We start from the raw sequence: 106,209 nt of genomic DNA, 5'->3' as shown, positions 1-106,209 counted from the left end.
TTCACAGCCCTTACTCCTCCTGTGCGCCTCACCCTGCCCCGTGCATTACCCTCACCGTCGGCTCCCTGGAGCGGGCCCGCGCGCTACTGCACTTCCACAGCCCAGAGGCCACCAGGCCCCGCTCCCAGTTTGCCAGTCCAGCCGCCAGGCGGGTTATTATTATTATAATAAAAAAGACCGGGAATCACCTCGTCATTTTCTTTCTGGTATTAACGAGGCGCTGTGCCCTGGCTCCAGGCAGATGCGTAGCTGGGCCGCCTCAGCCCAGGTGTGTGGTCACCTCAGGGAGCGGGTCCCTCCGGGGGGTCTGTCCCCAAATGTGCGGTCACCTCAGGGAGCGGGTCCCTCTGAGGGGTCTGTCCCCAAATGTGCGGTCACCTCAGGGAGCGGGTCCCTCCGGGGGTCTGTCCCCGGGTGTGCGGTCACCTCAGGGAGCAGGTCCCTCTGAGGGGTCTGTCCCCAAATGTGCGGTCACCTCAGGGAGCGGGTCCCTCCGGGGGTCTGTCCCCGGGTGTGCGGTCACCTCAGGGAGCGGGTCCCTCTGAGGGGTCTGTCCCCAAATGTGCGGTCACCTCAGGGAGCAGGTCCCTCTGAGGGGTCTGTCCCCAAATGTGCGGTCACCTCAGGGAGCGGGTCCCTCTGAGGGGTCTGTCCCCAAATGTGCGGTCACCTCAGGGAGCGGGTCCCTCTGAGGGGTCTGTCCCCGGGTGTGCGGTCACCTCAGGGAGCGGGTCCCTCTGAGGGGTCTGTCCCCAAATGTGCGGTCACCTCAGGGAGCGGGTCCCTCCGGGGGTCTGTCCCCGGGTGTGCGGTCACCTCAGGGAGCGGGTCCCTCTGAGGGGTCTGTCCCCAAATGTGCGGTCACCTCAGGGAGCGGGTCCCTCCGGGGGGTCTGTCCCCGGGTGTGCGGTCACCTCAGGGAGCGGGTCCCTCTGAGGGGTCTGTCCCCAAATGTGCGGTCACCTCAGGGAGCGGGTCCCTCCGGGGGTCTGTCCCCGGGTGTGCGGTCACCTCAGGGAGCGGGTCCCTCTGAGGGGTCTGTCCCCAAATGTGCGGTCACCTCAGGGAGCGGGTCCCTCCGGGGGTCTGTCCCCAAATGTGCGGTCACCTCAGGGAGCGGGTCCCTCTGAGGGGTCTGTCCCCGGGTGTGCGGTCACCTCAGGGAGCGGGTCCCTCTGAGGGGTCTGTCCCCAAATGTGCGGTCACCTCAGGGAGCGGGTCCCTCTGAGGGGTCTGTCCCCAAATGTGCGGTCACCTCAGGGAGCGGGTCCATCCGGGGGGTCTGTCCCCAAATGTGCGGTCACCTCAGGGAGCGGGTCCCTCCGGGGGTCTGTCCCCAAATGTGCGGTCACCTCAGGGAGCGGGTCCCTCTGAGGGGTCTGTCCCCAAATGTGCGGTCACCTCAGGGAGCGGGTCCCTCTGAGGGGTCTGTCCCCAAATGTGCGGTCACCTCAGGGAGCGGGTCCCTCCGGGGGTCTGTCCCCAAATGTGCGGTCACCTCAGGGAGCGGGTCCCTCTGAGGGGTCTGTCCCCAAATGTGCGGTCACCTCAGGGAGCGGGTCCCTCTGAGGGGTCTGTCCCCAAATGTGCGGTCACCTCAGGGAGCGGGTCCCTCCGGGGGTCTGTCCCCAAATGTGCGGTCACCTCAGGGAGCGGGTCCCTCCGGGGGTCTGTCCCCAAATGTGCGGTCACCTCAGGGAGCGGGTCCCTCCGGGGGTCTGTCCCCGGGTGTGCGGTCACCTCAGGGAGCGGGTCCCTCCGGGGGTCTGTCCCCGGGTGTGCGGTCACCTCAGGGAGCGGGTCCCTCCGGGGGTCTGTCCCCGGGTGTGCGGTCACCTCAGGGAGCGGGTCCCTCCGGGGGTCTGTCCCCTCGGCACGGCGGCTCCGCCAGCGCCACACGCAGGGTTTTACCCCCCCAGCCCCACGGAGCGCTTCAGGCTCTGCCACAGCACGAAGGGACCCGGGAGGGGCGCGGGGGGCCCCACGGGGTGACCGGGGCCGGGCGGGGGGGGGCCGAGCAGAGCCCTCGCCTCAGGCGGGCGGGGGACGGGGCGGGGCGGCGGGTGGCGCGCGCCGCTACGGCGCCGCGCCCAGCCTCGCGCGATGACGTCAGGGGCGCACGTGGCCCCCGGGCCCCGGGGCTGCGGGCTCGCGCCGCCGCCGCCGCCGGGTGCGCTGCACCGCGCAGCCCCCGCCATGAGGGTGCAGCTGGAGCGGTGCCGGGGCGAGTGGCGGGAGCTGGAGGAGGAGTTCCGGCAGCTCCAGGTGAGGCGGGGGGCGGCGGGGCTGCGCGGCGTCGCGGTGCCTCGCCCGGCTTCGCGTCCGCTGCTTCTCTGCCCCTGCCCTGCGCTGCCTTCCCCGGCTTCGCTTTGCATCGCTTTGCGCGGCGCTGCACGGGGCGGGGGGCGGCGCCGGCTCCCCCCCCCCCCCCCCCGCCCTGCCCCGGGCTCCCCCCCTCGGGGCTCCCCCCGGGCCCGGCCGCGCTGCCGCAGGCTGGGAGGGGGCCCGGGGCCGGCAGCGCGGGGTGCGCACCCCCCGGGGGTCCCCTCCACTGACCGCTTCCCCGGGAGGCACCCACAGCTTCCAGGGGTGCAGAAGGGCGCACCCCCTCCTCGCTGCGCCCGGGCGGGCCACGCGTGCGCGACGCCTTCGACGCCTTCGCCGCAGGCCCGGGGTGCATGCACGAAGCACAGCTGCGCGTGGATGCGCATCCTCGCGCGGCACCCCAGAAATACCGCTGTGCCCCGGTACCCCCATGTACCGGTACCCCCCGGTACCCCGTGCTGCGCGCGCACGGGACATCCCGTGCAAAACCGTGGCCGTGCCCCGGGTGAGTGTGATGAGGCACCCGAGGGGACGCGGTGCCACGGTTCCCGCTCCAGCGAGGCTGGAGCAGGGGGACCTGGCGTTCTGGTGCGCCCGTTGCGTGGCACAAGGAGCGACGCAGGTAATGCCTGTGCTGCAAGCAGCGCCTGGCCAGAGTTTCATTTCCTGAGGTGGGACATCAGGGACTCCAGTGCTGTTTGTCCGCCTTGCAAAAGCGTGTTGAGGGACAGAAGGACATGAGAGTGGGGGCTGAGAGCTGTTTCTGCAAGATGCTTTTATCTCCAGAAACCTTCCTTTCCCTGTATGTCATCAATGCTGCACCTATACACGTGCTTTAAATCTTTAAGGCAGTTTTAAAACACGACCGGCTGTTCTCGCTCCGCATGGCTGTTAGCCACTTTTAGGCTGTTAAACAGAACGTGCGCCGCAAAAAAAAAAAAAGTGCGATTTCCAGATTTAGCTCGTTGTCTTAATTAAAAGTCAGTTCAGGTTGTACGCTTGTTAGCAGAAGGAAAGGTGGTGGTTGGGCGTTGGGGGGGAGCACCAGCTGGCGTGGTTTTGTTGATCACTTGTTTGCTGTGTGCGCCGACCGGCCTTCTCCTTGAGCGTGCTGCTTAAGTCTGACCTAAACCACAGCAAAATGTCAATGACGTATCCCTGCCTCAGTTTCCCCAGCCGTGAAAGGAAAGTAGAAGTGCTTCTAGATGGGCTGGCAGCTGCTGGTGGCATGAGGTATCGTTGCCCAGGTGGTTAGCGCTGGGGAGGTGAAAAGTTGGAATAACATCCATTATCTGAGAACTTCAGGGCTCACAAGCTGAGTTCATATCTGAAGGCGGCGTTGCAGAAGAGGGGAACGCGGCGCTGTTCTGAGGACGTAGCTCTGCGAGATGCTGGTCGTGCTTCAGTGTGCTTTGGAGGAGCTGCTCTGTGCTCCCCAACTGGATCCAAGTCAAACCTTGATGTGTGGAGTAAAAATCCCAACTGTTTAGTAAGAAAGTACTTTGATGTCTGTGTCTGCTCACGCTTATGCTTGCACGTGGCTTTTTGGACACACTCGCAGCATCCTTTGCTCTTGAAGAGCGTTGTTTTCCCAGCAGCAACCTGACCCCCTCCATGCCTGCATCATCCCCCTTCAGTGCCCTTTTTGGCTGGCCTGACTCTCATCTCTGGCTGGAAATGCTGGTCCGGGGCCATGCGGGAGCTGCTGCTTGCATTTGGAAGGAGCTCCCCGTTGGTGTTTTCCAAGGTACTTTGGTCACCTCCACTAAAAGGGTCTCTTGTGCAATGCCAGCGGGGAAAGAAATTGATGGTGGGCAGATTTTTTTGTGTGTTGAGAGCAGTGCCGGCCCCGTGAGGCAAAACGATCTCTGTTTCATTGCACTTCTGCCCCATCTCGTATTTTATAATTGCATTGTAAGTTCTGGGTCAGGGGCTGTGTCTTCCTTCTGCAGAGGAGGACCTTGGACTCCGGTCGTAGCTCCTGCCCCTGATGGGCTGGGTGGCTGGCACGGGGCACTTGGGGCTACGCTTGTATGTGGGGAGCTCCAACTTGAGGGGCTTTGAAGGGGATGGTGCTGCCACGTAGCAGCACTGAGCATCCCTTTGGGGCGGTGAGGACCAGCTATGAGATGGGGTTGAGGGATATCCAGGTTTGCAAAGCACTTCTAACCAGCCATGTCTGTGGGGTTTTGTAATTGGGGTTGCCAGGACAGCACCTTGTCGCTGGAGCAGCAGCCTGAGACGGAGAGCTCAGAGCTGTGGGGCATTGCAGTTTTGGAGCAGGGAGTGCCACAGATTCTTACCTCCCCTCCCCTGACTGTGGCACCTCCGTGGTCTTCCATGCTATAGGAAAATGCAAGTTCCCCTGCAACAACTTCTTAATTAAACCTTGCATGTGAACATGTAAACCAGATTTTGATTGGGAAAAAGCCCTGCAAGGGCTCCCTGTGAATGTGATTTAAGTCCTGCAAATGAACAAGTGCTGACCACATGCAGGGCTGTTGCAAGTGCAATGGAAAATAGACCTTGGAGTACCTATAGAAAGCATAAAGCAGTTGCGGCGTGGGGCTGCCATGCTGGACTGCTGCCTGCCCTTAGTCTGCAGGCAAATTGGGCAGAGCGATTTCCACTTACAAGATGGGCAGTCATGGCCCCGGCACTGTAAATCTTGTAAACTTGGGTGCAGAGGCAACTCTGACACCTCTGCTGGGAGCTCGTCAACTCGGGGCAAAAATACTCCTCTCCCTGGTGCGCGGGTCCTTTGTTTTTCAGCGTGCGTTGTTTCCTATGTGGAGAGAGCTGTGGCCAAACCCGACCCTCCGGGCAGGTATTTGGCCTGCGGGTTATACGCGTTAATGTAAAGGCAGTGCTGAGCTTCCTACGCTGCTGGTGGGTCCCCTTTGTAAGCAATTGCCTCCCTTGATGAATAAATAACCTCGCTACTAGCAAATGTTATGTTCTTCTAAATACCAGTGTCATTTGGAAATCATTATCCTGATGTTTTTGGCTAACAGTAGAATTTATCAGTTCTCAAGTTGCCTGTTTGTGTTTCCAATAAATACTTGAACACTTTTTTGGCAAAGAGCTTCTTACACCCTTTGAACCAGCCTTTTAAAAGATGCCGTTGCGTGACATCTAGAGAAGCAGAAGGAGTTACTGTGCAATCCAGTGAGCCCTGAAGCCCTGCCTGGGCTAAGCAAAGCCAAACCAATCCTGAAACAGTGAGAGCTGCAGTGCCTGGACATGGTTAGTTTGGTTATTAAGGTTTTTAAATTGGGTACCAGAGCCTGTTTTGCATTGCTCCTGTAAATAATGAACAGCTAACAGCCAGATCCTAATGAGGAGGATTTGTTTTGTATGGTTTTACCACTGTGTTTATGCTCTGGGAAACCTGGTGGTAATTTTGGTGGTTGTTGATGTGCCGGTAGATGAAGCAGCCGTGCAAATAGCCATTTAACCCACGCCTTCTCTTGGCACTAACTCTGAAAACTTGTTTTTCCAAGTTATTATAGATCTTAAAATTTTCCCAGAGAGCATTGCTTGGTGTCTGGTTAGACCTTCCTGAGGTCTCCCTGCACTTGGGAAGGTGGTGAAATCATTGGAGAGGGCAGAAAAGCAGAGCAGATTTATTCCCGAGCAGAGGGAGGGGTGTGAGAGCAGAGGCATCTCTCGGTGGGCTTGCAGTTGGCTCCTGTGTCCTCCTTACGGCCAGTCAATCACTAGTTCAGGGCTTCAGAGGATCAATGAGCTGTGATAAAGTTCCTCTCCAGGAGCATCTAATGCCGCAGGGAAGGGATGGGTTAAGCTCTTAAACCAGAGTATGGGCGTAGGTTGCTTGAGATGGCAGTGGTGGCCAGGAGGCATCTAAACCCCAAGGTGTGGATTTGTGGCTGGTTTTGTGTCTTTCCCACCCCCTGGGTCCTCATCTTTCTTCTTTTCTCCCCTGATTTAATCTGGCTGTGAAATCAGAGTTCCTGCTCTGTGATTTAGTCACTCATTTGATGGGGACAGATTGGGATCAAACAGAAGATTAGGGGCTTCGTTACAGGGTAGGATGGGAATGAGGAGCTTTCAAGTGGGAAAGCTCGTTAGAGCAAATGAGATGAGCATGGAGAGGATGTTCTTCCTTTTGCAGGAATTTATTAGTGTCCCATTTAAGCTGTGTTGGATCTGTGCTGGTTTGGCATCGCCCCTTCCTTGCTTATTTGCAGGGGTGCCTGTTGACTCCCAGAAAAACAGGGTTTTGCTTGCTTCCTTCAGAGGTGAGGACCAAATGCAATATGTAACCTAGAAGGGCTCTTCCTACCAATCATCTCCTCTTCTCCTGCAGGAAACACATAAAGTTTACAGGCAGAAACTGGAAGAAGTCACCAGCTTGCAGACAGCCTGCAGCAGCTCCATACACCGGCAGAAGAAGACACTACGGGATCTGAAGCGCAGCCTGCAACGGTAACAGGAGACCTGGAGGGTGGAGGAGGCAGGGATGGGATGTTTCCCCTTCCCAAAGTGCTGAAATGTTTGGATTTTTAGCATTTTAACACGCAATCTGCATTGTGCTGCTAATTTTGCTCCGTATTATTCTTGAGTCGCCTCCATCTATCACAGCCAGGTAAAATGTTCGTAACCCCATGAGAGATGGAGTCCTGTAAGTAAAGATCTTTGGGGGAGCCTGTGTGAGTCTCCATCCTTACAGCATGTGCCATACGCTGCAGGACCGTACAGCTCTTGGTCCGTGTGTTTTTCTAGGTGAGCAAAGCTTTGCTCTGTAAGCCGTTCTGGAAGAGCAGCATCAGTCCTTGAACCTGAAGGTATAACTTGCTCCTGGGTGGATTTATGGGAGGGAACTGTCTTTGGCTGCTTGGCTGATCCCTGGGAGCCAGGGGCTAAATTCCTTATGTGCAGGTCTGAAAGCACCGCCTCCAACACCACGGGTTGCTAGCGCTGCTATGTTCTGCTCTCTGTTTTACATTAATTGGTAAATCCGCAGTTTGTCAGTAAATCATCAGCTGTGCGTTTTGTTACATCTGAAATATTTCATGCCTAAAGAGCTGCAGCCTCTGCAAGAGCAGTGCCTGAAACCGTGCGCAAAGTTCCCAAAGTGGAAGGCGTTCCAGCAAAAAAGCAGAATATTCCTTAAGTGCTTTGCTAGGGAAGAAGCATAGGATCCTGTCACTGAGCTGAGATGAAAAGAGAAGCTGATTTATCAATCAGCAGGTTGAAATAACCTACAATGGCATAAACCAGGCAGTGAAATAAAATCACGGTAAGCTAAGTGGTGCTGGAGAAATACAGGAGCAAAGTGCGCAATGGCATTCAGCTCACGCAGTTAGTTTTTTAACAGCATGGACTTTATGACAACATTATTTTCCTTTAAATAAAAAGGAGGTAAAAACATGAACAGGAATATGTTGTTTCTGTGTTCTTGCAGGTGCAAGCCCAGAGCGAGTCCTGAAGAGTTTGCTCTCATTCAGGAGATCAGCACCCAGATCAAGGAGAGGCAAAATGCCTTCTTCGACATGGAAGCCTACTTGCCGAAGAAGAACGGGTACGTGCTTCGCCAGGGAGGTGTGCGCTCTGGGAAAGCTGATTTTTTTAAGTGTTTGCAGCGGTGTTGTTCCTGAAGGATAATGTGCATGTTGAAGAAATTCATGTAAAACAGGATTAGTCATAAATCTCTGGCTGAGCTGCTGTGTCAGTTGTACACAGAATTTATTAGCTGGAAGTGTATATAAATGTACTGCGTGTAGGCAGTGCAGGTTTTCTTGTTAAAATAGAAGTAACCCTGCATTGGCAAGAGATCATGCAATTCACTGTTTCACACTGATGTTTTCCTGTGCTACTTTTTTTTAAACTGAATCAGCACAAGAATTTGCTCTCTTTTCTTTTTTTTTTAAATAGTGTTTTCAGCTGAGTTAAATTTTATACTTTGCTTCAAGTGGGGTTGCTAGGACAGATTTTTTTCAGTTCTCAAGGGCTGTGCGACGCTGCAGCCCCTCAGAAGTTTCTGTCAGAAACTTTTCTTCCAATTTCTCCTTGTTATTTTTGGTTTTGGACAGTGCACACTACGTATCTTGTCCTTAGACTGTAGCGCAGAAAAGGGACCAGGAAAATAAACCTTTTTTCTGACTTCTTGGAAACACTGACCAATCTTTCCACGTTTAAATCCTCTTCTGTAGTCTATCTCTCCAGTTTGCCTTAGTTAAAAACCTACAGCAAATATGGCTTTGGCAGATATGCCGGTCTCTTCAGCTCCGATCTGGGTCATCCTGCAGTGTTCAAATAAGATGACTTACTTGGGTCTGCTCTTGTCTTTTGTCTTCCAGCTTGTACTTAAATCTGGTGCTGGGAAACGTGAATGTAACTCTCCTGAGTAACCAAGCAAAGTGAGTGAGTGTTTCCTTGGGTGTGAATTTGTGTTTCTCTGGGGCCAGCTGTGGATATGAACTGAAGTCCAGAGACCGGAATGGGTTTCTCTTAGATCTAATAAAAGATGAAATGTCAAGGGTGGGCAAGTTGGACCATGACATGGGGCCAAGCTAACGCTTCATGTAGCTCGGATGGATTCTGTCCATCACTTGCTTTTAAGCCCAGCGCAGCCTGTTGCCTTAATTGTAAGCGTTTGGTTTTTTTCTGCAATGAAAAATGGTATTGTGACTTCTAGGCATATGGTGCTCCAGAAAATGGAGTGTGGGTTGTTGTTTTTTGGGTTGGCTTTTTTTTTTTTAAAAAATCTTATTATGCCAACCCAGAAACCAGCTCTTATGGACTTAAGCCATTGTCTTGCAGCATAATGGTCGTGCAGCCTAGACGGACCCTGCAGGCAGAATGCTGCCTTTCACTGCTGTCCACTGGTTTTCTAAATGTTTCAAGCAAAACCTCTGTCTCTGGGCTTGGCATGTGGATTTGTATCTGGTTTGAAAAAAGTGAAGCCACGTTCCAGTAGAAAACTCGTTTGTGTCCATAAGCTGTGGCTGTTCCCTTCCAGGTTCGCCTACAAGGACGAGTATGAGAAGTTCAAACTTTATCTGACGATAATCTTGTTACTCGGGGCTGTTGCCTGCAGGTTTATTCTACACTACAGGTAAGCTGCGTTTTTACTTTTAATCAAGTATTTTGAATGAAAATGTGGTGGGTTTGAACTAACTTATCTTCTGTTAAGGATGGTGAGATGGGCTCTGGCAGTGCTTAGGCTTTGAGCAGTTGGACAGCAGGACAGCTTCTGCACCTCTTCTTCAACGCTGGCAGGACCTGTATTTTAGCTGCTTGCTTTTCCTTGTTTAACTTTTTTTGGAGTCTCTTGCAACCAAGAGAAGTCCAACACTGTGTTTCCCGATCTGTTGTTTTTCTGGCATCATGCTGTGCTTGGGAACAAGCAGTTGGTTTTCCTCACGGGTTGTCCCAGGCAGGGACTGGCACCGTGCTGCAGCTGTGGGGTTGCAAACACAACAGGAGAGGATTTGCATGAAATGATTAGACCTGAAATGTTATCTCTAGGTCACGATAACGTATCTGAGCACCAACAAGCTTCCACTGTTCAGTTTTGCTTAAAAAACAGGAAGGTGTTGGAGCCAGGCACTTCCACTGAGGTCTCTCTGGGTCTGGGGTGACTGAATCAAAGGACAATGCTGCCATATACAGAGTCTGCCCCAAATCCCCCTGGCTTCAGGGGTCTGCAAATGGCAAAATAAAGGCTTTCCCCCCCCCCCCCCCCAGAGTGTAATGCTCTTCTGCTCTTTCAGTTGATTGGATTTATATAGATCTCATGGAATCTCCTCATTGAATTAGCCTGGAAATGCCTCTCTAAATTGGATCATCTGCTGCTTCCATGGTGCTTTCTCTCCTTCAGAAGGAATTAATGTCATCTCTGTGTACCTGCTTATCGGCTCAAGATCTGCAGGGTTATATCACAGGGCACTTCCCAGAGGAAAGGACTCTGAGCCCAGTGGTTATGCCGATGCTCGTGGCTCTGCATGTGGATTGGAGATGTTCAGGACTGGGGTTTTGTGTCCATGGCTCACTTGGGGCAGGTTTTCATTTGCCCAAGGGGAGGGAGGAAAAATAGGAATTTTTTTTTTAATGTGTCTTATAATCAACAGGTTTGTTTTTTTTTTTTAACTGTGTGTTTTTTCTGTTTAACAGGGTGACAGATGAAGTGTTTAACTTTCTGTTAGTATGGTATTATTGCACACTGACGATACGGGAAAGCATTCTCATTAGCAATGGATCAAGGTACTGTGCCACCTGCAAAAACTATTTAAAGCATGAAATGTCCTTTAAAGAAAAACAAGCAACAGAAGGGGATTCAGCTTCACACCGAAGCCTAGGAAATCTGAGATGCTGGTGTCTCTCTGCAGGGTCTGTTGTCTCTGTCCCCCTCCCTGGTTGCTTCCAAGGGCAGATGTGGCCACCTGAGATCTGGGGAGGGAGGAGAAGGTGCAATTCCTAAAAGTCCGTAAGCTCTTTGTCCAAAGTGTTGGATGTTCTTGGTAGCTGCGGGTTAGTTGTAAATGTGGTCTGGAGTGTAAGCGTGTGTGTTTGGTGAAAGGACCAACCCAAGGTAGTGGCTCTCTGCCCTGCGGTTAGCGTGGCTGCCTCACAGGTCACTGCCACGTCTCCTGAAGTGTTCGACTAAATTACAGTCACGTTGAGGGAAAGTTGGCAGTTAGGAGATAATTGCATAAAGAGCTGGGAACGCAAGTAAAACCCTGGGAGGTTAACCAAAAGATAATCCTTACTCCAGGCCCTCGTTTCTTTATGGCACTTTTAGTATCCTAAGGCAGGGTGCTGAGGTCCTGATGGTGAATCACTCTTGGAGCATCTCCATTAAGTCTGAGTCGAGAAATTGCTCGAGTTTGCACTTGTGTAACTTAACCTGGATGGGAATGAGGAGCTTTCAAGTGGGAAAGCTCGTTAGAAAGAGCAAATGAGATGAGCATGGAGAGGATGTTCTTCCTTTTGCAGGAATTTTTTAGTGTCCCATTTAAGCTGTGTTGGATCTGTGCTGGTTTGGCATCGCCCCTTCCTTGCTTATTTGCAGGGGTGCAACCTGGAGTCTGGTGTTAGATTTTAGCAATAACCTGATGGTTGCATGTCCCTGGTTTTCATCATCCAGATAGGCCGGCACAGGGAAACCGCAGCAATTGCCACATCTCTTCCCAGGCATGAGTCTGCATGTCGGTTTGCAGCTGGGTGAGTGGCTGCTGCTGCTGCTGCAACACTTGCAGCTCCCCGTTGCATTAATTAATTTGGCTTCTAATGCATCGTTTGCCAACTTTTGTGCGGGCAGCATCGCATTAGCCCAGCTTCACGCACTCATTCCTGCTCTGAATGCTGCACAGAGACCTTGTATGCTCCCTTGGTGTGTGAACAGGGGTGGACCAGTGCTTGTGTTAGTGGCAGGAGTCAGTGTTGTCCTAATTAAGTGGCAATGCCTAACGATCAGCTGGGAGCAGCTTGTGGCTCCTTGTTTCAGCCAGTCTCTTCCCTCTCTGAAGCCAGTTGCTTCCACGATCTCCTCGAAATGGGGATGGGAGGGAGCATTTCTGGGAGCCTTGTCTTGGTATTACCGGCAGGATGCTTGTGGCCCCTGCTCCTGATGCAAGAGGGGGTTTCCGCCTGGAGGTGGGCACTGGTGTGGCATGTACGGTGGGAAAATCAGGGCCCTCCTGCTTTGCCCTGGGGCAAAATCTTAAAAATGTGCTGATTTCTGGGAGCTGCTCAAGGACACAGTTCCCAGCACTGACCACGGGCAGCAGGGATGAAGCAGTCTCTTCCGCAAGCACAGCTGTCCCCAGGGCTGCTGCGGGTGGGATGTCTTGTTTTGGGGTGCTTTCCAGAGAGGGGGAGGATTGCTGTGGGGCCAGAGACTAAGAGGAAAAAAACAAGCATGGGGATGTAAAATAGCTTGCCTGAGGCCAGCAGAGAAACCTCTGAGCCTGCGCTCGCTGCATCTACAGAGGTGGGTCACAGTGGCTCGGTGCTGTCTTGTGTTGGAGGTCACACACCTTTGGTTGGAAATGCCCCAAATTAACCCATCGTGTTGGCTTAGTTTCCAAAGCAGTACCATCCCTGGGGCAGCTTTTCACTTCTTGATTCTGCCTTGCTACAGCCTTTGCTCACTTTACTGTAATTTTCTGAGCTTTCTGCAGCGTTCCTGTCTGAAAGAAACAGCCACCTCATAGGAAGTACTTGGAAATGTCACTTATTTGCACGGCATGGAAAAAAAAAAAAAGGGGTGTGTGGGCTGAAACTTGTGCATCATTAGTCACCACGGTATGTCGTGCTGTGGGGACTGCTGCTTCTCGCTGTGCTGGAGGGCTCGTGGGAGCACGCGAGATGTGCCCTGGTCCTGAGCCTCCCTCCAGAAGTCGTGGATTTGTGCCCCCAGCTAAGCCATACTGTCAGGAGAGTGCTCTGCAGCACCCCTTTTGCTTGAGTTGGGCCATCTATTTTCTTCCCTGCCCCCATTCTCCCCCAAGTCAGGATCTTTTTTTTTTTCTTTTTTTTTTTTTTTTTCCTCCTTTAAAGCCAGACTTATAATGCTAAAAATCCATGTTTCTTGTCTAACTGCCATGTTTTTGCTGTTCAGGATCAAAGGCTGGTGGGTATCTCATCACTACGTCTCCACATTCCTGTCTGGAGTAATGTTAACATGGTGAGTCTGCTCTCGCCTGCTTGAGGTGCTTTCAAGCCTGTTGCAAAGTGTTTGCATCATTTAAGCATTTAAAACCAGTATGACTGTGAAGCTGTGGCCACATGAGCACACGGTGAAGCATCAGACTTAATATTTGTCTGATGTTACAGATGTTTTCAATGCTAAGTACAGCGCTGCAAGTTTGTATTTACATTGCTGATTAAAAAAAAAAAAGAAACCCAAACCCTAAGCTGTAGTTGCACTGATGGTAGCAAGATCTCCTCAAGTCTCCCAGTTTCTCTCTCTGTGTATCTAAGCAAACAAGCAGCACTTTGCTTGAGAGGGAGGACACCACAAAATGAATCTCTTTGGTGCTTTTACTGAGCCCAGATTACAAACCGAGTATAAAGCCAAAAATGCAAGTTACCTTCCAATGGGTGGTGGTGTTGGTCAAACAATGCAGTGATGCGCCCCGCGTACGGCCCCTGTGCATCCTGTCTCAACTTTGGCATGGACTGATTAATTAATAATTAAAAATTGTTTTAAACCAACAAATGTTTCTGCTTCTCAGTCTGTAATGGGATGGCGTAGCGGCTGGAGCAGAAGGTCCCCTGTCTATCCTGAACTGCCCTTAGGATAAGGAGCGCAACCACCCCCTGCTCCACCGCTTGGATTCTTGACCCAGACGCTGCTGAATGGCTGATTGCTGCCTAGAGAAAACTGTGATAAGGAAATGAATAAGAGGGGGCAGCATTCATACGCATTTGAGAGGGGAAACCTAATCAATCGGAGCATTTCCTACATGCCAGAGTTGGGATGTGTGGCTGTAGCATGGTCTCTGGGCTCCCGATGGGGTGGAGCGGGCTGGATACCAGCTGCTTGCTTCGTTTGCTAATGGGACCTGGCTTGGCGGTGAAGGGGAAGGGCACTGCATCGTACGCTTTTTATCAAACAAATAGACTTCCTTTGTATTTTGCTTTCAGGCCAGACGGACTCATGTATCAAATGTTTCGCAGTCAATTTTTAGCATTTTCAATATTTCAGAGTGAGTATATCTTACCTTGCTAATTCACGGGATGAAATAGTTTTGTCTCTTACGTGCTTAGAAGAAAACACTTTGCTTGGTAAATACTGGAGTATTAAACTGTACAAATATAAACCATACCATGCAAATACACAATGTACAAATATAGACAATAATTAAATGCTGTCGGATTAAACATTATTAAAATAGTTTGTTACGTTTATCATACTTCTGAATAGCCAGTGCAACGATGTTTTCTCTTTCCTTCTCTAGGCTGCGTCCAGTTCCTACAGTATTATTATCAAAGGGGCTGCCTTTACAGACTCCGTGCTTTGGGGGAGAGAAACCACTTGGACCTTACAGTAGGTGAGGTTTTCTGCAGTACTTGGTTTGCAAAGTTTTTGCACGGGTTTTAGATGCAGTGGTAGGCAGAGGGCTGTGTGGCTTTCCGAGAGCGAGCTTTGCAGAGCTGCCGCCCCCCTGCCCTGCTGCCCGTGTCCTGCGGCAGGAAGGGGAGCGAGGCTTTTATCCCCCTCCTCGGGTGCTGTGGGTTGGGAGCAGAGGGCTCTGATCTCTGTCAGCTCTTGAGTGGGTTAAGATGGAGGTTTTGGTCATCCCTATCTTCATCCTCCTCCCGTTACCACACCTTCAAGTACACATTTTAAATTGGTTGGTTATTGTGGAGCAGGACAGGAGTAGCCTTTGTGGGGTGGTCTGGGTGGGGAGGGCTGCAGCTCCGGTCCTGGCTCTTCTGTGCTCACTCTCTACCTCTTCTTAACCTTTTCCAGAAGGATTTCAGTCCTGGATGTGGCGGGGGCTGACGTTTCTCCTTCCCTTCTTGTTCTTTGGGCATGTAAGTTGGGCAATCCCATTCCTCCCTCTGTGGTGCGGGGCCTCGGGAGGGTCTGCTGCTGTGGTTGCAGCACCACAAAAAGGTGCTTTGGATCATATGTACCCATGGCAAATGTTTCTAAGGTTTGGTGGGTTTTTTTGCTCATAATGAAATAGCTTTTTTTTTTTTTTTTTTTTTTTTTTGCTTTTCTTTTTAGTTCTGGCAGCTTTATAACGCAATCACGCTTTTCAGATTGTCGAGGCATAAGGAGTGCAAAGAATGGCAGGTGGGTGTTGGTTCTGCTCAGAAAAAGCAGGGAGTGTGGGGGGGTGTTGTTTAACCACATCCTTAAAGATATTTGGGCATCTGACCCCATCTAAATATCTCAGGATGGTGTGGCACAGAGCCTATACAAGAGAACGTGAAATAAATGAGTTACTGTAGGGAAACTTGCACCCACGGGTGACCACACAAACTGAAAGGCAGAGGATGTAGGGGGAAGAAAATACGTGTGGGTAGATATCTCTCCGTATTGGTCTTGTATACTGGCATTTAATAGCAGTGGCTGCTGAGTTGCTGGTGGTTCTTTATGGCTGATCCATGGGTTACACATACAAAAATATGATGAAAAAAATCTGATGGCAGTGAATCTCTTTACAAACATATCCGCTTTATTGCCCCACTTTCAGGGATCCTTCCACTTGTTTTCTCAGTTGCTGGCACCCATCAAAATGTCCGTCCATTTTCCAGCTATACAGTTGCTCCTGTAGATCCAGATTGGACCACATCACGTGTGCAGTGGTGCAGATAATCTGATGGTCTTTATTTTGGTCAGATCTTGCTGTATGAGCTCACTTTGTTCACTGGCTTAACAGGAGGAACACGGCTTCCTGCAGAAATGTGTCATTTCCCCGCGCCTGTGCCACTGCTGTTAGATGACTAAAGTGCTTGTATAGAATCACAGAATCATTTAGGTTGGAAAAGACCTTTAAGATCATCCAGTCCAACCATTAACCTGACACTACCAAGTCCACCACTAAACTAGTTAAGGGTAGAGGAGTAATTTCATGTTTCCTGGCTTGGTGGCTGGATTATTTTTTAATGAAAGTAAAAACTAGGAATCATTAAGGTTGGAAAGGACCTCTACAATCATCAGTCCAACTGTCAACCCAACACCACCATGCCCACTAAACCATGTCCCACCATATTGTAGCATAATGTTAATCCATTATATTGGACTTAATGATTTGATTTTACTGTCTGGTAGAGTCCAGCAATGTTGAATATAATCCATATTGTAATATTAAAAAGCAGTAATTGCTACTTAAATGATCATGATAAAAATAAACTTGTTAACCCACACACCTGGATGCATGGGTGTGTATTTGGCTACGATATTCTCTCCTGCTAATGGATCCCTGGACTTGCCAACCAAACCCCATCAGAGCTCGCTTAAATGTGGCCAAAGCAGTACCCTCAGCTCTCACCTTTTCTTTTTTCCTCTTTCTTCTCCCCTCTCAGGTTTTTGTGTTGGCATTCACGTTTCTGCTGCTCTTCCTCGGGAACTTCCTCACTACTCTCAAAGTGGTGCACACTAAACTCCAGAAAAACAAAGACAAAATGAAGAAGCTGTGAACCCCCCCTCCCCGGCGTGCCGGCTGCCATCCCTCTGCCCGCAGCAGGCGCTGGCTTTGGGACAGATCCTGCTATGAACCCCAGCTATGCCGTGGACGGGCTCGGAAGGACTTGTCTGTCCCCGTGTTTCTTGAAGGATACAGACTCTGCCAGCACAGACTCAGTATTACACAAGCATGGCTCTCCAGTCCGCGGTCCTGCTATTTATGTATATTTAATACAAAACGTGTTTGCTTTTGGTTTGGGGTTTTTTTTTTTTTTCTGTATATAGAGCAGCATGCTCCTGCCCGGTGAAGCGCCAGCATTGGGAGAATGTGGGATCTACTGTAATTCCAATTCTGGAATGATATTTAACACTTTCCAGTTTTATTATTTAAATTCTGGGTATTGGATTTACAAAGGTTTAAGAACTCTGCAGGTTGATCAGTAATACAGAACGAATGCTGTTTTTTAAAGGCATTTGTTTAAGGCATATTTTCAGTGGCAGTACTAACCTGTGTGTACTGTGGAAAAAAAAAAAATGCCCATCTTGGTACCTTACTGCTGCTATATATACTTTTAAAAAGCTATTTAAAGAAGAGAAATCCTCTCTTGAGAACAAAAACAAGCAAGCAAAACCAGTTGTTAAATGGCAGGGAAGTCTGCTAACCCTCTTCCAGGGCAACCAGGTCATCTGTCCGGGCCTGGAAAAGACCTAAAATAAACTGTTCAATACGCAGCTGCTTCAGCCCCTTTTTAATAACAAATACACTGCCCTTTGGGTCGTTTTTTCGAGACACCGTTTTTCTTTAAAATGGCCTTGATCAATGGCAGTAAGTGCAGGTGCACTTTGGTTTCTGTTTTCAGATTTTTTTTGCTCCCAGTGCTGTTCTGGAAAGGGGAGGACAGGCTCAGCAGAAATATTAAATACTTTCTTTAGATGCTGCGCTTGTACCAGTAGTTAAGGGAATGTAAACACTTGAATGGCAGAGAACAAATAGCGACTGCCATCCTGCTTAACTCCTTGTGCTGCTTGAAGTTAAACTTATTCAAATAAGCTTGTGTTGGGTGCTGTACACCTGTACCTCCTAAGGCCAGCTGCAGTATTGTGAGCTGCTTGAGGTGGCATCTTTCCCAAGGGTGAAGGTTTCCTTTGAGCTAGCACAAAGCCCACATTGGGCCTATGCTTTGGCAGAGTGTGATCTGAAAATTATGCCCTTCTCCCAGTAAGCGTGCTCATAAAGAAATATACTCACACTACAGACTTGAAATGGTTTCATCAGTTGTTCTGTTGCTGCGAGGCCAGCAAAATTACCTTTTACAGGGTCACTGTCCTGTGGGCGTGAACAATAAATTGCAATTTGCATATTTTGAACAACCTTCACACTAGCTGGGCTGTATCTTGCTATGTTAACTTTTGTCTTCTGCACACCCTGTGAGGCTGGCTTGGTGGTGGTGGGGTTTTTTTTTAATCCTTTGAACTCTCCATTTATTAAATGTAAATTGTTTTATTTTAATAATTGCATTATTTTGAGAATAATGCCGGAACCTGCTGGATCTGAGCACTGGATGTGGTTCTCCAGGGGTGGGGAGGTCTGCACGTGGTGAGTAGCTTGAGTTCTGCAGCGTGAGAAACTCAGATTTAAAAAGCAAGAAAGATTTCTGCTGAGGAGCTGAGGGTAAACGTTGCAACTTCCTGCACGTTGATCTTTCAGTTTCGTACTGGGTAAGGTGATGGGTGGTTCTGTGTCTTTTACTGACAAATGTCTTCTTGAGGAGAAAGGGCTGCACAATTCTTCAAGATTTTTCTGTAGTCAAAGATGGGCACAAACTTGTAATGTTTTTGGTTTGGTTTTTTTTTTTTTTTTTAGGTTTCCATTTTAAGCTCATAGGGATTCTCAAACCTTAATTAAATCAAAACAAGTTAGGGGAAGGGGAAAAAAAAAAAAAGTATGATTTCAAGGATCAAGATATCTTTACCCTGCAGGTAAAATAATAATGATGGCTTGCTCCAAGAGTGTTTTTCACCAGCTGGTCATGTAACCAACAGAGAATACAGCTGCACGAACTCTGTATGATGTACAGTTACCAGGCTCTTCCTGCAGTGTTTGTCTAACAGACTCCTGGCACGCACCGTCCAAGCCTTTTGGCAAAAGGTTGTGTCTTGTTAGCGTTATGCAAGTCCTATGTATTCTCCCTGAGGATGGGCTGTAGTTTGCCTTATACAGAAAGCTTTCAGCAACACGTGTACTGCAGAAACCTCCTTCCCTGTCAAGGGTTTGGTTTATGATAGCTACAAAGCAGTGATGGCTCCTGAAATCCGAGATCTCACTGCATGAGGATGTGCAAAAGAGCTAGAGGTGCGAGGCACGTATACTAGGTTGTGCAGCGGGAGCATCCCTCATCCTTAAACAGGCAACTGACATCTTCGTCACAAAGGGGAAAATTTTAATTTAGCAGTGGAGATGATTTCATCAGTTAACAAACATGAGTTAAGTATTTCCCCTAGCATGCACCAGTATTTGCATCTGTCATGTATTAAATAAGCTAAGTAAGTTTACTGTAAAACTGACTTCACATTACACACAGTAGCTGCCTGGAGTACTTCTAACTTTGAGTGCTGTAAATTATTCTCCATGATATTCCATATCTGAATTGGAGCAACCGATGTTGTACTTCCACTGATAAATATTACTTTCTGTTACAGCAGCAGACCTTGCAAGGAGAGCTCTAAAGGAGCAGCTCTGCAAAGCTGGCCCAGTGGTACAGGGGCAGTAGTGGATACTCTCTCTGCGCACTCTGGAGGCAGCTGGAGGCTAACTGCCTCCAAGTAAATTAATTTGAAAATGCTAAGACAGAACTTAATTTCTGTCTCTTCAAAGGTGCCCAATAAGCTGCTCTAACATCACTTCTAAAAGATGTAGCTTTTCTGCTTGAAAAAGACAGTAAATCGGAGCTATAACATGCCACAAGTACTTTGCAAAGGAAAAAACCCGCACTAATTAAGTCATATAGTAGTAGTCACTCTTCGTTGCAATTTAAATAGTGAGTCCGAGACCTGACTGGTGGTCACTTGCAGTTAGGAGCAAAAGCCAGGTGGACAAAGGCATGCAGCGCTGGTTAACCTTGATAAAGAGCTTTGAAAACTTTGTGAGAACATTGCAACAAAAGTGCAAAAATACTAAAAATAACTAACACTTGAAAATAAAAATTATTTTAGGAATACAAATATGTAATTGAAAAAGAAGTCTTTATACTGTTTTTAAAATCTGAATTGCTTTGCTCTCATGCAGTCAATGCCCTCTTGCAGTCCAGATCACGACACTGAGCACACTCTCCGTTTCTTTCGGCGCTTGGCTTTTTTGATGGCATTCAGTGCAATGGTGGTTGCTTCTTTAAAAACATTTTCTATGTTTTCACGACATTTTGCTGAGCACTCCAGATAGATTTCTGCATTAATCTGCTGACAAGCTGTTTCACCCTGGAAAGAACGGAAGGTAAGAAAAGATGTAAACCCAATGTATGAGAGAAGGAAAGTGAGATGGGAAAGGGAATTATTTTGTACATCTTTGTATTATGAGGTCAGGAAGAAAGAAGCTGCCTCTGAGTATAGTGCTAGAGTGTAAGTGGCATTGGTAATAAACTGAGGCACTGTGAAATAAAATAGGTTGTTTTTTTTTTTTTTTCTCTATGCCTGGCCTAACAGTTTCAGTGCATTAGAGACTCTAAGATGCTAACTACTGACAGTGTAAAAATATGCTCACTATTAAATTTGTTCAGAAGAAATGCTGAGGTAGATAATCAAGAGAGGATAAGATGTCTACACAAGGATGCTTTTTTCAGGCCTGACCTTAACTATTACATGATGTCACCTTTAGTGTTGACTTTTGCTTTGGAGTATCACAACGGCTCAGCCGAAATCCTCGTATCCACAAATGGGTGTCTGCGTTTCTCAACTTCACTCAAATGCATGCAATGGGAACGGACTAAACATTTGCATGCAATCCTGGCTGCCTGAAATCACTACAGACAAAACACAGCAATTTCTTACTTTGCTTGTGATCCTTTTATTGTCATTGCAGAGTCAGCCCCCAGTTTTGAATGCTTTTGAGTCCTGGAGTGTGAATTCCAGTCTACAACCCACAGCTCACAAACTGCATTTATTCATTGTAAGCCCTGGGAGTGGGGTCACTTGAGCACTCAGGCTTCTATAGGGGGATTTTTCTTCAGCCTATTTAAGTGAAGTTTGTCTCCTTCCAGTTGTTTGCAAGCTGCAGTACTGGCAGATACTGTTCAGCTCCTCTGTGCCTGGCATCGGGAAGCATCATGTCGTGTGACTGAAGATGCCATCAGCTGTAAAAGACTGAGGTAGTGTATATTTAAGGGGAGAAAAACCAAGTGGGAGGGCTCGCATAGGAGACAAAATTTGTACATCATACGGGCCCTGGAATTTAATTGCGTGAGGCCTCAGCAGACTCCCTGAACCTCATCTGTGAGAGTGATGAAGGCAGTTATTAATGCAAATGAAGGACAATCTGCAGCTGTTCACAGAGCGACAGGATGGGCATCTCGTCTTGTGCACAAGGAAGACAAGCTAAAAATCTCGGTGTGGTTTAGTGGTGATACAGTTGCAGTTTCTTTTCATGCTGTTTAGAAAAAGGAATGATTCATTCAAGGTCTTAGTGCACTTAACCTTGTTCCCTGGACTTGTGTCTCAAACAGTTTGAAAGCTGCTGTTCTTGCTCTGAGATGAGAGGAGAAAGGATGGCTTTGTATGTAGTTAAAAAAAAAAAAAAAAAAAAAGTGGGAGACCAGAGCAGAAAGGTCTTGTGTGACATGGGACAAGCTGTTCCACCACCGACTGTTTCTTGTGTACCTAGGACAGCTATGCCGGTGTTGTAACACTACTTGTAAGTCTCACTGCTTTGTAATACTTAAATTGAAAACCCTTGATAATATGTAATTTTTTTAAGATTACTTTAGAGACTTCAAAGAAAGGTCTCTTATGTTAGCAAAAACATCTGCAAGGCTTCTCTATTGTCCTTGAAAGGATTTATTTTTAAATAGGGTTTGCAAAACACATTTTTTCCAGAATGGTCAGTATTTTTAATCCTGTAATGTGTGTCCTAGCATCTCCAGCCTTTTTCACAATCCTGATCAAAGTACCAGTGATGGGAGCAATGTATCCTAATAAAAATTATGAAGGGAGTCCAACAAACTTGTTGAGGCTTACAAATTTGTAACAGTAATAACCCAGCTGTGAAAGGAAACAAGAATGAGCTGTAATGAGCCTAGAAGGTGGAGCTAGTAGTTTCCTTTCAGACACCTCAACATACGCAAAATGCTCTTCAAATTTCTCCTTGCTTTCGTACTAAAAATGGGTGGCAATTTGGCCACTTCCAAAAAGGACTTACAGAAACCCCTGTTAGTGCTGACTGTCAGTAATTTCTTTATCTGGATACTGCGATCACCTAATTTTGGAGTATCTGTGATTGCACTCGTGAGCAATGATGCCACTGAAGTAAGTGTGCTTTCTCTCTTGCAAAGAGGACACCACTTTAAATGCACGTGTATTCACCTGGTTGTAAGTAATGGGTTCCTGCTTAGAAGCCCTGAGCTTGCGCAACTGTTCTTTGTCTTTCCGAAGGTCTGTCTTGCAGCCGATCAGTACGAGCGGGACACCTCGGCAGAAGTGATTCACTTCAGGATACCACTGTTGGTAGGAAAACAACTTTTACATCTGGCTTACTCCCCTCCCCCCCCAAATCAAAACAATAAAGCCAAGGCACAGAACCAGCATTTAATATATCCTGCATTTTCAGCATTTTGAAAGCCATTAATGTAGCGGTAGGGGCCCAAAGTGCACTACTTACATTACAGAAACATTGGAGTCCTACCCAAAGTCAGTTGCTTTATAACGTCTGCTGCTATGCCAAAGCACTTACTTCACATCTGTTTAAATTCAGAAGAGCTCCTCTAAAGTCATATTTAAGAGCAGAATTGGGACCAAGTCTTGCTTTGTTTTGCTGGTGCTATGTACAGGAACGCTAACTTCTGCTTTGGAGCATTACAGAAATCCTCGTACAGACAAGTGGTTGCTTTCATGTCTCGACCCTGTAGTTACATATGCATGTGATGGAAGTAGACTTGAATCTTAAATGCCTGTGTGCAATCTTGGTCGTGTGACATCGCTACAGATAAAGGAGTGATTTCACTGCTGGTTTGTGATCTTTTTAGCGTACTGTGGAGTCAACCCCAACTCTGAGCACTTAGAAGCCTTGGAGAGGTGAACTCCAGGTCTAAGGTCTGTGACCTGCAGCTCAGTGCACGATGAGTGATCTGTGCATCTACACGCCCAGGGTACGAGACACTAAAAGCATCGGCTTTTTTAATCTGACATCCTGCTGTGTATCAGGCACATGTAATTCATTTAAAAGGTTGAAGCAATTATGAAAGCTTCTTACCTTAGCGGTTACATTATCATAGCTAGTGGGGTTCATGACATCGTAACAAATTAATACGACGTTTGTGTTCTGGTAAGAAAGCGGTCGTAGCCGATCGTAGTCCTCCTGCCCTGAAACACAGAATGTTTTGGATAAAAGAAATCTCTTTCTTTAACAAGCAGTATGATGGGAATACATAAAGATAAAGAGACTTGAGATCAAGAACAATGGTACTATAATTGCATAGACTGAAAGTTTTCCATACTTGTAAAATTCCTTCCCTTCAATGCAGGAGATTCTTCACTGACAAAACCAATGCTTCAGAATATAAAATGTGTCCTTGGCAAGTTTTAATAAAAAGCCTGCTTTGTCCAACTGCTAAGTACTTAGAAGCAGTTCTAATTGCCGATTGCCAAGTTGTTGCTTACAAGCAAAATCAGCGAGAGGAATTTGACAGTTACCAATTAAAAGATTTGCAATTTGGCAGTGGTTCTGTTCTCCCAAATACGTTTGCACATGTGATGCTGTGAGGAGAAGAAACGCCGTATTTACTAGATGCGAATGCTGAAGTAAAAATCTCAGTGGCAAACTTGCTTTTCCCAGCCCAGTGAGCTGAGAAGAAGCAGCGATCAGCACACTGTGCCTTTAGCACCGCTGCTCACTGTAGCAGCACGCATGTGATTTTACAAGACATGCTGCAATACGAGCCAGGCTTAAGTGGTCTTTGAAGCAGGACTCCACAGCAGATCTTAGGGATGCTGCTGAATTCTGGAAAAGCAGGGGATTTGTCATACTTCTGATTAGGGATATTCTAGCACGTGATCTGACAAGAGGAAGCTAATTTGCTTCCGACCTGTACTCTTTCCCTTGCTGTACATATGACTTAGCAGTAATCGCCGTGCTGGGGTCTGAAGGTGTCTTGCTTTGACAGATTAAGTTCAAGAAAGCAGTGATTACCAGATATAGTTGGCAGGTCAGGAAAAAAACCCAGTCTTTTTCATTTGAGATTTTTTCAGAGACTTAATATGGAAGAAACCGTGATTTAAGTGGTCTATAGAAGATCTATTTGCCACCTGAATGCTGCCCCTGGAATCAGGTACATCTGTGTGATGCACCAAATGTCCAAAATGAGAACTGGGACTGCCATTCCTTCCCACAATCACCACAATGTACACACACAGCCCAGAAACTGCCCTACAGGGAAGTTACACAGCTCAAATATTTGTGTTGATATTTCAAATAAAGGAATTCAAATAAAGGAAAATTTTGGCATGCCCCAACTTTACACCGATTATTCCTGCCCTGGTACCTGGCTCAGTCCCAAGTCACACACTCATCACTCGAGCCAACATGCTTGTCTCCAGCTGCAATCTGAAGAATTGCAGATACCAGAAGGCCAATAATTCTACAATACTTTGCCTTCCTCCTTAATTTAAATGATGGATTGAGATACATGTGATTACAAGGCAATCCCTGCTGGATAAGCCATTATTCAGTTTGCCTGAGATGTTTGTAAAATGGGAATCTTAGGTTTAGACCACTCTGTATTTGAGCTCCTGCAAGAGCAGCATGCTCCATGGGCGAGGTGCACAACAAAGTATCGATCCCTCAAAGTTTACTATAGAAATAATAGACAATTGACAAAATTCTGCATGTTTGTATAAACATTCACAGCAAAGACTGTACTGCTTAGCCCTTCTTATTCTCCCAAATTCACCTACTTGTTTGCAACCGATTTACTATTTTGTTGCTGAGATAAGCCTCTAAATGCATTAAATGCAGCCGGTGCCAAACTTTTTTTTTTTCTCTTAACTTCCTCTAGTGTTATGTGCTGTGTATGATTTTCCCTGTTCAGGTTAATGCCTCTGAGCTTCTACCAATGTAGCTTGTAAAATCAAAAGGCCCTCCAAGTTATTGCTGGCAATCTGTGCGGCAGACAGGACTGTCCCCTTGCAAGAAATGTGTTCGTTTGCTTGGAATCGGAACATACAGCTAAAACCATACTCCCCTGGATGAGATAACAGAATAGGTGTCTTCAGTGATGTGACACAAATATGCTGTATTGCAAATCAAAACCTATAGATATGCCCCAGGGAACTGCGCCTTCATCTTCAAAACCAGCTGTGCAGTTATGGTTTTTTTTAAGCAAACTGAAAAAATAAATGCATGAGAAAATGCTGCTGTATAAAATGTGGCTCCGTGCATATTTGGAATTTCAAATACAGAGCACAGAACAAGGTATAGCGCAGAGGCCACAGGGGGAAGGTTAGATGGTAATTGCTTAACTTGTATTATGGTTGGATGATTGCAGCACTCACTTGGAAGGAGAGGAAGCTATTCTTTAAGAGCACAGACGCAGTTCTTCAGTTGCCGAGGATATAACAGGACCCAGATCAAGCTGTGTCTAAACATCGACATCCCTCTCACTGAAGACAATCCCTTTCACCCCCTGTCCTTAAGTGCTGCTGCTGAAATGCAAGAAAGGGCCTGGGAGACTTTTTCTCTGTAAAGCTGCTCAGTCTGTGGTCAGAGCTAATTTGGCACAGATTGAGGTCTTCTAGTAGAAGAGTTTTAAAATGAAAGAACAGGGCTGAACCTAAGAAGTAACTGAATGTATATGCAACCCCCCCCCCCCGCATGTGCTTCCTCAAGCACAGGTAGCTGTTTTCTTTCCCCAGTTAACAAAAAGCGTGCTGTGGAAGAATCAGTCAAATATATGCCTACGTGTGAGCATATCTGTGACTCTCCTCTGCCTTCCTCAATTCATTGTAGCATCAGAGACCCTGTTTGTTTTGTTTGTTTTTTTTTTTAAAGAAAAAACTCCGTCCATCTGAATTCACCTAAAATCTGCTAATTCTTTGCAAAGATCACACTCCTGCATGCCTCTGTGATGTGCTGCGTAACCCACATCAGTGCAGTCAGGCCCCACAGCGGGGTGCAACCTCAGGTGACGGTTGAGGGTGAACAGGGGAAGAAGTGAAACCACAGGTCTTGGTCGCACATGCATGTTCACCTCTGTCTGCTCTTTCTCACCCCTTCACTACCTAAGAAGCGCCAGCCTGTGCGTTGCTCAGTCCATAAAGGAGCTCAGCACCCATTGACAGGAGAGGGTAAACGATAGAGCCAAGACTTGCCAGCCTAGGAATCTACCAGTACGTGTTGTCCTAACGTACAGCAGCGCTGTCCGTCGCCACCAACCACCAGCAGGTAAGGAAGAACGTAATCTCCTGCCACCCTGTCCAGACCAGCCGACCACTTCCTACGGATGGCCACGTGCTGTCTGTAATACGCCACACTCATGGTTTAGGATCAACATAGAACCGTGCGATGGCGAGCCCTCACACGCAGACAGAAATGCACCCAATTCTCTTTGATTTGTTATTCTGCAGGCTCCATGGGAATACCATGGTTATTAGCTTGCCAGCTATGTTTAAAAAAAAAAAATTGGGAAACAGACATTCTTGGCAAGAATAAAACCAGTAGAAGAGGCTACTTAGGGGGGTGGTGGGGGCACACTTCAATTAAAAAGTTGGGTGTTTTTTGTCTTCCTCAGGCACGCCCTCCCCTTCAAAGCTATGAAAAATTACTCTTGCATATACCCGCTTTTAAAATTTCTCTTAAGGCCTCAGACTGACGTGCATCTGTCATTACAGACCTGAAAAACCCCGCTGGAGGCTTTGCGTGTGCTTCCTGACAGTCAGAGCACGCACCCACAATGATGAGGCATTACTTCCTCCCCAGCCTTCCCCAGCCCAGCAGAGCTCTTTTCTTTGGTCTGAGAAAGTCCTGCACTGGACAGCATCAGAAATTGAACCCTGCGTGTGAACTGCAGCTAAAGCATCAATACTGCTCCCTTAGTATGTAAAAAATTACAGAGTTAATTTACCGCTCAATGCCTTTGCCTCTATCGAGCACAGCAAGAAATGGAAACTTTTAATTGAATAAGCAGCTGCAAAGCCTGTTTGCAAACGAGATGAGTGATATTACAAAGCCTTTATGCATTGCGTATGTATACCACCAACTTCCTGCAACAGCAAGAGGTGCCTCTGATGAGGAAGACAGGATAGCATAGTACAAAAGTCTCACAAAAAATTGTTATTCTAGCGTATTTTAGACTATCTCGTTAACTTCATTTGTTACCAAAATTCTTGACAAGAAAAAAAATACCTTTTGTAGCTTGAAATGTTTGATTCTTAGGCACTTTCTTTGTGTCCTTCAGTAAGGAGGACAAGCTCAAAGTCTCAAGCTGCACAGGACTTGACAATACAAAGAATCCTTCTTAACTTTAAACAGCCCACGGAGCTGAACCTGTCCTTTACCTTCCCATGATGCTGAAGTACATGCAGTTCTACTTAGTGTTGCTCTTAGCAAGATCCTAAAAATAGTCCTTTCTGCACTGGGTGCATCATGAAGATCCAGTGACACTTTTTAGAAGAACAGCTTTGCCTTCTCCTCCCCTACACTGCTGCATGGCACTAAGCTGAAGCCCTTCACCTCAGAATGGTTTTACATCCTTTTGATCCCATTTAAATGATTTTATGATAATCTGAATGATTTGGGAACCTTTCAGACTGAGAAGCAAAACACAAGCGTAAAGCTGTCTTAGGATTTTAGAGAAGAGCAAGAACAACTCAAGCAGTCCAGTAAGTCAGAAGATGATTCATAAAATACGGCAATGTGTTGCGCTGTACTTCCAGTAATAAGTTGTATGTTTAGACTCCTCTTTAAGCTGCAATTGCTGCTGTACACCCACCCCAGAGCATCATCACCCAGCTGAGAGAGGAATTTAATGAGCTGCTGCTGCATGATAGGATGGAAGCAAGTCAACATAGTGAAACACCGATTCCAAAACTGCATCTCTCATGCCGCATCCACATGGCAGAGGGACAGGAGCTCTCTTGTTTCCTGAACTGGACACTCCCCTTGCTCTTCTCTTACTGCACTACTTGAACTTAGAGGACAGGACACAACTCTTGGTCGTAGTCTAACCCTTAAGGAACTCAGTATCAGTTTTGTATTATTAAAAACAGGATGGGATTAAAATGTGTGCTCAAGTGAGTTCTTCCTCTAGCACAACTTCCAGCTTCAGAAAGAGGATGAAAAGCTGCTTGAATTACAGATTATGACACAGATCTGTAACACAAAACTATGTGAGCAGCTTTAAAACAGAAGCAAAACTCAAGTCTTTCCCCCTCCCAAGCAAATGTGTTAACCAAGGTGGCAATGTCCTCCCTTTCTTTGCACCTGATCATCTTGATATGTCTCATGCAAAGCAAAAGAAATTTAACAGGAAGGAAGCAGACAGCAGCCTCTAGCAACTGGTAGCCTGGTGACCATGACACTGTTTTGGGAGGTGTGACATGTCCAGTTTCAAGGTTTCCAGATAAGAGATGGAAAGCAATTCTCTTTCATGGCAAAGAGCTCTGCCAGCTAGGCAACGATGGCATCTCCACTTCCCAAAGTGTCTTAGGAGACACAAAATACACCCCGCTCTGTTCTTCAATGGGGCAATGCTTTGATCCAAGACAGTATTTATAGCTGTGAAATAAACATGGAAGGGTAGACACTTTCTGCTAAAGTTACATGCCTGAACAAGGAAACGGGGTTAAGACAAGCCACCAGCGCCGGGTTCAGCGAGCATGCTCTGGGCTGCTGGTGGCCGTAGGTCTTGCACAGAGCTGAACCCCCTGCGTGACACGAGGAGCTGGGCACTTATGTCAGGCTTGCAAGAGTTTAGTGCTGCAATACTGAACTTGCCCTACCTACCACTATTTCTGGTTCCAGCCCATGTTCCTTAAAGCCTGGAAGAGACTCCAAAGGCAAATGCTGGAAGCTACAGCACGGTGATTTTAAATGAGAGTCGGCCAAATATCAAGAACTGTGTGACAGGCAAAAATTCCACACTGACAGCAAACAAATATAAAAACTTGACAAGTTCGCTGGGGCAAGTTCTTTGTGCCAACACACTACATAAAGGAAAGCTCTCTTTGCTTGCTCACACTAGATTTCAGCCCTTCTCTTTTCCTTCAAGACTGAAACACAAAAGCCTTGCCATTCAGTAGAAGCTATGTTATCCAAATCACTCGACTTGAGAACAGTGACACAAGAAGATGTATTGGCAAATTGGGTGCTCAGGATCTTACTATACTGCAGTAAAGATTAGCAATAAAATTCACTTTTAGATTAAAAACCTTTAAAATTACCTATTCAGATATCATGTACAGTATGCAAGAAGGTAAGTGTGTTTTATTACTATTCAAAAACCGAATATAGACCGAATTTGGTTCTTATTAGTCTTGGTGTAAATTTGGAACAACTTCACAGGCTTGAACTGAAACACAATTTACGCTGAGCTGAAACAGAGCACGTGTCAATTTTAGGGTTCATTTAGGAACACAGCTGGGTAACAAGAGTCTAGGAACTTTGAATGAAGTTGAACACAAACCATTTCACAAGTTCCTGAAATGAACCTGAACAAACTACCAGCATTTTCAAATAACTTTCACTGCTATGGCCTTTCAACACAAACCAGCCTTTTTCTCCTTCACTATTCGATCACACATGGCAGGAGATTAAAATATTTTTCTGGTTGACTGTATTGCACTTTGCATCTGGGAACTGAGTTTTAATACCTTCAGATATGTTTGCTATTTGATGCGATTTTATTAAGAAACTGGGTTGTTAAGATAATGAACGAGTCCGTGGCTAGAACTGCCGTAAGACAAGTGACCCTTTTTTTCCTGGAAGACACATTTATGCGAGCAACAGGTAATGGTGGTGGTTTTGTTTGTACTTTAATCTCTAGCAGTCTTAACTGCGATATTATGCTAAAAGTATGCTAGTAGAAAAGCAATTTGAAAACAGGTCCAGCTTTACAGCCTTCCAGTATCAGTCTGGTTTAAGCTGACACAACCAAAGCTGCTGGAACAGAAGAACGGGCAGGTTCACAGGAGCGGCATTTTACACCGGTAAAAAGCAGTTTCTGCTTATTTGTCTGAAATTACGAAAACCTGGGGGCTGGGTTTGGGCTCAGTCCCAGGCCGGTGCCCCAGCACAGTCCTATCCCGGTGGCCGCACAAAAACTGCCTCTCGCAGCTCTGGGGTCGGGAAAACAGAAAGCGTGTGTGGAAAAAAAACCCAAACCACCCTTACCTGCGGTGTCGTACAAATTGAGGGTGACCTCCTTTTTGCCCAAGGTAACGCTGGTGGTGTATTTCTCGAAGACGGACGGCGCGTATTGCTGCAAAGGGAGGGGAAGCGGTTCTAGCTAGGGGCAAGCAGCTCGCAGCCGGCCCCGGCCGCTCCGCCGGGCCGGCCCCGGCCCCTTCGCGCCCCGGCCAGGCCGGGCCCGGCGGCGGACCGCCCGCTCACCTCGGGGAAGGCGCCCTTGGCGTACACCATCAGCAGCGACGTCTTCCCGCAGCCGCCGTCCCCCACGATCACCACCTTCAGCTCCTTCTTGCCCGACGGGGCGGCCGCGCCGCCGCGGGAGCCCCCCGCCTCGCCCCCGGGCAGGGCCCCGTTCGCCTCCTCCATGGAGCGGAGCGGAGCGGAGCGCAGGAGCCGAGCGGCGCCGCCGGGACGCGGCTCCCCCCCGAGCGCCGCCGCCCTCTCCGGGCGCCCCGGGGCGGCCCCGCCGGGGATTGGCCGCGCTGCGGCCGCCGGCGCCTCAGGTGCCTCAGGGCCCCGCCCGGGGCCGCGCCGCCGCTGCCGCCTCAGCGAGCGGGAGCCGCGGGGCGGCGGGGGAGCCGCTCCGCGAAGCCCTGAGCCCCGGCGCGGGCGTGGGGCGCCCACGGCGTCGGCTCCTCACGGGCGTGCGGCTGCCCAGGGTCAGCCGCGGGGCCTCGGCTGCACCCTCGGCACCCCGTCAGGCCTTCTCCCCCCAGAACCCAGAAGGGCTGCGCGCCCCCGTCCTGGTGAGCGCCTCCGAGGCCTCCACCCACCCGGGCCCCGTCCCCTTCGCGCTTCCCATCGCCCCGCCATGTTGCCCGCGCTTGGGTGCTCGTTCCTGCAACGAACCCGAACAAACTACCAGCATTTTCAAATAACTTCCACAGCGTCCCCCACCCCCAGGCCTCATTTATGGCTCCGGGGAGCCCCTTTGGACCTCAGGCGCCATGAGGGTTCACCCCAAGTCACCAGCGGCCGAGGGGATGGCTTCCAGTCCAACCTCAATCTGCGGCGGCGGATCCCGGCCCTGATGGCCGAGGGGAGAGCGGGCAGCCGGTGCAGCGCCAGCCACGGCGGCGGGGAAGCAGAGACCCCCAGAGGTACCCCCAAAAACGCGTCTTGGTGCTGGCACTGGGAGTGGTGGTGCCTTGCTGCTTGTTTTCTCCTGTATTTATTGCTCAAGTAGGAACCGACAGCTCTGCTCATTGCTTATTCACCCAGTCCCAGCCATCCAAGGTGAGGTGCAATGAAAATAAACTGGAATGTTATATAAATATATATATATAAAAATTAATTGCAGAGATGTGGTGCCCCCAGGCACCTACCTGGTGGTGTTTTATACCGTGGAAGGCAGGGGATCACAAGAGCCAGATACATTTGGCTCCAATACACAGGTCAGGGGAGCGATGCTGAGTTTGTGACAGAGCTGCTCAGGTGCCAATCTACCAACATTCTGCACAAAAAATCGTGTTTCTTTCCTAGCAGGGATTAACAGTGCGCTCCATCTCGAATAAACCCTGTCAGTTCTTAAGAAATCAAAATTGACTCTAAAATTTTTGAAATACCACTTGTGGGAATAGCAACAAACCCCCATGGGCATGCTTGAGTGTAGCAAGATCATTTAATTCAACTAAGAAAAAAAAAAAAAAAAAAATCGCAACTCGGGGTTTTGCATTTTCTCCTGCACGGTTGTGTCACTAGATGGCCTTCCAGACCAAATGCAAACACGACTGCACTCCACATCTCTTTCAAGGAAGATCCTGCTTTGTGCAGAGGGCAAACAAGAAGCTAGACAAGGATATTTTGGCGATAGGGAGAGTGAGGGATGTATAAATACGCAACAAAGTGTCATAGAATTCAAATAATAATAATAAAAAGCAGCCAAATTCACATCTATTTGAAGCTAACCATTTTACTGAGGAAAAAGTTGATGCAAGCATGTAGAATACACAAGCTGTCAAAAATATGCTTTATGAACTACAATCTTATATATCTTATCTGGAACACAGTAAAAGCCATTAGCTCCTGTCGACTGTAATGGCTGAGGGCATTCCAGTATCGCACAGGAATGAATGGTCCAGGAAAGAATTGTTTTACCCTGAAATGATTTATTTGGACCTGGCTCAAAACCAGTGTCACACTACGTATGATACGATCAGCAGATAGGCTTAGTGTCTTCCTGTAACTGAGCACTATAATTCAGCATTTTTTTCCAAGTCAGTTATTGCCGTAAAAGTTTTTTTGGGGGTAAAAGTATTTTGTTGGTCATTGTTAGGTTGGTTTTTTGGGTTTTGTTTGTTTGGTTGGTTTTTTTGCAAGTCTCGCAAAACAATCTTTATATTTCTCACAGCTTTGTCTCCTTTTAAGTTTTATAGTTAAGGAAACTTTTTAGATTTGTACACCTTTAGATTCAGGACAAAACAATATAAAATGAATAGATTATAAAATCAACTGTAAACACTCCAAAGACTGTTTTCAAGTAATGGATGTTCTATTTGTAGTGAGTCAGCTTCGTATTGATGAAATATATCATTTCAGTGTCTCAGTTGCTTACTTTTAATTAATGGGTATGCAGTATTCTAGGCATATAAAGTCCTATGCAAAATAGGCCTAAGCATATTTTGCTGACTCCAAAAAAGTAAAATCTAATATGGAATTCTGCCACTGGTTTAAATGGACAAAGATTCAACCCTCTATTAGTAAAATTCGAATCTAATCATTATTAATTGCAAGTGTCCTTCTCCTACTTCTGTTTTGGCGTGTATATTGATTTTGGCACAAGTTCCGTTTCATCAAAAGCTTACGCATCTGCAGGTCAAGAGTCAATATGCATATAGAGATTTACAGTGAGCGTACCAAAATCAAGACTTTAATGGGGTGTAGTAAGTATCTGTGTTCCAATCTTTTTGCCAATTTGTCGCTTCACCATTGCCAAGGAAAATAATAGAAAGGAGTGAAAGGTTAGTACACTGCCTAGGAAAACTGCTGGACGTGTACTATTTTTAAAAGATGCTTTAGCACTTTAGATGGTACTGATGGGTAATTCAGGTTAGTTATAAGGACACCCAAAAAAGACTTACAGCTTAGGTTTAATATTGAAGCTATGACTTTTTTACAATACAGAGTGGTGAAATAAGTTGATAGTCCCACTTCTCAAAACACCAAGCCTGGGGAAAAGTGCTTGCAACCTCCTAGACATTTCTGATACAGTGGAAGAACCTCAAGGCATATCCTTAGCCTGACCTCCTAAGGAAACGCCACCAACGTGCTCGTGCTGCCTCTCTCTCTCTGTCCCTTGTGATGTGCTTGGAAAAGACAAGGGAACTGAGATTTCGTAATATTAAAAGCCCATGAGTTTTATGACTGCAGAGAGTCAAGTGGGGGAAAAGAAGCATAATTGTAAATTTTTCTGCTCAAAAAAATACTGTTTTAGATAGTAAAAATGTTAACAGATTTGACAAAATACTGTGCTTAGCTATGTTCTTCCATTTGGAGGAACTCTGAATACTGTCAAAGTTTCCGATCACTTAAACTCTATCATAATGCATGCCCTTAGGCTAATAAGCATGGCTTGCAATAATATTTCTAATGGAAAATACAACTATTTTAGCTAACCAGCAAGGTCTCAGACTACTGGTACTTCCTTGTAGCCACAACTGCAGAGCAGAGTTAACAGCACACGCCATCTGCTGTATACTCATATATTAGTTTATATGGTAATATACACTAGACAAGAATGGGGACGTGTTCTTCCTAAATGTCTTTAGAACTACCTTTTTGAAATACACCTGAGAATTTCCTTCTTGATAATACAGAGCCCAGCTTGACAAAGACTTAAACATAAAATTAACAATAAGAACAAGTAGCCCCATTTATGTCAAAGGAAATATTCATAAACTTAGTTAAGAATGTGCATAACAAGACAGAGCCTTAAATATTTCTGAGCATCACCAGTGATACTAATTATTTGTGTTTTCAGTGATGAATTCCCACTACAGCATGTACGTACAGAGCAAGAGACAACGCCCCGAAGAGTTTACAGTAGGAAAGACAGACCCTAAAGAATGGGACTTACCATGTAAGTAGAGTGAATTTCCGATAAATGTCAGATGTTACATGAGGGCAACAATTGTTTCTCATGTGCACAGGCCCTTACTGAAGAACAATCTCTGTCCCACAGAATTTAGTGTGAACTGACAGGGCAGATAGGGAAGAGGAAATTGTAATGTAGGAGAGCTGAACTGTACCTTGCACACACAAAGAAGTTATGGGTGACAATATCAGCGTAAAAGGAGAAGCCTATGGTAAAGCTAGGTATATACTCAAGGTAATTCAATTTATTTACAGAACAACTCTACAATTTTCTTTTTGCAATTGTGGTTTTGCTCACAATCCCAAGTCTCTTTCAACCCTCACTCAACCCTGGAAAAAATCTTTTTTCACAATCAAAGCTCCGTCTCCTTGACTTTCAGCTGCTTCTCAGTATCCATTTCTGTAGTGTTTCTTGCTGTTTCTCTTGCACATGCAGAGCTCCACCATCTGGTCCTCATGGCCTGGTATTTTACACACACGCCCCCACCCTGAAAAATCCCTTGGGCCACATGATTCACCATCTATTCAGACCTTGCCATGTGCCTGTTTTTTGTGTAGTAGCCCCTACTGATGTAAATCCCTTGTCTCATAAGGGCTCTCAATTGCCTTTTTCACTGAAGGCAAGGTGGCTGTGACACCTGCCAGTTTCTAAGACGTTTCACGCAACCTAAAACATTATTACGTTGTTGTTTGGCTGAGTGGGAACCATATTTTTTTTCCCCCACTGGGAAGTGCTGCCAGAAAGGTATTAACTTTCTAGACTATTAAGTAATGTGGAAAAATTATATTTCAATAAGAAAATTTCCTTTCTGCCTTTTCATGCCTTAGGAATATAGTTCCTGTTTCACTTGGCTCAAGTAGCCCAGGCACTAAATCAGTGCAAAAATCTTTCAGTGAACTCTACGTAAAGTCTGTCCAAATGCCACCATAGAGTTCAGAGGGCTATGAAAGAAAACAGGACAGTGGTCTGCGACAGGAGGTGTTAGCCAAATTAGACACACAACTCAGCAAAATCAGGCAGTGAATATTCAGGCACTTTGATGTAGTTTGGACAGATTTTGTCCATAAACCACACACTGACTACTACCTAGAGAGCAGCTATTTATAGGGAACACATACTGTTTCTTGGGTTATTTTCTCTGGTATGCTTTAAATCAGAGGTGCCAACTATGTGGGCCAAACGTGGCCTACCTGATGTATGCATGGCCAACATGCCATATTTTGAATCTCACCTTTCATTAGAAACTGAGTTCTTGGCTCTACAGTTGCGGGGGGAAAAAAACGTCCACTTTACAAATTTGAAGAGTGTGTAAATCAACATGGTAACGTCTCAGCCTGATGCAGTAGGTACTCAGGGGCAGTTTTAAGTTTCTGTTCCTCACTGAAGCGTTAATTCTCAAGCCAAGTTCTGTTGTAGAAAATGGGCAACACAAGGTCCCATCATCCTATGCTTTTCTGGAACATCAAACACAATGACTGATCTCTGAAAAGCATGAAATGAACAAGCAAGTGTCTGCCAACACCACCATAACTCTGCCCCCGCGGATCTGGGCGATATGTGTGTCTCCCAGATGTGCTGGCACGGCTTTACTGAGCGATGGGGAGGAATTTGTCAACACAGGCTGGCAGAGCTATCCCAGCGATGCTGGATCTCATCCTCTGCCTCTGTGCTCAACAGTGAATCTGGAGATTCGCTGGAGGGAGAGGGATTCAAAATGCCTCGTTTCAGGCGATATCTGCAGTTTGTGTTCGCGTTGGTAGCTGTGGTTGGTTTTACCATGGGAACAGGCAGAAGCAGTGAGTTCAGGAGCGATGCGCAGGCTGGCTCGTGGCTGAGTGAGAGCACAGGGCTCTGCTACGGATCTGCATGAAATTCATCAGCATCAGATGCTTTTCTGCATCCAGATCTGCAGCAGAGAATAATCCCATCAGGAAGTAATTTTGGGAAACATAGGGAAAGGGGCTGGAAATAGCTTTCCTTGCAACACAATGTGTTTTTACCCAATATCCAGCGCCTCTCTTCAGTATACACCCCTAAAATCCCTCTGGCTTCTGCCTTCCTGTGTTTTCATTATCCAACACTCCACCTGACCAAGCAAGCACTGAGATGTTATTTTTTTCAAAATCAGAGTGCTCTCTGCAGTATCTGCTTTCTTCAGATTATTTTTCCCTTCTTCTCCCATTCCCAAAATAGGTAATTCCTGGTAGAGAGATTTTCTTTTAAGGTACTTGCTGGCTTAGAGACAAGGGAGGACTGAGCCCATTAGGAGCGTATGTTCATTAGGATGACCACAGGACCAGAGCAGGAGTTGCATTCAGCTTCTTTAGTTTACGTGGCAGGGATGAGTATGGAGTAGGTGAGGCCATTGCGGATGGCCAAATCTAGGTTATGGTTCCCAGAAGATGGTTGATCGATTCCACTAATCCTGAAATGTGTGGAGTTGTACTTTTTTTGTGAGGCTTTTGAGGACCTCAAGTTTAAATGATCCCAGGTTTGGCTTGCTAAATATGCTTTCTGCTATGTGAGCTGCAATACAACCTGAATAGGCATGTGTTTTTCAGAGCTGTTAGAAGAGCCAGGCTTTGCATTGCTGCATTGGCTATGCAGTAACCATCACTCTTGCACCTGGCCCAGGCAGGAAGCTCTCAAACCTTTTGGACAAGCATATGGGTAAACTGGGAATATTCATAGGAGGAGAAAAAAGGGTGGCAAAGTAGGCTATAAGAGAAAGGACTGTGGATGAAACGGGCAGGCTTTTGCTGAGTAATGTATGGCAATGACATTAAAGGGCGCTTAACGTGTGAAGTCCGCATCCTCCCCTCTGATATTTGTGCAAACTTCCTACAGGAAGGCAGCAACGGCAGACTGAAGAGATGATAAAATCCTGTTTATATCCCTACAGGAGACACCATAATTTCTGCCTGTTTTTTGTTGAGTGCTACATGTACGGGGACAGCTAAGCAGGAAGCACTTGCTCTGTCGTTATCTGGCTAGGAAGAAGCTCATACATAGGGATGGAGGTTTGGCAGGAGCCAGAGAGGCTTGTGACTTGTCAGAGCGTCCATAGATAAAGGATGGGCCCAGACTGAGTTTATCTCCGACCTGAGAGTAGCCATTAACCTGGCCAGAGCAAACTGCAAAGAAACAGTGACGCTCAGAACAGGCTAATTAATAACGTGAGGCGCTGGCAATAAACCCAGTTGTAATTGTGTCATGTTTGCTTCAGAGCTGTGATTTTTGGCCTGTGCCGCGCTTGTGGGAGCTGGACAGGCTGACGGTGCAGAGTGGCCTGGCTGGAGGTCCTCGCTGCAAGCCACCGGAGCAGGTCGGGAAGGTGTTTGAGCAATCGTGACGGTGGCGTGGTCTGGTGTGCGCAGGCACATAAAGGGCAGCAACCTGCCAGCGCTGCTCCAGCCCCCGGGGTCATCACCAAACGTGGACTGGCGTGCTGCCCTGTGTGAGCTTGACACCACTGTCCTTGATGGCATGTTTCCTGTGCGCTTCTCCCTTCCTACACACATTTCACCCTTCCTGACTCTTATTGTAACAGGCACGCTGTCAAGTTCCCAGTTGCTTACTGAGATTAATGTTGTAGCTCCGATTTTGTAAGGCGGGGAGATTTCCTGGTTAAAACGCTTCTAATTGAACTTGCATCTCTCATAATGCTAAAAATGCCCCTGTGTGAAAGGCAGCTGAATCTACTTGTAAAATGTCAGTGCCCCTAGACCTTTAATGGTCTTAGGAGTCTAACAATAGTATAGAGAGTGCCTGTTCGAAGATACAGGACTCCACACAAATGGAAGAAGGAAGCAAATATAGCATCCCTCTGAATCAGACATCTTAGACAAAAATCTTTGAAGTATGAAACACAACTGCCTGTGTATTTGCCAAGTTTTTTTATTGGCTTGAAATATACACACACAGAGAGCCCATAGCAAATCCTTTCCGCTGTAGATCTGGGTGGGCACCTCTGTTTTCCTTTTAGGACTCAATTTTGGACCCAGGGAAAAGTGTTCTCAGTCGACAGGCCTCCAAGCAAGCCAGGGCTGGCCACGGAGGAGGGCAACAGCTGCATGAGCTTTAATTCCTCTCCCCACCCTCCTGTGCAAATGTGCCCCTCAATCCTCTGTCTGGAGGAGCCGGAGACAGGAACGTAGAGCTCCCCCACTTCCCTGCCAGCTCTACTGGCACTTCCCACTATGCAGCCAATTGCCTGTTAGGTGCTGAGACCATAAAGTATTTTTTTCATGTGGGCAGCTAAGCGGTGGTGGAACTAGAATCTCTTTTGGTCACAACCCCCTCCCGCCAGATGTTTGTGACACTTCCCCCCGCCCTTATACAATGCGTCAGGCATTTGTGATAATTTACTGCCACAGGAACCACTTCCTGCACGCTGCTAGCAACGAGTCTTCCCAGACTGCTGGCAGGCATTGCACAGGGAAAAGGAAAGACAATGTGCAGGGGAATGTGTCGGGAAGTAAAGGGAACCCTGTTCTCCCTCAGCAGCTCCTGGAAGAGAGAAGGGGAGAAAAGCAGCAATGGCTTTGCGGATTTAGTGGAAACTAACTAACTTCAGTTAGGAATTAGCAATGGCCTGCCCTGTTGAAGGTTAAAACAATTAAAGTATCTGGAAAAAAGTATTTTAATTTAAGACTTACCTTGAAAAAACAAAAAAGCTAAAGCAAGTATGAAAGTAAATTAGAAACTAGGCAAAGATAAGAACAGAGCTTGCAGGAATCAAGTCTAAACAAAAGGCAGGGGCTATGCAGCGGGAAAACCACAAATGGCAGGGGTTGAAATGTAAAACCTACGGTTCGCTGTGAGACATGAAAGATGCTGTTGTATTCCACACCTCCTCTTCCCGGGTGTAGCTGTCTCCACAAGGTGAAGGGCAGTAATGAATCAAGCTCCTTCCCTCTCTTCCTGTATTTTCTATTCAATTATTCGCAGGCTGTGCAAGTTCTGCTTTATTTCCCCTCTCCATATGCCGCACTCTCCTCCTGGGGTTTTTTATTCCGAACTGTGCATTTGGCCTCTCTCCCATTTCTTTCTCCTCGGTGCGTGCCCCCTGCTCTGCTAAGATCTGCTGTCTTTGTAACCTCCGCTGTGCACATATGCTGGCTCTCCCTCTCCCCTCCCCGCCACCCCCTGCTTCTGGGCCATCGAGTGTCCCTTCGCTTCACTCCAGCATTTTTGCCAGGGGGCCCATCAGCCAGCCAGAAAAGGAACAATTTTGCTATGGCCACTGCTCCCGTTTTCATGCTGCCGGCTCCTCTCCACCGATCAAGGGGAACCCATGTTGCTCCTGTAGTACAGCTGATTGGTAGCAAAGGCAGAGGGCTCTGCAGCTGCTTAGCAACTGGGAGCTGCTGTTATGCAGCAGCATAGAAAGGCAATGGATGGCACAGCATTCACTAATTCTGCACGTTCTGGCCCACTCGGCTGAAAACCGTGGCTTAGTGGACCAGCTGGGGCACTCCCAATTGTCCTGTCAAAAAGAAAAGAAAAAAAAAAAAAGATGGGGATCCTTAACTGCAGATTTGAGAGCAATGGCAACAACGTCAAGGGAAAAACTGTCTTGGTCTTGTGCCGTGCATTGTTTGCACCACACCAGTTAGAAGAAACTGTTCTGCTTTGTAAGCTAAACTCATTCCATTTGATCTTTTGTCATCACTTTTCTGGCTGCAACATTTTATACTCCATCACTTATAATCAGAATGTTCCCTGTACGCGTTGCGTTTGTTAAAAAGCCTCACAGGTGTCCAGCTACTATCGCACCTAGACTGTTTAATGATAGGTGTCCAGATACACAAGTATTTTAATGCATAAATATCCTTTCAGATTGCTTATCTGTATCTTAATTTCCTTTTGATGCAGGCTCTGTGAGTGCCTGAATTCTTTAAATGGTACATTCTTTTTTTTTTTTTTTTTTTCTGTAAATTGTACTGTTTAGGCCATGAAGCACTAAACCGAAACGTTTAGTAATTTGATGGCCTTAGAACGTTGATTAGAATTGCCAGCCTTCTTGATTTATTTCATGATTTTTATAAACTTGAAAGTATTCTAAAAAATAACTGGTTGTACATTCTGATGGGATCATAGCGTTTCAATAGCAGCTGCATTTCAATAGGCAAGAAGCAACACAGAACATTCTGCAAGTCAGGTGTTGAAATAGCTTCTTTATTCCTTTATAGCTCAGGAATGATTAGATCTCTGAAAGTGCTCATTACCTATCTTACAGAGGTGGCTTTGTCGTAATACTAGCAGAGATAAAATGAAGAGATGCAGTTTAAAAAGAAACCAAAAACCCCAGCCCTGGCAAATATCCAACACATCCATCAAAAGTTGTATGGATCTTAAAGAAAATAAATGTTTGTTCCACTACTGGGTATCACCATACATCTCTCTGCACCCAGGCTGGCAAACAACCCAGCAGACTAGTGATGCCCTGTCATTGTTCAATGCATACATCCCATGCATCCTCAGACCATGCTTGGACACAGGTGAAATCTGTCAGGAGGCTGCTTATTTTGCCCAAGAAATACCCTAGACAGATCACCTGCTGTTCTGAGGAAGAAATGAAAAATTTCATGGAAAAAAAACTGAACAGGCAAACACCCCATCCATATTCCTACTCAATATTCCTTTGATATTCTTAGCCTGGTTTCCTAAAAATAAAACAGTCTAATGTGACTATGTTGTTCTATGTCATTTTTTCCTCTCCTTCCTCCAATCTCAATCAAATTTGGCAGTGGGGAAGAAGTCCCAAACGTATTTAGGTCTTGAAAGAACAGCCGAGTAGAGTACGTAGTAGAGGCACCGCCTTGGTCTTGGGGAAAGGCGGGCAGAACTCAGCCCCTGCCCATACCAAGGGGCAGTTCCACTGCCTGGTTGGCTCCCGTGGAGCTCCCAGCCAGCACATTACCCCTTGCTCAGCCAGACAGCGCGAGCAAGACTGGGAAAGAGCTGGGAGATTTGTCGGGGGGCATTAATGGACACAAATCCATGGGAGACAAAGCTTCGTGAGCTTAGCTGCTGAGAGAGAAACTGTATTAAGGCATCGCAAGGTTCGATGGTAAATGGTAATGGCACTAGTAGATTTCTGCAACAGGGCTGATACTTCAACCCCTGTGAAGGATTTACGTGATTACGAGTAGGAGAATATAAGAGCAAGAAGGCATAATCAAGTGGATTAGAAGCCATCTAACAGGAAGGTCTCAAAATACAGTTGAAACCACTGTGTCCTGGAGCTGTCATCTTTCTTTTACAGGTCCTGCAACTACCTGTTTTGGGCCCTACGTTATTTAATGGCTACATTATAGACACCAGGGCAGGCAAATGCTGCAGCGTGCCTCCTGGCTCCCTTCCAGCTCCTAAACTGGGCTTTCCTCCCATGCAGCTGGGGTGTGGCAAGAGAATGGTGTACATCCAGACCTCCTCCTGACACAATATTGACATGGCTGAGGTGTACACACACCCGGAACCAGGAAACTCCTACAGTGGAGACAGAAGCAGTTGTTTATCTGAAAGAAAATATAAAAGCATTACCAATGAAGTTTGTAGGTGATGCTCAACAGTAGCAGGAGGGGGTATTAAAAAAAAAAAAAAAAAAAAAAAAAAAGGCCATTGCAAGCAACAATGCTGTCTACGGACTTGTCCTTTTCAAGAGGACCAAGTGTAAAGCCATACATGCAGAACGACGAGCGCAAACCAACGGGACGGGGATGCCGTCCCAAGAAGGATCAGATCTGAGAGTATTTTAGGAGCCATGCTGGGAAACCAGCTGAACACGGGCTGGTGTAATCCCTGGGTGCCTAACAGATATCTCAGCTAGGAGGGCTGTTGGCGTGGGTATGATCACCGCTGATCGCTCTGTCCCCTTCTGCCCAGATCAAAATGGTGAAAAACTGGAGTGATCACAGGGAACTGCGACAGGAACGATTACAGGATTAGTAAAGATGGACCCGAGGGGGAGCTCTGCAAGTCTGCAACGGGAGTGTTAAACGCTCAGTTGATCAGCCTGTACACAGCTACACGGGGACGGAAATCTGGTAATGCAGCATTCCTCCGTCAAGCAGACTGAGATACGGCAACATCCAGAAACTGAAAGCAGAAACTAGACAAGTTTAAAAAGGTATTTTGATTTCTAGTCTGTCAGGTAGATTTTGATGGAAACAATTTACTAACTCTTATGTTACTCTCTCTCAGCCCATTTTAAAATGAAAATCTGATGTTTTTCTAAGAAGCAGGTATGCTGTAGTTAAATTCTTTCAAATGAGAAAAAGCAACAAATTCACAAAAATCTTACGACCTGCATAATGCAGGAAGTCGAACCAGATGAACCTAGGTCTCTTTTGTCCTTTATAATCTATTAATCTAGTTTCCTTGCACAAGCAGTGGATTGTGACATGCAAACCTTCAACATAAAGGATTCTGCGTACAAGCCAGTCTACAAACAAAACGTTGTAAACAGTCATGATCATTGTTTGGCAGAGCAGCTGCATATTTTTTATTTCACTTTGCCTCTCAATCTAATTTGCTGTTGTTGCAACACTTTGCCAAAGAAATTAAATCACTTCTTATTGATAACAGACAGTGAAATAATTAGCGTAAGAGTTTTCCACTCAACAATGCAGGGGAGGGACGCTGTGGGCAAGAATAAACCCCTTTGCTTCAAGAACGTGCGTAGAGTCACTACAAGCTGTTCAGAGAGAAAAAAAAAAAAATCTCCCCCCCCCCCCCCCCCCCCCCTTCTCCTGAAAGATCTCTTTCTTTCCCTAAAGAGTCTCATGCAGTAAGCCAAGGTCAATCTAACTCAAGTATGAAAGTCTGGTTTGACCTTTCTGGGATTTAAACACGCTGTACCAGAACATTTAGCTTTTCAGATACGAGGTTCAGCCATGAAACCACACACTCTGGCAGCGCAACCGGTCCCAACTGCCTTGGTGACTTTTAAACTACACTGAACATTATAGTCATTTAGAAACTCAAAAAAACGGAAATCAAATTTTCAGCTCAGACTTACAAAAACAATTTCCAGAAGTGCTGAGGACCCACACAATTCACTGGGTCCGCACGGCGGGCTCGCTGTACGACGCCTGCTGCCCCAGCAAATTCTGGCCCTGGTTTGCACGTACGCGGCGCCAGGCACACGCTTTAGGACCTCTCCCAGCTGGAGCAGCTCATGGATTCTACCATCGGGAACGGCCGTCCTGAGCAATGATTAATTGCAGACAAAGATCACAGTCCTGGAAAAATGCGCAGAGAGGTGCAAGTACAGACAAAAGCTGTCTAAGCTCCCACAGTATTATGGTCTGGCCGGATCATTTCAAAACCTGTGTTAGGCAGAGCTAGCTTGCTTCAGGGTTAAACAGACCAACGTTAAGGTTTAAATGCAGATATTACTAATATCCAGATATCTGTTGAAACATAGATTTTAAATCCCAGGGAAGTTAATGGCTGATGCTGGTTAAATCTGCTTTTTTCATCACTTTACGTGCTGACTTAACTCATTATGATGCAAGCAGCAGAAACGTCTTCATTACAGTTCAAAAAAACAAAAAAAAAAGAAAGAAAAACCCCGCAAAACCAACAACAGAGCTACACCGTACTTTGATCTACACGTCGCCTGTTTCGGCCATTTCCAGGAAGCTAAAACGCTTCTCGCCTCTATTGAGAAATAGCAGAGGAGCATTTTAATGGCGTTTAGCTAAGAACAGCGTCACCGTTTCTTCCCAGTTTATTAGCAGATTATTATTTAAAGCAATTGCAAACCAGGAGGGCGGTCACGCTGCTGGCACGGAGAAGGGCCGGGCGTCTAAAGATGGTCTCGCCCGCACCGAGCGCAGGGGCCGGCGGCCGCGGACCGCCATGGCTCCGGCCGCCGCAGTCCCGGGAGCGCGGCGCGGAGCGCGGAGCAGCCTTTTAAAGCCAGACCTGGCAGTGCGGAGACTTTTTTTTCCTCCCCTTCCTTCCCCCTCCATGGAAACGTGTTCTGTTTTGTGCGGACGGTTTGTCGCTTGTTCTCGACAGAGCCTGACCCGGTGAGGACCGAAGGGGGGGGGGAAGAACAAGGAATGAAGAGATGAGCGTAAGCCCTCGCGTTGTTGCGAAAGGCGCAGGCTGCGGTGCCTCCTTCGCGGCAGCACCCTGCTCCCTCGCAGGAAAACACCCCTGAGCCTCGGCACATACCACAGCACAGGTTTTACAAACCCACGGAGCGGCTGGTCCTGAGCCGCAGGAACTGGCGGGCAGGGCGCACCCTGCCCGGCACATGCCGCTCCCGCAGGCAGCCTCTGCCAAGCAGCCACTTACCTTCTCCCTCCCACAGGGTCCGCAGGACGGTCCTGCTCTAGCCTTACCAGGGAGGCCACCTCTCTACAAGTGTTTGCTTTTCCTCCCTGTCCTGCCCTCTGAAGTGGTTGCTCAAGCCAGGCTTTCCTAGCTCACCTAATGTGGGTCTGCGGTGGAGCACACAGCACAACTCCCCGCAGAGCACAGCGAGGCTTGTGAAGCTCCGAAATAACCCCCACGCCTCCACCCAAAGAGAGCTGCAGGAAGATCTGCTCGGGGGAAAAAAAAAAGAAAAAAAAATAAAAAAGAGGAAAAAAAAAAAAAGAAAAAGGCACATTTAACACCTCAGACGGTCATGGCGGCTCGCACTGCAGCCGGCTCCGCGCCAGCCCAGCCCCGGCTGCGGGCCCGGGGAGCTCGGCGCTGCAGGCCGGCCGGGCCGGGCCATCCCACGCCGGCTGCGGGCGGGAGGAGGCCGGGCAGCGGCTGCCCCCGCGGAGCGGCTGGGCGATGGCGGAGGGGGGGAAAGCCCAGGAGGGGCAGGGGAAGGGAAACAACAAAGAGCCATGTGACGAGCGGCGGGGAGCGGCGGCCGCGCTCCCCCCGGCGCGTTGGCGGGGCGCAGCGCAGCCCGCTCCAGGCGGGGAGGCTGGCGACGCCGCCCTGCTCCTCCCGCGGCCAGCGCTGGCTGCTCATTTGCCTGGCTTCCCCTCTCCATCCCCCACAGCTGCCTGCGTTTGGGTTTTTTTTTTTTTTTTTTGGGGGGGGTGGGTGGGGGGGGGCTGTGATTTGTTCCTCTTTTTTTTTTTCCTCTCCTCTGCATTAGGCTACTTTCATCTTGTGGTATTTATAAAAGCAAGCGAGCGGGAGGCTGCGGCGGGGGGAAGGGAGGCAGGCGAGGGGCGGGCGGCGTTATTTATAGGCACCCAGGGCTTCGCCTGCATTATGCGAGCTGCCTTTGTCCTTCCCCGGCCGGCCGGGCTCCCCCCCCCCCGCCGCCTTCCCCGCCCGGGCTGGAGCACCGCCAGCCCCGCCGCCCGCAGCGCTGCCTCCCGCTGCTGCAGGGCGCTCCCCGGCGCGGCCATGTTGTGCGCGGCAAGCCGCGGGGAGAAAAAGTCGCCAGGCGCCCCGCTCCCTCCTCGGCTTCGCCTTCCACAACCCCTCACAAAGCGGTGGGGGAAGGGGGGGGGGGGGGGCGGGAAAGGGGAGGGGGGGGAGGAAAAAAAAAAGACAAAAAAAAAAAAAAAAGGCCATTTCCCTCCAGTGATCGGGACGCGAAGCGCCGCCAGGCAGTGGGGGAGAGCCCGCCTCGCCGCCGCCCCAGCCCTGAGGAGAACGCGGCGCCGAAGGAGAAGCCATGATGGCGGCTACCCTCACACAACATGGAGCGCGACCGGGAGCGCCCTGCCCGCCGCCAGCCGCCCCTCCCGGCACCCGGGACACGGTGCTTCCGCAGGCTCTCACATAATAAAACCACCAGACTTCGGCGGGGAGGCCATTTCATGGGCTGGGTGGCTGCACTAAAGCACAACTGCTGTGAATATCAACTGCGTCACGGCTCTCCAACTGTAAAACTCAGGCTGCAAAGGGTCCCTCACTTGGAAGGAAACTCCCTCATTTTGGATTTACTTCCAGACCTCCTTTTTTCCCCCTCTCTCCAAGTCACTGCCTCTCGGTATGAAGGATTTTACAGTGCTTCTTAGTGAGACATCCGCCATTAAGACTCACCGTCTTGAAAAACACCCCCCCCATTTTGTTGCCTTTTTTTTTTGTCGAGCTTCTGTAATTAGACGGATAAAACATGTAAGGGATCCCTACCACCACCACCACCGCCTTTTCGCCTTTTTTAAAATCAACCTCAGTAACATCTGACTGTTCGCAGGCAGACTTTTTTAATCTTTTTTTTTTTTTTTTGTGCGTTCAATTTAACAGCCACGTAACGCCTGCAATGGATTCACGGCGTCTCTCCGCAGAAAAAAAAAAAAAAAAACAACCACCAGGGCTGCGGACGACCAAGCGCTTTGTGCAGAAAAAAGAAATCCCTCCCTGAAAAATAGACGTTTCAGAGACGCTGTTAGATGTATCTGAGGAGAAGGAGATCGCCACCGCTCCTAAAGACGACCATTAGGATCTTTCCGCCCAGGACAATAACATTAGCCGCACAGGCCTGGTCTATATGTTTCTCTGCAAGGGCAAAAGGGGTTTACTTACCCGCGCACCATAGTTGAATGCAGCTCTGAAGGTGAAGTTGTTACGCTTTTTTAAAATAACGGCTATAAATATATATGATCTGGATCACCACTTCTCTCGTAAGTTTGCAAGTCAAAGCGGATCTTGTTAAGATAGTTACGGATCTTTGTATGGCAGTGGTCTAGCATCAAAAAGAGGAAAAAAAAAAAAGGGGGAAAAAAAAAAGGTATAGAAAAAGTTGTCCAGCTATGTTGACTGACCGTACGCAGCGAGGACTCCTACTCGAGGCTTAAATCTACCTTCCTGTGGCAGATTTACTCTGTGCATAAAAAGGACATTCAGTGTTTTTCCACGGAGCACGCAGACACTAAAAATGTTCTCCTAAATAGTTCTAGGCTGCACATGTTAGTGTGAAAACACCTGGTTAACATATATTGGTTGTAAACAACTTTTAAGCATCTCTTAGCCAAGTATTTTGCTTTAGAAGTAAAATATTTCAAAAAGCATAAATTGGTTTAGATAAACAGACAAAAACGTAAGACATGCAAATGAAGGCTTAGCAATAAGGACCACTTCAGTAACATTAACATGAAAACTACACTTAGCAAGGACAGAATGCATTGGGTACTTACAACGTAAGAGGAAAGAAAGGAAAAAAAAAAGCTTATCATAATAAAATTGCCTTTTTTGCCACAATTCACTATTCCTATGCCTGTATTTAAAACGTTACCTTATAAGCACCAAAGGAGTTAATAAAAATGGCCAGGAATCAAGTGTTTAATACAGGAGTCTCTAAAATTTATTGTTCAGTCATCAGAGAGCTCTTATAAAGCTTAAAAACCCCCAAAGCAACAACAACAAAAAAATTAAAAATAATGTATTTACTTTCTTTTTGGCATTCGAAACTTAACTGCTGACATAGGGTGTGCCATGACCTAGTTACACAAGACAAAGATGGATCCCGAATCGTAAGGGGGGAAAAAAAAAAAAAAAAGAATCCGCAGTTGTTTTTTTTTTTAAGGTTTGGTTTTGGTTTGGTTTTTTGGTTTTGTTTTTTTTTTTTTTTTTTTAAAATCTTCCTTCTTCAGTGAGTCCTCTAGCATGGTGCCAGACATTAACACCACCCCGAGAGCGCTCCCCGCAAGTGGACGGTGTGGATTCACATGGCGGATCCCCCTTTTGGAACAAAGGAAAAGCCCAGTTGGCCATTTCGCTCCATTGCAGAAAAATGGCTGCCTGATCTGTTGGCCTCTCCTTAGCTGTCTGCTGAAGGATGTTTTTACACCGCCGTCTAATAACTCAAGCCCCATGGAAGCTGCTCGCCCATTGGCTGCGGCCGCCCCGCTGCCTTTAACCAGCCAATTGCCCGAGCGCGGCCGAGCCGCCGCCGCGGCCCCGCGGCCCCAGCGCAGCCGCGCCATGCGCCCGCCGCTCCGCCCGGCTCCGCGCCCCGGCGAGCGGCGGGGGGACCGCGCCGCCCGGCCTTTAATACCTAAAACAAAATGGAAGCTCCCCGCTGATTGGCTGCCGCCGGCCCCGGACCTTTAATAAGCAAAACTGCTCCCCCCACCAGCCCCCCCTTCCCGGCCGTGTGTCGCCGAACGGCGCCGTCCCCCCGTTTCCCCCCCGCCGCCGCCGCCGCACCGCAGCAGGGCGGCGGGCTCCGCGCTCCGGCCGCCCGGTCTGGGCTCGCCGAAGTCTTCCCCTTAAAAAAAAAAAAAAAAACTTGTCCCACCTATAGGTCCATCTTGTTTAGAAACAGTTTGCGCTAAGGTAAATGCAGCGGGCAGATTCCACTCGCCCCCCCGCATGCCGTTAACCCCGGGGCGGGGAGGAAAAAAAAATAAACCCACCCCGGCGGCGGCCCATGCGGCGGCGCTCGGCGGCGGCGGGGCGGCGGCGGGCGGCCGCGGGCCGGGGGCTGCGCGGCGCGGCCGCCGTGAATGTGCAGGCGGCGGAGGGCGGTTAGGCGTTCGCGGCGCTCGCAGCGGTGTATTGTGGGAGGCCGCCGCCGCCAGCAGCGAGCACACACAATATGTGGTGGCTCGCGAAAACGGGAGGCAGGAGCCTGGCGGCCAGCCCGCGCCGGTAACCGGCCCCATGTGAGACGGGAGCTCGCCTTTCGCCGCCCGGAGACGATCGGCCGCCGAGCGCGATGTCTTTCCGAGAGATCAAGGCGGGGGAAAAAGCCAAGCACCCTGAAGATCATGGCAAAAAGCAGAGTTCAAGTGAGATTGGGTCTTTTTTTTTTTTTTTTTTTCCTTTCCCTTTTCCCTCCCTCCTCCTCTCCTCCTCCTCCCTCTCTGCCTCTTGTCTGGCTGGGGTGGAGGGGGGGACCCGGCTGGCAATTCCCCCATTTTAGGGCTCGCTTCGCGGTGGATTTCCTCCCTGCCTGGGTGTGTAGAGCGGGCGGCTCGTTTAAGGATTAAAAAAAAAAAAAAAAAAAGAAGGGGTCTTTGTTGCATATATTTTAACTTTATGGTTTTCCGTGTGTGGGTTTTTTTTTTTTTTTTTTCTTTTCCCCTTCCCCCTTCCTCTCCCTCCCCCCCCCCTCCCCTTCCCCGTCCAGGTTGGATCAACGGAATGGAGAACAGCACGCAAGCCAGCACTTCTGTCGAGAAAAGAAATCACCATTGGAGAAGTTACAAGTTGATTATTGACCCGGCTCTGAAAAAAGGACAGCACAAACTCTACCGTTACGATGGGCAACATTTCAGCATGCCTGTGAGTGGGGGGGGGCGAGGGTTTCCCCCATTGTGTTGTGCCCCCCCCCCGCCTCTGTCTTACCGGCGTTTTGGGGGCTGGGGGTCCCTCCGGGTCGTGGTAATCCCCGCCGTAGCACATGTGTGTGGGAAGGGGGTCTGGGGGGGACACGCACGGCCACCAAAGTTACCGCCACCTGACACTGTGTATTCAACTGTCAGGAGCCCAAGGAGCCCAAACCTGCGGCTTTATTTCTGTGTTTCCAATCTGTGTGCATTTCCCAGCAGTATTGCAATTTGACACGTGTGTGTATGTGTGCGTGTGTGCGCTTTCCTCTTCCCATGAGACAGCCCGTGCTTCCTTGGGGTTTATTTTTTCTTTTATTTTGTCTTAAATTTCAAGCCCTGTTATTGCTGGTTTTGTGCTTTTTCTCCTCCTCCTTCTCCTCCTACTCCTCCCAGAACTCGGGAATCGCTCCTGTGGATTGTGTCAGGGATCCCAGAATAGGGCGAATATGGACCAAAACTAAGGAGTTGGAGCTGTCTGTCCCCAAATTCAAGGTACCGCCCCCCGACTTTGGGGTTTAGCTCTGTCTTGTTTATCCGGGAGTGAAGCTTCAGTTACAAATAGTTTAATGGACCGTTTAAATGACAGTCATATTCCTATTAACATTATTATTTGGCAGACTGTTTAACAATAATCCTCTTCTGTAAAGATAATGAGAAATCAATGCATCTGTCTAACGAGATCACTTGAAGGTTTTGGAGCTGCGTCTTGGGGGCTTCTTGGGTGGGGGGCAGCAGAGGGGGGCTCTCTGTGGACAGTACTGCTCAAAATACGTGTTTGTAGCCCAGGAAGGAGCCGGTTTCAATGAATGGCTGCAGCGGCAGAGGCTCTGCTCAGCTCCGGGGTTCATCCCAGAGCCTTGGAGGCAGTTTTCTCTCCCCAAAGTTTGCAGGATGCCTTAACCCTCTCCGTCCCGTGCCATCCTTATGCCCTCCCCCCGGCTCGTTAACGATGACGATTATTTTTATCGCCCCCCCACCTTGTGCCCGTTTCCAGATTGATGAGTTTTACGTGGGGCCAGTGCCTCCCAAGCAGGTCACCTTTGCCAAGCTGAACGACAACATCCGCGAAAACTTTTTGACCGACATGTGCAAGAAATACGGCGAAGTGGAAGAGGTGGAGATTCTTTACAACCCCAAGAACAAGAAGCACCTGGGCATCGCCAAAGTGATCTTTGCCACTGTCAAGGGTGCCCGGGAGGCCGTCCAGCACCTTCACAACACCTCCGTCATGGGCAACATCATCCACGTGGAGCTGGATACGAAAGGTGAGGGGGCACGTTTCGGCCTCACGCGTTTGTGGTTTGCGGTGCCGCTGCGCATCCCTCTCCTAAAACGAGAGGCTGTTGCAGACCGCAGGGGCCCGGCGATTAAAAATCCGAAGGGAGTGCTTCTGTCCCCCTGCGAGTGGGTCTGGTTTCTGGGGCCTTTGCAAGTCACGTGGAGCCAAATGTGTTGTCTGTTGCTAGGAGACAGCCCTGTAATTTGCAAAATGCTGCCATCCTGCCCATCCCCTGCCTGTCCCTTGCCCCGTTCCCCTGCTCTCTGCCCTCGGAGGCCTCCCATGCCCCGTCTCCCGTGTCCCAGGCTGCTCGGCCACCTCCTGGGGCTGCCGGACCCCGTGGCACCTCGCTTTTGCATACTTGGGATTTTGGGGCAAACCTTGGGGTTCCTGGGACCCAAGTCTCTGGATTCCGGTGGCGGCAGTGGGGCTGGGTGCTGTGCTCTGCGTGCCTGGCATTTCATTGATACTTAGCAGCAAACTCGAGGCTGGCAGCAAAAGAGTGCACACGCAGCACTTGTCAGTGTGTGTGCGAGTGTGTAAGTGTGAGACTGTCTCTTAAAGCGACAGGAGCTCCGAGTCCTGGAGGTAGCCGACTCTCAGCCCCAGAGCCCAGCCCTGGGGAGCCCCACTAAAGTTTCTGGAAGTATGAAAGCGTTGCGTTTCACCGCTTTGTCTTTTCTCTTTCCTCCAAGCGTGTTAGTTGAAGGGCTTTGCTAAAATGTGCCCGAATTTTAGAAAACGTCTAAAGCTGAGGAGGTGTAGATCAGTTGCCGCTTGTACTTCTTCATTGCAAACATGGCCCTTCTAGTTTAAAACTGACTTGCTGCGCTCTTTCTCGGGAAGGGGACGTTGTTAACACCATTTTCTTAAAAATGCTGATGTTTTTGTTCTGTGTTAAAAGGTTTCAACAATTTAGTGCACAACCTATACAGCAGTTGGTGTGCCACATGTGGTAAGAGGGCATAGGAGGGTGTTTATTGACATTACTGATCACCGTTAGAAGAAAAATCACAGTAGTAGTGTAATATTTTCTATCGTGAGCTAAGCTTGATATGTATGCTTTGAAATTCTAGTATCACTAATTTTTACAGACAGGCTCCTTCCCCTGCTTGCTTTGAAATTTGAAAGTAAAAATTACATTTAAGAACAACTTAACCATTTGTAGATTTGATAACGTAAGCTAGAGCGGGCTCACAAGTGGTGGACGTCTTAATGAGAGGCATTTTAAACAAGCTGATTGTACGATAGTCCTCCTTGTTCTCCTCCGCTTATAAACTACTCTGCAAGCCTTGAACAGACAGCTGTTCAAGAAAGTTAGCTGCGCATCAGGGAAATGAGGGGGTTTTATGCTTCTGTTTCTTGGGAGAAGAGATTGAAGTCTTAGTTTCAAATTGCGTTTTTGTTCTGTTTGCCAGCTGTATGCTTCTAATGTATTTTTTTTCCACAGTTGCATCTCTTTCGTTCTAAAAGAGTAAGACTGTCAGTGTGCTATAATCTGTCAGAATCAAGTAAAAATGTTATTCTTAAAATGGCATTAACAGGTTAGGACATTCTTAAAATATATAAGTATAGTTTTCAATGTTTTTTTCTAGTACTCAGCTTTTCAGGAGAATGAAAGGTTGGTTAGCTTGATTTTCATAGTCTAGCAAAATAAGTATTGGGAGCAAAAGTGTTGGTTTATCTGTCTGGCCAGAGCACAGGTCTGGGAATCTGGAACTAAAAAATCAGCTAAGACAAGCTAGTTTAAAGCACCGTCTCTGCCTCCGTTTATCCATCTACAGAATGGACACACTTAATAATTACCTGTCCTTAGAGAAATAGGTAGGAATCGTTTCTCCTTCATAAACGTTTTTGAAAATGAAATTGTAACTTTTACTATATTACATTGGGGATCTAGGAAGAATTATGAAACTTCGTAACAATTATTTTGTATTTATTTAAAAACAAGTTTTAAAGTGAGCCTAACACTTCCATATCCACAGTGTTATAGTCTTGGGGGGGGCAGTGGGTGTTAATATTTCAAGCATACTATTTCAAGCATCCCTTCAAGCTCTTGTCTTGAGATCTATTTTGTCATGACTTTAGTTGAACTAAACCAGTTTACATAGCTGAGGATGTGGCTCAAGACTTTGTGAAATGAGATGTGATAACCAAATAGCCTCATCTGCTGCATTTATTCAAGATAAATGAGTTTTTCCAGTAAACAGAACTGTGCTAAGGGGTGCTTTGCTTTCAAATTGCACAGACTGATTCACAGGGAGTTTGGGGTTTGATCCTGCAGGACTTCCTTATGAAAGTAGTCCTGTTTCGGGGGAGATCTTGCCTGAATTAATTGTCTGGGCTCAGGTGCTGGGTCTGTCCATTTTTCTATGTATTCTTTATCTTTCAGAGCAAAATTCAGACAGTTGTGGGGTCTGATTCTGTTGCCTTTGAAGCTGATGACACATTTTTTACAGACTGCAAAATAAGTAGGATTGGGTTTTTCTAGTAATGAAAAATGCAATATTAAGAAACTGGGGCTTTGTAGAATTTAGGAATGAAAAGGCTAAAGCTCAGTAACAATATATGGGACAGTTTGCTTCTCTGGCTTTCATTCTTTGAAGGGTGCCACTGAGCACACCTTAAACTAGGGGGAAAAAAAAAGGGATTAGTCGGTGTCTTTTTGAAAAGCAGCATTAACGGTTTTGTTCTCGGCATTCCCATGCATTGTGTTTGCATTAATAACAGCCAGTTTCTACTAGCAAGGTGTGTTGGGAGAGCTGTCTGAAGGGGCTCTGGGTGTTGGCAGAGGCCTGTCCCTTGGGTGAGAGTTTCACTTCTCAAATCTGCAAGCTATTTGCTTGGCACTTTGGAGAGGAGGGAAACTGCTGCTCTCCAGAAAGCATGGTAAAGAGTGGAGCTGCCAAGCGGGCTGAGAAGAGGAAAAAGGATTAAGAAACCTCCTTGTCTTGGCTGGAGAAGGGAGTATCTGACTTCACTTGCCCAGCAGATTATTTAACAAGGGTCCCTACGAGCCTCAGAGGTGAGACCTGCTCCTCTGACGCGTGGATGCAGCAGGCTGGGAGTGGTAGCAGGGTCATGTGAGTGTCAAGAATATGTATTTTTACATAGGCTGTGTTATTTCTGTTTAATCAACTCTTCCATTGTGGTCTGTGCAGGTGAAACCCGCATGCGATTCTATGAGCTGCTTGTTAATGGTCTTTACACTCCTCAGACCCTTCCCGTAGGCACCGAACAGGATGTATCGCCAACTGTGAATGAAACTCTCCAGGTATGTTTGCTTGGCTTTTTTTTAAGAATAACTTTCTAGAAAATTCCAAACAAATGCATCATTAACGTTAGTGTTTTAACACTTTTAATTTAGCTTCTGGTTTTTTTTTGTCTTGCCGTAGTTTCAGTGGATGTTACTAATTCACATTTAAATATAACTTGCTCGTAATTGCCATAGCAAATGTAACTCTCTGCGAATGCAGTGCATGTGGCTAATCTGTATGCCGGTGCCTGCAGAGCGTGGTAAGTGCTTTTTGTCTTTCGGAATGAAAAATACCTACAGAACCGACAGTATGTGCCCTATTAACATTAGAAATTCCTGCAGTTAAGAGGACTGGATCAGATCTGTCCCTGAGATGAGATTATTCCCTTGAAGTCAGGGGGAATGATTTACAATGGTACATTTGGCCTAGCGTCTGCAGTATGTAATCCTCAGCGCATACGTTCTTCAGACTTGCTTAAAGGCTAAAAGAGGGAAGATGTCAAATCTTGAATAGTGGCATCAATTTTCCAGAATCTTAATTAGTCACTGGAATCAGCTGTTAATAAAAGCAGTGGACAGAATTCCTGAGGGCTTCCAGGGGTCCCTCGATACTTAGGGTATGATTCTCTAAATGGCTTTTTACAGTTATCTGCTCCCCTGTGACCCCCTCTGGGATGCGGGGATGGGGGGGAAGCGAAGCCTGTTCATGTGAAGTTGTCAGCCCCCTTGGCTTGTCTAAATGTAATTTGGCTCCTGATTGTGGCTTAGGAACCCACTTTAAGGCATCCAATTGGAAAGAGATTTGGCAGAGATTTTTTTTTTTTTTGCTTCTCTCTACTCCTCTGCACTCTTGCGACTTCTTAAAATGCCATCGTTTCATTAATTCTGTGATCAGGTGTTTTCAGGACAGGTAAGAGCTGTACACTGAACGTGAAAATCCCATTGATCTGAAAAAATAAAATTCTCCTCCTGCCAACCACCCCAACAGCAACAAGGCAAAACCCCGGTATCCTCTTAACAAAATCTTAAAGAGGCTGATTCTTCCTTACCTCCCAGCAGGGTGTTTTGAAATGCGGGAGGGAAGCAAGTAATGGTTTTGCTGGGAATCTGCTATGAGCAGGGCCTGGCTTTTCATTTCTGCTGGTTACAGCACATCTCAAATAAAAATGGACAGATTTGTTCTTACTCCTTTTTCAGGGTTAACAGCAAAACACTTAATTGATGGTATCCCCCAAAGTAGTCCCTGCTATAATTACCTTTATGATTGTTTCTCTAGATATTGTGTTCATGTATTATATTATTCTGAATTGATTTTTTTTCCCCAATTACCACTAAAATTATTGCTTTGTGGGTAACTTTAACTGTTTGCATCATGTTCTTGTCACTAGAATCCGCCAACAAGCTTGTTTGCCGTTGTAGTTTAGTGAAATACTGACATTTGCTTTCCCCCCTCATGCAGAACAGCAAAGACCTGACGGTTCTGCGAGCCACAATCCCTGCCTCCAGGCCACATCCAAACCCCACTGAAAAACAATCCATATCACATCTACACCAAAGGTGCAGAGATGTGGATTTTAGCAGGAAGCACGTGGCTGGTTCCTGACCCTTTCTGTGGGTTTTAGAACAGTTGAGGAAGGAACTTTCCTGATGTCCATGTGGTCATGGTCTCTGGGGGTCACACCAAGAGCAAGTCTACACTATTGAGTGGGTGAGATGTGTGCGAGTGTAGCAGGCAGGTGAGAGCTCAGTGTGGGTTTGATGGTGCTGGCATGTTATAAACAGGTTGTTTTAAGGGTCTCTTGACCTACCTGTGCTTGGGAGAGTAGCAGCCAGCGTGTAGTCTCCCTAGTTAGCTATCCCGGTGTGCTTTTGGGGAGTTGGAGCTCAGTCCTGCCTCTTTTGCTACCAGGAGGATTCTCACTGAGCTCTTGCTTTGCATTATGGAAAATTGATTCTGGTGCTGATGATTAGCCTGGCACTGTTATGACTCAGCAGAGTCTGAGTTGGAGCAGGGCTGCTCCTAGAACCCCCCTGAATGTACCTGTGAAGTGAATTGCAGAGCAATTATTTGGCTGCTCTGTAGGCTTGTAGGGTTTCAGTTTCAAATGCCATCATCAGTAGTGCTCTACCTGAGCATTTGTCTTTGGCAAGGGGTTTAAAATGTGTTTTTAGCAGTTGAGAACTTTTTGTGCTTTTTAGACCTGTAGCCTTCTCCCCTGCTGTTACAGAAGAGTGTTCAGTAGAGAGGGTGGTAAGTCAGCTTCCTCAGCTGGACCAACATGAAGCCCTGCTGCATGGGTTTGGTTGCAGGCTGGCAGTTTGCTGGTTTGTATGTTTTGATCACAAAAGTTGTTAAATTGATAATTTCATATCTCAAAATTTTCTTAATTATCTTTCCTAGTTGCAATTTAGACAAGCCTTACATAGTTGATAGAAATTGAAACTCTTTTAGCTAAAAGTATTCTGCAAGTCTCCTGTTCACCCAATGCTCTTGGATGTAGCTTATTAGCAATACTGTAGTATCTGCTTTCTTCTTCTGCTCTTAGAAACAAGTTCCTCTTTGCTTGCCTTTTTCTTTCAAATCAAAGGGAACTGTTAATAATGGGTAATGGCTTGTGTTTTCAGGGATGCTGTAACCTGGGATTTTTTTGTTTTTTTTTTTTCTCCCATGGAAATCAGTGCAAACTCCTGGGTACTCAACTCCTCTGAAAACCAAACAGATTAGACAAATACATTTTAAAAAGTGTGTGTTTAGGTGCTTTTTTCTCTTCTGTTTTTATAGTTGACGGATTCCCTGAAGCGCCTGAAAGACAGTAACCTTTCTTCTGCGGGATCATCTGTTACCCCTAACAGTAGCACGCCGTTTTCCCATGACACAGCCTATTCCAGCCTTCGGCAAGACACCCCAAACTCGTACAGCCAATTTACCCCACAGTCTCAAGGAACACCTCACACCCCACGGTTAGGAACACCGTTTTCCCAGGATTCCACCTATCCTAGTCGTCAGACAACACCTGTGTACCATTTTGGGCAGGACAGTGGGTACAAACCCAGGAGACACGAAACAAAATTTACAGATGCCTACAACCGTCGACCGGGACATCACTATGTTCATAACTCAGCAGGTGTTTACCGAGGGACGGAACATCAGTTTAGTACGTACAAATCCCATCAGCAGGAGCCAGTTCAGTTCTCTCACACTCCTCCCCTGAGCCACTCTAGTTCTTCGAGCTACAAATCTGCCTTCTCTCCCTACCAAGCACCAGCTGTATTTCCCCAATCCGATGAGCAGCAGTTTCCCCAGACTTCCAGGGAAACAGAGTACCGAAGACCTGCGCCACCTCCCACTGAGATGGTTGTGGAAAGCAGCACTGCCACTAACATCGATTTTGTCCCGGTGAAGGAGAAACAGGAGGAGCTTCCGCCCTTGCCCAATTCAAACTCTGTTCCTGAACCGAGCACAGCATCCTTCTCTCAGACTCCAGAGAGAAGCGAGACCCCCGGCACCCCCACCATGGAGTCAGAAATGCAGCATAACAGTTTAGACTCAAGGATTGAGATGCTCTTAAAAGAGCAGAGAACAAAGTTACCCTTTCTTAACGAACATGACTCGGATAATGAGGTCCGAATGGAAGGTAGCCCTATCTCCTCTTCTTCTTCCCAGCTCTCTCCCATCCCAATGTATGGTTCAAACTCTCAGCCCGGTTACAGAGGCCAGACGCCTTCCTCGCGCCCTTCCAGCACAGGCTTGGAGGACATTAGCCCAACACCGTTACCTGACTCTGATGATGACGAGCCCATCCCTGGGATGGCTCCTCTGAGTCAGAATTCCCGGGGGACGTCGGAGGCCAGCATGACTCCCATTGATCAGCTGAGCAGGACCTCCAAAATTGAGACCTCGGAGGCTAAAGAAATGGTGCCTGGTGACCAGACTCCAACGTCAGAAAAAATGGACGAGGTAAGTGAGCTGGAACCGAGTTACAAAGCTCCACGCATATCCCCAGAGCTGGACAGAGCAGAGAGTCGCTCTTTTCTTCTAGTGTTGTTAGAGCGTAGGGTTTCTGGTGGCTTTTTCTTTTACTCAAGGCAGCTGGAAGTGAGTTAGATGTGACACAAAGTGATGGTCTTAATCAACTTGCCTGTCTCCAGCTTTCCTTGTTTATAATAGCAGCCTGCTGCAATTTATAGCTTCAGGAGAGCTCAAGGACTGCACAAGCCGCGGAAGTTTGGCCAGTGCTCACGCTGTGTGAATGTCCTGAGTGTCGACAGACACTTAAGCCACTAGAGGAGTTAATCGAGCATTTTCTGCCATTGCTTTGGTCCCTGAGTGTGGGTGTCTATGTATGCACACACTTGCTTAACGGGGCTTTCATGTAACGCCGAAGTATTGAATGTATACTTTGTTTGATAGCTCTCCAGCTATTTATGCCATCTGGTTTGAACGGGAGACAGTTGCTGGGTTTTAATACTTGCTTTACTCAGTTGAAAGGGGGAGGTAGTTGGCTTGTGGGGGATGTGCTCCACTGAGTCTTCCAATAATAGAGCAGAGCTTGCTGCCTCTGCTGGGGCATTTGTGGCTGAAGGGACAGCGAGAGCTTAACGGTGTGGAATGGTGCCAGCAGACAGAGAAATTACGTTGCATGGCTTGTCTGTTTGGGAGGTCTGTTGCAACAAATGTGAGTATTGCTGCAGTGGATGTGTCGGTCCTATTCTGCTGTGTCAAGGAACGGTCAAAATACAGATCTTTGCCAGACCCTTCTCCTCAGTGTTTGTAATAGCCATGCAAGCAAATGAAACTGCTGTCCCTGGCGTGCAAGAACTCTGCAGTAAGGGGACCTCGACCATCCAAGAGGGCTGGTCTTGTGTGAATGTCCCAAGTGTGGTAGATCAATGTACTCATGAAAGTTTGCTGGGGTTAAGCTGGCAGAATGGATTTCCCCCCAGTGGTCTGCAGTTGTGAGGTTTTCACCCAAGAAGCGGCATCATTTCAGGAGAGGGGGAGCTGCTCCTGTAGGTACAGGCTTTGCAGAGTGCTTAACTGGAGGAAGAGCGCTACAGTAATAACATAGTGCAGGTCTCGGTGCTAAATAGAAAAAAAATTGTAACTGTAGTGGATATTTTGTGTTTTTCTACGTGCATTTCCAAACCTGCTTGTCCTTGCAGTTGCCAGTTTAGCCTTTGAAACAGTTCAGCTGCTTGAGGTCTCATTCATCATCTAGGCTGGCCCAGGCTCCCCTCTTGGGAGGCAAGTGCCTTGCCGGTGGGACCTGTTCATGTATTAATTAGGAATGGAGTTTCGATTCCTTGAACTCGGTCTGGCAGGCTTTAGAGGGGATACTCTTAGTTTGTCTGAAAAAGTGAGGAAGGCATCCCTCATCTCCTTGCCATTCCGGGCTTGTATCTGCTCTCCTTTCTCTTGTGCAAGCGGGTTGCAGCCAATTCTAAGCATGTTTAGAAAGATGGATGAATGCCAGCATGGTATGTGGGGTCAGGCACTTTCTGTAGCTGAGATCAGCCTTGGGGGACTGGGATGTTATATTTGTAGGTTGTGATATGGGGCAGCAGTGTGCTGATGTTGGAAGCCCATATTAAGTCTTTGTCTCCCCTTAATGAGATGCTGGTGTCAGAAGTTCACGTCGATGGTTCTGTGATACAAAATGATATAAATGCCTCGATCCGCTGCAGCAGTCAGAAAGGTGGTAGCAGGGTCTCCATGCAGGTCATTGCTGCCTTAATTGTCTCCTCCCCCCCAAAAAAGTTTGATTTTTGTTGTTGGAGCTGTTTATTCAACCCTCCTCTTGGTTACAAATCACACTAAGCTATTTTGGCATGTTTGAAAAGTTGCCTGTGCCTTTCATTGCTCCTTCTGATGCACAAAAAACGATCTCCATGTGTTTTTGCTTCCTTCCCCCGCCCTTCTCCCCCCTCAGTTTTTTGCTTTAGAAAAAGGCTCTCCTGGCTTCCCTCTCTTTTGCTGAAGGAGCAGAGCTGAACAGTGACTTAACGTAGGCTGAAATTTGAGCTGCAGCTTTCCAACTGAGTTAGAGAGGGGCATTGAGTCTGTCTAAGGGCTGGAAAGCTGAACCTCCGGCTTCAGCCTATTGTGATACCACTGTTCAGCTTCCAGTCCTTCAGAGAATCCTCCCGTAAAACAGAGGGAAGGCAGACCCGAATATTTCTAGTGACTGTGTGGTGTGGGGAGCAGAGCAGAAGTGATATATTAGCGTAGGGAGGGCTCATTAAGAGTCATAAGGAAGCAATAAAGGGCAGAGAGTTTGAACTTCTTATTTACTTCATATTTGGCTCTTCAAGGGTCGGAGCAGCCCCAGGCCAGCTCTCTTTGGGCAGGTGCTCTAGCTGGGAAAATCTCAGGATTCATAAGGATGCCAGCAAAGTTGCAGGGAAGTTTTTCCTGAGGCAGTAGGTGCTTTTCAAGGACCTACTCCTGTTTCCCATCCAAACAAGCACGATTTTTGTCAGTGATTGCTAATACGGTAACATTTGTTCTATAGGTGAAGCGCTGTCAAATCGTCAGGCAAGTTAACCACCCCAGACTTACCATAAGTAAAGGAGGTACAGCCAAGCCCCAGCAATTGCTCTGATTTATCATGCAAGACCCCGGAGTTTGATTTCAAGATCCGGTATGATACTCCTAAGCCAGAGCTTGGCAGGGAGTTTGGGTGTGGGAGAGGAAGGGCTGTGCATCTGTCTGCAACACCTAACTCCGACTAATCTCAGAGCAGTGATTATGGTCTGCAGAGAAAGTCCTGCTAAGCTTAGCCAAGGGACGAGCGCTGAGAGGTGGAACAGAGCGGGATGTGGGCAGTACGAGGTAAGAGGAGAAAAGTGGTCCTTTACAGACAGCACAACCTGCCAGCCAGGAAGACAAGGCAGAGAGGGCTTTTTCAAGAAACTAGAAGATGGCAAGGAAAGAAAACAGCCAAGCTGCAGTGTTATTTTAGGAAATTTTTTGAGGGTAGCAATGTACACACTTTCCTTCCTATGTTCCTGAGAGATAATAAGGAAAGAATTGTAATAATTTCTTTTTCACAGGATCTTTGCTGTTTCAGAAGTGCAAAGGTTAAGTAAGTACAGTTTGACATTTTGACATCCCATTTGAGCCAGGTCTTGTTTTTGCTTGGCTTGTTACAGGAAGAGGCCCTGCCCGCGTGTGCTGGGGAGGGTGACAGATTATAACAAGTCACTTTGTTGTATATTGATGATGCCTTTCGTGTTCCAGCTTATGAACGTATTAGTTTGTATGTATAGCCAGTGTGTAATAGGAAGACCGTAAGATATGTATGGTATTTTTCCAAATTTATAAATACAAAAGTACTTTTTAATTGAGGGATCAACAGACTCCTGTCTTCCTGGTAGTTTGGCTAAGCACCTAGTTACTGTGGTGGGAGGAGTGCCTTAAAAATGCCAAAGATAATCATAAAAATAAAGATCCTGAAACCTGAATGAGGTGAGAGCAGTTCTGCTGCTGCTTGCTGTGAATTTTAGCAAATGGTTTGGGGAGCAAACTGGAAGTTGCATAGTGCACAGCAGCCCTAGAGACCCCGAAAGCCACTGCTGACATCAGCACCCCTCAGTGTCTCACTCGGCCGTTGTTTTTAATACCAAGCTGGATGCTGAGGTGCCTCTTACAGGATGGCATCGACATCCCTGTGACAAGCTGCGCGTATGCAGCAGATCCTCTTGCAGTTACCCGGGGAGAATTTCAGAGCTGCGCTTACACATAGATGAGGTGGGTCAGGCTCAGCCCTACAGTGAGCTCTGCTGAAGTCCCTGAGGTTACATCTGGGCTGAATTTGCACTTCGCATTGAAGTATCTTCGGGTTCTTGTGCGGTTGCAGCCAGAACTGGAAGAAATTTATGTTGAAGTGTCACATTGTCCCTCCGGAGCCTTAGCAGGATGTGATGACATTCTCCACAAGACACTGCGTCGTGTCTTGTGCCGCTCCACGCTGCTGCATCCCCATCCAGACTGGGCTTTGTTTCAGTAGCTGGTAAATGATTCCCCTTTCTTATAGAGCCAAGTTCAACCTTTAGTTGTCACGAGCGCCTGCGAGAGAAAGCAGTGCCCCGATGCTGCCCAGGCAGCAAGAGGAGCTGCAGGGGGTTTCTCTGCCAGCAGTACCTGCAGCAGTTGCCCCAGGAGCGGTCGATGCCCCTTGGAGCTGTGCTGTGCGGGAGCAAGTCGGTCTCTGCCTGCAGAAGATGCTCTCTCCTCCTGTACCCCGCTCCCATCCGCGGGTTGCGCGGGGTCGCAGGCAGCACTGTGTTCCTGACGTTGACAGCGGGTTAGAGGGAGCCTCCTAAAGGTGAACCCAAACGCACTCTACTAGGGAACGTTTCTGGGCTGGAGAGTGCAGAAGTGATTTATTCAAGGTAAATGCACATTAAGGTTGAGAAGGTAGAGTCTTAAGAGCCAGGAAATTTGATACCTTCGTTTCCACAGTAACTGTGCAAGAGCCCTTATGCCCATAAGTAGCTGTTATGTATGTATAATATATATGGGTACACCTGGGATCCAATTTACAGCTAGAGTGGGATTCATCATTTCTGGAGGGAGATGGAGGGGAGTAGATGCGGGGAATGATTGCTCTGAATATATTTTTTTAATTGAAGAAGGGAGAAAAACCTGAGAGCTGTGATTTATGCCCAGTCTCATAAACACTTTTTCACATTTTCCTGCCTCCTGAGTTCTTGCAAATGCGATCATGCCTGACAGAGCGAGGCATGGAAACTCAAAAAATAGGTGTATGTTATGACCATGAATTTCCAGAAATGCAGCCAGCCAATGCCCAGGCAGCAAAGATTTGGTTGACTGCTGTGGTTTTACATGTGAATTACACCAGCCATGCTAAACCTGTGAAATTAAAATGAGAGGGAGCTGCTTAAACTGGGTTCGGTTCTGCCCTCCTGACCCATGCACAGCGGCAGCAAGAAGCCACAGGGACTTCAGGAGATCTGGCAGAGTTCAAGCTTGTTCAGAAAAGAAAGGCAGCACACAAATCCTTCAGAAGGTGATTTAAATATGACACTATGCTGGACCCTTTTGAGAGCTCAGAGATCTGTTCAAGCCTCCGTGTCCAGAGGAGGGAGCACGCTGGGGCAGGACTGCGGCTGTACACACTCCCGGATACAGGAACTGACGTTCCTATATAACCTGCCCAAGGTAAGGATGTCCTGGCTCCTGAAGCAGCAGAAATGCAGGGTATTGTTATCTTACCTTTTTTTTCAGAGCTGATACTGGAAGACCACAGGCAGGGACTGCTTCTTGTACATCTGATTCATTTACCACATGACAACCTGCTGCTCCTACAAAAATTTATACGAAGTAGAGAAGTCTCTTCGTGTTTGCTAAGTTGTATTTCACTTTTGACTTTTTGTATTTGGCTCCAGTTTGATTCTTGGGGTGCTCACGAGGCTGGTGGTTAGCAGAGCAGAGAGGGCTTGACCAGCCAGATATGTTCAATATAGGAAGCAGCGAGAGGTAACAAACCCAGTGTCAGTTTTTACAGTTACTTTTTCAGAGCAGAATTGCATATGATTTACCTGGTGTTCCTGGTGATGCACCCCCACATATGTGTATGCTCATGGCGGGGCAAAAAAACTGAACGGAGAAATATTTGGCTGTTTATGGTTTGGGTTTTTTTGGATACCTGATAACTTCAGTAGAATGAGAGAACATGTCTCTTGTTGATAACAAAGCTAGAAATGGTGAAATGCTCTGGAGTGTAACTGAAAAATAGAAAGCAGGCTGTGGTTGGGAGGCTGAGTGGTTCTTTCACTCTCTCATACCAGGCCAAGACTTTGAGGCTTTTGCATTTTGCATACCTAATAGAAATGACATTGCCATCCCTTTTTATAAATCACTGTTGCTGATTATACTCTTGCCACTAGCTCAGTTCATTCTCTGTTTTGCCACCAGTGACTTTCTGTAAATTTTCAGTTCCTGGTAGACTGGGTATGTATAACTGAATTGCTTGTTAATAGGTAGAGCACTGCTTATTTTGTGTTTATGTACTCTGTAAATGCTCTGCTGCGCTGGAAACTTAGATCCAAATTGCAATGTTTAACCGTAGCGTATAGCTTATGGCGGAATAATATTTGCAAGCCTGAGCTCTGCAGAGCATTTACAGTGAGAGAGCCCTTGGCATCTTCCTTTTGCTGCTTACAGAGTTCTTCCTATTCTTCTCAGCACTCAGGTTTTAGCAGTGACGATATTGAACATTCAGATGTCATAAATGCAGGCTGTGAAGCCTCACATTGAAGTGACACATTTTCTTCACAGTTTCTCCAACCCATTATCATTCTAGTTGCGTTTTGCATCTGATGGTTGTGAAAAGTGACCAGGGGAATGCAGACAAGTTATTGGATGGCAGCGTGTGTTGCAACATGCAGTGACACTGAGAAAATGTGCCAGTGTGTTAGGTAATCAGTAGAAATATTGAGAAAATAATTGCTGTTAACATATTGTGCTGGCAGCCGCCGGAACAGCACTAATTTCTGGGTCTGATTTTGAAGAAGATGGAGCAGCCGCTGTGTTCTATATGTGTCTGTGTCTGACACAGAGCGGTGAACAGACGAGCGCTTATTCAAATTTCTGCTGGCTGTTGCCTTTCCTGGAGTCCTCTAAATAGATACAGTTCATCAGTAGAACGTTTTTTCCGTATGCATCAATTTTGAGTCCCATGACTGTGCCCCCCCCCCCATTAATTTTAATTTTCAGTTTGGGGTACTTGTTTATACCTAGTGAAGATGGGGCAAAACTCAAAACGAAACCCGTGAGTTCGTTAACTCTGCGCATCACGTACCTGCCCACGAGGGCTCCTTTGACCCAGACGTGTTACTGCTGTCTCAGGCTTTATTATGAAAGTGCAGTGCTTGCTTTTGGAAATGCCTATTCATCATGAGAAAAAGGTTGCTCAGATTTTTCAGCTCCTAAACCCAAAGTATTTAAAAAAAAAAAAAGTTGTTTTAAAAAAAAGTCTTTTAAGATTTTTTTTTTTTTATTTGCTTAGTGCTAAAATAAAGCCAGTGGCTGCTTTCACAAGGTTCCAGCAGTGCAGACAGGCCTGATGAGGTCAAGATGCATATAAAATAGCAAGACGGCAAATTGGGGTTTCTAGTTTCTCCCCAGGTTGGAATAGGTTCACTCCTCCGGGCGTTGCAAAAGTGTTGCTTCAGGAGCAGTTTGAGTAAAGGAAGTTGTTCGTGGCTTGGGCTTCAGCAATCGCTCTTTGCATAGAGGGCACTGTGAGCGCTGCACAGGCACGGCGTGGGGAGGAAACGAAACTGCTGCTTGAACTCGAAGCTGGCAGCAGTTCTTAATGGTTTGGAGGTTTGTTTGCAAAAGGGTCAGGCAGCTGCAGCAGAACTTCCAATTTTCACTTGCTGGGACTCGGGTGTTTCGACTTGGGCGCTTTTTAGCGGCATTTGGATTCGCTGGCTGCTCTGAACGTGTGTGTTTTGCCGAGTATGTATTTATGTGGAGTTGATAACTGTGTGCTAAGTGCAATTTATCACACACCTCTGACCAGCTCACTTGTGTTTTGCTCAGTATCTCTCAGTAAGCCAGGGTGAAAAGGAAAAAGGCTCTGGAAATGGTGGGGAGGGGAGGAAGAGGAGTAGTAAAGCCAGGGTCCAATCCTTACCCTCTTCCCTCCTTGCCTGCACCTGCAAGCATTCAAGGTGGGATGTCCTCAGGCTCACGACTGCCCAAATTCCCTGTATCAGTGAGTACAATGGCATGGAGCCTTAGGAGGGAGAGGGCTGTGGATGGTGCAGATTGGGTGACATGAAGGAAGGACTGGGTTTTGTTTCCCTGAGGCTGAAACAGCCCTTTGCTGGCCTGGTCAAGGAATCGGATGTCTGCTGCTTTTGTGCATGGTGTGGAGCCAGAGTCACTTTCTTATATCCATTTTTCTTCCAGAAGGAGTTGTGTTTCACACTTAGCAGTATAGTTTTGTGTTGCTGTCCAAGTGGTGTGTCCTCCTTCCGCTGCGCAGGATTAACATGCGTGGCACATGTTGGGGAGACGTTCCCTCTGGAGCCCGGGGTGGGATTGCTGAAGTAGGCAGCTTCTTTCCAGGTTTCCCTTTTCCCAAAGGAGCTTGTTATTTCTGGTGCCTTGTGCGTCCCAGGCAAAACAAAATATATATATATTTCAGGTGATAGCAGTGTTATTTGGTGGAAGCACTTTAATGTTGGCGTGTAGCTCTGGGGACAGTTTCCCAATCCAGTCCTTGTTGCTAAGCGGTTGCCAAACATGGCATTTTGGTCAGCAGATGTGGCTGAGAGTTTCCAGTGCAGATAATTGAAATATTGTCTTTGAAGGATGCAGATAAATGTGAGCAACTGTTATCGTGGTGCTACAAGCATTTTGCTATTGTCCAGGAAAGAAATTACTTGGAAAATATGAAAATCCTTAGTACTGCATAAAATTATTCAAATTACAGTGAAACATAAAGGGCAATCTACCGGTTGAATATATATGCCATGGAGATGTGTGCGGAAGGATGCATTTTGACAAGGGAATCGCAATGAATTTATTTGCTTGTTAATACAACGTATCTCCCAAATTACATCAGAAAAGTGGGAACAGCAGATGGTTTTGCAAACCTGAGGCATATTCCAGGTCAGTGAGCAGCAGGCAGGAGGGTGGTGCGGGTTTGGTGGCAAAGGGCAGCCTGGCCCCAGCAGAGCCCCGATGGAGGGTGGAGACCTGATGCTGGGGTTGCTTTTAAATTCCTCGGGAGCTGGTATTGCACAGGGAGCACCCAGCCTGGCTGCAGGACACCAGAAGTAAGCTGTGATCCCTGCTGGGTTGGATGCTCAGACTTCAGCTTGAGGAAATCTTGTTGCGTGACTTTGTCTTGGCTCGTCACTGGGATGCATGTGCCGTAAAAGGGCTGTGGCACAAGGCTGCAGACAGGGAAGTGCCTTTTGGCATGGCTGCTGTGGGTGCACGGTCCTTTGGGAGGACTCCAGGCAGCTTTTGCAGCCCAGCTCAGCTGGCTGTGTATCGCTGTGGGCTCACAGAGAGGGGGGAGCGGACAAGGGAGACGCGAGTTGCTGCGCAGGTGGGTTTGCGCTGGTTTTTGGGGGTCAGCCATTGTGCAGTAGGTGCAGTTTCCACATGGCCTCTGTCTTTGCTCTGAAAGAGTTTGTGTGGATCTGCTTTCAGTGTCCGTGCTGAAGAAAACCTGAGCTTTAGATATTACCATGTCTTTTTTTAAAAAAAAAAAAAAAAGCAGAAGGCAGCTCATAGTAGTGTCTAGACTTCCGAATTGGGATGGAGATTGTATTAGGACTAGATTTTACCGTAAGTGAATTTGGGGCTAAATGTACAAACTGAGTTGTAATAAGGATGAATGTTAGCCCCTTGTTATGACCCAGTTTTTGCAGTATTTTTACTATTTTAACTGAGCTTTGGTATCAAGAGTATTGCACAGTGTAACTTCTAGCGAGGCACAACCTTAGTATCACATCCAGTAAGTGAGACGTATTGATTATGGTATGTGGTATAAGAAGTACTGTGCAGCTCTGGTGCTTCAAAAGGTGCTGAGGCTAAACTGTCCTAAGTAAAAAACTATTACGTGCCAACCACCAAGCCAGCTGTTCCTGCACAACTTCTAAAAAAAAAAAAAAGATGGCCTTGCCTTCCAGCTGGTTGCCTGAATCAGTGAGCAGTGCGTGAGCACAGAGCCGTGTTCGGCTGTTTTTGTGCCTTTCTCACAACTGTTTTACATAGCTCTTTAAATGAGTAACCTGCCTTTTCAAGAGTTCATATGTAACTTCAAACTAGTGAACCAGTCTAATGGGAAGGCTGCTTTAAAAAATAAAGATGAGAGCTGTGTGATTGAGAGCGGTTTAGGTACATCTGCTCAAGTATGGCCGTAGAGATGCTGTACTGCCGTGTGCTTCTGCAGGGCTTTGCACTCATCTTGATCATTTTAGCAAAGCTCTTTAAAGCAAGTATTAAGGAAGTGAGTTTAATAAGTGTCACCACATGGGGAGGCCTGAAAGAGCCTGAGGGCTGCGGTGGTCGGTCTGAGGAGCAGAGCACGGGTCACCTGGCACTGGCTGCTGCTGAACGGCTCTGTGCGTGGGCACGCAGCCCTTCCTCTTGAGCGGTCATCTGTGGTAGAGCTTGATTATGGCGTTGCTGCAAGAGAGAGCAGAAGGGGACTTTGGACTAACCCATGAGTAAGCAAGGAAAAGGCATGTCTTTACCTTTCCTTGATTGTCTGTGTTGTTGGGGATTGTTTCCTCTAGGTTACCAAAAGACCTTCAGTGGGATGTCAGAGCAGTCCGTGCTGTGCAAAAACCCCATCCGCAGCGGGGCTGTATGCGGTGGAGCTCACCTGGGGTCTCTCTGCTACTCATGACCAGCAGATCAGGACGTGATCTTGCTCAGTAGTTGGTGATGGACCTGTCTTCCACAAAAGTCTAATCCGTTTTTAGACCCATCTGCACTTCTAGGTCTTTGCAGTATCCTGTGGCAATGAGGTGCACAGCTGAATTTTGCTCTAGGTGAAAAGTGTTTCCATGTGTTTGTTTTAAACCACCTGCTTGCTAATTAGGGGACAGGTGAGGAAATGAGCATACTTTACCGCTTCTCTCTTTTTTGAATATTTTATGCCTGCACAAATGGCAGTGGGAATGCAGCCCAGCTGTGGGGTATTTCCACTCTGGTAATTTAGAACAGCTGTGGTTACACAATTTATTTTGCATATAGTGGGGATAGTTTAATAGCAAAAGTTTGGTATCTTCTAGAAGGCCATGAGAAATGTCATGTCCTGCACAGAGATTATTTTTGTTAAGGGATCAGTCAACAGTTGGCAGCCTCAAGGGTTATGTTTCCATCACCTGAGAGGAGTGGTATGGGGAAAAAGTTGCCTTTCCCTCAGTGAGCAGGTTTTGGAGAGGGACAACTTGAAGGTATTTCTGGCTGGATATTGCTTTAGGCTTTGTCTTAGAATGAGGAAGATTTTTAATGTTTTGATGAATGTGTTGCGTACCTCAGCTGATGTGCTTGATTCTCTCCTCTCTGACTGTACTTAGTTAAATCAGAGTACAGCAAGAGAAGGAAAATCCAAGCAGAAATAAAGCAGTGAAAAATTCAAGATGCCTCCAGAGAGAAGATCCGTAAGAGAAGAGAGATGTTACTAAAGGGTAACTGTGTCTTGCTGGCCTCATGCTTACTTTTGAGGAAGAACATCTCTACTCAGCCTCTTTAGCTGTTTGAAATAGGTTCCTTGGAGTGAAGCATCTCCTGTGGTCTAGCTGGGTTTTAGTGCATCTATGGCACTTTGCTGGGAAGGACTTGTTAGCTTGTGTTGTAATGCTCAAAATGAGTGGAGCCTGCTAAGCTCATTAAGGGTGTCAGTCATCATTTGTGGTCACTGCTGCAAAGGGCTCGTAGTCTGGCTGCAGCAAGTTAGAGAGAAGTTTTTGGCTCGTGAGCCTCTTGTTCCCCAGGGTCGTTTTCTGCTGTGACATTCTAGCAGGCCTGGAGCACTTATGCCACCTGCAGTGGGGGCTTCATCCAAAGTGGTCTTAAATGCTTTTTGTCAAGATCAGGTGGGCTGGCTGAATGGTCTTGTCTGTAGCAGTTTTGTTGGGAATTTCAGAAACACAGCAGATGTCCTGTTCGTCCTGCCTTGGGATGATGGCAGTGGCTGTCTCCAGAACAGAAGGCCACGTTGCCACCATAACTACAGCCAAGATGATAACAAGGTCCTAAAGACCTTACTAACAGTATGTTCCCTCTTTCATGCTTTCTTACTTCTTCTCAAATAGTTGACACTGCAATAGAAGAGAGCTGCTGGGAAGAGAGTAGTGCTAAGTCTGTGTGACCTCCCAGGCCAGCAGTGGAGGGCTCAGGAAGTCTCAGCAAATGTGTTCAGAAAAGGGAAAGGTTTATATAAAAATCAGGACTTTAACTCCTTTCCCTTGCTTGTTCCACACTTTTTGGAGAGTAAAAGCTGTACTTGTTTGGAAAGGGCTGTTCTGGGCTACCTCCATCAGCTGTGGGCTACAGGCTCCTGGGTTTTCTTGCAGGTGCCAAAACCAGTTGGGTCTTTTTGCTTCCCAGCCACGTGAACAGATCAGGACTCCACTCTAGAAATTCAGGGCAAGACTAGCTCCAGCTCTTGGAGAGCAGAGGGAGAAGCCAGGCTCATCATTTGGGATGCCTCTTGAGAAGGAAAGGAAGTGTCTGAACTTCTGCCTCAGGATATACTTAATGGCACCTGGGTCTGAGAGCAGACGGCAGTGAGCAGAAGAGCATTAAAAGATGATACTGATGAATAATCTAACAAAAGCTCCTCTTTTTTTCTTTTGCCCATTCCCGTTGTCCTTCAAGACCTTAATTCCTTTGTTTCTGCTCTCCCTTCTGAGGAGACAACATTTCACAGGTTGCATTACCGATGGTCAGGTCTTGCAAATGAAACTGCTGTTGCTACTAACACTGGAAATGCAGAGAGCACTCACTGAACAGAGCACTGAAAATGCTGCCATAACTGTAGTAGCCATGTGATTTCAGATACTCGAGGGTATAGTAGTAGTACGTAAAAGAGGAAGAATATCATGGCCTAGTTCTGCTGATTAGAACTTGTTTAAATACAGTATGTGTACAACCTACTCTTCAACAGGCTGATACCATCTGAGAAGCTAGACTGTTTTCCAAGCTTATCTGCTTTCTTACCACCCTGTTGGTAGCAAGATCTGAATTCATGGCTCCATTTGACCTAAGGTTTAAGTATGAGGGTAAGCTCAGGGGATGGCATGTGAACTCCTGCCTGGCACCGTAGTGTAAGGTATCTGGGTACTCTGCACACACAGTTATTGCACCTTTTTTTTTCTTTTTTTTTCTTTTTTTTTTCTTTTTTTTTCCTTTTTTTTTCTTTTTTTTTTCTTTTTTTTCTTTTTTTTCTTTTTTTTCTTTTTTTTTCTTTTTTTTTCTTTTTTTTCTTTTTTTCTTTTTTTTTCTTTTTTTTTCTTTTTTTTTCTTTTTTTTTCTTTTTTTTTCTTTTTTTTTCTTTTTTTTTCTTTTTTTTTCTTTTCTTTTCTTTTCTTTTCTTTTTTTTTCTTTTTTTTCTTTTTACTTACAGGTGGGCTCCCAATTCCCTTTATCTTTGATCGTAAAGTAACTTCTGCTCTTTAGAAATGTGGGTGCATTTCTGCACACCAGTGTGAAGAACAAAACGGAGCATTTCAGAATCATTTGAGTTCTCCATATACCGTGTGATTTCTCCTAAATTCCTTGCTTTTCTTTGTATCTTTAGAGAGGGAGATGCTGCCTCAAACTCTGCATCTTTTGTTTGTGGACAAACCTTAGAATAAAATCTACTGGTAATAGCTGAGATGGCAGAAAATGACAGAGAAGCCCGTTGCATGCCTACCGCTGCCTTTCTCTTTTTCAGCGAGAGTGTTTAGTTCCTCTGTTGGATTTGGCTGGTTTGTTCCCAGGACTCTGCATCACTGAACCTGGTGTCTGAAAAGGGCTTTACCTGGGTAAAGCCAGTCTGGCTGTATGAATGTCTTTGGGAGAAGCAGAGAACATTCCCTGACTAATTTATCTGTGGGGGGTATTTTCTTGCCACTCTGCCATCCTTTTATGCATGACTTCGCTTCCCAGCCGACTAAAGCCTTTGAAGTTCGATTGCAAATAGCTCTTCAGCTGTCCCTTCCCCCCATCTAAAACAGGGAAACCAGAACAACCATTGCTGTGGAAAGAGCTTGCCTTGTTACATGGCTCCCCAATGTTAACACCCCTCTCTCTTTTCCTCTTTCCTTTTCCCTACCTCCTCCTCCCCCCCATAAAGAAACCTTTTTTTTTCCTTTAATAAGATCTACTTAAGACTTGAGGGAAAAGGCCATGGTTCCATGAGATGGTAAATCCAATTTTAGGGTGTTTCATACGTGATGAAAACCACTATTGCTGCATGACGCAGCCCCTGAATTGGCACACATTCGCTCTGCCAGTTCGGATTTGTTCATATAATGCAGAAGGGGCGACTGTCCTGGCAGGCTTCACATCGGGGCACGCACAGGCTGCCCAGGCATCCCTGATCTTGGGCTGGGGGCCAGTGACTCCCCGTCTCGTACTCTCACTGTATTTTGTGATCTGCCCAGTTGTATGATCACGTTTGTCTTGGCTCAAATCTGTGCAGTCAGGGGGTCTGGAAGCTTCCAGTCTCAGCGTTGATGAACGTGGACCCAAAGGATGTTTTGTTAGCCTGCACTCCTCCTAGGGCTGTCCCTACAGACACCTGAGAGTCTCTTGTGCATGCTGGAAGCCCAGCGGCAATGTCTGGCTTCTCCAAATATCCCTTCTTCGGTGATCTTGCCAACAGGAACAGTATAACCACATCATATGCTGTGAACCTTGCAGTTCAGACCCTCCTTTCCCTTGTTGAAGGGAGAAAGACCTGAATTAAACCACCCCTTTTCTGGAAGGTAATGCACTCAACGTGAACAGAGCAAACCCCCCGGCAAGCTACTGCCCTCTTTGCCAATTCATCTCTTTAGGCTTTGTGCTGAGGCAAATCTGGCAGTCATTTTCCCACTGGGTTAATTTATGGCTCTGAGGCTTGCTATCCTAGGAAGCTGTTGCAGTGGGCTTTTGGAAGTCGTGTTGAAAAATAAAGTATGGTGCTTTCTTGCCAGGAGAAGGGATTTTTGAAAGTTCTGAATGTGGGTTGAGTCCTCTTCTTTTGGGATCACATTTCTCAAGTCCTCTCGTTTCTGGATCAGTGAAGATCTGGTTACCCTGGACCACTAATCACACTGCATTTGCTTCCCATCTCTGTCGTCGTTGCTTCACGTAGAGTTGCCTGTCCTTCCCTGGATCTTTTGTTAAATAAAAGAAGTTTTTAGCCTCATGGAGATGCTTAGAGGCTTCCTAAGTGGGTGTTTCTTACTCCAGGATCCATCTTAACTTTTGGAAAGAAGAATTGATGCAGTTTCTACAGCCGTTGGAGCTTCTATTTACAGTCAAGTAAACATAGCCTGAATCCCTCGTGTTCAACTGTTGCATTTATTTTCTCCGATTTTTCGTTTTTTTGTGGACCACTGTTTCATGCCCTGTGTCACGTCAGTGGTCCTTGGGCTTTGCTTTGGGAAATACTGACGTAAGCTACTGCTCTGTTCCTTCCCTTGGAGACACGGATGTTATTTCACTGCCTTGTGGGGAGAAGGCAGAGGATAATCCCCTCTGGAGTCTGAAAAGGTGCCTTGAAGTGTTGAGACCAATCTCAAATGCTTGAGCCATCGCCCGACGGCCTGCAGGAAACTGGTGGTGCAGGTTTGCGTGAGTCTGGGATGCTGTCTTTGGCACTTCTGTCATTTTAGCTCATTTTATGATCTTAATTCACTAGATTTTCTAATGATGGCGTGGACCAGTGGGCAGCCTTCCAGCAGTCTTGCTGTCCTTAAAACACACGTCGATTTGTGTACATTTCTAGTGTCAGGAAGCACTGGAAGTGAGCGAGACCTTTTCCCTTTGCAAGCGTTAGCTCCATGTGCTTTCCCCCTCGAGAGCCCCTCCTGCTGTGCACGGAAAGTCCAGGTGAGCTCCTTCTTCGCATGCTTCCAAATCCCAACTTGTGGCATCTCCCCGTGTGCAGGACGGTCTAATTAGGGACAGCACCTGAGGCAGCACATTGCGAGACACAAACAAGCACCGCGGTGGCTTTTCCTCGCCCCCATCCCCCTGTTCTGGGACCAACAGGGACTTCTGGGGAATTCTCCCTCTATTCTTCTGTGGTTTGAGGTATAAACTTAAAGTTCCCTCTTGGCATTAGAAGAAATAAAGTAAGTGGCATAAGTTAGGCTGGCGTTTCCAGTGCTGTTTGTTTACAAGGAGCACTTGCATATTATTGTCACTCGTTTTACTCGTTGCGCAGCCCTGTAGGTGTGGGGAGGATAGTTGTGCAAAAGCAGCGCAGTGCAGTGCAAAAGAAGTTGTGCAAAAAGTAAGCAAAACTTACTGCAAATAAGTACCAAACCAAAACACAAGCTGAGCTAAGACAGTGTATGTGTCGGGTAGGATATTGTCATCTCATAGAGCTTGAATTCTCTTTTTCAAGTAGTGAGAGATACTTTTGCAATCAATAAAGAAACAATCAAGTAAAGAAACCAAAACACCCGAGTAACTTCTCTTCTCCTGCAAGAGATCCCTGCTCTGTTGCAGCCTTTTTGGTGCCTGTTTTTTGTAGGACATAGTGATGAGTCCATAGCCTTGGTCTGTCTGTGTTTCGCTCTGCTTCATTTGCAACCTTTGCCTGTGAGTTAGATTTGCGAAGTGCTGTATGAATATATAGCTGTCTAAAAATCTGGCAGTCTTCTGTTGAGACAGAAATACGTGCTGCTGAAGATATTTATGATCGCTGATCTATAACGTGTTTATCTTTCCATTTGCCTGTTCCTGAGCTGGGCATTTTATTGTAGTGCAAATACACCTGAATGCTGGTTTTGTCCCAGTTAAAAGCTGCCGTGATTGTAATCGCGTGCTCTGGCAGCAGCGGGAGGACGGGGGCTGTCTTAGCTGCCCAAAGGAGGTTGAAAGACGTGACTAACCAACCCCGGGGCGTCTGGGGAGGAGGCGGTAAACAAACTTCAGCGTAGATGCAGGCTGCCGTGGTGGTGTGCTGGCCGACGTGAGCCACCACGGGCACTGGTGACAGCACAGTTACCTGAACAGGCTTGAAAGCTCACCTGGGAAGGTGAAGGCAGCGGTTGGCTCTGTGGTTTTTTGCTGCTGTAGCTAAACTGCTGGCAAACCACCTTGGGTAGCTCTGCCCTCCCGTGCCCCGTTTCTGCAACACCAGCGAAGTACCACCCTTGTGTGTGTTCTTGCAGAGGCAGAGCTATAATTATAGTTAGCAAAGTAAAAATACTTGTATGTATTGTAAATACAGAGCTGAGTCTGCCTTGTTCACGCCTGACACCATGGGGTGTGAATGCTTAGCACGGTCCCTCTGCCATGTCGTCGTGCCCGAGTGTTGCACTCCTAGTAAGCAAAGAGGGCAGTTTGGAGGCATGGCTCCTCTTTATGTGTTTTGCCAAGAATGTGTGGAACCTGCAAGCTCTTCTTTAGCTCAAAGAAGATCTAAAATTAACAAAGCGATACTCTCTGAAGCCCTTGCTGTGCTCCGGTATGTAGATTTTGGACAGCAAGAAGTATTTCACTCTATTAGCAAAGTGAATGGTGGGATTCTCTGGGCCAAACTTGAATGGGCTTGTATTTTTTTAAAGGAATTTTTCATTGAAATTGTGTCTTTGAGGAAGAGTTACAGGTGGCTGGTTTGCATCCTCAGGCTTCCCTTTTGTTCTGGACAATGTTGTAAGAAACGTGGCAGGTTTGAAACATCTCATTCTCTTTAATGTGCTCTGCTGAAGGAGTCTGGGAAGAAAGAATTGTGTGTTGGAGAACCGGGGCTGTTTTCACCCTGGGATCGCAGCGTATCGCACTAGGGCCGTTTCCCTTGTCAAGCGCAGAGCGTGGGCAGCGAGGAGCACGGCGTGAGCTCAGCACGGGGAGGCGGCTGGAGCCGGGGAATAGGCTGCTGGAGGCACCCGGAGTCGATTCTTGACTCCGTCAGCGACTTGCTGTGTGACCTCTCCCCATCACCTCTGGGGGTTTTTCTTTCCCGGCTTTTTTGTAAGGATGAATAAAGGCGAATTTTTTAGATCCTTGGATGGACTTAATCAAAAACCAGGTGATGACTGTTTGACCAGGTTATGAAAACTTTTTGTCCAAGAGCCACTTCCGACTTCAGTTCTAGCTTTATTGAAAAGCTGCTTCTTAACACTTTAAATGGCAAAGATTGTCAGTATTTAAATAGGGAGCTTTCCAAGTTTTGGGGCTTAAGGAGTGAATTTTTTTGTTCTGTTTGGTTTCTGTGAGAGCAAGTTGCAGCAGGCTTAAAGGTTTGCTGTTTCTTGCAAGCACGGGATGCTTCACTTCATTAAAGCTAATGACCTTGCGTTGTGCTGAATGCCATTGATCCTCTATTTCATTATTTTGATGCACCAGAGATCAGCCAGGCTATGTCAGAGTAGTTGCTACATTCAGTGATATAGGTTCCCTATCTCAAATACAAGTAACTTGGTACCCAGGAGAATATTTAAGTGAAATTAACTCTGAGCTGACAGTATTCAAAATGCATTCTGAAATTCTGACTAAATTCTTTATCAGATGGTCTTTTTAAAAGGAAATGAAAGCATGTGAAGTTCCTCTGCCCATAGGAGAGGTACCAAATGGCACGTGTGATGAAGGTCCCGACCGCTGCTGCAGGGTCAGTGCTCCTCTGGGTCAGGGAGAGAACAGCTTCTTCACATCTGGAAACTGCCAGTTCTGCATGCAAATATTAGGATGTAGTTTCTTTTTTCCGCAGGTATGAACATTTGCTTGCTAAATGCTGGGTATTGCTCTCAGATGAGACCGATAACCCTGCATTCAGTGGCTCTCTACCCTGTCACTATTCAGGCTGATCCAGGAGTGAGATCTCAGGATGTTCCCTTCACTTAACTCAAGAGGCTCTGCCTGTGCTAAAACGCACAGTGCCAATAGTAAAGGTGGCAGTTAGCATTTTGGGTGAACAATGAACGAGGCCATTTATTAACCGGTTATGCTGACATGAATCTCTCCCAGCAAATTTGCATCATGAAAACACCTTTGGAAAAATGTGTCATGCGAATGATTAAATACCTGTTTTGCTAACTCTTAATTTAATTAATGTAAAGTAAAGATGGCAGCACAGATTAATTTGGTTGGAAATGGCTTTTCTCTCAGTGGGCTGAAGGGAGGTTTTCTGGAGGCATGGTACCAGATGCCCTCAGAAATGTGCAGGTGAACTCCAGGACTGATTGACACAGTTTTTTGACAGTGATGGCTGTGACATCCTCATAGCAGTATGTATGCCACGTTATCAGCTCACTTTTTTCCCCTTGGGAGAGCAAAGAGGGAGGCCAGGTAGAAGGCAGTTTCTTTGGGAGGACAGTGTGACTACTTCTCAGCTCTACTCTGAGAGGTATTTGGTAGCAACCATAGTAAATCCAGGATCAGACAGGTGAATGAAAAGGAATTCATGTAACAAAAGATCTTTCTATGTCTCCCCTTGGATTTTCCTTCTGTACCTTGATCTCTCGCATTCAGTTGGTGCCCATGTTTTTCCCTTAGATACAACTTTCCTGTAACTACTCATCCGCTTTAAATATTCATTCCTCTTAACTTTCTTTAAACTTCCTTGTAGATGATCTTCTTTTGTTTTGACCTCTTTCCTAACCTTGTGTATTCTTCCCCCCCTCCCACCCCTGCCTTTTTGATCTGTTTCTCCCTGCCGCTTAATCTCTTTCTCTTTCCCTTTCCATCTTGCTTGGGGTAAAACTGGAGCACAAACTGTGTTCACTGTGCAAGTGCAGATGAGTTGTCAGCCCAACACTAGAAAGCAGGGAATCTGTTACTGCTTCCTGCAGAACCATCTGAGCACTGAAAGAATTAAAAAAACAAAAAAATATTTCAGTCTTCCAAAAATGCTAGTTATTGCTTTAGCAGTTCTCATTTCAGCTTAAGTAAAAATAAATACATATATGAATGAAGAAAGCTGCTATGCACTACAACATGGAGTCTGGCTAGTCCTGCCACCTCTCTGCACTTTCAGGATCGGCTTTTTCTATCTGATATTTCCTTCGAGAGGGAAAACCAACCTCATTTATCAGGCAGGATTCTTTGGTACTGAGACTGAGTGAAGGGCTGGTGTGGATGGGAGTGGGCTCTGGGAGATGGGCAGGAGCACGTGGGTCTCCTGCGGCAGGACTGGCTGAGATGGGCTGCTCTGCGCTGGTGCCGCGGGAAGGGAGGACGTGTTGGCTCGGGACGGCACTTTGGGACAGGTGTTGTGTGCTCAGCAGAGACCGGTCTTGAGCGGTGACTCAGAATGGTGTTGGGTGGCACTGGGAGGGTGCAGGATCCTGCAGGAGGGACTGGGGATCAGAGAGAATTTGTGGCTTGGAGCTCCCCATGGCACTGGAGCCCAAAGCTCCACTGGGGCTTTGTGGGGTGACTTTCCTCCGTACCCCATCAGAATGAGATGAATGCGCTTACGAAGCTGATTTTGTCTATCTTTGGTAGCCTGAACACTCCTAGCTTCCTATCCAGCGCTGACCTTTAGCATCATCCAGCTTTTGCAATTAGAGACAGTGCTTTTAACAGTGCCTTTTGTGTTCACTTACTGAAAAACAGGGTCTGTTTCGCACGAAACTTGTTTACACCTGCCACAGTTGTCATCTTTGCTCTTCCTTTGCCTGGAGCTGCAGTAATTGAAACGGCGGAATGTCCTTTCAATCCCCAGCATCCTCAGCATGGGATGTGACTGCAGCAGAGCAGCTGGGAGGATTGCAGGGTGTGAGACCCACTTAGAAATGTTCGCCAGATGTGAAGAGCTCAAGGAGGGTATGATACAATTCAGCTTTGGAAAGACTCAAGTGCAATGGGTTATTATTTCTGCTTCTTCTTTTTCAGCTGTTCATTTTAGGGTTTACAGAACAGCCCGCGGAGTACCTCTCTGCACGTACAGATGCGCTAAAGCAGCTCAGCAACTATGGGAGAGTCCCCTCTCCGTTACTCTTAGCAGGGGTCCATAGCACTTGCTGCAGGGTTTGCCAGGCTCGTGCTTTCAGCCCTTCTGCAGGGGTAAATGGTGGTCTCCTTGTTGAGCTGAGAGGTTGGGTGTTTTCAAACTGTGAGTGGCTTTTTTGGGGGGTGACCAATGCGGTGTGTCAGCCGGTGGGTTCATGCTGCAGCAGAGGAATGCGGGGAAGCCAGGGCGAGGGGAGGTGCCAGGACAGGAGGATTTGCAAAGCTGCTGTTGCAAGCGTTGTGCTCAGCCTGCTCTCTGGTGGTAGCTGCTGTAGCAGAGATGACCTTTGATAAAACATGAAGCGTTTGGTTTGATTTGGATAGTTGTGGTTCCTCAGCTTCATACAGCTACAGTTCATAGCAGAATTGTCAACTCAGCTGCTCTTGCTTTTGTTGCCTTACCCCTGTGCAAAATTCACAGGTTAAAAATCAAATCACAGCAGCTTCAGGATGAGAAATGCCAACAAAACCTGCTTCCCAGCAGCAATCCCCAGTGTAGGTTCTCCAGTGTCTGATAAGGGCTGAGCTTTATTGCTCTTTTCTTTCAGATTGGGGAGACTAGTAGGAGAGCAGACAGAAGAGGCACCTGCTGGCACGAAACGTGGAAGAAATAAACATCTTCGGGATCTTCAGTCAAATTTGGCTGAAAACAGCCAGCAGGTTCCAAAACTCTTGCCAGGATTGAGATACAGAGAGGCACTTAAAGACCACTTGATCGTGATCTCTTCCTGCCTCAGCTGGGCTACAGCCCACAGCATCTTGGGCAGGCAGGAGAGCTCCGGCGGAGGTGGGGCATGGCTGCTGTGCTCTGGTCTGCACTGGTGAACATGCGGATGCTCTTTATTTAGATCAGCTGGTGGCAACATGCAAACTCTTTGTCTGGCTTTTTTGTGTGAAGCTGTTGTGAGGAAGGAAGTGCTTGGTAAGTCGTACGAAGGAGGCAGGCCAGTCATACTTGTAGAGAGCCTGGGAGAGAAGGTTGTGATGAGTGCTTCTGCTTTTCAGTCCTGAAAATAGCTGAGGGGTTTGCTGTCACAAGAATGTGGGTTTTGATGATCTTAGCTGGGAAAAAAGGAAGAATGGGAGAAATAGTTTTGGAGAAAGTTCTTGGGACCATGTCCTGGCTTTGCTGACATCCCACTAGTAAAAAGTCAGCCCCGTTTGTGTTTCCTAGATGAACTGTCAGTGTGTTGGCTATGTCTTCCAGCAATATTTGGTTGCTGCATTTTCTTATCAGTATTTGTTTTAACAGTACCTGAGGGATGTGACAGTCATACATGTGGTTTCTTTGTGCTGGAGACACCTTCAGGACTCAAGTGCATGTAGGACATAGCGTGCAGGCGTGACCATTTGCTGTTGAGGATGGAGCTAGCTTGTGAGGCTTTTCTGTTATACGAGACCTAATCAGGCAGCTTCGAGACTTCAGAGAAAGCAGGCACCCTCTGTTTTAATCAAGTTTCCATCCCTTTGACAGTGGAGGTGGGACATTTTAGCATTTTATATAATTATGTATTTCTTGTGGTTAGTAAAGTATTCATTTTGCCCAAGAACGTGATATACGCTATGTCTTTGAATCCCAGCATTTATGACTCTGATGTTTAAAGGCAATTTAAGCAGATTTGGTTTTTTTTTTTCCCCATCCGAATTGCTGTGATCTAGTCAAGACAACTTTTAGTAGCAGCAACCATGTCGAAGTAGTCTTCCCACAATTAGAGGTTAAGAGTTTACAGTAAATGAGCCAGAGATTATAATTAAAAACCAGGGTAATTCTTTGTGCATGGTGAAAACTAAGGAATAAAAAGTCACTGTGTAACGCACCTGTCAGTATTAGATGCAAATAAGAGATGATGTATCTTGCAGTGAAAGACATTTGGATTGTGTGTATTTCACCAAGCATGGGAGCAATTCCTTCTGTTCCATAGAAGCTGAGGTTTTTGTTCAGTTGGTATTGATGCTCTTTTAGAAAGCTTTTACCTCTCTGCTTCCTGAGGTCTGACATGGAAGAGAAAAGCTTCAATAGCCACCAGCTGCTCAATGGGCCCTGTCTCTTCAGAGCATCGCTCGCTTTTCTCCATTCCCAATTAAAACGCGTGTTAAACTTAGCTTTTGTTTGAAGCACCCAGCGCTGTGGTATTTAATGTAAAAGGAATGTGCTCCTCACCTTTTCTCTCTCTTTTGTTGCAGGGTCAGCATTCTTCAGGGGAGGACATGGAAATCTCTGACGACGAGACCAACCCTGCGCCCATCACCAGTGCAGAATGTGCCAAAACCATTGTGGTGAACTCCTCCGTCAGCAACACAGCCGTGATGGCCCCTTCGATTCCCCCCTTGCCACCACCGGGATTCCCTCCTCTTCCTCCTCCGCCACCTCCACAGCCAGGCTTCCCGATGCCTCCGCCGCTACCTCCACCACCTCCACCCACTCACCCCGCTGTCACCGTCCCCCCGCCTCCGCTCCCTGCCCCCCCTGGGGTCCCACCGCCTCATATCTTGCCTCCGCTTCCTCCGTTCCATCCTGGCATGTTCCCTGTCATGCAAGTGGATATGATAAGTGTCTTGGGCAACCAGTGGGGTGGCATGCCAATGTCCTTCCAGATGCAAACTCAGATGCTGAGCCGCATGATGCAGGCACAAAACACCTACCAGTATCCGCCTTTCATGACGGGCCGGATGCAGTTTGTGAATCTTCCGCCCTACCGCCCTTTCTCGATGGGAGCAGCTCTTGGTCGTGGACAGCAGTGGCCACCACTGCCCAAGTTTGACCCTTCGGTTCCACCGCCGGGTTATGAGCCGAAGAAGGAAGATCCCCACAAAGCCACTGTGGATGGAGTCCTCCTGGTCATAGTGAAGGAACTAAAGGCTATCATGAAAAGGGACCTGAATCGGAAGATGGTTGAAGTGGTAGCGTTTCGGGCATTTGATGACTGGTGGGACAAGAAGGAACGTCTGGCAAAGGTAGGCTTTCATACACTCTGTGCTGGATCCTGGGGAGAACTGTTCATAGCGCTGGTGGCTGGGGCATGAGTAAGCAAGGATCTGGAGCTGACTTTAAAAAAAACCAAAAAAACCAAACCCACAACCCTAAAATTTTATGGTAACTGAAACAGAAGCAAAAAATAAAGCCATGGAATAGCTTTACTGTGAGAAACCATGTTGCTTGAGGCTGCTGAAATTAAATGGGAGGCATGTATGTCCCTGTCCGCCACCTGCCTCCATGCCTCCCCACAGGGCTGGTCTTCATGCCGAGACAGGCGGCAGGAGTGTGTGCTGGGAGCAGCAGACCTCAGCCTGCAAATATCTGGAAGGTGTTCCATCACTACAGGCACCTGCCTCGGGACAAGTTATCACCTGGGTATTAAACCTGGCTTTTTTCCATGGTGTCACTCCATATATGCAGGCATTTCATGCTGTTTTGCCATCAGAACAAACACAGGCTGGGAATTTTAGTCCTTCCTAGTCATTGATGGAGGTACCCTGTGCAGAGTTACCTCTGAACACGTGTGGAGCTGTAAGTGCTCACCTAGGAGTGAACTGCTGCTCTGTCTCACCCTGTCCCACTGATTTGAATGTGCGCCTGAGGAAGAAGCGTTTAGTTCTCAGTGTCATCCCTCTGCTTTGGGGTGGATCTCCTCCTCCCCATCACCCCCAGCTTTGGGGCCACCTCAGGGCAGCCCTTCCTGTGCGAGGGACTAAGCGCGGCTCGTGCCTTGCGAGGGTCTCGGAGAGTGTTGCCCAAGCCAGCCTGCATGGCTGCTCCGCTCGTCTCGGCAGGATGCACCGGCCCCGCTGGGGCGTGATCCAGGAGGGATCTGCAAATGAGCTGTTTTTCTGATTGTGTTTCGGAGGGCTGTAATGTCATAGAATCATTTAGGTTGGAAAAGACCTTTAAGATCATCCAGTCCAACCATTGGACTAACATTACCCACTCTGCCACTAAACCAATTAAGGGGAGAGTAGCAACTTTGTGTTTCCTGGCTGGATTATTTTCAATGAAAGTAAAAACTAGGAATCATTAAGGTTGGAAAGGACCTCTAAGGTCATCAGTCCAACCATCAACCCAACACCACCATGCCCACTAAACCATGTCCCAAAGTGCCACATCTACCTGTTTTTTGAACACTTCCAGGGATGGTGACTCCAGCACCTCTCTGGGCAGCCTGTTCCAATGCTTAACTACCCTTTCCGTGAAGAAATTTTTCCTAATATCCAATCTAAACCTCCCCTGGCGCAGCTTGAGCCCAGTTCCTCTTGTCCTGTCACTCCTTGGGAGTCCTTACACAGGGTCTCTGAGGAAGGGCATCGCTGCAGCTGCTGCTGCCCCAGGGCAGGCTCATGGACTAGGTGACCTCCCGAGTGTCACCGCGGCCCCGTGGTGCGTGTTTGCAGACTTTTCCTGCCAGGTGGGGCTTGCCTGCTCCTGTTAAAGCTGAAGTCCACAGAGCAGTAGTCATAGGACAAGGCTAGCTGCTCCTGCAGACAGAGCACGTACACATGGGAGAGTCCTCTCCACTGTGCTCCTTTTGGGAAGGCCTTCAAGAATGCCCCAAAAGCCCAGGGTTATTCACTTCCACCCCGAATCTCCTTTCCCTTTTCCCCCTCAATGCAGTAGTTCCAGGGCCTGAAATTTAAAAAGTTTAGCTGATTTTTTTTCCTTTTTTTTTTTTTTTTTTTTTGGGTAGTCTGTGGCACTGCTGCCTCCAGGAAGGGATTTGCAGGAGGAAATGACCCTGAGATCAGGAGGCAAACGTGCAAGGGCTTCTCGCGTCTAAGAGGAGGCTAACTTTAGCTCCAAAAAACCAAAGTCAAATGCAACAGGAGTGTTTGAAACCACCAAGCTGCTATTTTGTGTTCCCCACTTTGTGTGATGAGATCTGTGGGTATTTCCAGTTCTCTGTGCTCCTCCCACCTCCCCGTGCATGTGCACGACAGCAGTTAACTCAAAAGCTGAACATTGGCCAAATACATGAGGAGTTCCAGGGATTAGTTAAGAAAACAGCTTTGCATGAATCGTTGGATCCTTTCTCAGCCAATTTAAAGTGTATCTCAGCCAACAAGCAGCTCTGTGATCTAATATGTGGTGAATTTGTCTTTACCAAAGAAAAGCTGACACTGTAGAAAGGTTCATGCAAGCCTCAAAATTACTGTTTCAGTGAGTTATTGTAAAAAAAAAAACAAAACCAAACCCAAAAAACCCCCAAAACCAAACCAAAAAACCCCCAAAAACCAAAACCAGCCAACCAAACAAAAAAACCCCACCACCACAACCTGCAGCTACCTCTTCTGTTTGGATGCCAGTTTTCAGAGTAGTATCCTCACCACCTGCTTTTGTAAGCCAGTTGCATGTTAACTCTAGTGCCTGGGAGAGCTCCTTGGCTTTCCAGAGAGGTTGGTAATGCTGCTGCTTAACAGCTGTTTTATGACAGTGTAATTTGCTCTGGCTTAGAGCTGGCTGGCGTGACGTGCAACGAGAAACCCAGTCCCTCTCCTCCTGACTAATGCTCAGAGCTTCTGCCTCCTACCAGCGAGCGGGTGCTGACAATTTTGGAGAAGGCCCCCGAGTTTCCAGGGCAGCGAGGGGAACAGATCCAGCAAGCACTGGCAAAAGCAGCAACTGAAGTACCCAAGAAATTGTTTTAAACCAGACATCCGCAGTGAAGAAGCAGAAGCAAGTCGAGGCAGGTCTTCAGTGGCTACTTGGGCTCTTTTATATCCTGAACTATAGTTGGATTTAGCATGTTGCTCCCTTATCTGGAATTTGCAACCCACTTTGGGAAGGGAAGCTGACTGTACCGCAGCAGCTTGCCACAGTCCTTGCCACAGGTTACGTTGGATGTGAGCAGTCTAATTGAAAGTACGAAATTGCTGCATGGAAAAACACTTGTGCTTTCTGTCCCGGAACAGAAATGCCAGAATCATTGCTGCTTCAGGGCCCTGCCTGGAGAAGCCTCTGCCAGGCCATGTGTTACTGTTGCATGCAGAAAAATCACACAGATTTCAGAGCCCCCGCATTCTACTAGGACTGAGCACCCCCTGACATTGGTGCAGGACAGGATTCCTTCTCGGTCATAAGCTGCCTGCTTTTGCCAAAGGAAAACAAAATATGAGTATTCACCTTAAACTGTGCCTTCCTATTGCTAGTGTCTTTATGCACACATGAGGATGAGCTGTCTGGGCTCCATGGTGGCAGCTGGAGGTCAGTTCCGCACGTACTTTGCCATTCCACTGATTTTTCTAGAATGGACCAAGACCTCCAGGCACTGTTTGCGCTGAAATGACCCTCCAAAAACAGGCCCTGCATCCCCTTTTCCTCCATCCTAACGGTTTTAGTTGGAGCTCGTTATATTTTTCCTTACTGATTGACAGGAGGGAAAGAAACGAAATTATTTTCAGAGGTTCGGAAGTATAAACAAGACAACATATGTGCTTGTTTACATCTTTTTTTTCCTTCAGAAATAAATGGGGCAGATTTGTAGGGAGAGATAATATCTTTTAATTTCTCCTATCCTTGGACCATCAGCTGCAGCAGCCCTCCTGTTACTTCACAGGGGAGATCAAAGCTCATCTTGGAAGCGCATGAGCTCCATCATATCATAGAATCATAGAATGCTTTGGGTTGGAAGGGACCTTTAGAGGTAGGTGTGTCCTTCTTTGGTCTGGGGCTTTGCGGGCCTACTATCTCCCTGACCTTCCCGAAGCATAAGAGCAAGAAGCCTTATGGGTTTCTTTTTTCCCCTGACTGACTGATAATGTTCAAGTTTAGTAGGACAGCAGATATTATCTGCACAGTGCTGCTGGCAGCCCCTGAACCTTCAGCGATGCACAAGAAGGCAACACACTTGTCACCTCCTGTGCCTCAGTTTCTCTTTTCTCTCTGTTTTTTGGCTGCTATATTCCATCAAAGGAATTGACCTGGGCAATTGATTGACTGCCGAGAAGTATCGTGCTATAGGTCAAAGGTGGGGAAGCTCAAGGGTAAAGCTGGTGTCCTGGGTCAGGCAGGATGGAAAACTTACAGGGTGAAAGCTGCTAAGAAGCATGTTGCTGGAGAAGGCAGCACGTATCATGGACTTTGTCTGCCTGAGCTAGGAGAAAACTCTTCCCAGTTCCTGAATTTAGCGATGGGTTTAGGTTTGAAAGCCCGAGTAAGATGCATTGAGCAGGGCTCCAGGGATAACCAGTCATCCCTGGCCATGGAGTGCCGCCGCCTGGCGTCTCTGCTTGATATTCCCATTAGTCTTGTCCCCTATTAGCAGGAGAGCTGAGTTTACGCTTCCTCTTCGGTGATTACAGCCAGCTTCAGCAAATTAGCTCTGTTAATGTCTGTAAGAGAAACCGATTTTTAGATGGTGTTACGCCACTGGCTGGTGCGAGTGAACATTACCTCCGGTGCCCTTTGTTCAAGAAGAGCAGGGCATGCCACCGTGCGTGACGCTCTCCCTTGCTCAGCCACCTCTCCGCGGCTGCAGAGGTTTGGATTCCTGCTATTCCTTCATGCCTTAGCTCTGCTGAAAAGGGGTTTGTTGTGGCTGTGTGTCTAGTTACCAAGTTTTGTAGACCCTTAGGTGTTTCAGCTAAATATTTCGATTTTCCTGTTTCCCAAGACTGGAGCCTCCTGACAGTTTTTCTGGACTTGGGCTGTGGTTGCTAAGTGAACACAGGGGGGTGTGTGATTTTTGGCTCACTATAGCATGCATTACGCTAAAAAGAAGAAAGATCTTCCGAACTGGGTCTGAAGTTGCCTTCAGTTATGTGGGTTAGCAAATGAAGGTAGATAACACAGCGTTAGGCTAACTTGCCTAAAGCATGCTTGAGTTACTTGTAAGAGGTATATGTGTAGCTCTATTTCTCACATAGCTGTGACCAGACCAGACGGGCTCCTGCAGCGTTTGGGAGTTCAGGGGTGGTGGTGTATGAGGATGGTGGTGTATCCCAGCTCCAGAGCTTCCCTTCAGAGTTCAGGACACTTGTACGGTAGCTGCTCCTTGGCACTAGGTAGCTCCTGCCTGGGCGGAGTAATGCGCTCCCTCAGGCTTCGAGTCCTGGATTCATGTTTGCACCCTTTCTTCCCCTTTCATCTCTCCTTTTTACAACTTTGCTTCTGGCATCTGTGCTGGATTCTGGCTGTTCTGAAGGTGGTCACTGTGGTCCCCTCACCAGGCACTGGGGAGACCTGAAATGAGCTATGGGGTCTAATCGGTCTGTTCATTCCCCTTATCCTCTCTTGTGAAGTACTTTAGCCTATGTTAAACCACATGAAGAAAATTGAGATCGTGTTTTAAAACACTCAGTGAAGAAAGCAAGAGTGTCTGCTCTGCTACCTGACAGCGTGGTGGCTCCAAATGCAACATCACTTGGTGTCCTATGCCAAGCCACTGCTCTGGGAGTCCCAGCAGGTTTGTCTCCAGCAGCTTTAGTGCCCTGTGCGGAGAAAATAACTTCTTAAAATACAAAGGGGAGAAGGCTTCTTAGAGATGGAAAGGTCTCATTATCAAGAAGAGCTCCTGCACCTTCTCCCTTTCAAGTGTGTGTGGTTATATGGTGCATCTTCAAATGCCCTTGCCTTCAGAGAAACTGATGCAAGGCAGTGATATTTCACAAACCTCAACTGTCTAAACGATTTCCAATGTTTGTGTGCTCCCCAGGAAACTTCCCCTCTCAGGTGTGCTTTCTCTGTTGCAGGCATCCCTCACTCCAGTGAAGGCTGGAGGAGAACTGGAGGAAAAACCAAAGCCAAAGGATAGAATCACATCTTGTCTTTTGGAGAACTGGAACAAAGGAGAAGGCCTGGGATATGAGGGAATCGGCTTGGGCATTGGGTTACGAGGGGCCATCCGGTTGCCGTCCTTCAAGGTAAACCCAAAGATCTTTCTTCATTATGCTAACATTCCCTAAAGGAGCAGTGAGAGGACAGACCTCTCTAGGTTTGTGCCCCAAAGCCCTGCAGGCTGGTTAACCACGCTGTGTTCACTTACGGGGTTGCTTCTGACAGCATCACTTGTAACCCCGCAGTACACTGTAAGAGCAAGGATCGTCTTGCCCAGCCTTAGCTTTTTATCTACTACTTGTGTGAATTGTCTGTAAAGGATCTCCCTGCTCTGCAAGGTAAATGGGACATTTGCCTGTGTTAAGGACGCAGCGTTTCAGCATGATTATAAAAACATACGCTTATGCTCATAGTGCTTTACACAGTTATTTCTTTGCTTAGAATGTCTTGCAGTTTGGCAGCTGAGTCTCACCTGAAGTTTGGTTAAAAGTGTTCTCTGCCTCCTGTGAGTTTACAGAATCAGACTTGCAAGCATAGGGTGACCTATTTTAAAGAGCATTTGCATAAAAAATGAAAAGTATCTTAAGAAGGGGGGTGGGGTAGAGGGCTTCCCTGAAATTAGGATTTTGAATGCACAGAAGGTGCAAGTAAAGGTTTGGGATGAGAGACTCTGCAGTCTTCATTTAGAATAAAACTTGCTTTGAGGTTCTTTAAGATGTCATAGGCTCAGGCTCTCTTTCTGTTCTGCTACATCCCAGACACATGCATTTGTCAAGAGTTTTCTCTGTGGTCTTCAAAGTACCTGGTGATGACATGCACCATGCTGGTACCCAGAGTGTTTTGATGCAAATTGAAGAGGGGTAGAATTTCATTCACAGTGAAATTCTGTTTGCAAGCAAAGAAAGGGATCAAGAGCTGGGGAAGTGGCCCTTGGTTTCTGGGTGTAAGTCACCATGGCAAAGTAAAGCAGTAGCAATTTGCTTAAGAAGTTGATTTCTGCTGTTCCTAAGCGTTTAGAAATGCTAATTGTGTCTTTTGTTCAGGTGAAAAGAAAGGAGCCACCTGAAGCTGCCTCAGCAGGAGATCAGAAGAGAATCCGGCCTTCTACTTCTGTCGATGATGAAGATGAAGGTTTGCAAAGCACATTTGTTTGAAACACAAGAGCAGATGCAAACCACATGCAAGCTGAATTCTTTTAAACTTCACAGCAGTGTGCTCACTTACAGTTAGACACAGAGTCAAGGGTCTGAGCCAAAACCCTGCTTCTCACAAAACTCTGATGAGCTGGGAGATGTCTCCTCTGGATTCAGTTATCTTAAATTCACTGGCGGGAAATTTAAGACCTACATTTTATGAATAACTCGTAACCTATTTTAGTTCTGCTGATGCAGAGCTGGTCACCCGGTAGAGGGAGCTCAGATGAGTTCATGGGCTGTTCCAGGGGCATGCTTGCAGCTTGCTGGGTATGTTGTGGGAGAAAACATGTAAGAGACAGTTTGCCTGCCTTTGATTTTAAAACCAAACCAAAGTTATTTGTCAGAAAAATCTATTTGAAAATATTTTAACATTTTTTTCCTGGAAGCAGGGAAGAGTAGAGATAAGACAAAGCTTTGAATACCCTTTGTTTTGCATAAAAAAGTGGATTCAGTTTAGTTGTGCTATAAAGTTGATTCAGACTAACAACTGGTTTTGAAGCCAAAGTACAGAAGCAGGGTTTTGTAAAGCACTTGAGTAAAACAAAAAGGCATTAAATTCGGCTTAACTTTCTGACCTCAGTCGTGCCATGTCTCCTAGCTGCTCTGCCTATAGCTTCTCAGCTTTGGCCACCCACATTTTGCCATCCTTGGCATTTCAACACCCTTCACCCAGTCTCGCCCTCACTTGCATTGTGAAATTAGTAAGCCCCTGTAAGCCTGGGGACTCACACACCACATGGGCACGTTGCTCCTAACTTTGATCTTCCCAAAGAAAAAGTTCCATTATGTAGTCAACTCTTTGCCTCCCTTGCAAGGTATTTGATGGCAATTTCCTTCTTGTTTTTGCTCACCAGAGTCGGAGAGGGACAGGGATGCTTCCGATACAACCTCTGACCTGTCAAAGAAGGATGCAGAAGCAGTGGGGCTGAGGCGGCGACCAGCAAGGCCACTGGAGCTCGACAGTGAAGGAGAAGAGGGAGATGAGACGTCAGGGAAAGAGGAAGAGTCCTCCTCAGAGAAGGAAGAGGAGCAGGAAGAAGAGGGAGGCTTGGTGAAAGCAGCACCTGGCAAGGTGTGTTGGTTTGTGATTGCAGTTTTGAGTGCTGTCATTAAAAGGGGGCCCAGTCATTCCAGATGCCAAGGTTACCTTCTGTGGAAGATGAGTACTCCTGTTAGGATCTGTCCTAAGAGAACCTCTGTAAGATTATTCCCTCTTCAGGTTCTCTGATCAGTGTCCCTGAGAGTCGCTGGTGGTTACTACAGTGACGGCCAAGTCTCAGAGTCAGACACTGTTCATTTTTGGCAATGCTTTCTTGCAAAGGAGGAAGAGGAGGACGAGGAGGAGGATGAAGACGATGATGAGGATGAAGAAGATGATGATGAGGATGAAGGTGATGAGGAAGAGGAGACAGGCATAGACACAAGCGACAAGGAGGAGGAGCAGGACTCCGAGGAGGGTAAGCAGTTCCACCGGAAGCAGGTGTGGTCTCCGTTTTGCACTTGTGAGCTGATTTTTTTTTTTTTTTTTTGTGCACCTTCTTTCACTGAAGGTCGGTTTTGTACAAGATAATGTATACAGGTATTTTTAATTGTTACCTGCGAGGCTTCCATGGTCCCGCAGTCTGTGGGTCCCTTTGCAATAGCTCTCCAGCCTCTGAGTGATCTCAGCCCAACTTGACAGAGGGGCAGATGTCTTAAAGCCAGCTAAGCTTGTGCTTGTTTTATGAAACATGTGTGGCTGGCAGGAGAAGGGACCACATTTCAAACGGGCAATTTAGCCACAGATAACTTTCTGTCCTATCAATCAGTTCCTGCTCTGGAAGGTGGTAGTTTCGACATTTTAGAGCTGTGCGTGAAGGTAGCAGAAAATCTTAGTACAGCTCCAGTAAAGAGGCAGTCCGCCAAGAGACCCACATGGGCAGGGTGCCAGGCAAGTGCTAGCTCTGCTGCTCATGGAACTGCCTGTTGCATGGTGATTGTTGTAAGCATCCAAATACATGGTTTATAAGTCTCTGCAAAAATAAGTAAATTGGGAGGCAACTCCTTGAAACCCCCACACTGCTGTTGATGCTGTTTCCACGCTGTTACAGTGCGGAAATGATAATTTGCTTCTGTAGTAGACCCTGATTGTTTAATGAAGTCAGAAAGCGGAACTAATGGTAATTTGTTCTTCTTGTAGATGTAGCAAGTCCTTCGTCTTCCAAGGCTGAAGTTGAATCATCCGATGAAAGCGAGGACTCCTCTGAATTCGAGTCAAGTTCAGACTCAGATGATGAAGATGAGGATGATGATGATGAGGAGGAGGAGGAGGAGGAGGAAGAAGAGGAGGAGGTGGCTGAAGATCAAGACAGAGAAGCCATGGTTGCTGAGACAGAACATGAACCTGCTGGTAATGAGCTTCCTGATGATGAGAGGGAGACTATTTTGGAGCTGTATCCTGTGGATGACTACATGGATGCAACAGGCTTGGGACTCACAGAGCCAGCTTTGGCAGTGAAAGATGAAGGCATGGAAGAAATCAAGGCAGGGGAAGGTGAATATGTTGAAGTCCCAGAGGCGTCTATTGCTGCTGAAACACTGAAACACTTGGTTATGGAAAGAGACCAGGAGACAAAGCTTGCGCTGTCTCCCATCTGTAGGCCAGGTATGCCCTTCCATGTGGTTTGGTGGTTTTTACCCCATTTCCAAGTACATTGTTCTCACAGCATCCAATATATGGTTTTGTATTTCCCTTGCTCTCTTTCTTCCTCCAGTCTTGGCTCTAGGCTAGGGGTTATCTGTACAGGGAAAGAGGTCTGTGCTGAACTTTCCTTCCTAGTAAGGAGCTCTACACAAGCCATCTGCTACTAAAAATACTGTGGTTATTGTATCCAGAATCTTACCCTGGGCCAGTTTAGTTAGTGTCCTACAGGAACCGAACAGTTGTCGTTGTCCGAGGGTGACTGATTGGATGGTGTGGTGGCTGAAGCTCAAGATAGAAAAGCCATGGCTGCTAAAACAGAACAGGAATCTGTGCTTAATGAGTCATTACTGGCTCTTTCTGGTTTTAATACCGAAGCAGTATGTGACTGAGAAGCTCTATAGGGCACATGAGTGGAGTCTCAGAATTATGTCTGGTTCCTGATATTATTATTTGTTTTTTGTTTTTTGTTTTTTTTTTACTTGGTCCTTTCAAATGAGTGGTACTCCCTAGTTTTCTGTAAGAAGGAAATTTTCTTCATTCAATACAGAGTTATATTTAACCCAAGGAAATTAGAAACCTTTTACTAAAACAGGAGTGAGATGCATAAAGGTTGACAAATTCTGCAGCTAGGGGGGAATTAAAAAGTTAAAAACTGGAGCCAACAGGGAGAGCACATCTAGTGTGGTGGCCTGCGGTGTGAGCCTTGGACAGGACTGGTGTCTGAGGACTGGGCAGTATTTTGCCACTTGGAGAGCTGGAAATCCAGTCCCTGCACAGGCTATCACTCCTTGGCTGCCATAAAATCTGAAAGCTGTAAAGAGGCAAAGGGTTAAACTGGGCAGGGCAAAGAACCACCTGTTTTGCACAGATCCTTTCTAGAACAGGTTGGTGTCCAGAAAGGACATAGCTCTGGGGAGACCAGCATTTGGGCACCTTGGCATGTGGAATGAGCTTTACAGGTAAACTGTGGGAACAAGCTCAAACTGCAGCATTCTTCTTGTGCAGCCCAGCCCGGTGGTACAGGAGTTACAGGGATCGGACCCTTCTCCAGTGACTCTTGGGATTGTTCAGCACAAATGGGGAACGCTTCCCTTCCAACTCTCTAGGCATTTTCACCTCCTTTTGCTCTCCCACTTGAAAATGTTATTTTGAGCTGCCTAACAAGATTCACTGTTGATTCCTTTTGGCCCTGGCCCTAAGGGGGTAAATAAACTCCAGACAAATGAGCCTGCTGCAGAGAGAGCAGCATATAAATTGCCTCATTGATACCATCTGAGTGTCTCCTCATTTATTACAAGGGCTTCCCGTTTCCTTCATGTGTTGTTCAAGAGTGTTACGCTTCTCCCTTCACTGCTCCCTCCTTGGAGAGCTGAGGGTGCTTCTTGGCCTTGCAATTAGTTTACCTTCCCACATTAGAAACGCTGATAGCTTGGGGCTCTGACAGCTCTCCTCCGAAGTCCTCTCCCCACAGTCTGTTAATTCTGTTTATGTCTGTACAAAAGGTGGTCAGGGGTTTTGAAAGCAGAAAACCTTCGTGCTGGCCTGTGTCGTAGCTAATCCTCAAATTAATAGTGGGTTTTTTTAATGGTCCATTAGGGATGTCTGTGGTAGCGTCTAATTACTCCACACTCTGTGCCTCCAAAATGTAAAGCATTGAAGTTTTTAAAGCCTCCCAGTGGAATTAAGCTGTTCTGTAATTGCGGCATCTTAAACGTGCCTTTACTGGCAAGTGGCGAGTAACCGAGTGGAAGCAAAGCTCCTGATTCTCTTCTCTTTTCCCCCTTTCAGAAGAAGAGTCCGAACCCGCTGCCATGCTGGAGCCAGAGGTACAGGAAGGTCCAAAGCCTGAATCTCAAAATGAGGAGGAGGCACTCTGTCTCTCGACTCCAGCGGGAGCCTTTGGAGAACCACTGCCCAATAAAAGCAGCTTCTTTAGCAAGTCTGACGACAGCAGCTTAGAAGCTCGTGTTAAAACAAAACTGCCCTTGGCAGCGGAGGAGGACAACCGTCTGCCTTGTACGCCTGGACGGGAGGTGATGATCCATTCAGAGACTGACACTCTTTTGCTTCCAGCCCACAAGGTGCCATCCTCGATGCTTCCCTTGCCATCGACTCCTGGTAAAGAAGAATCTTTAGTCCCTCCAGAAAAGTTCCCTGAACAATTAATGGTGACCAAAACGTCCATGGAAGAAGAGATTCCTAGGACTCCTGGGCGGGACATTTTGGCCAAGTCTTCACACCCCCTTGCGAAGTCACAGAGCACAGACACTGTTCCAGCCACGCCAGGAAGCGATGCTCCCCTTACGGGAAGCAGCTTGACCCTCAGTTCTCCTCAAGTCCCAGGGAGCCCCTTTTCCTACCCATCCCAATCTCCTGGCATTAACAGTGGCATTCCTCGGACTCCTGGGAGAGATTTCAATTTCACGCCTACTTTCCCAGAGGCTGGTGCTACCGTTCCTTGCCTTCTGTCTGGCAAGAAACAGTCAGAGGATGAGCTAGATGAGAAACCCTTTAAAGAGCCTCTTGGTGCTTCCCTTATGATCAGCATGAACAGTGTTCCTTCCCCTATCCCCTTTGCCAGCCCCCCACAAGCAGATTTCCACACGGACATGGGTTTGCCACCTGATGAGCCAATACCTATAGCAGCCCTGCCATGCATGCATGGAGATGGAAGAATGCCTATTGAGGAGTGCAAGGCAGAAGTAAAATCTGTTTTGCTCTCGCCAGAAGTACCCACTGGTGCTTCTATTCTTCCTCCCCCACCACCACCTTCTGTTCTTCCCAAAAGGAGGCCAGGTCGGCCGAAACGGTCACCGCCTTCTGTCCTCTCATTGGATGTGTACTCGGGCAAAACCATAGAACCTCCTCCTGTGCCAGTGGCCTTGGTGGAAAGTGCTGTGGGCAAAGAGCTGTTGAGTGGACATCCTGATGCTTTCTATGGACTGAAAGACCCTGAAGCCGTCACCCTGGACTTCAGGAATGACGGTTTCCATGAGAAAATAGCAGCTGAGACAGTTGCAGAGAAACTGCCATTTAAGGAACTGGAGAACCAGTGGAATGAAGACTTCAAGGAAGAAGAAGCTCACGTGAAACCTAAAAGACAGTGGCGAAGGCAGAAGAAGACACCTGAGGACCTCCCAGTGATTCCTTCCCCTGAATATTCCCCACCCCGGCCTCAGTTCAGGCCACGCTCCGAGTTTGAGGAGATGACCATTTTGTACGATATTTGGAATGGGGGCATAGATGAGGAAGATATCAAATTCATGTATATCACATATGACCGCTTGTTACAGCAGGACAATGGTATGGACTGGCTCAATGACACCCTGTGGGTATTCCATCCTTATATCCTTTCTCACTGGCGCCCTGTGTTACACAACACACGTAAGGTGCACTAGGTGGTCATTGTGTAGGACCTACAATGCAAAAGAGTAAGTTGGTTGGTGGAAGAAGCATTTGCTTACTAGACTAGCAATTGCTTATGTCAGCAGGGAATTTTTGTTTTATTCCCTGAAGCTGCAATACAAAAATACTGCAGAAGTGGCTGGTTTTGCTGCATTTTCAATCTAGGACTGCAGGGAAAAATGTGTGTGCACTTCTTCTGGGGAGATTTCCTTGCTAGTTTGAGAAGCTTCTGCCTGCATTTAAACCAGACTTTTTTTTCAGCTTGCCTGTAGAATTTCTAGTCTGCACATACAGGGCTTTAACTTGGGACTAAAACTTGCTGTAAAAATAATCTCACCATCTGTGCCCAAAATGATGAGTTAGTGGTGCTAGCAGCTTTAGCTTGCTTTGAGTTTGAAATACTAATAAAAGCAATCGTTTCTAAGCGGCACATCAGGGACAGACATGGCCCCAGGCTGGGTGGGGGAACGTACTGCCAGTGCTGCAGCGAGGCCCCATGGCTGGGGCTGGTGGGGCAGAGTCTGGCCCCATCCCCTCCCTCCCTCCCTGCCCATGGCCTGGTAATCAGCAGCATAGGCTGTAGTTTTGAATCTTTGGGAGCGTTTTTGGGACACACAAGCTGTCTCGGAAACAAGGCTCTACATGTTTACAGCCACAAGTAGTGATCTCCAGAACAGAGCCTAAAGGGCTGTTCTCATAACCTAAGAACTCTCTGGTCATGTTTTTAGGAAGGATATAAATGGATTTAAAGAAAACAAATGCACCAGCTTGTGTGTTGCTAGAGATTGTGTGGAGTTAAAATATCTCATCCCTTACTCCCTGCAAGACAAGAAAGCAAAGGCAAAAAAGCCCAAACCACTTAAAATAGCCGGTGATGTGATACTAACAAAAAGCAAGTGGAGCTCAGTGCTGAGCTGTGCGTTTTTATCCTTTCTTTCTCTGCATCTCAAAGGGCAATGTGCAAGATTAAATTATAATTTTCTGCCTTTTCATACCAGTGCAATAGTCTTGAAAGAAATTTATTTAATTGTTTAAAGGAAATACTCTAAAAGGATGATGAAATGCATCATCCCCAGTAATTCTCCGTCTGTATCTGCCCCACTTGGGGAAGCAATTCCAAAACCAAACCAATTTCAAGGTGGGAGTAATTGGCCCCGCAGTGGTGGGGGACCACAGCCAGCAAAAAGCAGAATGGGACGGCTAAGGGTAGGGCGTGCCTGTGACCACGGGCTTAAATGTGTTTGGTTTGGCAGCTTACACAGTGGAGATATTTGAAATCTCTTTCCCTGTTGATAAGAATTATTGTAACAGCAGATTTACAGTCACTTTTTAAACCATTTAAAAATCATCTGCAGCCATTTGCCGGTTCATCCTGTGCTACACTGCGCTGTGTGAAAGTACCTGCAAGGTTCACCTGCTTTGCAGCAAGCTCACACCTCAGCACTCTGATTTCGGGGCCATCACTTCTTGCTTCTTATGGTCTCTCTGCTCCGATTTTTTGGTGTTAAGGGTACGTTATGACTCACAGGGAGCATTTTTGGGTAGATCTCAAATCGTCGTAGGCTTCATGGCTGTGTTTTTGGGGTGAGCTGCCAGTAGTACAACTCCACTGTCCTTCCAGAAGCCAAAGACCTGAAGGTGCCTTCTGCCTGCTCAGTGCAGTGAGTCCTTGCCAGGCCAGCTGCAGGTTTTCTTGACTGATCAGGACAGTGGGGTTTGAAACATCTGCACAGGGTCTTACCCTTCTCATCAGGGGCTGAAGGAGCTGATTTACCGAGGCCGGTGAGAGCAGAGTCTCTCTTCAAGCCCCTTTGGGCTGAGGAGTGTCTCTTGCCCATCTGTGCTGCTTCTAACCCTAGCTGATGGGGACAACTGCTGCTGTGAGATCAGTGCGGTGTCTTCAGGGCTTGGGGTGGCTGCAGGGAGTTTCTGGAGGTAGCACAAAAGCATGTCACTCAAAACAGAGAAAATGGTACATCCAGATGGCTGGGCAGCTGCTGTCTGTGTACGTAGTGGGTGCCATGGGGAAATCCTTTCTCAAACAGGTTTCTCTTGACAGCTTAACCTTTCTATGTTTAAATTTTCATTGTCTCTTTACTTTCCCAAAGCACGCAGCTAAGAAGGAAGGACCACGTGTGGTTTTCCTGTAGGCGTGTGGGCTTCAGTGGGGGTTTTTAAATTATTATTTTTCAATAGTATTCTTATTTTTTGCAACACCCCCCCCCCCCCAAGAAAATTCCTAATTTTCCAAGCTCCTGGTGTTAGCTCCATGTAGCTGTAGCAAGTTTTGTCTGATAACCACCCGTGGCTGTGTTTCTCCTTAACTTCTTTCCACCTACTAGCTTTTCTACCCCCAAGAAAAAGAAGCGGGATGATGGGATGCGGGAGCACGTGACGGGCTGTGCACGAAGTGAAGGCTATTACAAAATTGATAAGAAGGACAAACTTAAATACCTCAACAATAGCCGAGCTTTTGCGGAGGACCCTCCAGCTGACACACAGGTGAGGACATGTCCTCCACTGACTGCTGGGGTGTGAACGGGATTTGGTTTTATACGGTGTCGCGCACAGTGGATGCTTCCTGCCTTTTGGCAAGGAGAGAGGTGAAGCTGTTGCTACGCCTGTGTTGAGCTGATCATCTGGGAGCTGCTAGGGAGGTGTTAGTGTTTGATGTGGGATGTTTTAGGAGGCCATGCTTTCTGCATGTTGTGTTGATGTGTTGTAGCACAAGGGATTGCTCACGGGGAGGCTGCAGGGTGTTGGGTCCGTTGCGTCAGCTTTGGTCACCCATTTGTCCTCTCAGGGTATGAGCATCCCTGCCCAACCTCATGCTTCCACCCGGGCTGGCTCCGAGAGGCGGTCAGAGCAACGCAGGCTCCTCTCCTCCTTCACCGGTAGCTGTGACAGTGACCTGCTCAAGTTCAACCAGCTCAAGGTGGGTCACCCTGCGGATTGTTGCTTTGCACAGGGGCTGGTTGGGAGCAGGCTGAGGGCAGGGCAGGGGACCTCCTGCCAGTTTGGTCCCACCTCGGTGATGGCCATCTCAGCGCTGGGCACTGTTGTGTGTGACAGAAGATTGAATGGCACCTGGCTCTCCCGTACTGCATGCAATGCAACTTGATACAAGTTACAAGATACAACAGTACAAGTTAACACAATGCGTAATACAAATAATTTACCTAAAGAAATAGGAACAGAGCGGCCACAGGAAAAGATGACACTTAGTCCAGTGTGCTCGCTTGTGAGAAGCAGAGACGTGAGCTGATTGATAAACAGCTGTAAATAAGTATCGGATGATTACAGAGCTTGAGCCCTAGTCAGAACCATCAGGGTTATGCAGAACAAAGACCGATGGCCTCAAAGGGTCTGTTCTCCCCAGTGTGTGGTCAGTGGTAAAAACTCAAGTACTGCAACTCTGTGGGACCTGCCATGACCTCTGTCCTGCCTTCCTGTCACCGCAAGACAGAAGGAAACTAAATCGGGTTGAAGTACCCCAGCACTGCTTGTGGCTCGGAGCATGCTGCGGATGCTGGCCCCAGGGATGGCCTTTCCCTTTCTGTGCTACGGCTAATTCAGGGTTGGGGTTTTGGGGTGTTTTCTTCATGCAGTTCCGGAAGAAGAAACTAAAATTCTGCAAGAGCCACATTCATGACTGGGGCCTTTTTGCCATGGAGCCCATTGCAGCTGATGAGATGGTGATTGAATACGTGGGTCAGAACATCAGGCAGGTAAGCTGGACTGTGGGTGAAATTTGAGCAAAAAAACGGCCCTGAAAGAAGTGCTCGAGTATGACAGCTGGGGTTGGAGTCCCTGCTGTTAGCTACATGAGCTAGGCAGAGGTTGGCACGTGGTTTGGAGGTACAAGGGTGGGATTTTCAACACCGCATAGAAACTAAGCAGTCAAATCCTTAGGAGGTAAGCTCTCAAGAAGCCCATCCTGAACTTTTGTGTTTTTAGTTAGGTCTGTGTTCTCTTGGGGTGTTTGGGATCATATATCTGTTGAGCGGCACAAGCACAGCTCAGGTGAGCGTTGTATAGAACTCTGCTCACAGATCACTTCTGCGGCGTGTCCTGACGCCTCACATGGGGTTTTCTGTAGGTCATTGCTGACATGCGTGAAAAGCGATACGAGGATGAAGGCATCGGAAGCAGTTACATGTTCAGAGTCGATCATGACACCATCATCGATGCCACGAAATGCGGAAACTTCGCCAGGTTTATTAATCACAGCTGCAATGTAAGTATCATGTTTTTGCATATGATTGTACTCTGACATACTGATAAACCCACTGAGTCCTTGCTAACTTTGATTTGGGGCCATGTTCAGAAGTAGCAAGGGGTCACAGCGTTAATGATTAAATGTTAATGAGCTGCAGCAGATCAAAGCAGAGTCTGAACTAGCGTAAAGAGATTTGAGAGACCTGAGAAATGAAACACGCAGCGAGACAGAGTGCGCTCAGAATCCTCCTGACTCTGTTGGGGGACCCTGATGGACACTGTTCAAACATATCTAGCAAATATTTCCTTAAAACAAACCAAATTTTAGCATTGTTATTCTGTGGGAACAGTCTCCTTCTAGTGTCCACATGGGAGAAGTATTCTCTGCCCCGACAGGTAGAGAGGCTGCTTTCCCCTCTGCTCTGTGCTGCAGTCTGCACTCAAAAACTTGGCTGCCTGACCAAATTATTAAGTATTAGTTGAGGTGCTCTTAGCCTCTGACAGACTTGGTGGAGCATCATCCAAGCTCTTTTGCACCACAAATGACCAGAATGTTTGATATTTTGGAGGAGCACAAGGAGAGCTGCTCTGTTTTCTGGCTTCATGCCGCCTTCTCTCAGCTTCCTCTGGGTACAGGCTCTGGAAGCGTGGCTGAGGCTGTCTAGGGAAAGGACTGTCCTGCTCTTTTTTAGCTTGGAATAATTGTGTGGAGGCTGGGAAGCCATGGCCATCGGGAGCCTAAATCATTGCCTGTTCTGTCACCCTTGCAGCCAAATTGTTATGCTAAAGTGATCACGGTGGAGTCTCAAAAGAAGATCGTCATCTACTCCAAACAGCACATCAATGTGAATGAGGAAATTACCTATGACTACAAGTTTCCAATTGAGGATGTAAAAATCCCATGTCTATGTGGCTCTGAGAACTGCAGGGGAACCCTGAACTGAACTCAAGGTTTCTCGTCACACTTGCACCTTTGGCCATGTCAAAACTGTGGTAACCAGGTGTGGTTGCACTTTGCCAAAAAAAGAGGAAAAAAAAAAGGAAAAAGGAAGAAAAAAATTTTAAAAGGAAAAAAACCTAAAAAAAAAAAAGAGAGGAAAAAAGAGAAGAAAAAAAACCAAGCAAGTTTCGCACTTCTGCCATGATCACGAATGAAAGCAAAAAGCGCACATGCTTACGAGGACTGTTCATGTTTCAGGTGCTCTTTCCTTTTCAGATCCAACACGCACACAAAAAGGTGACTACCATTTTGTGGCATGGTCTATCCAAACACTAGCTTCTCTGTTCAAGTCCCTACATTAATGCTCCGTAATGGGATAATGGTACCTTTTTTTTAATTGTTGTTATAAACCTTCACCTTTTCATAAATGCTGCTACCTTTTTCTCATCAGTTTTGTTGGTTGAAAAAGACATTCAACGTTTAAATGTGAAGCAGAGACTGAAAATGCCATGTAGGGTTTGTTGGGAGCTTGATTGGCTGAAATTGCACAGATTTCTCAGAGTAAGCTGTAAATAAATGTAAGGTTGATGTTACAGAGCAAGCCAGAGGCTTGAGGGTGTGTGAATGGGTGTGTGCGTGTGCTTGGGTGCATGTATGTATGGAGATATGTCCGCAACGAGACTATAGCTGAACTGTCCTGCCTTTTCATTAGGGATGAGCCTGAACAAGTCCCCTAAGCCAGTCACCCCGGGGAAGAGTCAGGTCAGCCGCAGACCTCAACTTAGCGCCTTGGGCTCGTCTCTAATTTTCATATGCCATGCTGGTATATTGGGGGATCAAAACCTCTGCACCCGTACATGAAAAATACTCGGATACCACAATCACTAGTAAGAAGTCGAGTCAGTTGTGTAGCTGTAGCATTGTGGCACGGCGTGTGGCCTTTGGGGATGCCTGTTTCTTGGAGATAGGTTTGTCTTGCATGCAAAAAAGGCTGAGGCTGAAATTAAGTGGACAATTCAGCCCGTGTTTGCGCTGTAGAAATCTTACCCTCCTTGTAAGCATACACTACGGCCCACGTTTATGACAGGATTTTCTTCCTGTAGATGGGAAGCAGGCTGTTGTGCATCTCGTATTAATTTTTCTCATTTTTTGTCTGCATTTCCCTGCACTTCCAGCATTTTTTGTGGAGTATTTGCTCTGTCCTTGAATGTGGGAGATGCCTTCTGTGATAGGAGCGAGCTGTGCCATGCCGCTCTCCTCCCTCTGTTACTCAGTAACTTGCCCTGGGGTGGTCCCATCCCTCCAGTAAGAACACGGTAAAAGTGTCCCCGACAGCAGGCTGCGGGAGCAATCCTGTCCTCCCCCATCTACAGCATGAAAATGAATGCTTCTTTAAATTTGGAAGGCATATTTTGAAATGATTTTTCGATATATTTTGTCCTTGTAGATGTGCTGAGGTGAAGGTTGCAGTTCTTCGAGAGGTTCCATTTAAAAATGGGGCAAAACACCAAAGAAATACTTCTTTGGATGTGATCTGGAAATGTTACGCGACCGTTCAGGTATAGACAGGATCAGTTTTTCAACTTGCATTGAATTTCTCCTGCTTTAAAAGTAGAGATTAGTTGTACTAAAACCTTTTTAATTGGCTTATAAGGGGAAGTTGCAATGTCATTATGAAATGGGAAGATTATCTGCATAACTAAACATCTTCTCCCCACAGAACAAATTGCATGGCTGTATTCTTGTAGCCTTTTAAAATCGGCGATAATTGCTATATGACCACAGCTCCACGACCAGAGGTTACAACCTTGCGAAAGAGTTTCCTGGAAGTTTTTTCAGCTGTTACGTGGAATTGTCAGGCCCACGCTGTGGAGTGGAGCTTGTAATGTAGGTTAGGCCTCTGCATCTGAATTTCTTCTTCAGACAAAAGGCCTGAAAGAACAGGAACACACAGACTGCTACAAGCTGCCTCAATACCGCCTGTATTTCTGTCTGAGGGTGAGGAAATTGTCGCCGAGATTGGACAGTCCATAGTCTCATCTCTGGTTTTGTTTTGTTTTGTTGTTCCCCCTCCCACCCCCTTTATAAATCTCTCCAGCAATTGGGTAATGGTGACCCAGAACCTAAAATTATGAGAAGCACAACTAGTTTCTGTCATTGAACGTTGGTTGTAACTGCAGCGATGGCAGGAGCATTTGGGAGTTAAACCAGCTGCTCAATTTTTTTTTTTTTTTTTTTTTTTTTAAAATAAGGTTCATCTTGTTGTGTTGATGCTCCAGTTGGCACCTCTACAGCTTGGCCTTTTACTTTCAAATCTTTGGAAATGCACAGAAGTTTCCTGTGTCTCAGAACTGAAGCCCCTGTGTGCGGCAGTTCTGCCGATGTCCTTGGCCTTCTTCCTCTCTGGTCCATCAAACCAGTGCATTAATGGTGGTTTTGTGGGGGTGAAGACACCCCAAATGGCCCAGCCCCTAAGTACCTGCTGACAGTTTTGTATTTCCCAGTGTATCTGTGTGCTCTGAACGGGATTAGCCCCTGCAGTTTGCCTTAATCTTTGTTGAGGAGAGGTGGGGAGGCAGGTCATGGTCTTACAAAATGAGATCTACAGGTTGGGTTCCTTCACCGCGTTTTAGGAGCACCGAAGGGATTTGGGTGCCGAAGACCATGAGCACCTAAATCACTTGGGTACTTCTGAAACTGTCTGTAACCCATCCCTTTTTAGGACCCCAAACAAATAACCTGAGTTTTTGGAAGAGCTGAGCTCCCAGTAGCCCTCCAGGAGGAAACGGAGCTGTTGGACCCGCAGCACTTCTGAAAAATCACGTTAGTCTGGTCTCAAAGCCAAACCTGAGGCTTCTTTTTTCTTCCCCATAAATCTTGGTTCGCAGAGTCCTCCCCGTGCAGCTTCTGTCTCGGGCTGCAGAGCTGCCCCGTCCCCCAAAACAGCGCATTTTATGGTGAGGATTCTGAGCCTGGTTTAAGGATTTCCATGAGCTGCCGCAGTTGCCTGTAGCTGCCCTGTCCCTGCAAGCCGGCGGGGTCTGACCGGGGCAGGGGAGCCCTGCAGCCACAGACATGGTTTTGGAAGGCAGCCCCATGGAGATGCCTTTCTAATCTCTCCCGGGTACTTTGGCTTGTACTTAGGAAGGGGAGAGATGAGAGGAGAAAGGCAGAAGGTGTGCGCTTAACACGCCAGCCTGGATTGGACCCAGCATTCACCTCCCACGGTCAGCACAGGCACCCCGGCACCCCATGGAAATAGTGGCAAGGACTAAAAAGAAACCTCCCCAGCACGTGCTGCTTTACAGAGAGACTTAGTGAAGGTGTTTTGGTTTGCTGAAAAGCCTGTCCCCAGTTTATTGTCTCTTAAACTGAAACCTAAGACAAAAAAGAGAGAGACATTGACTGTGCTCCCTGCAAAATTGTATCTCACTAGGTGAAATCACCCAAGAGAATAGTGCAAAAGTTTTGGAAATCTAACTTAAATCTTTAGTTTCCCAACATGAAGCTGGCTTGAGTTCAGGGTGCAGATGCCTCCGCAGTTGGCGTTTCTAGGAAGCACGCTCTGTGCTTGCAAATCCCACCGGCCGCTGCCCAACACCTTCATTTATCCGTTCGGTTCACACCTCTGTTTGCAATTCCAGGTTGGTCCATACGTGGTCTGTGACTGCCGGGGGTCTGGGAGGGGAAGGGGCTCATCTTGCAGATATTTATATTGTATAGAGCAGCTTATTTCTACAAGGAAAAAAAAAAAGAAACATTTTTAAACTCCAACAAAGTATACAGTAGTTTCAGTTCCGGTTTTTGTGACCTTTTTCAGGGATCATTTCAGTGCATTTCTGTATAAAATAAAAATTTAAGGAAAAAAGGACTTTGAAGTATAAAAAAAAAAAAAAGCATCTTCTGTACATAGGCAAACTCAAGAATCTTCTCTTCAAACACTGTTTCTTGTAGAAACATGTTGAAATTTTTTTGCTGATTTCTTTGTACTTCGAGAGCATGTAAATAATTTATTAAAAGTGACTATTGTAATTTGGAGTTCTTTTTAAACAGATTCCAGCTCTAAATCATGTCGAGGAGATGGGGAGGAAGAAGGACTAAGTATAGCAAAGGAGCTGGTGGCATTTACAGCTTGTGTCAAGCTTTGTATAATGTAAATTCTGTATAAATATGTTTTTTTGTCAAATAAATAGATGGAATTAGAAGCATTAAGAAACTGAAGACAAAAAATTGCCAAGTCAAGGCTTCTTCTTTTCCCCCCCACCCTCAGTCTGAAACCTAATGTGCAAAATCTATTTATTTCAAGCGAGGAAATGTGTACAGTCTAATAGACAACCTAAAATGTATTTAAGCGAGTTTGCAACTGGATTTTTTTCAATTTAATATTTGTTTTGTTTTTATGAGTTTCCTCCTTAATTGCCACTGTAGTATTTGTCCAAGTGAAAAGAAACACATCGTAACGGACACTCTAAAACAAATGGGCAGTTTTAAAAGCAAAATGGAAGAACACCCGGCTCCCAATCCTTGCAGTTTTCTGGTTCTATAAACAGGTTGTTTTAATTCACAGTGTGAAAATAAAGGGCCTCCTTTAAAAGGAGGCAGGTAAAATGGTTTGCAATAAATGAAAAACAAAAAAAATCTTATTTTTTTTAAGTTCCTTAAAAAAAACAACTCTGCTTTGAAGATTTAGGATTTCTGCTTTTTCTTTCGTTAAGCAAATTTATAAATTTAGGGATGTTTTGTGCATATAGAATCTGTCACCAGTATGTATCTTGTTTTGAAGAAAGTGTTTTTGTTGTGGATGTGTCATGCTGTATATATTTGTTCATATTTTTGTGAATTGAATACTATGTACCATTGTATTATAGTAACTTTTATAAAGCAAACCATAAATATACTGACTTTTCTTACAGAAAAATTATGTTGTGCTTAATGTATAGCCAGGGCAGCTTTTTGCTCTCAGACCCGTGCTGGGAACCGTGAGAGCCCAAGGAACCAGATCCAGAAAAAGAGCAGTCCAAAGGATGGATTTTCAGCAAAGGTTACTGAAAATACTAATTCTGGTGAGGAGGAAATGACTTGAAGCAACATTATATTGCACGAAAGAAATACGTGAGTGATTTAAGTTTATAAACTTAAAGAAAATTTTCTTCGTATTAAAAATCCTTACAACCCTTAAGAGCTGAAGCTCAGCCAGGCGCCGCCGTGCCGGGTGTCCCTAACCCGTCCAACCTCAGTGGTGCTGCCTGGGCAGGTGCGGGGGCCCTGCTTCTGCAGCCTCTGCCCTGGATTTTTCTGACTTCACTTTTTTTTTTTTTTTTTTTTTTTTTAAAAACTTTATGGAGGTGAAAGCCCTTAATCTACGAAGTGAGGTGTTAATGTTGCTGGTTCGGGTGATGCTGTAAGGCTGTTGGGGCCAGAGGACCTTTGGTTACTTTTTTTTTAAATCAGTTTATTCAAATCTGAAATGAATTCTGTTGGCTGTGGTTTACAGGAGAGGGGAGCCGGGGGAGCTGCCGAGGTTTGATGCAGGTGAAAGCACAGCCCGGAGCCGGCCATGTGCCCCCCGCCCTCCCTCCCGGGGGGCTGCTGCTGCTGCGAATGTGCTGGTGGTCCGAGCGGCTTCTCTGAGCTTGAGAAAAAGAGATGCCCGGAGCAGAGACGGATGGAGTGGCTGATGGAGGAGGAAATGGAAGAGACAGGAGAGAGCCTGGGCTGTAGGTGACTTCCCAGCTCAGTTCTTGGCTTCTGTAGCTCACCGTGGCGGCTGAAGGGATGGGGATGCAGGACAGCCAAACCTCGCAGGGCTGGCGCGGGGCAGGCGGCAGCAGGGCTCAGCCAGGAGGGTGGTGGTTGGAGCAGGGGCTTGGGCTGGTGAAGGACTTGTGTCCGAGGAGCCCGTCCTGAGCCGAGGGCTTGGCAGGGGATTTGGCTGCTTGGGATCTGAGCAGCTTCGATGCTGGTAAACTTGGGGAGCAGCGGTGGGTTCACTGGGGCTTTGGAGGGCAAGATGTGCAACAGTGGGGAGACCTGGGGACACCAGAGACCCTGAGATGTTCTTCAGCAGTCATGTACTGAGGTCTGGGGGCTCCTCGGGGAGCGTCCAACCTGCAGCCACAGCAAACGTGGGGTAGAGGGGCTCCCGCCCTGACACGTTAACTTACTAGACACCCAAGCTGTGACAGAAAAGGGTTTTATTGTGTCGGTGGGGAAAGTCCCCTTGCAAAGGACAGTGACAACACCAGAGCGATGCCCAGAGGGGACTTTGCACATGCAGCTGGGATCGGAGCCAAGGAATCGCTGCCAATGCCAGCAATTACTTCTTGAAACATGGGAGAAACCCCAACCCTTCATTAATTCAGGAATTTACAGGTATTAGAGCAAGACTGTGTTGCCTTGGGAAGGCTGAAATACGTAAA

At 47.1% G+C, this 106,209-nt stretch overlaps 3 protein-coding genes and 1 long non-coding RNA gene across 6 annotated transcripts; 3 read left to right on the top strand and 1 right to left on the bottom strand.

Moving 5' to 3' along the window:
- Positions 1-2,196: 2,196 nt before the first annotated feature.
- Positions 2,197-16,449, top strand: TMEM120B (transmembrane protein 120B). 3 transcript variants are annotated; one of them, XM_075718715.1, is made up of 12 exons: positions 2,197-2,265; positions 6,656-6,774; positions 7,754-7,870; positions 8,649-8,708; positions 9,311-9,406; positions 10,465-10,554; positions 12,914-12,979; positions 13,942-14,003; positions 14,256-14,348; positions 14,774-14,835; positions 15,032-15,100; positions 16,336-16,449. In XM_075718715.1, exons 1-12 carry the CDS (start codon positions 2,197-2,199, stop codon positions 16,447-16,449), a joined length of 1,017 nt encoding a protein of 338 aa, XP_075574830.1. The 3 variants fall into 3 exon arrangements, with proteins under 3 accessions (XP_075574830.1, XP_075574829.1, XP_075574831.1); XM_075718714.1 differs by having other exon boundaries at positions 14,771-14,835; XM_075718716.1 differs by having other exon boundaries at positions 14,771-14,835; positions 15,032-15,104; positions 16,336-16,412.
- A 2,394-nt stretch (positions 16,450-18,843) lies between these two features.
- Positions 18,844-30,407, bottom strand: RHOF (ras homolog family member F, filopodia associated). The gene is made up of 5 exons (XM_075718426.1): positions 30,243-30,407; positions 30,024-30,111; positions 22,893-23,002; positions 22,007-22,141; positions 18,844-19,909 (listed from the first exon to the last, which is right to left on the bottom strand). The coding sequence occupies exons 1-5, from the start codon at positions 30,405-30,407 to the stop codon at positions 19,745-19,747; spliced, it is 663 nt and encodes a 220-aa protein (XP_075574541.1). The 3' UTR covers positions 18,844-19,744.
- Positions 30,408-45,871: 15,464 nt separating this feature from the next.
- Positions 45,872-46,429, top strand: LOC142594547 (uncharacterized). Its single transcript, XR_012831504.1, has 2 exons — positions 45,872-46,102; positions 46,360-46,429. It is a non-coding gene; the product is annotated as an uncharacterized LOC142594547 (long non-coding RNA).
- A 2,302-nt stretch (positions 46,430-48,731) lies between these two features.
- Positions 48,732-99,892, top strand: SETD1B (SET domain containing 1B, histone lysine methyltransferase). The gene is made up of 18 exons (XM_075719163.1): positions 48,732-48,845; positions 49,187-49,341; positions 49,782-49,880; positions 50,383-50,653; positions 53,829-53,941; positions 56,706-57,881; positions 80,769-81,539; positions 87,264-87,434; positions 88,392-88,479; positions 89,399-89,616; positions 89,866-90,001; positions 90,724-91,188; positions 93,016-94,572; positions 96,968-97,134; positions 97,436-97,567; positions 98,241-98,360; positions 98,732-98,869; positions 99,621-99,892. Exons 1-18 carry the CDS (start codon positions 48,773-48,775, stop codon positions 99,792-99,794), a joined length of 6,024 nt encoding a protein of 2,007 aa, XP_075575278.1. The 5' UTR covers positions 48,732-48,772; the 3' UTR covers positions 99,795-99,892.
- Positions 99,893-106,209: the final 6,317 nt, after the last annotated feature.

Source organism: Pelecanus crispus, chromosome 11 (assembly GCF_030463565.1).
Source record: "Pelecanus crispus isolate bPelCri1 chromosome 11, bPelCri1.pri, whole genome shotgun sequence".
Classification (NCBI taxonomy): domain Eukaryota; kingdom Metazoa; phylum Chordata; class Aves; order Pelecaniformes; family Pelecanidae; genus Pelecanus; species Pelecanus crispus.
Note: the sequence above shows the minus strand (reverse complement) of the source record. Positions and strands in the feature narration are given on the sequence as shown.

Excerpts from the sequence above, each read along its gene's own strand:
- SETD1B (XM_075719163.1), top strand. The coding sequence starts at position 48,773 with ATGTCTTTCCGAGAGATCAAGGCGGGGGAAAAAGCCAAGCACCCTGAA. Across the intron at positions 89,617-89,865 it reads TGAAAGCAGCACCTGGCAAG|GAGGAAGAGGAGGACGAGGA; the intron begins GTGTGTTGGTTT and ends TTTCTTGCAAAG. Across the intron at positions 98,870-99,620 it reads TTATTAATCACAGCTGCAAT|CCAAATTGTTATGCTAAAGT; the intron begins GTAAGTATCATG and ends TCACCCTTGCAG.
- RHOF (XM_075718426.1), bottom strand. The coding sequence starts at position 30,407 with ATGGAGGAGGCGAACGGGGCCCTGCCCGGGGGCGAGGCGGGGGGCTCC. Across the intron at positions 30,112-30,242 it reads CCAAGGGCGCCTTCCCCGAG|CAATACGCGCCGTCCGTCTT; the intron begins GTGAGCGGGCGG and ends CTCCCTTTGCAG. Across the intron at positions 23,003-30,023 it reads CAATTTGTACGACACCGCAG|GGCAGGAGGACTACGATCGG; the intron begins GTAAGGGTGGTT and ends TCTGTGTTTCAG.
- TMEM120B (XM_075718714.1), top strand. The coding sequence starts at position 2,197 with ATGAGGGTGCAGCTGGAGCGGTGCCGGGGCGAGTGGCGGGAGCTGGAG. Across the intron at positions 2,266-6,655 it reads AGGAGTTCCGGCAGCTCCAG|GAAACACATAAAGTTTACAG; the intron begins GTGAGGCGGGGG and ends CTTCTCCTGCAG. Across the intron at positions 10,555-12,913 it reads CTCATTAGCAATGGATCAAG|GATCAAAGGCTGGTGGGTAT; the intron begins GTACTGTGCCAC and ends TTTGCTGTTCAG.